Source organism: Alnus glutinosa, chromosome 7 (assembly GCF_958979055.1).
Source record: "Alnus glutinosa chromosome 7, dhAlnGlut1.1, whole genome shotgun sequence".
In the NCBI taxonomy this organism is placed as follows: domain Eukaryota; kingdom Viridiplantae; phylum Streptophyta; class Magnoliopsida; order Fagales; family Betulaceae; genus Alnus; species Alnus glutinosa.
The window spans coordinates 18,724,112-18,847,500 of record NC_084892.1 but is presented as its reverse complement, the minus strand read 5'-3'; the positions used below and the strand labels follow the sequence as shown (position 1 = coordinate 18,847,500).

The 123,389-nt window shown below is 36.2% G+C and overlaps 6 protein-coding genes across 7 annotated transcripts; 5 read left to right on the top strand and 1 right to left on the bottom strand.

The window, feature by feature from the left end:
• The first annotated feature begins 6,100 nt into the window (after positions 1-6,100).
• Positions 6,101-14,791, top strand: LOC133872265 (co-chaperone protein p23-2). 2 transcript variants are annotated; one of them, XM_062309741.1, is made up of 6 exons: positions 6,101-6,274; positions 7,839-8,022; positions 9,351-9,510; positions 12,859-12,890; positions 13,030-13,075; positions 14,422-14,791. In XM_062309741.1, exons 1-6 carry the CDS (start codon positions 6,270-6,272, stop codon positions 14,469-14,471), a joined length of 477 nt encoding a protein of 158 aa, XP_062165725.1. In that variant the 5' UTR covers positions 6,101-6,269; the 3' UTR covers positions 14,472-14,791. The 2 variants fall into 2 exon arrangements, with proteins under 2 accessions (XP_062165725.1, XP_062165726.1); XM_062309742.1 differs by having other exon boundaries at positions 6,109-6,274; positions 14,437-14,728.
• Positions 14,792-17,482: 2,691 nt separating this feature from the next.
• LOC133873295 (uncharacterized) lies at positions 17,483-18,130 on the top strand. The gene has a single exon (XM_062311015.1). The coding sequence runs from the start codon at positions 17,483-17,485 to the stop codon at positions 18,128-18,130; it is 648 nt and encodes a 215-aa protein (XP_062166999.1).
• A 2,286-nt stretch (positions 18,131-20,416) lies between these two features.
• Positions 20,417-27,436, bottom strand: LOC133873293 (uncharacterized). Its single transcript, XM_062311014.1, has 10 exons — positions 27,246-27,436; positions 26,902-27,145; positions 26,436-26,540; positions 26,105-26,274; positions 25,141-25,274; positions 24,538-24,715; positions 23,404-23,971; positions 22,178-22,290; positions 21,337-21,580; positions 20,417-20,650 (listed from the first exon to the last, which is right to left on the bottom strand). The coding sequence occupies exons 1-10, from the start codon at positions 27,434-27,436 to the stop codon at positions 20,417-20,419; spliced, it is 2,181 nt and encodes a 726-aa protein (XP_062166998.1).
• A 9,433-nt stretch (positions 27,437-36,869) lies between these two features.
• LOC133873543 (FH protein interacting protein FIP2) lies at positions 36,870-59,101 on the top strand. Its single transcript, XM_062311260.1, has 11 exons — positions 36,870-37,004; positions 37,288-37,397; positions 39,282-39,416; positions 39,540-39,695; positions 40,160-40,243; positions 40,757-40,803; positions 40,884-40,957; positions 48,834-48,892; positions 49,691-49,750; positions 58,500-58,580; positions 58,784-59,101. Exons 1-11 carry the CDS (start codon positions 36,959-36,961, stop codon positions 58,835-58,837), a joined length of 906 nt encoding a protein of 301 aa, XP_062167244.1. The 5' UTR covers positions 36,870-36,958; the 3' UTR covers positions 58,838-59,101.
• Positions 59,102-71,012: 11,911 nt separating this feature from the next.
• Positions 71,013-72,533, top strand: LOC133873292 (protein ALP1-like). Its single transcript, XM_062311013.1, has 3 exons — positions 71,013-71,582; positions 71,700-71,898; positions 72,025-72,533. The coding sequence occupies exons 1-3, from the start codon at positions 71,013-71,015 to the stop codon at positions 72,531-72,533; spliced, it is 1,278 nt and encodes a 425-aa protein (XP_062166997.1).
• Positions 72,534-85,506: 12,973 nt separating this feature from the next.
• On the top strand, positions 85,507-107,207 carry LOC133872563 (protein RRP6-like 2). The gene is made up of 14 exons (XM_062310124.1): positions 85,507-86,348; positions 89,091-89,246; positions 90,564-90,722; positions 90,804-90,887; positions 94,056-94,135; positions 94,257-94,307; positions 95,248-95,356; positions 102,291-102,373; positions 102,793-102,838; positions 103,124-103,211; positions 103,326-103,495; positions 104,458-104,823; positions 104,911-105,012; positions 106,404-107,207. The coding sequence occupies exons 1-14, from the start codon at positions 85,632-85,634 to the stop codon at positions 107,019-107,021; spliced, it is 2,829 nt and encodes a 942-aa protein (XP_062166108.1). The 5' UTR covers positions 85,507-85,631; the 3' UTR covers positions 107,022-107,207.
• The last annotated feature ends 16,182 nt before the right edge of the window (positions 107,208-123,389 follow it).

Sequence of the window (123,389 nt, the reverse complement as noted above, 5' to 3'; positions counted from 1 at the left end):
TTCATTTTGATTTAGGGTGCAAATGGAGGCGTCAAATGCAAAACAAAGCTAATTGGACGATTTTGGACAGTTTCAACATCACTTCGTAATCTGGGCATAACTCTTTCATCCGAGCTTCGATTCAGATGATTCAATATGCTATGGAACACCAAGAAAAAGCTATACAACTTTCATGCTTTAAGTTTTGAGAGATACTGACTGCATCAAGGTCGAAATTGGGCTTGAAGTTGACATTATAATACGCAGTCTATTTGCGAAAGTTTTCTGATCTGGTGCACGAAAGTCCAGCTGAAAATACCACCTTCCTAGTTATATTAGGAGTTCATTTTTTTTTCAATATTTTCCTTAATTAGTCAAATTTGGATATTATTATTTTAGGATAAGATTTAGAATATCTTTCGGAGATAAGATTTAGAATATTTTTAGGAGATTTTGTAGGCTTCTAATATGAGGGATGAACGTGTATAAAGGGGGAGAATCATCAGACTAAAAGAAGATGATCATCTTCCCTCTTCTCTAACTTCTCCTTTGAGTTTTAATAATGGCCCTACGCGGCTAAACTTTCATAATTGGTCGAAGGAAACGGAAGCCTCGGAATCAATAAAACTGTGAGATCTAATTTGTTTTTATTGTTCAATTTATGCTTTGAGTATCAGATGTTCATCTGTGCTTATTTTCATGATTATCTCGTTTAATTACTAGTAGGCCTACTAATTTATTATTCGTTGCAATCTACTGCTGGGTTAGATATCAAATCTGTAATTGTTTGATCCCTCTAATTTGTGAAGCAACTAAGATCTAATGATTTGCTACGTCAGAAATTATTAGATCTTAGGAAGAACGCTCGATGAAATTAAATGCAACCGCTTGTGCTTGTGTTGTTTAGCTTCATCGATCTCTCTAATTCTCAAGGCTACTACTAGATTAAACCTTTAGCGCTTGTCTTGGGTTGTTTAGTAGTTAGGGTTAATTAGATCGCTTGTTTTCTAATTAACTGTGACAAAGGAGAGATAGGAGAATAGTTATAACGGTAAATATTCAAAGAATGAATTAATATATACTTGCATTGATGATCAGTTGTAAAATTCCGATGGTGGATGTTGACTTAGACCAATGTTTGTTCTTTTGATTTATACTTTAATTTGAATTGTTCCTTAGTTGTTCTTGTTCTTCTTAAAATTGTTTTTGTTATACTCAAAGCCCCCCATCCTTGTTCACGTAGCATAAAACTAGGCTAAATACTCTCCGTGGGATCGACCCTTACTTGCACTACTGAATGTATTTTTAAAAGTAAAGGTTTTATTTTTGGTTGCCTAGAGTACACCAGTTTTTCAGCTATCTCATGTTTGTTAATCTGATATCTCAGTTCATTGTGCTTTGACGGTTTATGCTTATATATGCTTGAGATCATGAGTCTGAGATTGGCTAAGTTTTCCTGCTGCTTCTTTATGCTAGATAGTTACCTTTCTCATTTGTGCACTATCCAAAGCTCCCCTAAGGTACATTTTTTTTTCTCTCTGACTTTTTGCTTTTGAAGATTCTTATGAGAGAGATTTTTTTTTATAAGATGGTCAAAATTGACCAACTCGCTAGTTGAACCTAGAACCTATAAATTCTGGCATTCTTTCTAGGTTGCAGCACCAAGTGAAAAAAAAATTAATAAATATGGAAAAATAAAAAGATCGATTGCTTATTGTGCTATAAATCTATTCTTAAACTTGTCCCTATATAAACAGTCAGTGACTAAATCATTGCGAAAATAGACGATCACTAAAAGACTAAGTAAAAGAAAAGTGTTGCAATTTAAAGGGAGTGTATCAGATGAGTGTGGCTAGGCCCTAGTAAAATAAGGTTTGACTTTTGACTGATCTACCATTGGTTTTCTCTCTTGTTTATAAATTCAATTGCTTTAAGTCATTTCAGCAAACTTCATACCTTATTGAGAAAGCTTTCATACATACACGATTGTGAGTTGAGTAATCTATTTAAAATTTCTATCTACAAGGAAATTTGTGCTTATTGAATACTTAACTCTCAAATCTATCTTTGCATATTTTTGAAATGCTATTTGACTGTGTTATTAGTTGATTATACATGCGTGTTCTGAAGCTATTTTTAGGAAAATATATTTTTTTTTGCAAATTTTCCTCTAGTTTCAGTTTTTTTGTGTGAAGCGTCCGAACGGTCCTCCTCTTGGGTCCAGACGTGTGCGGCTCAGTCGTCCGAATGGTTAAGTTACACGTTCGGACGCGCGCGGTTCTGTCGAGTTCTGATCTGGCAACGGCCGTCTGGACGGGTAAGTTGCACATCTGGATGGATACCCTACAAGTTTTAAAACCGCATCTCTTTCTCTCTAGCCACTGCACAACCTCTATTCTCTCATTTTCTCTTTTGATTTTTTGCGGTTTAGTTCATTTTTCTCATTTCTTCTCACTAGTTTTCATCATCTTTTGTCTTTTTCTGCATATTAGCTCCATTTTAGGTATTTTGCTATGCCATTTATTGTCTTTTCAGTTCTTTTAACTGTTAGATTTTTAAAATATATTTTGGGATGTTGTTATGATAAAAATTGCATGAGGATGATTGTTGTCTGTTGCTGAGATTGGACTCCATATTCTGTACTGTTTTGAGATATTAATTGCATTTCATAAGAATTTGGGAAGTCCATTTTACTACAGTCATAATGCCGAAATTTTCTGTGGAATTAATAAAATTTCATTGGTATTATTTTTTTCTTCATCTCTGTGGATATTTATTTTGTAGAACCATGTCTGTAGGCAGTTCTCAGCCCAGGGTCCAACAAAGGACAGAAGAAACTCGAGCTGCCTTCTTAGCAAAAATGGAGAACAAGCAAGCTATTCTAGAAAGGAATGTAGCCAAAGCAGATGTTATGGTATCTCTCCTGGATTATATTGCTAAGATCATTCGAGACAATCATTGGGGATATCTTTACAAATGTGCATGCACAGTATATCCAAGGCTAGTGAGAGAGTTTTATGGGTACCTGGAGGTGATTCAGGATGAGGACCATGGGATCATACTTCAGACTTCAGTTCAAGGGCACGTCATTCAGATTGATCCTCAAGTCATCAGTGCCATCATTGATGATCCAGTTCTACCTATTTTCACTAGTCCCTTCAACGAGGTAGTAGAGCCTCCTTCATTGGATCTGCTGAGGGATTCCTTTCATGCTTATCCATAGGGCCATGAGCGAGCTCATGCTTTTATTAAGATAGGTGCCTTCTCCCCCATGCACTGGCTACTTGCGAAAATTGTTTTACATAATCTCTGGCCCACAGTTCGTAGAAGTGAGCTTGTGTTGAAAAGGGCTCAGTTTTTGTATGCTCTGTGTATGAGGATGCCCTTTTGCTTATGTAAGCACATCCTCAACCTTATGCTGGAGATGAGAGATGAACACTCTACAGGGCTTCCTTTTCCATGCTTGATCACGAAGCTCATTGTTCAATCTTAGATAGACGTCTCTAAAAAGCCCTTGATGAGAGTGCAGAATCCTCTCGGTAGTCAGACTCTCATGAAATCTAATGTTTTAGATTTTTGTAAAATCTTATAACTCTGGATTTTATTTACTCGGTTTACCCTTGTCTTGCTGAGACTTTAAGTGGGAGTATTTTTAAGCTGGTTTTTCTCTACTTTGTTTTTACCCTTTGTCCTTTTGAGACAAAAAGGGGGAGTATTTTTTTAGCTGGTTTTTCTCTACTCTCTTTTTACCCTTTGTCCTTTTGAGACAAAAAGGAGAAGTATTTTTTGTTTTGGACTAGAAATGTATTTTTAAACCGGTCAAGTGATTTTTGTCCCAGAATGGCCAAAGGGGAAGTTTGTTAGTTTGTGATTGAATGCATTCTGTTTGACAAACTTTTATGTAATGTTACCATTTTATTAGGGATACAGTTTATTTCAGAGTCTTCTTTTCAAAAAAGTGTTTCAAGATGCTCAAAAAAGATTTTGTGCAAATTCCAACTCAGAGAAGTCGGATCCTAAGATTCCGTCTGGACGGCCCAGTCATGCGCCCAGATGCCCATCAGTGTCCAAAAGTTTTGAACAGTTCAAGGTTGCATCCGTCTGGACGTCGCGGCAACGCGTCCTGACACGCTTCAGAGTTCGACAAGAAATCGGATTTCCTTCTCAAACACAGAAATGGGAAGACAACTGCATCCGTCCGGACACTATCCTTGATAAGGCAAGATGTGGAGAAGAATTGCAACCATTCGGACGTTAGGGCAACACCGTCCGAACGCGGTCCTTATTATGGTAATTACTTACAGCAGAAGTGCAACCGTCCGGTCGCTAGGGCAACATCGTCCGGATGTGGCCCTAATATGGAATTGCGTGGAGCGCCTAATGGAAAGTCGATTGCACAGTTGTCCGTCTGGACGCTCTCAGCTACCGTCTGGACGCCGCTTAGAGAAAACCGAATTAATGTCAATTTAGGTCTTCTATAGCCTATAAATAGATGCCTCTAGGCATGTATTATTTACAAAATTTGGTATTGAATTCTTCATAACTTAGAGAGTATATTTTAGGGAGAAATTGTGAAGATTTGCTAGCTCTCAAGTCGTTGTCATTGTGTGTTGTTGCTATACTCGTTATTGAAGTTTATCTTATAGAGTAGCCCTAAGGTAAAGGAATCCATAAAAGACCCCTTCAAATAGAAGACTTAGTTGGGAGGCGTTCACATTGGGTTATATGTCAAAGTGCTAGATACAATCGCTGCATCGGGTATGTGAGTGTTACTGTCTATGTACTAGCTTTGTCTTCTGATAGTGGATTTCCTGAGTTTAGCTGCCTCGAAATGGTTTTTTTCTTAATTGAGTTTTCACTTCGTTAACAAAAAAATTGTATTATTTAAATTCCGCATTTACATTATTTTGTTAAACATTGCACGCGCGCACACACAGTTAAATTAGAAATCATTTAAATTTTCATATATATATATATATATACCCAATCAAATAGCAATGTCAAAGAACTCTAAAACATCAACCCAATAACGTAGAGGTTTTATGCGTGCAAGTTTAGCACTTCCACTGAAAGTTTTAACCTTTGTATCTCGGTTGGGTGCCGCTGAATGGCTAGATGTTTGGGTTTTCAATTTCAATGAAGAGTGAAGAGGAACAGAGAATTTGGAAGATTTGGGGGAGGAAGAAGAGTGAAGAGAAAATTCTAAAGTGCAGAATGGGTTAAATGTAGGGTTTTTTATGTTTGTGTTTTATTTCATCAGGGAGGGGCGGGGTGGGGCGGGTCTCCAGGGTTTTTGAAAACCCCAACCGACAACCCGCGAGCGGTGCGGGAGGTGGGTTTTCACTCACCCCAACCTACAGGTGGTTTACCATGGGAAATTCACCCTACTTCGATAGGGTGGTTGCAAGGGACCCTAACCTATCCCACGCTCACATCCTCTCGCCCAGCAGAGGTGGTCACAAAGCTGGGGAGTCTCTAACAACCCATCCTCTCCTGACGTGTGGAGTCATTGTAGGGGACCTCACCCTGCAGGTGGCTCACCATGGGAAATTGATCGTACTTCTATAGGGTGGTTGCGAGGACTCGGCCCCGCTCCCTTCTCGTCCCCTTCTTTTCACTTCTTCCAAAAAAAATCAATTTCAAAACATTTTTAATTTTTTTTCACTTTTTATATCACATCAATATTTTTTTATTACTTTTTAAATAAAAAACTCACTACAATACAAATTTTTTTCACTTTTCCATATAAATTATTTCAACTTTATATCACATCAATCTTATTTTTCAATCATTAAAAAAAAAAAAATCAAAGGGGAGGAAAAGGAAAATGGGATTTCAAACAGGGTCTAACCTATCCCACGCCCGCTTCCTCTCCCTCAGTAAAGGTAGCCACAAAGGTTGGGAGTCTCTAACGACCCATCCTCTCCCGACATGTGGAGTCATTAATTTTTATTTTTTTTATTTTTATTTTTTTTGAAATATGAACGGAGTACAATGATAAGACAACACCACGTAAAAAGAAAAGAAAAAAAGCAATTGATTTATAACCGAAAAGGAAAAGAGATAAAAGCATAACATAAAACATTCTCGAGAATCGGTAAAGAGGGAATAAGTTAATAACTTGAAGTTGACAAAAAAGGACCCCTTCTCGGTGGATGACTTGAAGCTGAGGTTTGAAGTACGTCAGGAGGCCACTCGTCCCTCTTTGGAGTTCTCTCGTCTTCCATTCTTTTCTTTAGCGTTCCAGTCTTCTTAGACAGCCTCCGATTCTGCCTTCACTCTCAGCCTAAATGAGGTACGCCCATTATCTGAAGCTCTAAAACTCTATTTTCTTTCTCATCTGCTACGATAAACATTTAGGTTAACCAAGAATTGATTTAAAAGTTGCAACTTATTTTGCAAATTTGGCGGTTCTGGTGAAATTCCACTTTCTTTCTTTTTAATCTTTTTGGGTTCATTGGGTTCCTAATTTGAAGCTTTTTGGTGCAATGGAAAGGTTTATCTTTATCCTAGAGTTTCCATAGAGTAGGGATTGCAATGAACCAATTTGAATGCATAGGCAATCGGTTCATATGTGAGGTTGAAATGCGCATGTGCTAGACCATGCATGAGTACGGCAAGCGGCTGTGTATTTGATCAGAGAAGTTCAGTATGGATGGAGGGCGATTAAGTTTCTTCTTTGTGGGAAATTTCGGAATAGGGGATGTGGGTTGTGGTAAAGTGCCTTGGGAAAACGAAAATGTGGGTTCCAAAAGAAGTCATGAAGGGAATTTCGAACCCTTGAATCTTGGAAAAGCAACTACTGCAGAGAAGGGATTTCGTGGTAAATGGTGTGGAGGGAATAATGGAGGATTCAGAAGACATTGTAGACAATGCAATTGAGGGAGAATTTAATTTGTTGAATTTAACCTTCGGGGGGATATCACCAAACCGAGTTAGAACCAAAGAAGGAGGAGGCTAAGCAACTGTAGAAAGAAAAATAGAGGGGAGAAATTAGTGTTGTCTTGAGGGATTTTAATAACAAAAAGCATTATGATCGGGAGGCATCTAGAACATCCAGAAGGCTACCTTGCCTTGTTTGTGGCATTGTAATGTTTTCGTGGGATATTTACAGTAGTGTCTATGTTGTTTTCTCGGTTAAGATAGGTTGACGTTGCATCTCAATTACCAACTGATAATGGACCAATAGATTAAAATCGTATGGTAATTCACCTTGTACCATCGAATGTGGTGTCTTTGGGTTTGTGCTGCTTTTACAGGGACATTGTAGTCTCTTAAACTTGATACACTGTACGTTGGGGGCTAGGCTTTATTGGTTCACTATTTGGGTTCATGCTCTGCATCAAAACATGGGTTGCTTTGGTATGATATGCATATATGTAGATACCAATATAAATGTCTATGCACACTCTATTATGTATGTATGTGCATATGTATGAATAAAGACTTAAATTTACAAAGATAAGTCTTTATCTCTATTTTTCTTTTCATTATCTTCCCCATATGTTATAATTTCTCTTATGAAGTTTTAGTTAAATTTCTCGTATTTGTTCAACAAAGATGAACATGGATGATACGTTTTGGTGAATTGGACCTTAGAAGTATCATCAATTGGGAGACATGATCCTTTTCTTGGTTCATATGGTGGGTAGAGGAATCCAGTAACTCTGGATTGAAATGTAAGGTTGTGAAAAATGTAAGAGACTACTATCCGTTGTTTATGATATGATACTTAGGAACATAGATATATCTGATTTAATAGTGGTGAAGTATCAAATTTAATCATTAAAACTCAAATCATCTTTTTTTTTATCTGAGTATTAGTGAAATATAAAATTGATTATTTTTCTTGAATGCAGTCGCAACCCGGAGGTTCTTTGGGCTCAGCGCTCTGATAAAGTTTATCTGACCATTGCTCTACCTGATGCAAAAGACGTTTCTGTGAAGTGTGAACCTCAGGGCTTATTCAGTTTCTCAGCAAAAGGGGTGCAAGGTGAATCCTTTGACTTCAGCTTGGAACTTTATGGCTCAATAGTACCTGAGGTGAGAGTGCTTTTCAATTGGTTATTTTCATCATAATTTGTTTGTACCATTATTCAGTTTATACGGCCTACGTATTAGTAAATTATTTTAAATATTCTTGTTTGGATGAGTGATTTTGGCTCCAAGGGGAGGTGGAGGAAGAGATTCGAGCTAGTAACTTGTGTTTCATAAGGCGTAGTTCCTAACCCATTATATTACGCTTTGGGGTTAGATTATTTAAAATTTCTTATCTCTTTTCTGTCTGCCCGTCTGTGTATGCTTGTGTGATTATTATTTATTTATTTATTATATATATTTTTTTTATAAGTAGTATGCGTGTGTGAAAATAATGTTTGGTAATTATATCTTCAGGTTTCAGGAGAAAATCTAGTTCGTAGAGTATTGAAGTTATGCAATTTGAACACTATGTCCATAGAACATAAGTGCCTTGTCCAAACAGATATCTATACTATAGTGAAGGAAGCTTCAATTAATACTTTGATCTTTTTTTTTTTAATTTTTTTTTTTTTGTGCTCTAATCAAAATTAAGCATGATAATATCTATGACTTTTTTATCTCCAGGTTGTCAGTATCACTAAAATTATTGATTTAACACATAACCCACCACTAAGCACCAACTTTACACTTTTTCGCAACCATGGATCGCATCCCTCCCCATCAACCCTTATCTCTTTTGTCTCTGCTGTACCACCTCTTCCTCCATGGTTACTGTGGCTCTTACACCACTGTCCCTCACCCACCAATCAGTTTGTGACTACATCACTACCATTTGTCACCTAAGGTTTTAACATGAAGCAGCTTTGTTGCAATGGCTGTTAACCTTTCAACAGCACAGTTAGACAAACTTTTGATTTTCCAAAATTGTCTAGTACCGTTTAAGCATCTAAAAGGGAACACAGCCAGTGCTTATGGTACTGTTCAAACTCAAGTATGTCAAGTGAATGTTGTAGCTTGTTAAAGCTAATGGTTTTTATTGCATTAATGAAGCTATATATACTTTCTATTTTAGAATAAAAAAGTCTTAATTGTCTAAGAATTTGTGGCCATTTGACATCCAGTGATTAAGGCATGTACTTTACACGGATGTAATTTTTTGTGTGATATGTAGATTGTAGATCATTTGATGAATTTGACTTTCCTTTTGCTTAACTATGGTAAATGAATGTGCTCATTAGAGACTTTCGTCTTGAACAGTATTTTAGTTTTTCAGAACAGCAGCTACTATAATTATGGGCATTTTCTACTTGTATCCAAGTTCATTCCAATTTAACTTTTGAAAGTAGTGGAGGTTTCTAGATGCATTGAGTTTTTTTACTCTAATGGTACAGGGTTGTAAAACTAAAGTTGGGTCGAGGAACATCCTGTGCTCAATCCAAAAAGAGAAGAAAGGTTGGTGGAAAGGAATATTAAAGTCAGAAGAAAAACCTGCTCCTTACCTTAAGGTTGATTGGAACAAATGGTGCGACGAGGATGAGGAAGAGTCAACTTGTAAGTTCAGATAACAGTTTTCTGGGTGTTCGGTTTTATGATATGGGTATTTTCCATGTCTGCCAATGTTTATGCACTGGCCTTGGATTTGAGCATTTTTCAATGACTGCACGCTTGTGTTGTGGGTTTTTTATTTTCTTTTGGTATATTTCAAGGACTCTGACTTGATTTTTATTCATGATTTCACATGGGTGGAGTGTTACCAATTGTCTTTCTTTCTTTTTAAGGTTGAGGGGATAAGGTTGGGTGCATTTATAATTTTCTTTTATTGGTGGTTACTCACATTCAATGGGTTCTGAATGCACATCTTTGCTCTCTATCCCGTGCTTACAAGGGGAAAAGGTGCAATTTGAGTTAGAGATCATTGGCAGGGAAATCTATAATGAAATCTATAATTTTCTTTTATGCTAGTTTTATCTTGTCCTTGATTTTGTGAGATGGTGATCAAATTCATGTGGATATTAATGTGGTCTTTCAGAACTGAGCACAATTTATGAGTTCTCCATGCCTCTTTTTTTTGCTGGATACATTGATACAGATTTTCTTCCTTTTTTGTGGTATGGTTTGCCCTCCCCCCTTCTCTTGTGTGCATGTGTTTTCAATCTTCGAGTAATTTTTCATAGATAAAAAATTTCATTGAAAAAGTGCGTTGAGGATGTATACAAAAGAAACACCCAAGCAAATCTCGTATCTAAAATTCTAAAGGTCATAGAACTGCGACAAATTAGAGAAAGAAAATGTAATTGTAGCTGCTTTCCAATCGTAAAGAGATCTCAATATCAAAATCTTGACCTCATTATGGGAGACTTACATCCTTCAAAAGTGCATGCATTTCTTCAAAGACATCACATTGATTAAACACAAAGGAGTTACCTCCTAAATTGCACCACTACAATGTCTATTGAAGTGTTATTTCCAGCAATGCAATGATTCAACTGCCGTAGTTGACATGACCACTTACATAAGTTTCTTATTTTCTTATAAATTGCCTGCACCAACTGTTTAGCTGGCATACCAAATCTCTTCCCTGTTTCTACTGTTTCAACCATGGAGCTGCATGTTATGTTGAACTGTTTAATTATAAATGCCACACCTTGTCTGTTGCAATGCTTTGCACCCTTCTCTTACTCTCTTTTTGAGCAGCCATGGTACTGTTGAAAAATTTGTATTCAGGTCAACTCAACTCAACTAAACATTAATTACAAGGGGTTGGTTCCAACAAATTGGTGACAACTACATGTACTGTTGGAAGAACTCGTCTAGTAGAAAAATTGTGTTTTTGTTAAACTTAAGAGGGAAAAGAAAAACTCACAAGACATGTTATGTCATCTTATGTTGATAGCCTGATTTTTTATGACTGCTTTACCTTTACATTAAGGGTTAAAGATATATTTGGTACTTGTGGTGTAAAAACTTTATTTTTTGATACCTCAGCTTCATTTCGCTTCATAGATGGTACCTGGGTTTTGGGAAAAGATTGACTTGATACCTCCTTCTATTTTTACGTCCAAATAACGGATTGCCATGTGTCAACCAATGAGAGTTGACACATGGCACAATATAATATAAAAAAAAAAAAAATTAAAATCTTTAAAAATTAAAATTAAAAAAACTTCAAAAAAAAAATATTAAAAAAAAAAAGGGTGGGGGGGGGGGGGGGGGGGGGGGTGTGGTTGAGCCACTCTTGTGGCCTTTAGAGAAAAAATAGAAAAGAACCACCCCCAAGGGCCAAAACCCTCCAATTTTTTATTTTTTATTTTTCTATTTTTTTCTCTAAAAGCCATAGGGGGAGGCTAAACCACTCCCATGGGGGTGGTTCGGCCCCTCCAGATCGGCCAAGGGGGTGGCTAAGCCTCCTCCTTGGCCAAAATGGGGGTGGAGCCACCCCTTTTTTCTTTTTTTTTTTTAAAAAAAAGTTTTTAATATTTTTATTTTTTGAAGTTTTATTAATTTTAATTTTTTAATTAATTTTTAAAGATTTTTTTTTTAATATTGTGCCACGTGTCAACCCATTAGGGTTGACACGTAGCAGTCCGTTAAAATTCGAACGGAAAAATAGATGGAGATACCAAGTTAGTCTTTTTCCAAAACTCAGGTACTATTTCTGAAGCAAAATGAAACTAAGGTACCAAAAAATAAAGTTTTTAAACCATAGGTACCAAATATGTCTTTAACCCTTACATTAATAAAAACCTTACAACTGATTTCTATGAACTCATCAATTGTACTCTTTGCAGTCCTTCCCATTCTGAGACCCGCCCAAATGATGGCTGATCTCTCACTCCCCCTCCTAAACCCTTTTTTTTTTTTTTTTTAAAGGAAAATATAATTTACAAGGAGGTTAAGTTCTCTAGAGAAAACAACTGTACAAGAAAAAAACCATGAAAGTAAGGATGGTGAAATGCAAAAATGAGGTGACATAAAGTTCCTCAAACACTGCTCAAATGGACAAATAACTTCCGTGTGAACTATCTTCTCAAATAACTCTAGATATATGCATCCAATGAAAGGGCCTATCTTGGTAGGTAAAGATTTATCTTGCCTTCTCTTGTTTTAGCATGTACTAGGCAATGCTAAGATTATGAAGTGCATCTGTACATGGTGGCTTAAGGCTGAAAATAAGCGTAGCAGAAGTATCTGATCATTATTTCTTATTGCTTTGCATCTTTGTACGTATCTACAAGAAGCAACATTGAAAATCTTTGAGATGTTTTGTCAAAGAATTTTGTACTTCAAATTTTCATCTATGGATTACCTTTTTTGATATGGCATACTTGGCTTTCTTTTACTACTTTGCTCTCTCTCTCTCTCTCTCTCTCCCTCCCTCCCTCCCTCCCTCCCTTCCTCGCTCCATATTGGTTTTCATTGGTGTACCTCTTGGTGCATGGGCTTTGCCTGCCCTTTCTATGACCATAAATTCCTCTTATTTTTTAAAATTTCAGAAACTTTCAATTTTCTTACCTTAAATGAGTCTCCCAATTTAAGCCGATGATAAAAGTACTATTTTGGGTTGGAAATTTGGACAAGATCCACACCAGTAGCCTCTGGAACTTCTCCCATTGCTGTTTCTGTTACTCTTTCATATACAAAAAATTCACTTGTGTGAAAGATAATCTTTAGAACATTGCATGATCAATTTGCCATGCTATTATATTGTTTTCTTTAGATTGAAAATTCACTATAGCATCAAGTGCCTTTAAATTTCTAGTAAATTATATTCTGTGTCATTTAGGCTGTTCTATTGTTTTCTTCAGACTAACAATGTTGCATCAGGGATAAATTAGAATTTAGCTAATGTAGAGAGCAGTTTACTTGTACTAAGACTGAATTTTTTGTGGTCTTTTGCAGCTGATTTGGCCTCAGATGATGATGATGCTGCGGTAATTTGATTCCTTCTATGTACTTTGTTTTTAAGAAGTAATTGGATTCCTTCTATTTACTGTAAAGAATGAGTAATGCATTTACTAAACTTTACACTTCATCATCCGATCATGTATCACGAATTTTGTTCTTATGCAGTATGTTGGTCAAGATGATGGAAGCACTGATGACGAAGGAATGCTCTGTGAGTCTTAAACTTAATCCCTTTTATGAGAATATTGTATGGTATTGCATTTTGAAATAACTTGGTTGTTTCATGTATGCTTAGAAAATTATGTTTTGTTTTATGCAATGCAAAAATTCCTTTTGTTTTCATTTTGGAAAATTTTAAAGTTACTCCCTGGGTTTTTACTCGATTACAAGTCGTTGCTTGGGTTTCTAATTTCGACAATTAACTCTGTTGCTTTTGCCGTTTTTTTAAATTGCTCATTCCATCACATTTTGTTCCAAATAATTAATGGAAATGTTGCCACGTGTGCACTAAGCCACATTAGAGCCATCACCTCATTGCCACGTGGCCAACCAACCACGCCAAATTTGTTTAGAAGGTAAAAAATTAAAAATTAAAAAGAAGATAAAAAAATAAAAATAAATAAAAATAAATAAAAAAATGAAAGAAAGAAAGAAAGAAGGAGAGGAAGAAGATCCAGATATCCGGCTGAGCCACTGTCCTAACTGTCGGTTTGTGAGTGAACTTCTTTACCACATTGCAACTATAAGTGGTAGTGTTGTGAATATTGCATCCAATTTGGTCAATATCGTCGCTGTTGGGCCAACCATTTCTGGTGATAAAGATCCGTTAATTATGTACAACTGGTCACATATCCATTAATTATGTACAGGTGGTAGTTTTCATTGGGCTTTGTGTACAAGTGGTCACATATCCGTTAATTATTTGGAGGAAAAGGTGATGGAAGGAATGATTTGGGAAATGAGCAAAAACTCATGGAATTAGTTGTCAAAATTGGAAGCCAGAGAGCGAGTGGTAATAGAGAGCAAACCTAAGGAATAATTTTAAAATTTTCCACTTATCTTTTATATGTAAACTAATTTTAGAATTTTCTTTTATATTTTGTATGTAAACCATGAAATCCATGTTTTTAATTGAGTTTTTATTTCATTGTACATGTATATTTTTTTTTTCCTAAGCAATACAAAAGTGAAGGGGCTTGAGGGGGTTATTTCATTGTCTATATCATTATAAGAGAAATGGGTCTTTCTTTCTGATGAACTACAAGCACTTTGTCTTAGGTATTTACTTTTTTAAGTTTCAGCCAGTCCATTTTCCTATCAAAGTAGAAACTTGTCTAGTGCATTTTAGAAAATTGCTAATTGAATGCATTTTTTAAACAAATCATTGGGTATCAGCATTAAATGTATAGGCTGTTACTATTTTTCCTTCATGCATGTATGCATGCATCTTTTTCCTTTTTTTTTTTTTTTACTCTTTTAATTTTCTTTAGAATAAGCATATTCTTTTCTCTTTTTTTTTTTTTCTTGTCTTTACCTCCGCCACTCTTAACATGGAAGGTATTGCATTGGCAGATCTTCCTGACTTGGAAAAGGCAAGAGGAAACTAGCAACTGACATGTAACATGGAGCAGGTTTTTATGTTCCAACCACTCTTCTTAGAAATAGGTAAACGAGGGAAAGGTTAGTGAATTATGAACATGACTTGTGTTAGTGTGCATCTGATTGAACTCATGCTCAAAGAATAGTCGGACCTTTTATTTTCTGAGTTACCTTTGATTGCTTGGGCTTGTATGCCTGGTTGTCTGACCGGGTTTATCTGGTAACTGCTTTATGGGGTTCTAAGGGCTCATTGTGCGGTTTCTGATATTCTTTTATCAGTTTAGAAGCAAAGGATAATGAGTTCACAAGAAGAACATTCATTGCCCAACATCCTAGTTTTTCATTGACTACATAATACTTTTAATATTAGGTTCTTGTTTTACCAAATTTAGTGTTTAGATTTTTTTATGCCAACTAATGAAACTAGATAAACTTACATAGATTGATATTCCAACCTTATGGTCATCTCTACTATTTATGTTGTATAGACTAGAATTTCTTTTTTGATAGTATAGAATTTCTCTGCAACAAATAGGTTTTCCACGTATTTAGCATGGTAGGGTATGTTTCAAGAAGCTTTTGAATTTATTTCTGAAGACCTCCTAGGATCTTCATTTATTGGCTTCAGAGTACCACTCGTTCTTGCAGATATTTTGCTACTATGGTAACTTGGGGATGCATTTGGTTAGTTTTTTTATGAGAAGATGGTGTGATTTTATTGTTGAGCTTAACTTCGATAGGGATGGGGTGTTAAACCCTTGTTTTGTACCCTCCAATCATGTGCTGACACATCAACGTTTCACAAGTCACCCTATAGAGTCTAGCACACCCAATCTCAAGCTTTGAGGGGGTGGCCAACTACCGCAAAAAAGCCTTAAAGGGTGGTTCGGCCACTACCGAAACACTTTGGAGGGGTGGTCCGAAGCAATTCGTTGTAGCGAAAATTCTTGAAACATACCCTACCATGCTAAATAGATTTTGCATCAATGGGTTTGCCATTTGGCAATTGCTTTCAATAAAGATGATTTGAGGCAAAGCCAGTCAGGGTTCAGCTAGAACTTGACTTTGTGCTGAGCTTGTGGGGTATTCATAGCTCTGTTGAAAGTCTAAGCATGGTGCTACTTCAATAAGATATTTCTGTCGACTACTTCAATAGGCCCGCATCATTCATTTGATGCATTGTATCCTGTTGTCTACTTTCTCTGCTTCTTATTATTGGGTTGCCCAGCCCTAGTTTATTGTTTTTAGTTGTAATTTCTATTCATTTACCTTTATAAAAATAAAAAATAAAAGATAGAAATATATAGTGTTTTCCATATTTTTCTTACAAAAAATTGTGGAGAGAAAATCCTGACGAAAATAAAATTTTATTATTTATTATTCTCATTTATATTATCTTTTAATCTTATTCAGAAGAGAATTTTGTTGGGCTTTAGAGAGAGAGAGAGAAAGAGAGAGAGAGAGAGAGAAAAAAAAAAGAGCCATTTTTTCTTCGCACTTTTATATTCTCTTCACAAACCAAAAATTGAAAAATGAGATATAAACCCTTTTTTTTTATTCATTTTTTTTTTAAAAAAAAAAAAAAAAAAAAAAAGGGATGAACAACGATGCAATTTACGGTGAATAGCACCCTAGGATTTACATACTTTTTGCTTTCTTCTTTTTCTTTTTTCTTTGAATTTCCTTTTATTTATACTAAGATAAAAGTGTGAGTACATACTATATTACTAGTTTAAACGCAGGATGGAGGAAACCAAACCACATTGACATCTTGGTGAGCCTAAACGCAAACAATGTAATGGCGATCAGATCGATTTAATCTGTGTTTGAATAGACTTCAAGTTTTAAATTACATTTATACAAGAATCCAAGTTTAGATCTGAATCTGCCGTTCAAACACAAACAATTTGAAGTCTAGATTCAATTTTCATTGGATATCTCTGTAATTGTACCCATAATTTCTTGTCCAAGAAGGTTAATTGGTTATTGATATGCTATTATACAATTAATATATTTGATTACATTTCGATTTTTACTTAAGAATCGATTTAAAGTTTGACCTTAATGAAAAGTTAAAAGTCAAATTGGATCTTGATTGATCCATTACAACAACAAACTTCCAACTTGGGAATAAACTAATTATACTTAAAAGGAAATTTCAGTTTCATTTTTGCTTGGGACCCAATGAGTACAATTATATTGAACACTATTCGTTTGGTAAAGTTTTGAGAAGTAAAGGGAAAGCTATGAAATGAATCGATGATATAGCAAAGGGAAAGGGCTGAAATTAACCAACAGCGGAAAAAGGAAAGGGAAAAGGGTGAAATTTTTACTGTCACGTCAATGAAGGAACATTTAGAAGTGAAGATAACATTTAGAAGTGAAGATTTTAAGAATATGCATAGTACACATCCTAACGAATGGAAGGTAAACCTTTTCTGCCATTAGATTCTTCCTGAGTTACAAGAAAGAAACTTTACCAGTCATGTTGTGGCTAATGTACCAAGGTTATCGGTGTACTCCCTTCCATATCTAATATTTTATTAAAAAAAAAGTGACTGCATGTCACTCCCAACGGAAGAGAGGGGTGGCCGAGTGACGACCTTAACTAGCCAGGTGTGACCGAGGGCTGGCAAAATGGGTATGCGGGTTGACCCGTTTACAACTCGCGACTCGTTTAAGGTAGACTCAAACACGACCCGTTTATGTTAACAGGTCAAAGCACCATACACGACACGACATGATAATTTTCACGGGTCACCCGATATGACCTGTGAAACCCGTTTAACTTAAAAGTGATTTTTTAAGCTAAACATAAAACCTTCCACAACCTTTCTCTCGTCAACTTCTTCTCAACCTCCCAAACCCCTCCTAAACCCACCCCCATTGACCAGTCCCCATCCTCCACTTCACCTCACCCTCCCAATCACAATCCCAATCTCAATCCTCCTTTTCCTCATATTTCTTTGACGTCAAAGCCAACCTCAAACATCAGCAACATCAAGGACAATGAAGACCCATGAACCCTTCAAACCCTTTAAACCCATCTCCCTCCGGGCCTTCCAAAGTCGCTTCCCTCGAAGAAATTCGCAAGAACCTCTTCGAGTTCCGCCTCCGATCCTCAGAGCCTCCCCCCACCGAACCCAACTCTTCGTCTTCAACCTCATCATCATCTCAGCACATCTCATTTCAAGAGCTTTACACACGGAATTTGACTGCGAAATCCGAGGAGAACGGCACCAATGCCGAATCAGGCCCCGGAAAAGTTGGCGGCAAGCTCTTGCTTGAAGCGATTCGCGAGAGTCTGCGGCAGATGCGGCCATCGTCCCAGCCCGGGGCGACGCAGAATGAGAGGAGTGCGGACCCGATGTCATTATCAGACTATAAGAACAGTTTGAAGTTGAAGTCGTCGACGGAGTCGGGTTCGGTGATCGGTGGGACCTGTATGCTGCCGGCATTTGTGTTTAGGAAGGAGAGGGAGAGGAAGGGAACGGAGGGGGAGACAAAGGCAATGAAGACGGAGTTTGTGAAGATGTATAACTATAACGAGTTGGAGAAAAAGCTGAGGGAGCTGAGGCCAGTGGGGAAGAAGGAAGATGAACGAGAGGCTGATAAAGTTGAGAGAGATGGAGGAGACCGAGACGAGGATCGGCGGGGTTTCATTTAAAGATTTGAGGGAGAGCTTGTTGAGGGACAACTTTTCCAAATTTTAACCTTGTCTGGTGAGTCACCCACGAATGACCCGTGACACGACCCGCCAGACGAGTCATAAATGCGTCGACCCGTTTATGACCCAAATCTGCTAATTCGTGTCGGGTTGTCGAATCGTGTCAAAATTGCCAACTCTAGTGACCATACGACAATCCTCTCTTGTTGAGGGAGGCTGCACTCTCTTTCGCTAAATGTAGTTGCACAACAACTCTTTTTTAAAAAAAATATATATATATATATATATATATATAAAAAAAAAAAAAAAAAAAAAAATTATTATTATTATAAGTAAAATGTTCCTGAATAAATAAAATGGTAAATGTATAATAAATCCCTAAGTCGATGCGCGTTTTGAAAATGGTCCATAACTTTTTAATTTTAAACATTTACTCCTTAACTTTTTCGCGTTTTTGAATTGTGTCCTTCCATCCATTTTCCATTCTATTTTGTTAACTCTGTTTGGCTGAGTCACTGTTTGGCCACATCAGCATTGACAACTAAGCCTAAAAGTGACACCGTTTCAATATTTACTTATTGTTTTAATCATTTTATTTAAAAAAAAAAAATGAAAAAAAGAAAGGGATGGCTCAGCAACCTCCTTGGCCGGTCTGGAGTGGCCGAACCACCCCATGGCAAAAAAAAAAAAATTGATGGGTTTTGGCGTGGCCCATGGGGGTGGTCGTACTGCCCTCATGGGCCACGAGGGTGCCTCGGCCACCCCCCCTTCTTTTTTTTTTTTTCCTTTTTTTCAATTTTTTTATTATTTTATTATTTTTAAATAAAATTATTAAAAAAAATGAGGAAATATTGAAACGGCGTCATTTTTAGACTTAGTTGTCGATGCTGACGTGGCCAAACAATGACTCAGCCAAACGGAATTAACAAAATTGAATGAAAAATTGACGGAATGACCCAATTCAAAAACATGAAAAAGTTGAGGAGTAAATGTTTAAAATTAAAAAGTGAGGGACAATTTTCAATCGCGCGTCGACTCAAAAATTTATATACATTTGCCCTAAATAAAATTACTATTTGTTTCTTTAAAAACACAAAATACTTATAAAAAAGTTACCAAACAATTTTCATTTAAGTGAGCTTTACATAAAACAATTTCACAAAATATAAACCCCATCAAATTACACTAAGAACAAAAGCAAGCACATCATATCCTCTAGCATATTATTGAATTTCCATCGTGTGGCCAATTTGACTCTGTTTAAACTAAAAAAAATTTACAGCAAATCTTCCCAAAGCACAAAAACTTTGTAATTTCATGTGGGGGCAATACGTTTCGAATCTAATGGGTACATATCATGTAGGATACGAGTGAATTACCAAATTAGTTCTATTTGTTAATGTGTTTTGAGAATATTTTTTGTTTTTTATTTGAAAAGTATTTTAATGTGATATAAAAGTAAAAACTAGTTTTTTTATTTTTTTTTTTTAGTGTTATGTCTTTGAGTTATGTTGAGAATAATCCTACTCCAGGTCAAATTGAGGTAGTAATCCTAATCCGGGGCCAATAAAACTCTTTGAAGAATCTGGTCAACAATTTAACTCCTAGTTGAATGGAGATAGAATTCCCAAAACAAATCAAACTCCAGACACTCCAAGTTTAAGTGGGAATAGTAAACCTAATTTCAGTTTGACTCCACATCTCATACCCAGGTATAAACAACAAACTTATAGGATTTAGAGGTATTTTGGTTATGCTGCCTACTTCAACCATAGGTCAGTAATTCTATTTATAACATAAAACAGTTATTCATTTAATAGGATTGTACAAGCCTTACGTTAACCACTAAAGAAGTCCTTTAGTAGAACTATAACAACATCATAGAAGTAAACCTACAACTATACAACTACTTAAAGCTATACAACTTGAACTAGTAGATAACAAGATAAACTAGCCGAGATAATAGGATAACACAAGATAAAGCAAATCTATTAAATCTAGACAGAATTATCTTTATCAGATGATAAAAATATATCTAGTCTAATAAAACTTATTATTTTATGCATTAAACATACTTTTCTCTCATAAGTTAATTTAAGCATCGAAGCAAGACCTTCGAAACGGGCAGTTCAATTGTTAACATTGTTTTGATTAGAGAAAATAATAAAAAAAAAAAAAATAACAAAACAAAACAAAAATAACAAAAATGTTAAACAGAAAAAACATGTTACAACACAGACAAGCAGAGGATCTAACAAAATCAAGGAAACAAGAAGCAGCTGCTAGCTAGGTTCCGGTAGAGCTGTCCAGAGGCTTGTCTACAACGCGGACAGGGATAACCGGAATGGAGTCCCACCATTCTTTCAGGCGTCTGTTCCCTTGATCGTTTCCGATGCGCTTCCCAAGCTTTGAGGTCATGAAGAAGCAGTACAACGTGATGAACATAATGATGAACTTCATTGGAACCACTGCTACTACGATTGCTATTCCCATCATCACCATCATCACCATATCTGCATGCTGCAACCAAGCAAAAACAAATCATATGGTTTGGATGCGTTAACGACATTATCACACAGAATATCTAAATCAATTGGACATTCTATCTAGTAAGAATATAACATATCAATCGTTATAATAACTTCTAATTGATATGTTGGTATGTTTGAAATACACAGTTGAACTAAACAACGTGATCAAGTTATTAAAAAAACTCACGATTGCTTGTGGCATTGACTACCAATCTTAAAAGAAATGTGAATTGTAGGTCACTTTGATACATTTAAGAGAGCGATCTTTCATGGTCAATATCTCAATATGTTGGGTGATCATAGAAACACTACTTCTTAAGATAGAATTCATAATCTCTTTGATTGGAATCAAAGAAATATAAAATATCTCCTTGAAATAGATCTAATGAGAATTAATTATTCTAAATCTTATACCGGAATATTTTAGTAAGAAGTTACTAAAATAAAATGTACTCAATGAAATACGATTTCAAGAGTATAAAAATAATCAAAAAAAAAATTAAATTAGACACTCAAAAGGTTAAAATTAATTTCACTACGGATATTCCATCCATGGTCCAAATGCAATTATAAGAAGTTAAGGAAACTCTTGATTAATCAAAATAAATACAAATGTGCACTAACACAAAAAAAATAAAAAATAAAAAATAAATACAGGAGGAGAATAATTTGTACCTTACGAGTCTTGGAGGCCAAAATAGACCATATTTTCAAAAGTGCTATGTTTGTTGTCTGCACCGCCAGATGAACAGTTTGCAATCCGTGCTGAGCAGAGACTATGCTCTCCATTGTACTCAGCTCGGACGCTGTGCTGACTACAATCTCATTCAACCTCTCATTTATCCTTTTCCTTCTTGCCTCAACCATCTTTGCTACAACCCATAAACACAAACATGCTATTGCCTTTCCAATCCACTCCCTAAAACACCCAGAAACTGTTAACCATCTTCCTTCTTAGCTAAACACATTTGCGATTTCAAAACTTACGACTTATAAATAACTATTTGAAAACGTATCAATCCCCCCACCATTTGGATTTGAGACTGGGTTGTATTGAAATGGGTAAGATATGGTTAGGGGATGCATGTCTAACATGTCCCTTTTTAAAAACGCACCATGTTGCCTTCGATTTGAAAACACATATTTTTCTACGTTTTCAAATCATAATTTTTTAAACACAATTTTATAAAAACAATAAGATTCATTTGGGTTTGCGATTTCAAAAAGTACAATTTAAAAATAGAGATTCTAAAATGTTTGATTTGAAAACGTAATTTTTAAAAACCCAGTTAAATGTTTGACAAATCACAGTTTGGCCTTTAAAATTTGGTGTTTTAAAAAAACATCTCTTTTTCTGCGATTTGAAAATAAAAATCGCAATTTTTTTAAAAACGCAATAATAAACTATTCATGTTTTACAATTTAGTTTAAAATTACAAAATGTAAACGCACCCTAAAGCACCTCCAATATTCACCACACATAAGCAAACTAGAAATAAGGTGAGAGAAAACTTACTTGTAGGTGATTATAAGAGTCGCAGCAATAAAGAAGATTGTAGCTGCTGGTCTTTCCCATGTGAGAATTTCTTGAAACAAAAGCAAAGCACTTTGAAGTGGCTTTAGTAGCTCCTACGTAGCAGAATTAGGAGACAATTCTTGAGGTCATCTTCAGAGCATATTTAATAATATCTTTGATTGATTAAAAGAAAAGTATGTCTCAAAAATAGGATTAAGTATATATATTATATTAAATAACGTTGAGCAAGCTAAATTTTATTCTCTGCCGACATGGACAAACCATGACATGCTGGATAATATGATAAGACATCCACAATCATTACAGGCTCGTTTGACGATGTATAGCTTTTTGCTTCCTATTAAAAGAAATAAAAATATTAACAAGCAACACAATTCAAGTTATAAATCAATTTGTAAAAAAATTTTGTGAAGCCTCATTTATAACAAAAAAAAGTTAGTTAATGGTCTTTAATTACGACCCAGTTATGGATTATATATATATATATATATATATATATATATATATATATATATATATATATATATATATATATATATATATAGACAAAAATAAAAATAAAAAAAGTTGTTCAGTGCCTTTTAATTAAGGCCTCAATTACTGTATAAAAATAAATACAGAAAATTGAATTTCAAGATACTAAGAAAGAAAAGAAAGAAAAATGAAAAGTTACATTAATTGCACTCTTAAAACAATTATTAACTCATAATTTGACATAAACTTAAAAACAACATATTGACTAAGTTTGTTCATTAAAATAATTTTTAGAATAAAGTAAATTTCGTTTTGTGCAAAGTAAATTCTACGTAAAAAGAATTACATATAGCCCAACACAAAATATGATATCTATTGAAATTAAATGTCTCCTAACAAATAGGAGTTTTGCAAGTCATTTGGAAAAAAACAAAAATAAATAAATAAATAAAGGCAAAAGGCAAGAAGAATGATTTAGAATTAAAATTATTTAATAAAATATATAAATATGAAAAATGCCCCACCTAAATTTATCATCTCAAAATCTATTAAGCCAGCTTGAAGGCAACATATAAAACTCTCAAAATTATTTTTACCTTTACGTCACATCACAACTAAGTAAAAAAAAAAAAAAAAAAAAAGTATTCTAAAGGAGGGATGTGATAAAAATTCTCCATGGTTGAAATTGGAGTTAATTAACCCTCATATATAGTTTGATGTAATGTGTTTACCTTAAGAACAAGGGCACTTTCAGCAACTCCTTCCTCTTTTAACCCCTCAGTGGTAGCTTTGGCAATAGCAACATCCTTTTCTTCCTCTCTAGCCTGATTAATAGCAGTCTCTAATGAGGACTGGTTGCTGTCAGGAAGACCACTTGTGTACACATTTTCCTCGCCAACTTCTTTCAATTCTACACTACTAGAGATGATCGACTGTGACATGTTCAAATCCTTGATCAGGATTGAACTTGCACTGCATGGGTGCCCGCTGTTGATCTTCCTCAGACTCTCTGCAAGTTCTTCCAGTATATAGTCTCCTTTCGGTAACTCATCAAACAAAGCAAAAATTAAGAATTTTGTTGGAGCAGGAGGCGATATTCTTAGCAGCTCTCTTGCTGCATGCAGCCTTATGATTCCCAATATTGTTCTTGCATGCATTTCCCATGCTTGGTTTGGACAGTCCACCTTGAATTTTGATAAGAAGTTGTGCATGAACATAATCTCCTTTATGAGCGCAAGCCAATGGTCCCGTCTTGTGGAGCTTGTCACCTCAGGAAACTCCAGCACAAGTCCCTCTGATCTATATAGAAAATTGGCAGGCATCACTCACAAATCACATAACAAAATTTAAGACTTTTACGTTTGGCGAATCAAAAAATGCAATTTTAAACTAAATCGTAGAAAATATATCGTTTGGGAACACGTTTTTAAAAAAATACAATTTAAAAACGTTAAAAACAAATAATAATAAAAAAATTGCATTTTTATATTGCAAACAAAGAGGGTGTATGTATTTTTTAAAACTACGATTTTACTAAAATGCTTAACTGAATTTTTAAAAATCATATTTTCAAATCGTACATTTCAAACTAGAACAAATGCAATCTCTAAAGCATCAAAATATACATATATATATATATATATAATATGAAAGAGAGAACGGAATCATAACGAGAGAATAAAAGCAAGATAAGGCATTTAAGATATTAATTGTATTGAAGTATATTAAATTATATTATAATAAATGGTATTTATAGAGGGATTATGAGTGGTGAATAAAAAACTCTAGAATAAATAAGGACGGAAATAAAACTATAAGAAAATTAATTAAATAAATCATAATATTGAAAATATTATAACACTTACAATTCAGGGGACTCATATACTATGGCCTTGTCAAAAAGTGGAGCACCCCATGGACCCGTGGAAGCTGGTCTCACACTATGTTCCCCGTTCTTTGGAAGGTCTATTTTAATGGCATCTTCATATGTTATAACTCCAGAAGCCTCAAAGTAGAGAGCATAATTGGTTAGTGTAAGCCTACCTGGACAGGCAGCAACCTTCATAGTAAGTTCAAGGAATAATCAAGGCTTTGGTGTCACTGAATTATGGTATGTTTAGCATTGGGATTTCGTAAATAAAAATTACGATTTTAAACCAAATTATAAAATATGAATCGTTTGAGATTGCATTTTAAAAAAAATTGCGATTTTAAAACGATCGAGTAAAATTTGAGTTTTCAAATTACACACTAATGTTTTTTTTAAAAAAAAAAAAAAACGCACAATTTTAAAGGCTAAACTGTGATTTTAAATGTCAAACTGTAATTTTGTCAAAAATTTAACTGCGTTTTTAAAAATCACGTTTTCAAATCACACTTTTTGATATCGCAAATTAAAACGGATACTCGATCACTTACATAATTCTCCAATTATAGCAATCAATGACAGGAAATTATATAAGACAAACCAGGCCAACTTGTTGCTCCAATGTGGCGCACCACTCTCTGGGAGCTTGCAGTTCCTTCCACATGCAATATATATTCATCATCAGCCAGCTCCACACCCTTTGGTGTCGCTTGCTTTTGCAAATGTTTTATGCATCTATAAATTAAAACCCAAAAATCCACAACAAAAGCAAAGTGAGCTGGAATTGCTATTTCAAATAGTTTCTTATACCAATCTTGAATGCATTATTTGCTTTTTTCTAATGCGATTTTTTTTTTTTTATTTAACTTTTTTTAAAAATTATGGATACCAAGAGATAAGTAGACATTATATTTGAAATAATGTTTAGATGATAGTTGTTTTTGAAAAAAAATAGAGAAGAAAAGAGAAGAGTTGAGTTGGAAAGGGTTCCAAACATCGATCCCATCGATTTTTGGTTTTTAAAAAACCATCTCTTAACTATGAGTCTATTTGAAATTGTGTTAAGAAACTTAAAAAGTGATTTTAGTACATAAAAAATCGTTCCAAACAAAAATAAAAATCTGATAAAAAACTTAGAAAGCTTTTTTTTTTTTTTCTTTAAAAAAAATTTAAAAAAAAAAATAAATAAATAATAATAATAATTCATTTTTTAAGAGAAGCTTGAAATTAGGTTTTTTCTAAAAAGCTCTTTCTATAAAGAAAAGCCTATTTTCCAACACAATCTCAACCAATCTTAATGTTTTAAGTTAAGAAATGAAAATATTTCTTTTGCAGCTTAAATAGCTTAAGAGAAAATGTTCTTAATTTCTTTTGCAGCATAAAAACCATTTTCTATGCATAGTATTTATTTTCCACAGGAAATCCTCATTTTCAACCAACCAAGTTTACCCCTTAAAAGTGTACGTACGTTATATGGAATTTAGCCAACTATATAATATAATATATTGGCGCATGGACGTCATTTGATCAAGTAGAGGAAAAAAGTTTGTATGAAGTTAAATTACTTGTCAATTTCTTTCAGAAATTTGTTGTACGCAGGAAAATGCAGCCGGTTCCACGTCGGTGCTGTTAGGGTTTCAAAGCTAAATCTTGCATTAACAGGATCTGCAACTACTGGAACTAGTGATGCCATCCACGCAAATGCATCTTCTCCAACGTTTAGCTCATTATCAACCTACAAACCCAGTGCAGAAAATGTTGAGTTTTTAAAAAATTATAATTTAAAAAATAAATAAATAAAAACACTTATATTTTGAAATTACAGAATGTTTTAATATCGCAAATCAAATTAACCATAACAATGAGAAAAACTTTATATATGGCTAGCTGGCTTACAAGGAGTGGCATGATATCTGAATAGAAAAGTGGAATATCATCTTGTTCTTCTTGAGTCACTTTTACGGTTGGCTTTCTCTCTTGTTTCTCCTTCGCCACACACTCCTGCAAGAATTGCAACCCCCTTATAGATGAACAACACAACTAATTAAATACAAAATAAAGAATAAGATAGGAAATAACAATATGTAAATATTGAACCCAATATTTGTAAAGGCATAATTCATATATAAATGATACTTGTATTTACTCACGATCACTATCCTTTATATTGCAAAGAATTTTAACGTTATTCAAAGTAGTGAACGTAAGCGTTCATACTGAACGAACCACCCATAACTTTTCGTCTCTCTTTTGTTTTAGGCTATTATTCTCAATTTTTTTTATATATATTCTGCACAAACTTCAACGGTACTGATGAATGATGATTTGATGAATAGAGAGATCGAGTTGACGATGGACGCACCATAGAAGGCTCATCGTCAGAATAGCTTGGCTTCTCCCAAGCAAGCATCATGTCGAAGGTGAAGCGGGTAAACGATCCGTCGGTGATCTTCTCTTGTATGTTTTGGCAAATGACAGTGAGAGCCTTTGCACTGCAAAATTCCACAAATTTCCTAGAATAACCTTTCCCGCTTGCTTCGGGTGGAACTTTCTTCCACTCTGCTTCAAACTCTTCCACCAATTTACCCACATAAGTGTCCAGTTTCCTGCCACAATTAATTAATTAATTAATTGTTGTTAAGGAAAAAAATTAACAAAAGAGAGCAAGAAAGATCATGGAGAGATCACTAGCGCGCGCGCGCTCACAGTGCACATTTCTGAACGACTTCGTTGGCAACGGTGGAAAGGTGCTTCAAGTTCGCCATCATCATCATCAATATCCATCTCTGAAGCGTAGAGGGAGCTCCGATCCGTTTAGTAGGGAGAAAGTAGAAAGGCTCACACGCGTTCTCTAAATGGACTGCCACGTCGGGATCGCCATGCAACACCTGGTGCATGCCCCTGATTCCCAGTGTTGCTCAGTAGTCACTAGTCAGTATACGTGTCTATTGGGCCTTGGCCCATCGACCACCCCAGGCCTTGCCCAATAGCGAACCACCTTTTGTCCTTCGTGCATGTTTAAGTAAAATTAAAGTAAATAAGTCTTAAACGTAATTTCATATTAAGCCATATGATATAAGAGTATACAAAAATTACTAGAACATAACCTAAAATAGACATGTGACACATCGTCCACGCATAAACAAATTGAAAAATAAGAAGAAAAAGTTATGATTTGGAACAAAAAGGGACTCTCACATGTTGGCTAAGCTTCCTTTCTCTTGTTATTAAATTATAAAAAATAAAAATAAAAAAAAAAAATATGGATGATAATTTGAAAGTTTTAAAAACAAGGAAGACAACTTCAACAAATTGAAGACTAAAAAGAGTTCGTCTATCTTTGAGACTTGGGTCAAACCTGTTGTAACACTCTAATCCCATATTGGAAATAGATAAATAGCTCACATAGAGTGAATGGTTTATAAGAGATAATCATGAGTGCTAAGTCTCACATTGCCTAGTTACTAGGTGAAGCTGCGCTTTATAAGAGATTCTAGAAAAGCTCTAAATTGATTAGTTCTTTTAGGGTGATAGCACAGGTAAAAGCACTAGCCACATCCGTGCTATCATTCCAAAAGGACTAGTCAATTTAGAGTTTTCCTATAATCATTTATAAAGCCTAGTTTCACCTACTAACTAGGTAATATGGGACTTAGCACTCATGACTATTTCTTATAAACCACTCACTTTATGTGAGCTATTTATCTCTTCTCAATATGAGATCGAAGTGTTACACCTGCATCCACCCAAGTCCCACATTGCATAATATGATTATTCATATTATGCAATGTAAATGAGAGTGACACTTTATGTATTCTAGAAAAAGATTTTGATGTTAAACAATGGTATGTATATTAGTCAGGACTTGGATTTATTTCACATTCTTTAATGAAATGGTTGGAAAGACATGTTCATAACCTAATCGATCTTGTTCACTTCAATTTGGACATTGATGTCATGATTATCTTTGTTTAACCATCTGAATTAAGGATGGCATTTTCGAACCAATTCAACCATCATATCTTTTTACAGATAAAATCAAACACAGACGATCTGAGATGAAAACATAAAAACATCCTTCTGTTAATTTCATACAAAGTAGGAAATGAGAAAATAAAGGGGCTTGGTAGTTGGGAAGCATTAGTGAAATGTCATTTCCAACGGCAATATCAATTCATGTTTAGGAATAATTTTATTTCCTATTTGTTAATCCTTCGAAATATTTGTTTCAGACCTTCATGAATTCACAATCATCATGTCCTATTGAAGGAGATCTCATTTATTTCATGTAAGTGTTAAGTTTTTAAGCATTACCTGCAAAATTGATCTTCTATTGTTTCATTGCCTAACGTAATCTTACATGTTCCGGGTGATATTATTGTTGGAATATGTGGAACGATATTCTCTTATGATGTGTCATTCTTGTTGTCATATTTGCTAATGTAACATGGTGATGGGAATTTTAAAATGTGTAGTACATTTTTATTGGTCTGATGTAAATTTGCAAGGGTATATTTATTGTCATGTTGGGCTACTGAAAATAATATTGTGCTTCTTTTTTATTTACCTAAATATCTTATTGATTACGAGAAAAAGAAATGTTGGGTGCTAAGATTGTTGGGTATGATGATGATGACGATGAAGAGAAAGACATGGATGATTAGTTATGCTGCTTACATGCTTTGAAGTTTTCAGTAGGGAAGATGAACTTAGGAATGGGAAGGCCTAATGTTGTCAAGATCTCCAAAACCCTCAAAGGGTTTGGATGGTTGCACCATCTTATCGGGCATGGTAAGAAAGACGAAATGCTCTAACTAAATATTTTGCAAGCTATTGCACTAAATTTTTTATGATTAATGGTTCTATGCCTTATGAGAGATCATTTATGATAATAAAAATTGTTGCGCAAATTAACATGTTTGAATTTATACACGTACAGAGAGATGAATGCATAATGCAGCTGTGTTTTTTGGCAGGCTAATGTACTCGAATTTTGTGGTTGCATTGAATGCTTGGTAAACGACCTTAAAGTTTCTTTCTTTCACAATAAAATTTTGGAATGGAATGAAATAAAAACGATAAGTAATTATTCTCAAACACTCCCAAGTGCATCTAATAGCCATTGCACATTGCTTCTGCTTATTTCTTGGCCTGTTGCCGAATGATTTTGTTGGAGAAAACGCACACATGTGACTATATGCATTATTATACTATCTAAAATAGCACACAATAGCAAACATAACAAGGCCAACTATTTTTCCTTCAATTTTGTTCACATTCCATGCTAAACTATCTCACAATGACTAATTATGAACTTAAAACCAAGCCTAAAGATAAATATTACAATGAGCCTTTTAATACATTCAATAATTTTAGATAATCACATCCTATACAAAAAAGCTTCAAAGCAGAAAATTCTACTACATGACAAAATGCAACCCCAACAACACTTGTAGTGCCTATCCAATAACCAACATTAAAACATAAATATTTCACTATATCTTGGTAACATACAATAATGCTATAAACAAAATTAAAGAACCCAATGCAAAGGCTAAAGCAATTTGATATTGTTTCTCCATTGATCTATACTTTTCTTTTTCAACCGCCAACTATATTCGACATTGAGCAACTTCCATTCTCATTTTTCCTTGCACTTGCTAATCTTTTTTTTCACTGTTTCGCTTTTCGTAACTACAACCTGTAGCTTTTTTATCATCTTGTAGGCACATGTATTTCTCCTTTAACCGCTTCAAAACTCTTTCACCATGCTACATGTTGGAGGATCATTAATCCAATCAAAATATTTACATGCCCGATCATGCTACAAATATAAACAAAATTAGTAAACTTCTTTGATGAACAAAGGCTCAATTTTATATTCGAAATCAAGGGGTACTTACCTTATAATTTGTGCAATCATAAAACATTTTACCAAAGTTGTCTTTGGTGAATGAACATCTAATCACATATAGAATTTCACAAAAGCACAATGGAGCTCCGTCACTGGCAGCACTTTCTCCAGAGTATGTGTTGTAGGATGGATCACTCATCTTCATCTACTAGCAAATTTGAAGTCTAGATCTATAGAGGAACCTAAGGAAAAAAAAAAAGAAAAGAAAAAACCTTGAGAGAGAGAGAGAGAGAGAGAGAGAGAGAGAGAGAGTGAATGACAATGGGTCTATGTTAGCGCTCCTGGTTGGCGATGGGTGGTGATCGGTAGTGCTCGTGGGAGGCAGTGCGGTCAGTGGGAGAGGGGAACGATGGAGATGGGGGGTGAGGTTTGGGGGATTTTGAAATTTGGGGGAATGAATTTTCTGAAATGTGGGGAAAGGGAAGACATTCATGCGTTTTTTTTTATAAAAAAAAAAAAAAAAAAAAAAAAAAAAAAAAAAGCTGCTACGTGGGACTTGGGTGGACACACGTTTGACTCAAGTCTCATGGATAGACGAACTCAAAAAAAAAGTTATAAAGTATGAATTTAGAAAGAAAGAAAGAAAAGTTATAGAAGTATGATTCATGGCTTTACTTCCCTCGTGAAGGGTGAAGACCAAAGAACCAATGAGTTAACTTGCCTCGTTAAATGTGAAGACCAAAGAGTACTCTAGTCAATTCAACACTTGCTAAGTACACGATTTGATGGAGATCAAGGCACCGCTTCAAAGGATCTCGTTCAAGTACCAATTGGGCCGGTTATGAGAGCACGAGCAAAGAAGTTCAATGATGTACTCAACAGACTCATCCAAGAGTTATGGGCTCAAGCAAATTCGTGGAGGCCCATTGAGCATGACCCACGTGGGCAACAAAGAATCGTCACCTTGATTCAAGTTCTAGAAGGATTCGGTCAAGGTTAAGAATTGGCAAGAAATATTTTGGGTCTATTCTAGAAGGATCGGATTGCATGGCTATTCTAGGCGCCACTTTCTTTCATTTTATGTTGTCTTTTGTTTCCTTCTATATGACTCTAGGCGTCCAGCTCTTCTTTCCTATTCCAGCTCTTTTTTTTTAGGCAAGTAGGGATTTATTTTAGCTTTGATTAAGAGGGTGGGCGTCCAGCCTTTATTGCCTTATATGCCTTGTGTGTTTTAGGAAGGTAAGGATTTCTTTCCTTACCCATTTTCGGCTTTAATTAGGTTTTCTATGTTAGGGTTTTTTTTTTTCCCTCTTGTAATGTTCAGCCCTTTAAATAGGTGCATAAGCAATGAAAAACGCAGACATTGATTATTCATAAAACTTGTGAGGTTTATTCTCTTTGGTTCTTTGAAGAACTACGCGAACTTATCGGGATTTCCCGTGGCGTTCATCTTGACTTATCAAACGGAGTTTCCACCACCGTTTGTGGCATCTTCTTTATACCGAGGTTCTTGTTTGTCATAAACAACGGGTCGAGGTCTTCCATTCGAATCTGTCCATAGAACGATCTTGGGTTCCCTTTCGTTGTTGGGTCTCGTTATTCTTGACGGGGTTCACATCACGATTATTAAATCGTGAGTTTGCTTCTTCTTTTTTTCAAGAAAAGAATGGTATGCTCAAAGTAAGTTGTCGGGGCCCTAGTATATAAAGTCATGTTTTTACAAAGACTATAAAAGTTTTGGGGTTTGCCAAGGATCCCCTCACCTCACCACGTATATTTACCCATATATATGCTTATCATGTACTTTTTTAATAGCATTAATAATAATAATAAAATGTTTCTTTCATGCTCAAGAAACACATTACATTTTTAGAGACGAAATTTAATGAATTTTAGTTTGTAAAAAATTTATATTCACGAAATGGATAGTATTTATTTCATTGTCAATATTTAAAGTTTGTGCATTTAATGGTGTGCATGATTCCATATTATTTAAATTTTTTAAAGGACGTACCAACATTAACTTCATATACACATTAAATGCACCAGCCAGGCCTAGGTTCCACTTTTTGGGTATCGATCTTTGGACCACCCTTTAATGAAGACTTTCACTAGTCTGTTTAGTCTCTCTTGCCCACCCCATCAAAGGCCTTCCTTTATTTTATTTTTGTTGGTTTTTAGTTGTTTTTTTAGTTTTTAAAGTTTTTTAAAATATGATTTTAAGATTTTTATTTTTTAAAAAAAATTGTATGAAGGGTATTTTTGTCATGACGGACATTGACATATTTTGGTAGTTTTGAGGAGACATTGACTCAATCAATATATATATATATATATATATATTTATTATTATTTTTTTTTACATTGACAATGAAATAATAGTTTAAGAGGGGTATGTATACTTGTAATTTTTTATTTATTTATTTATATAGGTGCAGACCCTCCACACAAAAAATTCATATTCTTTCCCTTCTTCTATTGCTATTCCAACCGTCCCCAACATTATAGCTCGCGCTCCATTATCCCAAATTATGTCTCTCTCGACCTCGTCTTCTAGAGAGAACTCATCAATCCAAAGACCAGGAGACATTAGGACTGTGCAAAAAAAATCGCCTATTGCCTGCCGGTTGAATATCGGCCAATACTGCCTAACCGGTAGCTGGTAGGGGGTACGCTTGTTCAATTTCCGACAAATTTGGTTTGGTGGGCAAAATAATTTTTAAAAGTCGGTATTTCGACTTTTTCTGACACCGACCAGATATTGCCGTAAATGAAAACGACGTTGTTTCTATTTGCCACAACGACGCCATTTTTGGATGAATATTTATTAGTAATGTATAATGTTATAAAATACAATTACTTTGATGTGCTTGTTGCCTTGCTTAATGAAACTAAGGTTGATTGTATTTATAGTAAAGATTATAACAGATTTACAAAACAGAGTTGCACATGAACTATGCAACTTATCTTTGATAACTATGTATTTGAATATACCATATCTAAACTGATGGTGATATGTAAGAGCATTCAATATCAGTTAGGAGTCTATCTAGTGTTGTTATTTGAATTCAAATTTTGCGGATGAGAGTTATCCTTTTGGTGCGAGCATGGAAGACCAGATTTGAGGACAAGTAGGTGGCACCAATGCTATCACACCGTAGCATAAGAGGCACAGGAACTGGGATGCCTAGTTCAGTTAGTAAGGATTGTAACCATGAGAGCTCAGTAACTGTGTTTGCCAAAGCTTTATACTCAGCCTCTATGCTAGATCGTGCAATAGTAGCTTGTTTCTTGCTACTCCAAGAAATGAGATTTTTGCCTAAGAAGACACAATATCCTCCGATAAAGCGACGATCATCCTTAGAACCAGCCCAATCCGCATCAGAGAATGCTTGTAGTGAAGTGGAAGGAGATTGCTGAATGTGTAGCCCAAAATTAGTTGTTTGTTTAAGGTATCGCAAAAGACACTTGGCAACTTGCCAGTGTGGTAACAGGGGTTTTCGCATAAATTGAGAGAGACGATTGACAGTGAAGGCAATGTCTAGTCTTATAATTTGGAGATATTGGAAAGCCCCAATTGTACTTCGATAAAGAGTAGGATCATCAAAAACCTCACCATCAATGACTGATAAGTGAATAGAGGTTGCCATGGGAGTGCTGACTGGCTTGGCATCAGTTATTTTGGTACGTTGGAGAATGTCAAGAATGTATCGTCTTTGAGATAAAGTGATTCCATCTGACTGCTTGGAAACTTTAATACCTAATAAAAAAATTAAATTACCGAGGTGCTTGACTGCAAATTCGAATTCCATCTGGTTGAGTAATTCATTAATTACTTCTGGCTTAGAACTTCTGATGATGATATCATCCACATATATTAGGATATATGTGATGAAGTTGGCAGATTTGTATACAAATAAAGAGGAATCGAATTGAGAAGCCTTGAAACCAAATTCTATCAATTCGGAGCTCAATCTAGAGAACTATGCACGCGGGGCTTGTTTCAAGCCATAGAAAGCCTTTTGTAGGCGACATACGTGGTTGGGAAATTGGGGATGATTGAATCTTGGGGGTTGGGACATATAGACTTTATGGGCCCCATGGTAAACTGGATCTTAAAGATCCATTGCAAGTTTCAGATGGGGCCAATCACAAGGTCAAAAGCGAAGAAGATCAAGGAAGCAATGCAAGGATTGATGCAATCCACTTGGGCCGAGTTTGCAAATTTATTGAGCAAGACTCTAACATTCAAAATGGGCTTCAAAGAAGAAAAACCAACTTTAATCAATGTGATACAAGCGACAGATGGGGGTGCCATAGCCTAGTGCTTTAGTGCAAACTCTTTATTTTACTAAGTATAGGCGTGTGGGCTTATTTTTATGTTTCTATGATTATAGGCTTTTGGGCCTATTTATTTCATTAAGTGGATTTCTTTTATTAGTTATAGAAGTGTAGTTTATGATGTTTTGGGCTTGAAGATGTTCAGCCCATGCCTTTTAATTGATGTAGGCCTTAGTAGGTTTAGGATTTCAGGAGAGGTTTTAAAAAGACTTGTATCCGCATTTGCTAGACAGGTTGAATTTGAATGAAATTTTTTTCTTCATAGAAAACTTTTCAGTTTTCTCTACTTGTTCTTGATTGAACTAAGAACTTATCAAAGGCAAACCCTTTGTGGCGTTCTACCCAAGTCCAGGTTCTTGAAACGAGAATTCAACGGGTCTAGACCTTTTCTTGACTTGATTCTTGGCTTTCTTGAGTAGGTTTCAATTTGATTGTGGGTTCAAGGGAGTTCGATCCCACGGGTTCAGATCAAGACTTCTTCAGATAAAATTCTATGTAAAAAGCATTATGGATGTCTATTTGTTTGATAGACCAGCCAAAGGAGAGAGCAATGGAGAGGACCAAACGTACCGTGGTGGGTTTTATAACCGGGTTGTAGGTCTCTGAGTAATCAATACCAGCTTGTTGACGAAACTCCTTTGCGACCAATCGAGCTTTGTAGCGATCTACCTCCACCTCTTAGTTTTGTTCAAGAGGAAACTTGCTAGGGGAGACTAACGTAGTCACACTGATATGTCGCATTTTTTTTTTTTTTTTGTTTAACTTTTTTTTTTAAAAAATTAACCCACATCCAAGCAGTAAGTCCTAACTTACCTTTTCATAGTAAGATATAATTGTATTTTTATAACTATTTTTATTATTTAGAGTATTTTCAGCAATAAGATGTAAAATACATAGTATAAAAACATTATTATATATTTTATTTATTTGTTTTTCAATACAGACTCCAACAGATTATCTATTATCTTATTTTCTTTCTTTTAAATATTATTTTTTTATTATATTCTTACTAATGTAATCTCTTGAAAAGTGAGAGAGAAGAAAGAAGGGAGAGAGGGAATATCAAAGAAATGATATAGTGTGCTTTTGCTATTCAGTGTAGCACCAAATATATTTTAACTAATCGTGAAAAATAAACAATATTAACTAAATTTAGTTAATATGAACATTTTACCTAGTATGCTTTATAATTATATACTCTTATTATATGTGTTCTCTCACTTAGTGAGAGACACTCTACCTTCTCTCTAGAAAGGGCAGGTTTTCAATTTCTGAACCTTGGGAGGGAAGCCACATTATCTTGCTCTTAACATTGAGCTCTCCGGTTTAGCCACTTTTTCGTCGTGTTTTGTGTGCTTTTTGGAAGGGTTGTCGGATTGAAATCTTTGGATTTAGATTTACGCTTCTCTCTTCATTATTGCACAATACGGGCCTTACCATTGGGTCCACTGGCGTCCTCCGAGTCCCCTGACGATCAGCGTGTCCTCCACCACCCCTACACATCGGCGCGTGGCATGCACGCGCCAGGGACCTTCCCAGTGTGTGGTGGCCACGCGCCACTCTCCCGCCTTTGCCTACGATGGCTGATGGCGGTTCTCGGAGGATCTGATGCTTTCCTGCTGGCGGCTCCCCTCCCCCTCCCCTCATCGGGCCTCTGTTGTTGGTTTTTATTATTGTCTTGTTTTTTGTGTTTTTAGGTTAGTTTTCATAGTTTGCCTGATGGATGTTAATGGTTTGTTGGTTTTTATTGCTTTTTAGCTTAGACCTCCATTCTCTTAGTTTTTAGTGAGTTTTATTGTAAAGAAGGGTTCTTTATTGTTGCTCTGTAATCCTTGTATTTATTTGGTAACTGCTTCTAAGTCAGTTTTTAGCTTAGTGTTTAGGGAGTTTTTTTAAGAAGTCTTTTTGTTTACCGCAACTTGACCATTTGGAATTTTTTTAATGAAGGTTGATTCCTGTTAAAAAAAAAGAAAAAAAATTATATGCTCTTATTTGATCAAATTATTATTGGAGATCTCAAATTTAAAATGTATATATATATATATAAGGTTAGATCAAAATTACCCAAAGCATTTACACGTTGCACTTATTTCCTTTATTATACGGGAAGATGTGTAATTTAGACTAAATATAAATACCTCGAACATATCACATATGGGTCAGCCATTTGAGCCCATTTTCTCTCTCTCTCTCTCTCTGTCTCTCTCTCTCTGAGATCAGAGCGATGACGAAGGGCTCTGATTCGTCTTCTGTGGTTCATCTAAATATTGGTCAGCTCTCTGTCTCTGTTTCTGTTTCTCTTGCCTCGTTCTACTGATCGTTTTCGTAACGAAATGAGAACCTTAATTTTCATTTCATTCTCTTAAACTCTGTTTGGTTGCCAAGAAAGCTGAAGAAACCAGGAAACTAATAAATCTTTTTGTTTTTATCTTTTCTGGTCTGTGCTTTACAAAATTGCTAAATAGTTATATTTCTAAACTATTTCCAACAACTAAACGGAGCACCAGAGTTGATGGGTTTGCAGTTACTGAAATTTGTGTGCTCTTTTTGCAGGAGGGAAGAAATTTTGCACAACTGTTGATACATTGACTCAGTGCGAGCCTGAGTCGATGCTCGCTGCGATGTTTAGCGGTCGCCACACAGTGTGCGAGGACCCCGAAAAGGTAGATAGATCATTTGAAATTAGCTTTCAAATTCTTATTACGTGCTTGCACATGAAAGTATCACTAATTGTCGCTGATCGTAAGAGAATTATTGCCCATTCTTTGCAAGCATAACATGCTAAAGTTTCTTATATGGGAGTTTTTGTGAGATGTGTTTAAGATACTGTAACTCATACTCATCAGATCTTAGCTTATTGCACAAAACAAATTTAACAGTAGATAATATCAAGATTAATGCGAATTTGTTGATAAGCCATTAATGCAATTCATAGATTTGACTGAAAAACTTTGAATGCTGGTTGTTTAGTGTAAGGTTTACTTTAAATAAGGCACATTATGGGTGTTTTGGTATGAAATTGCCATTAAGCTTTAATCCGATGTCGATTACTTTTGGTGGCATCAAACATTTAATTTCACATGGCAAAAATTTTAATTTTTGAGTGTGGTGTGGTAGAGGAGGCTTGAGAGCTTGATGCTATTTCTAGTCTTAGATTTGAAAACAATATTGCTTTAGTCTCCATTCGTAACAGAGCTGCCAGTAGTCTTTTTTAAATTGGTAAGTGACACCCATACATTCGGTGGGTCTTGAACCACGACTTCACCATCCATTATATGCCAATCCACCTTTGTCTTTCTCCTGTATATAATTATGTTCAGTGCAATGGGAAATCATTTGTGTTGCCAAAAGTGCATGGGTCTGCTTTTCCTTCCTTTCTTATCCCGACTTGAACAACCCAGGTAGATGTCAAATGTGGCAAGATGGTAGGCATGATTCTATAATCATTTGAAGTATGAAGTTATACTTCTAAGGAATAGTCTCTAAACGGTGAAAATTGCTGTACTTCTAAGAAATAGTCCCTAGACAATGTAAGGAGAATGTTATGTACATCAAATGACAAAGACATTGTTGAAACAAAGATGGCTTTTCCCGAATCAAATGAAAATTGGATTTAGAAAGGTTTCCCATTCCTTAGCTGGAAAGATATGTGGCCATGAAATAGGGATAAAGTGGAACATAATTGACTGGGTGGTAGAGTCGTGGAAACACCACTTTCTTCCATTTGGACCTTAGCTCTGTGACCAAGCTTTATCCTCTGCATTAATGCTTGATTGCTTGGATAGCAGATAGCTGATTGCTAAGGGTGCCCCCTACCTGTGGGTTAACATTTTCGTTCCTTCATGCTTTTTTTTTTTTTCCTCCTTATCTATTTGCTTGAGAGTAACCTATTGTTTACACTTACTAGATAATAAAAAATGAGTTCAAATAATTTATGGCTTTGTCATCTCAAAAGTCAAAAAGAGGTTACTTTTTTCCCCGTGCCTGAATTTTTCGATGATGATGTTAAGTGTACCGTACACTGTGTACTTATGCCGAAGCTGCAGAGCCTCCGCGGCCTGACACCTCTATCTTTTTTATTTTTTTATTGTTTCCTAGCCATTGCGACCTAATATGAGATTATACATTCTTTGTTTTTGCTGCTTTAGTTCAATATCTTATATATACATATAAATACATAATATATGCATATATACATGCATACAGATTTGTGTGTGTGTGTGTGTATACATATACTATATATACGTTCATATGTATCAAATTTACAATCCTTAAATTTCTTACTATAAGGCTAATGTCAGTGATTGAAGTGCCTGCAATTAAATTCATTCATTGACATTTATGCATTTATTTTGTGAGTTCTATATGAATGTTACTTTTCCAAGCATCTATAGCCTTTCTCTCTTTTTGGTATTGGGGTTGAGCATTTCTGAAATCAAATTCTGTTTTCTTTTCTTTCTTTCTTTCTTTTTATTTATTTATTTCTTTTTATTTTTTTAAAAAAAAATTTAAAATTTATATATTTTTATCATATTTGATTCTTGCAGGGATATGTTGTTGTTGATAGGGATGGGAAGCATTTTCGGCATATTCTCAATTGGTTGAGGGATGGTGTTGTTCCCACACTAAAAGACTCTGAATATTCAGAGCTTCTTCGGGAAGCAGAATACTATCAGCTACTTGTAAGCAATACTTCTAAGTAGTTGGTTTATGTCACTTGTTTTTTTCTCTGTTTTTCTTTGGTTAACGGCCTTGGTATTTTTTTCAATTTATTCCACTAAGTGCAAAATTTTAAAATCTTTCAGGGACTAATAGATGGAATTAATGCTCTTCTAAATAAGAAGAAAGAAGATGATGAGATTAATACAGAATTGACGCGAACTGATATCATCAAGTGTATACAATCTGAGAGAGTCAGATTTCGAGGGGTTAATCTTTCTGGTCTTGATCTTTCAAAACTGGTAACTATACTATCCTTTGCTGGGTACTTGGAATAATTTCCTGTTAAAATCGCATGCATGTTTCTGCGTCCTAGAATTTTGTTTGAAGTTTTCTGATGCGATTTCCATTGTACAAATTTTTTAATACTACACTTTGATTAAATTTTATTACTGCAATGGCTATGGGGCTCACTTATTTTTTTATTCTTTTTTAATTTTTTATAACTAAGTTTTTTGACCCCAAGGGGAGGAGGGGGAAGGGGAGATTCAAACTAGTGATCTCTTTTTCATGAGGAAGCTTTACAATTCTGAAATCTAAATCCTGGATATTAATATTTTAATGTTATAATATCAATTTGAGACTTATTACTACTAGTTTTAACATTGTCTAATCTGCCCCATTGAAAACTTCTATGTGATGGTGAAAGACTCAAGAAAAATACTTAAGGCATATTGCTCTATCTGAAACAATCTTTTTGATGCAGGACCTGTCGTTTGTGGACTTCAGCTATGCTTGTCTTAAAAATGTTTTCTTCTCACGTGCAAACCTTCAATGTGCTAAGTTCCGGGTAGGTATTAATTTTCATACTATAAAGTGCATTCTTTTTGTCATGAAAGGTAACCACTATTTTCTACAAGTTATATATTAATGTTCTTGACTGCCTTTGTGCTTTTCTATGTGCAAATTTCAATGTGTTATTTTTGGGGTAGGTTTAGTTTGGAAGATTTGGGCTTTGTCTGGCAAATCCCCTCCTCTTTTTTTTTTTTCCTGAAAAAGTTAACTTCAAAACATTCTACTTTTTATATCGCATCAATCACTTTTTGACAACTTTTTTCACTTTTTATATTACATCAATTACTTTTTAACAAACTTTTTCACTTTTCCTTACAAAAAATTCAAAACTTCTTTTTTACTTTGTATTACATCAATTGCTTCTTATTACTATTAAAAAAAAAAAAAACCCCACTACAAAAAGGTTTTCCAAACACACTCTTATTGTCCAACCTGTCTCATATGTGTTGAGCATGAAGTTGGGATTCTTTATTTCACCACCTCTACGTTTTTCATCTGCTTATTACAGGATGTGGATGCTGAGGGCTCCAACTTTCACAATGCAACTTTGCGTGAGTAAGACACTATAGCAGTTACTGTCCAGATTATAAATTATATAGATGGCCTTCATAATGATTTTATCTTGCCTAGGGAAGGTGTGAATTTACTGGGGCAAATCTTCGTAGAGCTTTATTAGCTGGAGCTAATCTTCAGAGTGCTAATCTACAAGGCAATCCTTTTTCAGCTTTCAACTAGTACTTCTTTCTTTGATATCATGCATTGAAGTTGATGACCAGTATTATCATTTTTCTTTTGGTTTTGGTTGAGCTTCTAGTGTTATTCTCTTCTAAAAGAATGATGGAGAGTCCCTTTTGAAACAAGATTCTAAAAGAGAATTGCACGTGGGTATGATGAACTTGATAAAAAGATAGGTAAAATCTGATGAACTACCCTTTGCCACTTCAAACTATGGGGTCAGTTGTGGGCTTGGAAAGGCTAAGGCTCACATGACGTAGGGTAGTGAGCCTTTGTGGGTCTTGAGGCGTTTTGTTTTCAGGTTTTAGGTTGTTTCCTTGTGGGTTTCGTTGGGTTGTTTTGTGGGCTGCTTTGGGTGTTTCTTTCGGGTTTTGGGGTTTAGCTCTTTGTGGGCTTGTGGGTTTCTTTTGTGGGTTGGCTTTGGTTGTTCCTTTGTATACTTCCTGTGTACTTAGGGGCGCCTTACACTTTTATTTTAATAAAGCTTTCATTACTTATCAAAAAAAAAAACTATGGGTCAGATGTAATGTTCCTCGTAAGCTTTTGATTTGAGCATTAAACCTTTGTGGAAAGTAGTACACTTTGTCTTTAATTACTGCCAGTAACTCGCTGTTCTTTCTAGCCATGTGGGGTAGCATGGCTTTGCGGCTCATAAATGCAAAGGAATTACAATGAACTAGTAGAAATGACTTATGTTGTGGTTACCACCCCTCAGGGAGAAGGAAGATTTGGTTGTGAGGGCATTGCGGCATGTTCCAAGTCTCACATCTGGTGTCTACTATATTGACGTGCATTTATGAATGGGTATATGGAGTTCCATTTATGACTTGTCTTTTTGTGATAGGGTAGATGTGCCTGATATGTTCTTGGGTTATGACAAATGGTATTGGAGAAGACATTGCAAGAGTATTATGGGGGCATATGGTTATTGCCACATCCGGCATATGCTAGGTCAAGATGGACTATATAAGCGGGTGTGGAGATCTCCAATTATGACTAGCTTTTTTGGGTATCACATATGCGTCCCTAGGTCATGACAATATTATGAGACCTAACCTTGTAATACCAAGTGCCTCGAGGCATTGCAACATAACAATGGTTTCCTGGATGAGGGTGGTGAGGATTTGATTTCAAGAATTTGAATGGAGAAGATTGCAGCATCTAGTCAAACGAAGGATGCTAAAAATTGTGTTGATTTGAATTGGTGCAGGTGTGTGCTGAATCTTATATCAAGCATGTATTAGGTCGATTAAAGTTGTGTAAGCTTGCACGGGGAGTCCATGTGACTAGCTTTTTGGAGTTCGCTCAAATGTGAGTAACGCATCGGGATATATTTATTCCTAATCTCCATTAGGAATAGATAACAAGTCAATGTCTCTATTACTTATGCTTCAAACGCTTCGTTTTTCTCCTCAATTATTCAAATTGTTTATATTTTTGCCCTCAAGTCAAACAATGTGAGGGAGGAGAGAGAAGACATTGCTGCCACCAAAAGAAAAAAAAATTGTATTAATCTTCCCACTAACATCTATGAGATGAAATATAAGAAGGAAGAATTCTTATTATTTCTCAATACTCGAATGATACATCTAAGCTCGCTTATATAGAGAAGCAACACACTAATATGGAATTACAATAAATGAGAACATATAGGGAAAGGAAATCAAATCAAATCATATCAGTTGCATATCTTCAACATTCCCCCTCAAGCTGAGGCGAGGATATCTCGCATTCCCAACTTGCACAAGGGGCTGAATGAAGAACATTATTGGACACTCCTTTCGTTAAAATATCCACAAGTTGCTCCCCTGACTTCACATAAGGTATACAAATCAATCTTGCACGCAATTTTTCCTTTATAGAATGTCTATCAATTTCAATATGTTTAGTTCGATCATGCTGAACTGGATTATAAACAATATTAATCACGGCCTTATTGTCACAGTATAGGCTCATAGACTACTTGCAACCATATCCAAGTTCTTTCAGTAGAATCTTCAACTATAATAACTCACATATCCCATAGGTCATGACTCGGAATTCAGCTTCTGCATTAGATGTAACAACCACTGATTGTTTCTTACTACGTTAGTTAACTAGATTTCCTCCCACAAGAGTGCAATATCCCGAGGTAAATGTTCGATCTATGAGTGACCTAACCCAATTTGCGTCTGTATAACTTTCTACTTTTAGATGATCATGTCGGGCAAACAACAACCCTTTCTTGGGTGAAGACTTCAAATATTGAAGTATTTTGTAAACCGCTTCCATATGAGAGACTATAGGGGCAAATGCATAAACTGGCTCACTACTCTTATTGTTTGGATGAGTGTGTGACAAATATATTAATTTGCCAACCAATCGTTGGTACTTGCCTCCACCATAGAACTCTCATCATTTTCTTCTAACTTTTTATTATGCTCTACTGGATTGTCAACAGCTTTACAACTGAGCATCCCCATTTCCTTTAGCAGGTCAGGAACATTTTTCCGTTGGGAGAGTAAGATACCATGTCTTGATCTTACTACTTCAATTCCCATAAATTATATCAAACTGCCCAAGTCTTTTGTCTCAAATTTGCTGACTAGATATTTTTTTAATCTTTGTATTTCCTCATTATCATTGTCATTCAACACGATATCATCTACATAAACAATCAAGGTTGTTACCTTTCCCTGTATAGAATGTTTGATGAATAGTGGATGATCCGCCTGACTTTGATTATAGCCAAATCTTTGCATAGCTCGGGAGAATCTCTCAAACCAAGCCCTTGGAGACTATTTTAGTCCATATAGGGCCGCCTTCAATTTTCAATTTTCATGTAAACCTCTTCCTCTAAATCTTTATGCAGAAATGCATTTTTCACATCAAGTTGTTGAAGTGGCCAATCTAAATTTGTTGCCAAGGAAAGGAGGACTTGAATGGAATTCATCTTTGCTACCGGGGCAAGGGTCTCTTTGTAGTCTATCCCATATGTCTGAGTAAAGCCTTTAGCAACCAATCTGGCCTTCATATCTTTCTTCTGACTCAATGGCCATATGCTTCATTGTAAACACCCATTTCCATTCAACTATCCTTGTTCCACTTTGCAACTCGACTAGCTCTCATGTGTTATTTTTGTGTGGAGCTCTCATCTCTTCCTGCGTTGCTTCCCTTCACTTTGGATCACTAATTGCCTCCTGTAAATTTTGAGGAATAGACACGGAAGACAATTTGGATACAAATGAACGATATGAGGGTGAAAGATGCTGATAGGATACAAATTTAGATATAGAGTATTGAGTACAAGATCTGACCCCTTTACGTTGAGCAATAAGCATATTCATATCATCAACAATAGGTATTGAATTTAAATAAGAGCTAGGGTTACTATTACCTGGGTTAGGGTCAGATGTTCGACAAGTAGCATAAGGAATAACCTTACTTAAACTCTCAGCACTTTCACTAGTGGCGGCTCATACGAGACTCATTAGCTGGATGTTGTTTGTCATGCTCTGGCATCGGAGCAGGGACATGGTTACTTATAGAAGACTTCTCTTCATTCGGACTGTCCCCCTGAAGAGAAGTTGGGTGGATGAAAAATGGTTGCGACTCAAAAAAGGTAACATCCATGGAAACAAAATGTTTCTAAGAAAGGAGATGATAACATTTATACCCCCTTCTAAGTAGGGGAATATCTCACGGAAATACATTTGAGAGTGCAAGGATCTAAGGTACCTCGAGTCTGGCCATGAATGTGAACAAATCGGACAACCAAACACCTTTGGAAGTAGAGAAAGGCAGAGACAATACTTCAAGAGGTATTTTGAGCTGTAAGACACGGGAGGGCATCCTATTGATGAGATATGCTGCAGTAAGTAATGCATTACTCTAATAAGATTTAGGGACATGCATATCAATCATTAAGGATTGAGTTACCTCAAGATGTCAATTTTTCTGCTTAGCAATTCCATTCTACTAGGGAGTATTAACACAAGTGGTTTGGTGGATAATACCATGTTCACAGGAAAAAGTACCGAGACTACTAGATAAATATTCACCCCCATTATCAGAACAAACAATTTGGATGGAGGCATTAAATTGGGTCTGAATCATGCGGTGAAATATCTAAAAACAGAGGACACCTCCCATTTATCTTTTAACAAATAAACCTAGGTGGTCCGAGAAAAATCATCAATAAAAGATACAAACCACCAATGACCAAATAAAGAGACCACCTGTGAAGGACCCCAAGCATCAGTGTGAACCAAAACAAAAGGCACGTTGCTTTTGGTTATCCTAGGAGAGAATGACACCCGATGATGTTTAGCTAGTACAAACCATCTCTTAGATTACCGGTGCCTATTATCCTCCTCGTGACTAGGTCCTAGAAGAAACAATAATCATAATAGAAGATGACTCTACAATTTAACTCACGGGTGATATGAGCAATGAACAATAAATTGGAAAAAAAATCTGGTATATGAAGAACAGATGGCAATGACATAGAAGATGAGACAGAAATGGAGCCTTTACCAGACACTGATGATTGAGAGCCATTGGCAATTTTAATCTTTTCCCTACTTGAACAGAGATTATAAGAAGAAAACAAGATATACCAATCATGTGATCGGATGCCTTAGAGTCAATGTTCCAAGAATCATCAGATGGAGTAGTAGATGCATTCATAGTGGTGGTCAAATTACCTGTATGGGCAAGGAAAAAAGAAGCAGTAACAAATGTTTCCAGTTGAGACATAAGTCGACAAAGTGTGTCTACCTCTTCCTTGCTAAAATTCCCCACAAATGTTTCCAGTCAGAACATAGACGAAGTGTAGCTATCTCTTCCATGCTAAAAGTACTCGTATCAACATAATTAGAAATGGAAAAAATTCTTCTCTACCATTGAAGTATGATTGGCCCAAGGCCTGGGTCCACCTCCTAAAGGACCCCCTGGACCTCTTGTAGGATGGCCACAAAATCTCCAACAAGTCTCTCGACATCTTTAGCCTTGTGTGTGGAGAGTTGGATTCTCACTATGGGAGGTCACCTGACTCTTTATCCAATTTTTGTGAGTTTTTGAAGTTTGACTCCTTTCCAACATTTTGAGTTTAGACATCTAACTAAATAGCTCCAATACAAAAGCACTTAGGCTCAAGGGAGATTAAATAATAGTAAAATGAAGCACTAGAATTCATCCATGAAGACATTTTTTTTTTTTTTTTTTTTTGAGTTGCTCTAAACAACCTGTTGTTTAGTGAAGGTTATCTATCGTATGGACTATGGCTACCCGTTGTTCCGGTCCAAGCTGCACGACTTGTCTTGTTCAAGGCTATATGGCGTGTCGTTTGGTTCAAAGCTAAACGACGCGCCATTTGAGTCTTCATATGGAATGACATGACATTTAGTCTCTCCTCCACCGTTGACACCTAAGGCCGCCAGAAAACTTCACCGCTGCATCGGGACATTGTGATTTTGCCAGAAAACACCTCAGATATCACCGCCGAGTCTTCTCACCATCATACAATCGGCTGTCGTCCACCCATATGAATCGAGAAGGATGATAGTAAATCCTCATCGTGTCGCCAGTAACCTAGATGGCCGGCATAGGGTGCTACCGACACAAATCAGTGCAGAAAGCCGGCTGAAACAAACCCACGTGAAACACGACTTCAGATCTGAAGGGTTTTGACCATGGGTCTCAATGGTAGCGATTGGACACTAAGACACCAATAAAAATTTTGTAGTCGATAATCCACAAACCCAAAAAAAAAAGGAACAGATTGCTTTGATACCAACACGAAATATAAGAAGGAATAATTCTTATTATTTCTCAATACTCAAATGTTACATCTAAGCTCTCTTATATAGAGAAGCAACACACACTAATATAAATGAGAGCATATATGGAAAGGAAATCAAATCTGGAAATCAAATCATATCAGCTGCATATCTTCAACACTATGATGGGAAGCCCTAGCCAAGTTGCAAATTGGTAAATGAGGGAAACTGTCAAAGAGGTGATAAATGGTGTTAATGGATAGATGAAGGGCACAATGGACATTTGCGTTTGAATGGCGCTCTTTAATATTTCAAAGATGGGTGTGTAGTCACTCGAATCTCACATGTTCCAAGAAAATATTAGTTTCAATGGTAATTACAAATGAAGTGGCTTTTTGCCTCAAAGGTGAAACTCTAGGGTTGATTGCTTGAATTGAAAGTCCCCCATAGCTTGGAATGTTTAAGTGTAACTTACTACAAATTTATTACATTGGCTTATTTTTATGTTTATTATCTTATTAGGTATGGAAAACACAAATCATCTAAGTAACGTAAGATGCAAGAAATTATATTCCTTTCTCTTTTTTTGGCTAAATAAATTGAAGAAGCATAGGAGTGAATGAAGTTCATTATTTACAATTTCAAGCCAATCTCAAAAGATGTTATTATTCTGATTTGGCTCCTTGATAACATAGGATATCAAAGAAATCATTGTCAGGTAAAAATTTGACCAGAACTTCGTATTCTAATTGAAAGTAGTTTGTTGAGAAATAGATTGTTTTGTAAATAATAGCGAAACTACGCATACCCCCTGAACTTCCACCTTATTTGTAATGTCCCCCTCCTCCCCTAAGAAATTGTCAATTATTCTACTGGCCACTTTCACTTACTCTCGTTTGTTAGGATTTTTTGTTAAATCCTAACAGATGACGCAAAATGATAAAAGTACTCCTTTGTCAAATAAAAAATACAGAATAAAACAACAAAAAAAAAAGGATGCATGACCAACCTGTGAGTCGATTCAATGATTCTTTTAATTTTTTTTTAATATGAGGGCATAGTTGTATTTTCATAAATTTTATGGGGGTATAATGGACTTTTTACGTCATGTGATGTGTGATGCGTTAGCCATCCAAGTTAACGAATTTTTTTTTAACGGTAGGAGGGAACTGAAATGGGTTGGTAGAATAGCTCTTCACATTGCAATTTTTTGAAGTTTGGAGGGGGACATTACAAATAGGGTGGTCATTCAGGGGGACATTACAATATTGTTTGTTTAGAGGAGTAATTCCATTAGAAATGAAATGGCCCATGGTTGGAATGACGTCCATTAGTTCTTTGGTCCCATTTCTCCCATTGTTCATAGTTTAATAATGGTTGATTTTTCTCGAAATTCAACTAAAAGTTCCATTAAGGTATCACAACTGCACCAACTGTTTTCGTCTACACACTGAAGGTGCCAACCGTGTACATTGCACGCAAGCTCCCTAGGGGTAGGGTACTACGAAAGGAAGTTTATCAAGGATTATCAATAAGCTGGGAATTGATTCTTACTGAGTCGATGCCTGAGCGTATTTTTTTTATTCGGATAGGATTTATTTTGGCTTCGTCAAGAGGCTCGCGTAGTTCTCATAGTATAATAATGGTTGGCTTTGTTTGATAAGGGAGTGTGAGTTGGAGTAGTAGTAAGAAGTGATAGATGTGATATAAGGTAAAAAGAATTTGTATAGAAAAATGAAAAAGTTTTGTATTGTATTGAATTTTTATTGATTTAAATATTAATAAAAAATTATTGATGTGATATAAAGTTAGAATGTTTTGAAGTTGATTGTTTTTGGAAGTGAAGAAGAGGAGGGAGAATTTTCTCTCCCTTGCAAACAAGGCCGTTGATTTTCTTGTTATTTTTCAATTTAAGCTGAAACTTGTTGCTAATCTAAAGATTGATTTCTACTAATCAAAAAAAAAAAAAAAAAAATTAAGCTCAAACAAAATGCTGAGCCATGACATTTTCTGTTTATATCATTACTTGGAGCTTACATTATCTGTGGTGAAATTTCATTCAAATTTAACATTAAACTCGTCATTTTACAGATGCTTGTTTGGTGGATTGCAGTTTCTTTGAAGCAGATCTCCGTTCTGCTCACCTACAGGTTCAGTATTTCTTAACCTTTAAGCTATCTTGAACTTGGAGCCCTTTGTTTCTTTGTTTCTGGTTTTTTGGTACATTGATTAATGAGCTAGTAACAAAAGTGTATCATTTTGGCTATGGCCTTTGTACAAACAAAACCTACTAGTCTTCCGAAATTATTGCATGATTTATGTGCTGAGTTTTGTGGCTTTACGGAGGAAGACACCAGTAACTACTACTATTATGTTCTAATAAAAAAAAAAAAAAAAAAAAAAAAAAAAAAAAAAAAAAAAAAACTGCTATATTATTTAAAGTTTGCTAACTATACTAACATATTTCTCTGTGCTACCTCTTTAAGAATTAAACTTCAAGAGCGAACTTATATACCACAGACACACATCACACACATGTAGATACAGGGGTGGAACTAAGATTTTAGATGGGGGGGGGGGGGGGGGGGGGGGTTGGGGGGAAATAAAAAATTGTAGGGTGGTAAAAATTTGATTTAAAAAGAATTATAGGGGTATTTTTTATTTTTGGGGAACATTTTGAGGCTTGGGGGGACTGATGTGTGAAGTTTTGTGAAATGTGTATTTTATATGATTTTAAAGTTGAACAGAATTGTTTTTTTTTTTTTTCCCAGGGGGGGAGGAAAATGTTGATATTTCATGCTTTAGTGCTGAACTATTACTCCTATTTACATTGGACACGTGTGAATTTTTTTTTTTTTATTATTTTTTATTTTTTTATTTTTTTAATTTTTTAATTTGTATTTTATATTGTTTCATACTTGAATAAGTTTTGTTTACTCATATTTCAGAATGCCGACCTTACTAATGCCAATTTGGAGAATGCGATTTTGGAAGGAGCCAATTTAAAGGTAAATGTTTGTTTAGCATTGTATTTAGTGCATCGGAAAAAAAAGAAGTGCAATGCAAAGGATTTTTTTTGCATTATTTGAGTGGGAATTGTGAGGATTGAAGGGCAGAAGATTAATTTGAAAATGGTTGGATGTCACTCTACAATGTATTCAAGAAGGCTTACCTAGTAAGATTGATGAGGAAAGAATTCTTATACCTAATGGTTTTCTTTCTCCAAGGTCTTATCTTTGAGATCAACAGGAGTGTGTTAATGGGATGAGAAAAAACCATTTCAATTTTTATTTTATTTTTATTTTATTTTATGAATGATATTGCTTGTTTCCTGTTTGGCACCAAGGAACTGATTAACACTTTTCTCCTTTCCATACATTTTTGCAATCAATGATGGTTGGCTTTGTAGTCAAATCTTGATTATGATGCTTCTGTTAGAGTTTATACCGACAACAATACCTCAATGAGGTTACAATCAAGAAATGAATTTTTGGGTATTCACTTACTAAAGCAACCCAAGCAAGCTACCTTCTACTTGATGCAATATCATTCAGGCTATATTCTGTTTGGATAATGAGATGGGTGAATTTTCGTAGTTCGTCAATTAAGAATTGGAAGACGATTATGATGCTATACATTTACTTGGATATTTTGATGATGCAAGTTTTTTTTTTAGATTATTAATTGATACTTTATTAGTGGAAGGCTTGTCAATGTTCCCACTAAAAATGTGCTTGAGAAAGGTGGACTCTCTCTCTCTCTCTCTCTCTCTCTCTCTCTCTCTCTCTCTTGTCGGCGCGTGCTGACATTTCCTTCTTATGTGTTTATCCTCAGGTGTGGTCCTTGGTTCTTGGTCACCTGAGATAGGTTTCTTGAATTGATTCTATGTAGAGGCCAATGCTCTTGAGCTTTTGTTAGCAAAAGGGGGGTATGTTTTACGCTTGGTTGAAAGGTGGTGTGGGGTATCTCGAGTGGTGTTTTTGGATAAATTGCTTGGCTATAGGCCACGATGGAGGAGTTGGTTCAAGGAAAAGAGTCGACTGAGTTTATTAAATCGTCGAGAGATGGGGACAAGGCTTTTTTAGCTCAGAAATGCTCTAATAGTTCTGGCTCATATTTGGCGGTGGTGGAGTATAGGGGTGGGGAACAAAGAGGGTTTTAGTGTAATATTGGAGGGGAGAGAAGGGAGGGGTTGGAGAGTTTGTGCTGCCGAGCTGAGAATGGTGGTGGCTTTTTTGGAACTATCCCTCGGTGAGAGGAGCAAAACCTTGTTTTCATGGCAGTCTGTCAGTGTATGTAGTCGAATGATATGGGTGGCTCCTCCTCAGTGTCAATGGAAAATGTGTTGGAGAAAGGTGGTGGCTTTTTTTGAACTATCCCTCGGTGAGGATTAGAACCTTTTTCTCATGGCAATCTGTTAGTGTATTGTAGTCGAATGATATGGGTGGCTCCTCCTTGGTGTTAATGGAAAATGTGTTGGAGAAAGGTAGTGGCTTTTTTCAAACTATCCCTCGGTGAGAAGCAGAACCTTGTTTTCATGGCAGTCCGTCAGTGTATTGTAGTTGAATGATATGGGGGCTCCTCATTGGTGTCGATGGAAAATGTGTTGGAGAAAGGTGGTGGCTTTTTTGGAACTATCCCTCCGTGAGAGGAGCAGAATCTTGTTTTCATGGCAGTCGGTCAGTGTATTGTAGTTGAATGATATGGGTGGCTCCTCCTCGGTGTCAATGGAAAATGTGTTGGAGAGTGGGTATTGGCAGAAGGTCCCATGCAGAGGTGTTAGGTTGGGCGGGGTAGACTCAGGGATGCCCATCGGCGCTGATGTTGGAGCGAGCACAGGCTGAGCTTGTTTTGAGGAGGTAGTCTAGGACGGCACGGGCCCCTTGAGGGCATAGTACAATGAGCACTTCATCTTGCAAGGGGGGCAGCACAAGGACTATTGGGTTTGTATATTAGGCCCATAAGGGTACTGTGCGTGGAAGGAGTGCAATAGAAACCATTCCCTCTTTTCACGCTATAGCAAGAGGAGTGGCAATATCAGGGGGTGAGGTGGTGGAAGTTAGTGGTGCCTTACGAAATTTGAGAAGTCAGTTGGTGAAAATGAAAGGAGAAGTGGACCTGGTTATTGTGATAGTGGATGAGGGCCTGAAATCTATTGGTCCAGAGGAGGTTAGAGCAAGCCAATTTTCTAAAGAAGAAGCCTATGCTTACAGAGAGGGCCCAACCCGCTTTTATTTCTCTTGCTACTATCCAAAGCCCGTCGCGCGACTAAAAGAAAAAAGGCCCATCTCCTCGGCAAGTAAAATGATCGTTTCATCTTAAGCCCACTTTTAAAGGGGTAATGAAGACACGAGATGGGGAGGCCTCATCTTCGGGTAAAGACTCGGTTGTGGGAGCGGGCCAAGAGAGCATGGTTGCAAGTCAAGCAGGTCCTAGGTCTGCCCAACCCAGTGGTCCTCTGGTGGACTCACCAGCAGCCCCTGATGACTCAGATGCCAATGTAGGAGGCGCACAAAATCTTTTGGGGGTCACAACTACTAGGTTTTTGCTCGTCAGAGGTCTATCGTCCATGGTGGAGCTTTTGGATGCCCAGTCGCAAAACTAATCTCTTTTGGATTTTGCCGGTGATGAGGCTGTGATGGTCCCCATCAGCTTTAGGCTCTTTGATTTGGTTGCTGGCAGCAAGTTTTCCAAGAAATGGAGGATTGCCTTGTCTGTCTTGGCAAGTGGATTCTAGCATAGGTGATGTGGTGGATTTTGTTTGCTTGAGAAATGTGAATTTAAGGGCAAAGTTAGTTCTTGCAATGCCAAAGAAGCTCCCTGCCCCGAGCCTGGGCTCGTTATGGGTTGTCATAGTCCCTCGCCGCTTAGAGTGGGATATTGTTGTTAAAAGGGGAAAGCGTGTTCCTTTGTCGGCTTTTTTTCTTTCCCCCCTTGCCATCTTGTTCTAAGTTTTTTTTTTTTTTTTTTTTTGAGGGGGGGGCGTTAGTGCTAATAAGGGGAAATGTATTGTACCCGCAGAGATCGATGGGCATGATGTAGGTGGTGTGGATAGGAGGTGTCCTCTTGTTAATGTAATCCCTTCTTACTTGGATATGGAAGTGTTTTCTGGGGAGGAGGCCACTTCGGTGGCCTCATGTCCTCCATTTGCTAATTAGAATTGTACAGTGGTGAAGTCTTCAGCTTGGATTTTGTGGAAGGTAAGGAAATCCGTCATCATGTGGCTTATCGTGTGAGGCTTTCGAAGAGGAGTTTATGGCCTTGCTTACAAACATTGAAGTGAGCCACTCCTAGGAGTCGGCCCCTAGTTCCAAATTGGTTAACAACGAAAGTAGAAAATTAAAAAGGTTATCTTGTTTCATCAACCATGATTTGAAAGTCGGTGGTTCTAGTCAAGGTAGAGTCAAGGGGGCTATGATCGGTTATTTACGAAGCTGTAGTTGTTATCTTAGAATGTAAGGGGGTTGAATGAAGGTGAAAATGTCTTAAGAGTAAAAAACATGCTAAATAGTAGAAGGCATGTGTTATTTGTTTGCAGGATTCTAAATTGGAATTCATTACCAGCAGTGTTGTTCGTAGTTTGTGGGATTGCCATGTAATGACCTAGGAAAAAACTCTAGCCACATTTGCGTTATCACCTTAAAAATCTAGTAACTAAGCATGTGAGACTTAGCACTCATGACTCTTTATAAACCACCCACTCTTTGTAGGCTACTCCTCATCTTCTTAATGTGGGACTGGAGTATTACAAACTCCCCCCCCCTTAAATCCCTAACATCCCCGTCAGGGTCATGTTATGCAGCGCTTGAGTATCACATGGCGTTACTAGGAGGTTCTGATATCATTTTTAACGACCTAGGGAAAAGCGTAGACACCTTTGCCCTAGTGACCTTTTCACTATCACCCCAAATGGACTAGTCAATTTGGAACTTCTTTAGAATCCATTATAAAGCCCAGTTTCACTTGGTAACTATGAGACTTAACACTCATGACTATCTTTATAAACCATCCACTCTATGTGGGGGCTACTCCTCATCTTTCCAATGTAGGACTGGGGTGTTACATGTCATCACGTGGATTTGTGTTATTTTGCTTTTATAGGGGCCTTCAGTGGAATCTTGCTCATGCCCGATAGGAGAGTGGTCGAGAAAATCGAAGAGTGTGGAGGAGTTTACTGTTGCCTACTCGTTTTGAAATATCAAAGATGGATTCTCTTGGGCTTTTGGGGGGATTATGATGGAATATATTTATGGGAGGAATTATCTTGCTTGCTTAGTTGGTGGAACTTTTAGTGGTGCGCATTGGGGGTAATTTAAAACATCACTCATTTTCCTAGTGAATGATCGAGTGAAGCCTTTTTTTTTTTTTTTTTGTCCCGCTGTGCTGGAGTTCTCAGAGTTTATTTTTGATCAAGGCCTCGTGGATATCCCCCTTGTAGGTGGGACTTTTATGTGGTCAAACAACTGGAATTCCTCCTCTTGGTCTAGAATTGATAGATTTCTTGTCTCCCTGGTTCTTGATTGCGGGGACATTCAAGGTGGTAAAATACATTTTAAGTTTGAGAACATGTGGTTAAAGTTTGGAGGCATTCGAATGGTAAAAATAGCTCCATTGCATCGTTGTTGGTAAATGGTTCAGTTACTTTTGATCATACTGAGATTAGGGACTCCATTGTGTATTTCTATGATAGACTGTTTACTAAACAGTTTAGTTGGCCTCCCCAGCTAGCTGGCCTTTCATTTGATTCCATTGATGAGGAGGCCACTTGGTTAGAAAGGTCCTTGAGATGGTGAAAGGTATGAATGGGATAAGGCGGCGCGCCTTGATGGTTTTACTATGGAGAGTGGTGTTTACAAGCTTGTGGAGATGTGCTTAATGCAGACATTATGAGTGTATTCCACGAGTTTCAGGCCAAAAGTAAGTTTGAAAGAAGTCTTAATACCAATTTCATTGCTCTCATTTCAAAAAAATCGGGGCTGTCGATGTTTAGGATTTTTGTCCTATTAGTCTAGTGAGTGGTGTTTACAAGATTATTGCCAAAGTTCTAGCCAATAGGTTGAGAATGGTTGTAGAAAAGATTATCTCAAAGGCTCATAATGCGTTTGTCCAGGGTAGGCAGATCCTACACTTCATTCTTATAGATAATGAATGTCTAGATAGTAGGATTAGATCCAGTGAGCAAGGTGTGCTTTGCAAATTCGTTATTGAGAAGACTTACGATCATGTAAATTGAGGTTTCTTGTTATAAGTGCTAAAGAGGTGCGCTTTTGGTGAGAAATGGTGTACTTGGATAGCGCATTGTAATTCCTTGGTGCGCTTTTATGTTTGGTGAATGGCTCCCCATTTGGTTTCTTTAATAGCTCCCATAGTTTGATCATTTAGATCCTTTGTCTCTCTTGTTGTTTGTCATCATCATGGAAGCTTTAAGCAAAATGCTCTCTGTTACTGTAAATGCGGGTTTTCTTTCAAGTCTTTTTGTGGGTCTAGGAATGTTGGTGTGCTTAACATCTCCCGCCTACTGTTTGCGAATGACACCTTGATTTTTTGTGGGGCAAACCCAAATTTGCTTGTAGCTTTGTTCTTATACTTTGAATGTGTATCCAGGTTGAAAATCAATGTGGGTAATGTCAATAATGTTGATGGTTTGGCCAATATTTTGGATTGCGGGGTTTTTTCTTTGCCTTTGAAATATCTTGAACCTTCGTTGAAGCTTCTTTTAAGGCCAAATCTATTTGGGATGGTGTTATTGAGAAGATCGAGCTGGCTAGAAGAGGATGAACTTGTCTAAAGGTTGTAGGATTACCTTGATCTAGGGTACCTTTCCAATTTGCCTATGTATTTCATGTCCCCCCCCGCCCCCGCGCTTTCGGTGTTGCCAATCATATAGAGAAGTTACAGCGGGGTTTCTTATGGGACAAGCTTAGTGTAGAGTTAAAATTTCACCTAGTAAGCGAGTCCAAGGTTTGTTCTCCGGTTTCTGAGGGAGGGTTGGAGGTCCAAAACTTGCTTTTGTTCAATCATGCTCTATTGGTGTTGCCAATTATATAGAGAAGTTACAGCAGGTTTCTTATGGGGTGGGCTTATTGAATAGTTAAAATTTCACCTAGTAAGCTAGTCCAAGGTTTGTTCTCCTGTCTCTGAGGGAGGGTTGGAGGTCCAAAACTTGCTTTTTCTCAATCGTGCTCTTTTGGGAAGTGGCTATGGCACTATTGCATGAGAGTGAGGCCTTATGGAGAGTCGTAGTGGATTCTAAATACGGAAGCTCATGAGATGAGTGGTGTTCAAATGAGGTTCATAGGTCGTATAGGGTGGGTTATGGAAAAATATCAAGAGGGGCTGGAGGTGTTCTCTAGCATACTAAATTTGAGGTGGGTGATGGCTCCAAGACTAGATTCTGGCATGACCTGTAGTGTGGGGATAAGACCCTAAAATCTCGAATTTGTACAGTATTGCTTGGGTTAAGGATGCTTTCGTGGCAGACCACTTGGAGTTGTCTAATGACTCTCATAAGTGGAATGTAAGCTTTATCAAAGTTGCACATGATTGGGAAGTGGATGTCGTTTCTTCATTTTTCAATGTATTCTTTCATATTGAGACAAGGAGGTGATAACAAGCTTTGCTAGGCCTTTCCAACAGAGGATTGTTTGACGTTAGATAGTCCTTGTTCCCCATGATAGTATTCATTTCCTTTAGAAGAGTATTTGTTGGAATAAGGTCCCTATGAGAGGCTTTTTTTTTTTGCTTGGTTGGCCGTCCTAGGGAAAATCCTCATCATGCATAACCTAAGGAAGCGGCATGTCTTAGTGATTGATTGGTGTTATATGTGTAAAATGAGTGGGGATATCGTAGATCATCTTCTACCCCATTGTGAGATTGTTGTGCCTTATGGAATGCTTTCTTTAGCCACGTTGGGTTAGCTTGGGTTATGCCAGAAAGAGATGTGTGGCAATCATCAGAGTGCAACAATGAAAGATGGTTCTGTCTTGTCTAATGTCTTTCGAGCGAAATAAATTATAGAAGTTTTGAAGACCGCTAGAGAACAGTGATGGATCTAAAGTCTCCATTTTTCAATTATCTTTACCATTTGAGAGTTGCTTTAGGCGATATTGATTTGCCTAATTTTATTGTTTTCTCATTTTTCTTTCTTGTTCTCGCTAGGTGTATCTTTTGTATACTTTCTGTATATCCGGGTTGCGCCTTTGTGCTTTTTAATAATATTTCGATTACTTATTAAAACACAGCTGGTCTTAGTGGTTAAAATGGACCTTTTATGTAAGGTTGGGTATCGGTTAAATCGGTGACGATAGGGGTATTTTCGCCTACCGAACTGAAAAGGTCGGTTAATTAACCGACATACTGACAAGAATAAATTTTGACTATTTCGGTTTAGTCAGTTAATTTGACGAAGTCGGTTAAGTTGGTGAAGTCGGTTAAAATTCTACTGTCTACGGAACCGAACTGATGTCAAAACAAATTTTTTTATTCTGACTACTGACCGTTGGAAGTCAGTAGGCAATCAGTAGGCAGCAATCAGATATTCTGTCCATCCCTACTTTCATGCACAACAAAAAGGAGAATTAAAAAACAACTGAAACAGGGAACTGGACTGTACATCAGAGTGGTCTCATTGTAGACTGAAGCGCTTAAAGAAAGGATGGATTTGACATCTTTCTGCTACCTGCTATTTCAACTGTATTTTTGTTTTTTCTTTTTCTTTTTCTGAATTTGAGAAGGGGAGCAATTTCTATATTCCATTGGTGGAGACAGGATGTGTGTCTAGCTAGATGGTACCGTTTCAGCTCCTTTGTTGTGGGGAATCTATATTTGCACTTCAGGACCTAAGCTTGACATTGATGTTGCAACTGGAATGAATAGAGCTGGCTCGTACGTTTGAAATTTTAAACAAAAATGTTGGTAGACTTTGTCAAACTAGATCAAGTGGGATTTTATACAGTATTGGTGTTGACGTGTGCAGCAAACTAGATTAGGCCCCAAGTATGTGGTGCATTTGAAAGGAGTAGAATATAAGGAGCCTTTGAAGTTTAAGGACTCGTAGGGGACAGGCCAGAGTTATTTGTGAGATTTTTGTTTTAGTGGCTTGCAGTGTAGATTTGTTAAGAAAGTCCTATTTTGGGGTTTAATGTGAGGTGGGGCGTACGTTAGAGGAGAACCTTTTCGGGGAATTATGGTAATGGTCTTCCTTCTATTGGCCTGAATGGAGTGTCATTATGTAGTTTATGTAGTGTGCACAATTGGCTTGCTGCCCTTTTGCCTTCTTTTAGAAATTCACAAGGAAAAATGCAAATAGAGATTTGCAAAGTTGATTTTCTTTGATCCGCCATTGTAATTTGAGCCAACATTGTCATTGTTGTGGCTGTTCTTTTCTTCTTCTTTTTTTAGTTTTTGGGATGAAAACGTCCTACATGATATTTTGGATTGTAGTTGCCATGTGTTTATGTGTGTATTGATTCATGTAACTAATGTTAATCGCTAAGCAAGAGCGAGAAGAGAGGTAGTTACACTACATTTGACAACACTAAGGTTGTCAAGCCAGGGTTCATATGTGGTGAACTTTTTTAATGTTGTCTATATCTTATTATCTTAATGTAATTGTTATTGTTGACCCGTATTTAGTATATAGAACTTTATCTGTATGGGTTAAACTGAGTGATGCCAATTGCCAATAAAGTTAAGAAGGTTGTTGATAGTTTGCCTATCTTTTTAATTGATTCTAATCATATCAACTGCATGTTTCAGGGGGCAAAGCTGAGTAATGCCAACTTAAAGGGTGCAAATCTTCAACGAGCTTATTTACGACAGGTCAATCTTCGAGACACAGTAAGTGAAGCTAACCGGGGTTCATATGCTGTCTATATCTTATCTTAATGTAATTGTTATTGTTGATCGGTCAAACTGACTGATGCCAATTCCCAACCTCTTGACCTTGTGCTTTAGGAATTTCATTATACTACAATGAATTTTTATCCTTTGGCGTAGTTATATTGATTGGCAATTATATATTGATAATTTGTTTGCCGTAGCATTTGGAAGGTGCAAAGCTTGATGGTGCCAACTTGCTTGGAGCGATCAGATGACACCTGGGCAAAGCCGTATGCAAGTTCCCTCTTAATGTATAAATAAGCAGAGCCTCTTGTCTGATTCTCATCCCTCTCCCTCCTGCCAACACTTTGAGATTCCTTGGAACGAAAATCTTTGTGCAAATTGTGGATGGTTCCAAAAAAAAATCATAATTAATTCCCTTCCCATTGTGAATAGTGTAGCTGTTACTTGTAATGCTTAGCACAACGTAAATACCTCATTTGCTTCTGAATATAGCAGAATATATGGTTTTCCAATAACCCTGTAGCCGTCAAGAGTGCATCTGGATCCTCTCCAGTTGGTTATGTTTTGAGGGTAAAATTGTCTACAAAAATGTGAAAAGACAATTTTACCCTTAAAATAAGACTAACCGGATACTCTCCGGCTCAAGAGTGGCTTTGAAAAGTTGCCTCAGAAGGCTGTAACGAGGATGTTGTGGTTTATGGCTAGTGCTCTCTCTATGGTCTATAAGACGAGTAAAAGGACCAGTTTGAGATACCTAGTTTTTACATTAGTGTGTCCCTTTCTCTACGCTGAATAAATTTTCTAAAAAAATAAAAATTTAAGAATTTAAAATAATAATAATAATTATTATTATTATTAAAATTAAAATTAAATTTTTTTTTTTAAAAAAAAAAAAAAAAAAAAAAACTAAGCTTACATGGGGATAGACAGAGAGCCTACGTACACATATTTATATATTTTCTCATTCTATCAATTATTTTTTCCTTGCTTATAATTAAACAAGAGATATTCTTTTGTTTTTAGGGTGATTATTGGGATGATTGCTGGAGTGAATGTATATAACTAATTCATGATGTGACATAATGACCGATTTACTATTGCAAGCACAAAATTTAACCTTTATGCTCAAATGAGGTTGGTTGCGATCGAACGAGATGCGTGTTAGACTTACTCAACGGCTAAGAAAAGACTCCCATTCAAACAAAACATGGTTCGATCAAACAAGTTACGTGTTAATGGAAATCTGGCACCGAAATTTGGATTTCTTAGCGATTAAGAAAAATCTCGTTTGAACAAGATGCGGTCCATTCGAATGAGCCGAATACTTTGGCCCATAAATAGGCCATTTCCAATTTCTGATTTCATAAACTTCTCATCATTGACTTCTACCGCCTATAAAAGGGTGTTTTTTTTTTTTTTTTTTTTTTTTTTTTTTTAATATAAAAGGGTTTTTTAGAGTATTAATAGTGAGAGAAAAGTGGAAAACACTTGGGAGGAGTCTAAGAGAGAGAAATCCTACAAGAAGCTTAGTAATGTAATGATTCTGCCCGTTTTTCCTTTTGTTTTGATTAAATAATGAATCAATTATGTACATTAAATGTTGATTACATTTATGATAGTACATTAGAGGTAATGTTGCTAAGTTTTTGTTGAAATTTTAAAATACCAAAATAATCAGAAATAGGGTTTTCATGCAAAATGAAGCTTTTGAACCTAAAAAGACAGGTTTTTAGTTGAATGTTGGTTTAGGAATGATCATATGTTGAAAATGAATGGATTATTATGATAAAAATTGAGTAAAATGTGATTTTTTTTTTATTTTTTTTTTATTTTTTTTTAACATTAATGTTCAAAATTTTCACGTTGTTGTTTGATCACCAAGTGACCAGGATAGTTCTTGAGAGCTCCGGTCGAAGTTCGGTCGAAATCTGTTTGATCGAGCTAAGAGTAAAAGTTCCTAGACTTGGTCCAAGGCAACTTGACGATAGAGCAGTACGTTGCTAGATACATTGAGTTATCCCTCCCACTGATGAGGAGAAGAAGGTTGAGAAGTTTCAGGCGGATCTTCACCTAAGGATCAGGGAGCGAGTTGCATGCCTATAGATCAATGACTTATCTATACTAGTTGATGTTGTTGCTGCGAAGATAAGGAAGCAATAGATGCCCCAAGGATCCCAATAGGCAAAAAGGGCCACCTTTAGTGGTGGCTCGGGGCAAAAGATGAGGAGGAACCCCCCTTATTTCAGGGTGGCCAGAGGCCCCCTTGTGCTAGGTGTGGTAGGCCACACATTGGATAATGCAAAATGAAGGTGAGAACATGCTTTTGTTGTGGCCTGATGGGCCACTTTATTAGGGGTTGCCCTGTGGTAGCCATGAGAGGAATAAGGCCACTAAAGGGCGGCTATTAGCAAGGTCAGAGACAACCTGCTCAGGCACGGGTGTATGCACTCATCCCAGGGGAGGCTAATATTGAGGCTGAAAAAGCCGAAATGGTGACATGTTCCCTTCCATTTCTATGTAGCCATGCTTGTATATTGTTTGACTCAGGTGCTACCCACTTGTTCATATATGCCACATATGTAAAACTGTGTAGTGTAAACACTCAACCATTATGGAAAAAAAAAATTCAATAGACACACATGTAGGAAACACCACATTGTGCAAACAAGTGATAAAGGATTGTCCCGTCATCACTGAAGAGAGAATGCTTCCGACAAACCCAATCGTGTTCAAGATGCTACATTTAAATGGCATCCTTGTGTTGGTTTGACTATCGTAACAATACACAAGTCGATCGCCGATAGAATGAGGTGACATTCAAATCATCTGGTGGTGTGGAGTTCAAGCTCGGCAAAGCACAAGGTGTGAACTATTATGTCGCTCCTCTTAGCTGTTCTGGCGAGGAAGTGTATTAAGGGTGGCGGCCTAAAACTGTAATGTCCAAGAAAATATTTAATGAGTTTATTAGGATTAAATAAAAATAAGTCTATTTAGTGTGGTAAAATAAAACAAAGTGTTTTAGATTTATTATATGGACTTGTAAATGGTAGCCATGAAAAGAAAATATAAGTAATATTTTTGGTCCTAAGAAAATATTAAAAAAAAAAAAAAAAGAAGAAGAAAAGGAAAGGAAATAGAAAAGAAAAGTCAAAAAAAAAAAAAAAAAGGAAGAAAGATCAAAAAGTCAAAAAGTAAAAATAAATAAATAAAAAATAATAGGGGTAATTACTTTTTCCCCCATGAACTACCAGCCTGTGTCATTTTGCTCCCACGAACTACCACTTCGACCAAAAAAGAGCATCAAACTACCATCTTTACATACTTTGCCCCCTTCCGTCAGTCTAATTTATGCAAAGACTTAAATGCCCTAACTCAATTTCAAAAATTACCTAAATATCCTCATCTTAAAAAAAAAAAAATAAATAAATAAAACTGAAGGAAAAGGGGGTGGCTGCCTGAGGTGGTCGGGTGGCTCGCTGCCCACCCCGCCCTAAGGGGTGGCCGCACGGCCTCCCCAGAACCTGGGTTGGCCGCACGGCCACCCTAGGTATTTTCTAGGGTGGCCGCGCGGCCACCCCAGAGGCCGTGGGTGGCCCGCGAGCCACCCCTAAAGGTGGCTCCGGCCACCTCAGGGGTGGCGGTCCTTCAGGTTTTTTTTTTTTTTTTTTTTTTTTTTTTTTTTTAAATATATTAATTTTAATATTTTTTATTTATTACGGTAGAGGGCATTTTGGTCTTTAAATCGAACTTAACAGTAAAAAATTACATATTCCATCCAAGTTAACGGGATTCCCTGACGGAAGGGGGTAAAATATGTAAAGATGGTAGTTTGATACTCTTTTTTTGTCAAAGTGGTAGTTCGTGAGGATAAAATGACACAGGCTGGTAGTTCATGGGGGGAAAATGTAATCACCCCAAAATAATAATATAGGAGGAGAAAGGCCAAATGTCCTTTCCAAAGCAAAGGTCGTGCGCCTCTGCTATTAGAAGAAAAATAATAATAATAATAATAATAATGATGAAGGGTCATGCGGCCCTTCCTCACTTAAAAAAGAAGGAGTACCTCTTTTCCATCTGCCCGAGAGAAGAAAAATGGGGAGGGGGGAGATTTCTCATTTCCTCAACACAAAAATTGTGATCCGCGAAGATCCAACGGTCCAATTTTCGATCCGTCTTCGGAAACGTGATTTACGGGTAAGGATCTACGTTTTCACCAATCGTTTTGAGGTAAAACACTAAACGCACGATTTTCTAATTTTGGGTTAAAATCTTGGAATGTGAGTTTAATATAGTGTTTTCTTTAGGTAATGGGTTACTTAAAACTTACTTGAAGCTACCCAAACCATGGGTTTCGGTTTGGTGAAATTTTGGTGAGTTTTCATAAACCCTAACTTTTGGGTTATGTATTTTAATTGCGATTTCTTGTGCCTAACCCTGAATAAACCTTTTGTGTTAGTGTTATTAGTATTTAAATAACAATATTATGTTATGGGTTAGTAAAATAAATTATAGTTTAAGATTGAAACCCTAATTTGATGGGTTAAATTAATTTGGGAGTTTTTAAGTGATTAAAATCTAGATTGCTAAATTATGCTAATAAATTAGTAAATTATTGTAAAAAAATTAGTGAACGTAATTTTAGGGTTAATGTTATTTTAAATACGGTAGTATTTTATGCGACTAGGTTAATGAAAATAATTTATAGATTAGTTAATATAATTTGGGGTTAGTATATAATGTTATAGGTAAATATTTGAATGGTAATTTTAATATCTAACCCTTAGTAAATATTTTGGGTTAGTGTTAATTGAGTTTAGTTAGTGTCTAGGATTTATGGGTAAGCGTTCGGAACCCTAGAAATTTTAAGGGATGTCCATGGTTTAGCTCTTTGGTAATTTAAGAGCTAAAATATTAGTTTAGTGTTAGAAAAATATTTAGTAATTGCAATGTGTTATTTTTACAGTGGCACATTGCGAGGTATTGACTAGGGAGTTTAGTCAAGCTTGTTATCCGCAAAGTCAAGGTGAGTATTCTACTCACTGAGAGATCTTAAAAATTTAGATATATGAGTTGCTATGTTTAGTTTAATTTGATGTTAACTCTATGATGATGACTTGGTATATGTAATTATGAATTATATTGTGAAAAATAAAATATGTTGATGAATTGGCATTGAAGAATGCAAGAGATTTGTGTTGTGAATATGATATATGTTAATGAATTTATATTGACGATATGCATGAAAATATATGTGAATGAGTTTGTGAGATATTTGGATTGAGACTTGTAATGATAAATAGACGTTGATAAAATTGGTTGTATTTATGATTATGGAATAGTGGTTAAAAATATATGTGATTGAGTTGTGAGAATTGCGATGATAAGTTTATAATGATATGCTTGAAATGGCTCGGGGTTGAATAACATCAAGTTGGAATGATGATTTGTGTAGTATGAAATTATGTGTTAAATATGAGTTTGTTGTGGAATGTGTTATTTGTTGAAATAAAGATGTTTGTGAATACACATGTGATGATATGTATATAGTGTGGATGCTTTGTTATTATGAGAACCATGTAGTTGATAGATGGTTAGTCCAGTTTTGTAGTATCTGGCACAGTGGTAGGTCATAGGGTAGTAGTTCTTGGCTGAGATGAGTGGTAGGCCATAGGGTAGCAGCTCTTGGTTGAGATGTGTGGTAAGCCTAGCATTGAAGTGCTAGCACTTGTGAGATGTATGCCCTGTGGGTCGAAGCTTTACTGGCAGTGTTAACGGTAAACCTAGCATTGAAATGCTAGCACTAGTGAGATATGTAGTAAGCCTAGCATTGAAGTGCTAGCTCACGTGAGATGTGTGCCTTACGGGTCGTAACTTTACGGGCAGTGTTGATGGTAAGTCTAGCATTGAAGTACTAGCACTTGTGAGATATGTGGTAAGCCTAGCATTGAAATGCTAGCACACATGAGATGTGTGCCCTGCGGGTCGTAACTTTACGGGCGGTGTTGACGGTAAGCCTAGCATTGAAGTGCTAGCACTAGTAAGATGTGTAGAATATTGTTTATGGTATCGTGGAATATTGTTAGTGGAAACCGTGATAATATAATGTGTGGTGAACAACGTGACTTGTACTTGATAATGTGTTGTTATGTGAACTTAATAATTTGTGAATAACGCTGTTGAACCCTACATGAATTTATGTTTGTGTATGTTGTATACTTAGTGAGTCTTATACTACTGAGGTGGTGAACTCATACCTTCACCTGTACGGATGTGGTTAACCCCACAACCGTATAGACTCTGATGTTTTGACTACAGGTTCAATGGATCTAATGAAAGACGTTGTAGCATAGTACTTGAGATGTTATGACTGAAGCCCGACGCGACAGTTATAATGGTTGGACCATGGGTTGTCCGCCTTTTAGTAGATTTTGTTTATAGCTCGTGTCGCATATGACAATTGTATTTATGAGCTAGACTTTTAGTACGTATTTAATAGCTATATAGAAGTCTTAAACAGATAGACATATTAATGGCTCTTTTGGTGTAATTAACTGTTGTCTATAGATGTACCTTCCGCTATGTTGATAATGTTATTATGAGTTATCCACTGTGTAGATGTAATTCTGATTATTAAGTACATGTTATGGAATGTGTACCGTATGTTGGCTGAGCGACATATAGTCATGCCACTGTGATGACTCATTTTACGTTTTTTTTTTTTAAAAAAATCAGGTCGTCACAAAAACACCCTGAAAAATAAAATTCTTTTAAAAAATACATGTGATTTCAAAACAAATTGTAAAATCTGGCAATGATCTTGCTATTTTTTTTTTTTTTTAAAGGATAGATCCCCCATCCTAGTGCGAGAGGAACTCAGTTTTCAACATCTAAAACCCTAGAAACTCGACACATACCCCCTTTAAAACCCTAAAAACCCTAGAGAAACCTATTTGCACGACCTTCTAGCCTCTAAGAGTGTTAGAGTGAAGAGGAGAAGAGAGAAGAGCCCAAAACCAAAGAATCCTATCAGTTCCAAAGGAAGAAACAATTCATTTGCAACCATTTTTTTAAGGTAAAACCTATGAACCCTTCACACTCATTGATTCTTTTTCTATGACTTTTTTTGTACATAATTTTAATTGTGTAACACATATCTCGAGATTAGATGGGCTGTTTTCAAAAGAAAAAAAAATATTATTTTATGTGAATATTTCAAAAGAACGTTGTTGTTTTATGTGTCAAATTATACGATGATCTCAAAGCAAAGGTTATGATTTTATATGAATGTGTTTATGATTTTACGAGATGATCATTTAGGCTCACAACATGAGCTCGGTTCCGAGGTACTTTGCTTACTAAATTGTGAATTTACGCAAATGTTTTTCTTTCACATGTGGAACATTTATTTGTTTCATAGCTTTAGCAGGTACTAGAGTGAGTTGGTGATTAGAAGTCTCCCATCAAGTTTTATGATAAGAGGGAAGGTCTTGTTGAGGTGATGCTTGAGTTTTCTTTTATCTATGGTTCCAATTAGTTGATTTGGGGAATTCTACTACTAGCTCTCTAATGGTGTGTTTGGTTCGAATATTTTGGTGTATTCAAACCGGGTTTTTATTCAAAAACCCGACACCCGCATCCATGTTGAATAATACCCGAATGCTTTATTGAAATCGATTTGTATTTCGAGGTATCAGATGATCAGAGGCGTGAATATTTTGGTGTGAAAGCATTTATTGCTACAATCCAATCCAGCTGCATTTGTTTAATGTTGTGGGACCCGCGTCTTCAGACTCATAATACAGAAGACAATTGGGTGTATTTCACTTTAACATTCAGCATTAATGTGAGCTTGTAAGGACCATTGACTAAATCATGAAGTCACTAGAATAAATCTTGTCCGTCAGATGCATTTGTACATATCCAAGTGCAGCCAACCACTCCCGCATTGTAATGTAATTCGACCTTGTTTCTGTTTTTTTTTGTTTAAACAAAATATCAAGGTTTCGTCTTGTTACGAGATATGCTCAGACGCAGTCAGACGCAGTCAGTGCATTGGAATTCGGCTGGGTGTAAAACGTTTACACCGTTTTCCAGAATTTATGTGATAACAGCCGTTAGATTATAAGACCAGTAGAGTTCTTATTTTTTTGACCTTCCATTCGGTTCTATAAGGTGCGAGTGACCACACCCAATAACTGCCCGTTATGAGAGGCGTGTCTTTGCCTTTTTATCTGACCGATGCACTATAATGGGGGCAGTTGGGGTTTATTTTCGAATAATGCATTTGCTTAGATGGTTTTAATTAATATCAACCGTTAATTAATATCACACGATGAAAGGGTCTTCTCATCCAACGGTTAAAAAAAGGACAATAACAATTTTAAGACCGATTCTATCATAAACTGCTTGCACCGGATTATATGACATGTACCTTGCATGGTCAACGCGTGTCTCTCAATATTATCTGTAATTTTTTTATCTTCAATTTCTGTTCAACGGCCATGTGCCTTATGTGTTCCCCAAAACCTCACATTTCTCTCATTTTCTCTCATTTTCTTCCTCTGCCGAACAAGAAACCCGTGAGACCATCGTGTTACTATTGCCTGAAAAGAAGCGTGTCAGGGAGCTTTTCAGGCTTCCATCACCTCCTTCCGCCCGTTGTAGCAACATTCGCTGGATTGGGGTCTTTCACCCATCAGAGAGGTAGGTGATTTTTGTGTTATTTGCTTTTAATCTATTTATTAGACTTGAACCTAAAATTTTTGGGCTTCGTGTTGTGAGTGTTGGCCTCGCACAGTGGACGGAAACTGGCTATAAGTTTGTGCATTGGAAGGTAGAACCTCAATGTCTTCAGAGAAGCCTTCTTCTTCGGATGAGTATTCTTCCTCAACAGCTTCCAACACCCAACGATACTCAGCTCCTCCAGTGAAGACAGTCCACGTGGTCGGTCCAAGAACACGGTCTTGGAGGGTTAGTTTCAATTTCATACTTTGTTGTTGTTGATTATTGTTTCATTTTTTATTTGTAATTTGCACAAGAACTTTGTATTTCATGGACTGTTAAAGGGATTTATTATGATTTTATTATTTTTTGTATATTCTGTTGTTATTGTTACAATGTTGTTCCTGTTTGTTGGTTTGGATTTTTTAGATCATTTATACAAGTCGAGTTCCTGCATAATTTGGTAGATCTGTGTTTTTTTGGTTTTTTTCTTTTACGTAAAATTATTTTTTCCAATAATGGTCTGGCATTAAAACTGATCTGTTATTTTTGTAATGGACATCCTGTTTGTTATCCAAAAAATATCTCATACCAGTAGTATTCCAGCTTGATTTTTTGTTCACCAAATCATTTCCGTGGAGGTGATTTTTGCTTAAGTGTGTACAGTCACATCCCTCCGCGTCTGTTTACATAATAATTTTCAAACTGTTTTTTTTTTTTTTTTTTTTCCGATCCTTCACGTCATAATGTTGACTAGTTTTTTTGAATGAATTTTTTTTAAACAAAGGTGCATGTTTTTTTGTTAGGACTTACGGCCAAAGGGGTAAACTGTCCCCTTTTTTTTTTTTTTTTTTTTTTTTTTTTTTTTTTTAACTTAAAACAAAGGTTTATCAAAAGCTGTGTAGACAGGTAGAAAACAGAAAAATCCAAAAAATTAAAGCAAATTAATCAGAACTTTATCAAGAACACTTTTTTAGTACACAACACTCTAACCTTTGAAAATAAAATCACAAAACACTTTGATATATTTTTTTATTATTTTTACTTAATCAAATCGCATACAATACATCTAACAACTTAAAACAAGTTCAACTCGGTTTTATTTACTTAAAACAAATTTGATCAAACCATTACTAGGAACTAATTACTTACAAAACGCTACAAAAAAGAAAGCATTAGATGATCCATTGATCAATATAGAAAAGTAACTTTGTTTTTATTGTCCACAACAATAGATGTTGTTCATATACTTCCTCTTTGTATTTTCTTTTTTTTTTTGTTTTTTTCTTTGTTGGCAATACACACAAAAAATAGGAAAAAGAAAAGTTCAAAAACGTAATTATATGCACAATAATACATAACCACAAATTAACCAAAACACTATCAAAATCAAATTTCTAAACAAGACTCATATTTGTAACAAATTTTTTATAACAAAATTTATATTTAAGACTCTGTTAACTTTATAACAAAATTGGCACAAATTAAAAAAAAAAAACTAACCACGAACAAATGAAAACATTATATGAGAAGCATTTTTATGTAAGAGACACTCATATTTTTAAAATATATATAATTTAAAAATATTGTTTTTGACACACTTGTAATTTTGAAACAAAACTGGCACAAATTGTTTCAACTAACTACAAACTAATCAATCAAAACATTACTAAAAAATGTTTTATTTTTTTATAACTTTGTGGTAGATTTAACATGCTCATAGCACAAATTGAATGTTGTCTTAAATTCATGCTATATTTTGTACAGCCATATTCGACGAGAAGCAAGAAGCAGTGTTTTCTTCATGCGTTAAAAACATCTCATATTCGAAAGGTATACCTCACAACCTGTTTCTTAATGTATGCTGTACAAATAATGCATGTTTATAACTTTTTTACTATAGGCATATATTGGAATCTTAGACTGTAATTAATTTAATTTTAAATTAGGTTGCATTACAAATTACTTGCTACTTCCACTGTTTAAATTTAATCCTACAGTCGAATTTTGTTAAAATATTTGACTAGCAGTCCTAATAAACCAAAAAATGCACAAGTACAAAATGTAATAAGGAAAATTACAATGTAGCCTCCCAAACTTTAGAATTTCTAATTAGTGACACCTAAACGGAAAAGTACACTAATCCCCCTCAAATTTCAATTCTATAGTCAATGTCCCTCGTAAATACCAATTGTGTCTATAAAAAAAATATATTTTCATACAATGCATCGCTGTCATTAGAGGGGATATGGATTTGCGTTGGTAGTGTGAGGGGTTATGTACAAATATGTCAACTTCATGTGCTTTTGGTTGGGTATTTTTCCTTACGTCATAACTATAGCAAATTAATGGCCCTACTTTTTCCACTCCATACTAGAGAAAACAAGGTGACATGCCAAAAGGAAAGGGAATTGAGTGGACTCATGAGGAAGCTGACATGTTGCTCGAACTTCTTCTAGAATGTGTGCATAACGGTACCATTGTCAGAGGGACCGTGACCAAAAATACATGGGTGGATCTGACTGTTAAAATGAATGCGAGGGCCACTAGGGTTTTTACTCCTAGCCAGCTATCGACGAAGTACAACAAGTTTCGTAAAGACCACACAGACTTCTCAGGCCTGTTAAATCATGAAACTGGTTTTAGCTGGGACCCTATATTAAACACCATCAGTGGGACCCCGACGCAGTGGGAGCGTGCCAAGATGGTATGCTCTATCCCAAATGACCTCAGTTTGATCAATCTTTTATAGAAATCATGGAAAACATCTAAATGTAAACTGAGTGCCTTTTCCGGGTTTTCGTAGGTCGATGATAGAATCACACGCTTCAAGTCAAAGGGGTGCCGTAACTATGAGCAGCTGGGGATCCTTTTCGATCGGTCAACTGCAACGGGCATTCTTCGCCGATCCTCCGCACATTCCCCGCCTAACGCCGAGGAGGAAGAACATCTCATGCACCGTATGCAGACGGAGGGTATGCACGTGCATAGTGGTGGGGCTGGTCGTACGGGTCGAGCAAAAGGTTATCCGTCACAGGCATTTGTTGACCTCGACAGTCCTCATGATGATGAGGCCGGTGGACCTTCATCTGGTGGAGGCAGGCGCAGGGGGAAAGAGCCGATGGTGGAGGATACACCATTTAACCTGGCGCGGGATATTGGACTGGGTGTTAATATGGGATCTACACAAAAAGGATCCTCGGGCAAAAAGGGATCCAAGCAAACAAAAAGCCAGGTGGTGGCTTCGAAGAAAGCTTTGTACGACGAGTTAAGGGAGATGGCGAAGGCAAGGAAAGACATCTTGCTTCGGCGGAGTCAGTCGGATATGAGTTCCACACAACAGCACAGCACTGCCAGATCCGCACTCCCGATGGATCGAGCTCTTGACTTCCTAGACGAGTTGCAGCATGAGGTCAGTGACGAAGTGTACGTAGCTGCAACAGTTGCCCTGATGGATGAACAACTTCAAACCGCGTGGATCCGCATGACAAGAGCACGCAGATTGATCTGGCTAACAAAGCAGAAGCCCCTTGATGACTGACAGGCAGGATAAGATTGCAAATAGCTACTTGTATTTGTACTTAACTTTGAGGGTAATTTATGTTTGTTTTGTATTTTAGGTATTATGTATGAGACAATGATTGGTGATATGTGTTTACTGTGTGCATATGTGACAATAATTGAATTGAATCTGTGTTTGCTGGTATGTTGTACACATTATTTGAAGCTGTATTAAACTCAAATGTGTCTGTTGGTAGGATGGATGGATCTAACATCCCTTTCGACGCCATGGATGAGGATAGTGAACAGGAATTTGATGACGAAATAAATTTGATATTGGCTGTGCTAGACATATCAGATGACGATGACGATGGAAACTGCAAAATGCCGGCACGCAATTTGCCATTACGAGGGGCCATGTATATAAGGTGCATGCTGAACGGTAACCCAACGCCGTTTAAGGAAATGTTCCGTATGGAGCAACCCCAGTTTATAACGTTGTGTACTGAGTTGAGGGAGCGCCAACTCATGAGGAGTACAAGGAACGTTGAGGTTGAGGAAAGTGTGGCTATATTTCTTGTGGTTATCGGCCACAACCAGGGGCAGCGGGTCGCGTCAGATCGCTTTCAACATTCCACTGAGACAATAAACCGCCATATCAAGACGGTGCTTGGTGCAGTGGGTCATCTAGTGAGGATTTACATTAGAGTTCGTCACAGGACTGGGGTGGCCCCACATGTAAGCGGTGATCCCAAATATTATCCTTGGTTCAAGGTGAGTTCATGTCCTTCTGTAACACAACAATGTTATATTAATGTCACCTTTCAAATACTATATAGAATGCCCCGGTTTTATGATTTATTATTTTTGTTATTTCTTATATTTTGATAGGATTGTATTGGTGCGATCGATGGCACACACATAAAGGCGGAAGTCCCAGTCGAGCACCAATGCCTCTTTCGTGGCCGAAAAAATGATTGCACACACAACGTGATGGCAATATGCGATTTCGCTATGTTATTCACGTTCGTGTACGTTGGTTGGGAGGGAACAGCTAACGATGGTCGCGTATTTAAGGATGCTGTTACAGGTGACAACGGTTTTGAGTGGCCCACAGATAGTGTGTGCCTTGTAGTCAAAATGCCTTTAAGTATACATCAGACATTTTCCTTCTGTCTGTTTCTATATTGACATTTTTATTACATTATTTATGAAGGGCACTATTACGTGGCCGATTCAGCGTATCCATGTACGCGGGGTTTTTTGCCTCCATATAAAGGGGAAAGGTACCATCTCAACACTTATCGCAATAGGCCGTTGCCACGTGGGTACAAGGAACTATTTAACTTTAGGCACTCATCGTTGCGAATGATCATCGAGAACTGCTTCGCCAGATTGAAGAGGAGATGGCGTATATTAAATGGCATCCCTGGGTACTTATTGGTTCGTCAACCTAGCATTATATTGGCATGTTGCACGCTACACAATTTCGTCGGGGTACACAATCCGAATGATCAAATCTTCAGCGGCAATGATGCAGCAGAACCAGAAATGGACGTCGATCAGGCAGACATGAGTGAGCACCCAGATGATTATGGCAACAACGATGAGGCAGGCCCATCAAATTCAGGACATTATGACTTCTCCCAAGCAGCTTCCGTTGAAATGGCCCAATTTAGAGAAGGCATTGCACAAGCAATGTGGGATACCCGTCATGGACACTAGAATGCGGGAAATTTAAAAATTTGCAATTATATTGTACAAGTATTGAATTTTTGTTTTGGATATGCATTACGTATGGTTGTGGTTTTACACATGTGTTTGGTTAATTTCGAGTAAAATATATACGATTTTGTACCCGTATTAATTTTGTTTTACAAGTTTTTTTTTTTTTTTCTTAACGCATTACCAAGTAGACATGGACGTCGAGGTGAACTGTACATGTGGTGCTGGACCCATGAGACTCCTCGTTTCAAGAACAGAAAGGAACTACATGCGGCGTTTCTACAAGTGTCCCCTACGAAAGGTATGAACTCGTAAAAAAACGCTGGCCTCAAATTGAACCAACATTTACATGTTAATGATTTTTATGTTTAAGTGTATGTCGCAGTGGTAGTCTCATCCTGTTTTAATGTATTATTGTAGAATCATCCCGGGGGTTTCTACTGGGAAGATGAGTTGATGCAAAATTTTGCTGAACCGGTACATGAGGACCCCGCTGTGCACATACATGCGCAGGGCAACGCATCGGGCATGCCGTGGCTTGTTGGGGGCATTATGCGATGTTGTGGTATTACATGGATTTGCGTCCTTTGTTTGTTAGGGTTATTGTTTTTGTTGGTTCTCATCTTCGCCTGAAGGGGTTTGGTTTGTAATGCGGGTGGTTTATCATATCATATATTTTGCTTTTACTGGTATCAATTTATTGTATAATATATGTCGGATATTCCTAGAGATCGCTACTTGAACCTTTTTTATTTTCAGTACCGCTCATGAACGGTAATGGAGCTATGCATTTGACTGAATGCCAACCTTTCTTCATAATGTACCTATTTATTTCTTTTTCCTTTCCATAGAGTTTTTGTTTGCTTTTAGTTTCTTTATTTTATGTTAGATATATCTTGCTCAAATTAATTTGTGGTAAATGAATATGTCAATAATTACGGTTTATAATTTTGAATTAAAGCAGATAAGTAATTTAATTTTAACGAGAATGAAATAGGCATTTTTCACGAGAAATGAGAAGGAAATAATTTATATTAAACTCGAAAAAATATTCTTTACTAAATAAAATTAACTAAAATTAATCATAAAATTAAAACAAAAAAACCTGTTTATCTTAGATTTAATAAAGCAAAATAAATTAAAATCATTAGTCCATAAAATTTAATACTCAATTTTTAATTAGTATACAATGAATATTTCAGTCATTATCAAGATTAAAAAAAAATTACAGTTTAGTCCTCCAAATTACCATCCGTATTGTGTCTAGCCCCAAAAATTGCTAACACTCCGACTTCGGTCTCTCAAAGGCTCAAACTACCAAAACCTTTGAAAACATTGAGCGAGATATGTCCATATTACTCATGCCACATGTCATTATAGAATTTTTAAAAAAAAAATTGAAAAAAATAACTAAAATCCAAAAGCAAATATATATTTCAAAGAAAAATAGGAAAATGGGGGTGGCTCGTAGGCCACCCCCCTCCCAAAGGGATGGTTGCCACCTATATTTTCTTCTTCTTTTTTTCTCTTTTTTTTTTATTATTATTAAAAAAAAAAGAATAAAAATGAAAATAAAAATATAATTTTACTTTTTTTAGTTTTTAGTTTTAATTTTTATTTTTTTTATTATTAGTTTTATTATTTTTTACCATACCAATCATTATGCACAACTTTTCATACAAAGCAATCATCTTCAATCATTTCCTACTATTAAAAAACATTTTTTTTTTTCAATTTTTAAAAATTAACACTTATTTTCATAACACCAATCATTATACACAACTTTTCATACAATTCAATCATTTCCAACCACTTTCTACCATTATAAAACACTTTTTTTCAATCTTCCAAATTCAACACCCAAACACATATTCAAAAAGAATCTGAATTATATTCAACATCCAAACACATTTTCATTGCCTTGAAATCCGTGATCAGATTCAGAATATTATTCATATTCGAAATATTCGATACCCAAACGCATCATAAGTTAATTATTTTTATTAATTAATTCTAGTGTGGTATAAAGAGATCCATTGGAACTTTTTTACTTAATAAATAGGTTTCGTAACACCCACAAAATTAAATAATTAAAGGGTTAAATATAAAAAATTAAAAAAAAAAAAAAAAAAGAACCCTTGAACTAACAGCCGATTTTAGAATAGTCCCCTGAATTTTCAAGTGTGCTAAAGTGACGTATCAAACTACTACCGTGTTAAAAAATGCCACTTTTTTTTTTTCGATAATACCCTTATCCTCTAAAAAAATTAATAAAAAACTATTTTTTTTATACAAAAAAAAATCTAAAAATTTGAATAAATTAAAAACTATAAAAATTAAAATTGTTTAATTAAATAATAATAATATTTTTATTTTAATATATTTATATTTATTTATTAAGAGTGACACATGTCGCCATCTTATTGGCATTGACATGGCACCTATTAGAATTTATCATATTTTTTAATGGAATTTGACTAGAGGGAGTGATTTGTATTTTTGGCATACCATAGGGACCTCTAAGTTCATTTTGATACCACAGAGAGTTAATTGTAAATCAGGTAAACCACATGAACTAATTTTACATTTTTCCCTCTTTTTTTACTAAGAGTGACACATATTATCATTTTATTAGTGCTAACATGAATATTAGCGGAATTTGTGCAGTGTTTTAACTGCAGGGACTAAATTGTTATTTTGGCCTACCTTGATGACCTCTAAATTATTTGTATTAATCCATCGCCTTTTTTTTTTTTTTTTTTTTTTTTTTAGAGGATAAGTGTGTTTTTGGAAAAAGTTTCATTTTTGGAACACGGTGGTAGTTTGATGGGTCACTTTAACATACTTGAAAATTCAGGGAGCTATTCTAAAATTTGTAATTTGTTCAAGAGGCTTTTTTATATTTAACACATAATTAAAATATCTAATTTGGAGTATTATTCGTAGCACCTTCACAATACAACAATAATTTATTAGAATATACTATAGCAGAAAGAAATGATCTCAGACAACTAAATAATTTTAAACAGTATCATTTATCATCAATATAGACTCAGAGCTTTCAATTAGAATATACAACAAACAATTAATAATTTTTATTTATACGAAGTAAACCTGACAATGCGACTCATTCACTCCCCATCTTCATCTGAGTAAAATGCTTACTCTACAAACTCGCAACATGCTAATATATAAAACACCAATGTGTTCCACATATAGAAAAGTAACTGCATAAATCAACGGCTTAGTAATTAAATTGTTATGGAACTAGTTTATGTAATGAGCCTTTAGTAACAAATCGTATTTTTCGAACTTATTATTCACAAAGTAATGGGTTTTGCAAAGTGGATAAGTGTTGCACCATTATTATACCAATATGAAAATTGATTTTGTTGTAAAAAAAGGTGACATAATTCTGGTAATAAGTCACTTATGTTTTAATGCGAGAAACATGTATAATAAGTAGTTTTTAATCAACAGTCATAAATTATCCTCCATATGAACTATTCGAGCCCTTCACCCACTATTGCTAGGGTTGGCGCTGTCCCGAGGGACCTATAGTACAATACTGATACCCCAGATATTGTCTTGTATCGTCATTGTTAATAGCCTGACCGAGTCCGAACCTGAGTGATCCACACCACTAACCGGATGTAGTTGTGACCCCCCCCCCCAAATCCATACATGGTGCACCAATCACCTATAAAATCATTGGATCCAATGCCAAATAATAAAAATAAATCGTTTTGACCATAGGGTCAAGCCCAGTTAATAATAGCCCATGGCCGTTATCTCGTTACACAATGCACCATTTCATACGATGCAATTATCTAATTAAAGCATTTTTAAACATTTGATGAATTTAAGGAGCTCATGACATATTTTGTATTGAAACAGGAAATAGTAGTATGCTCAGTTTGTAAACATATCGCATAATTGAAAAGAACAATTATGTAAGCATTTTCTTACCTCAAGCGATTCTCCTCATTCTCAGACATCTTAGTCTCCATATCATTGCAAATCGTATTATAATATTTGACACAATCACACTAGAAGTTCCAATTAAAGCACGCAAAACCTTAATCATGCAGTCAAAACCCTAATTAACCATTTTTAGGCATCATCGAACATTCATTTGTCGAGGGTCAAACGTTCATTTGTCTGTGACAAAGGCTATAAACCTAGGAAATGAACCTAAATCCCTATTTTCATGCAATAATCTTAGCTCCTACTAATCACATAAGTCCTAGAACACTAAATACACCATACATGCACATACCAACCGAATTCATTCTCATATATCGCTAAAAATGTTCAAAGGTGATAACTTTTATTTATTATATCATAACCCATTGTTTAAAACATCATACAAGAGTTGTTAAAGTTACTATAATATAGTCACTTAACTACTGCTCATTATGGAATATCAAGCTTATCATTCAATCCCCATGTTTTCATGCAAGATTTATTTTATATAAACAACCCATTAATAAATCACATATTTTTCTTAGACAAACAACCAAGATTGCTTAGGTACGAAACAGTAAAACACGTATGAAAAATGAAGAGATGTTAGATTACCTTTGGGTAAGGGTCCTTCAAGCTTAGAGACACCAAACCTTCAAGAGTAGCCTTCTCTCTCTCGCTCTCTCTCTAGGTCTAGGGTCTTTGAATAGGGAAAAAAATGGGTCTAAGACTTTATCCTTAGCCCTTATATAAGACACCCATGCAACTAGGGTTTAAAATATGTAAATTTTTTTTTTTTTTTTTTTTTTTTTTAAAAAAAAAAAAAATGCCTGGATAGAATCAAACGTTCATTGGAAACTTCGATCGTTCAAATCCAACTCTAAATGTTCCTTGCCGAACGATCAAATTCAACTTCGAATGTTCACATTCAATCATTTGAATGACATTTTGAATGTTCGATCATCACAATTTTTTTTTTTTTTTTTTAAAAAAAAACCCATACAACTAAGTCACGTTATATAATAATCGAAGCATAAAACTAAAGTATCACAACATAGCTTAGTGAATTATAGATAACATCGAGTATATCGATAGAAGACCATTAACCAAGTCAAATCTCAAAATATTACAACACAAATCTAAAAGTCACAATGTCATCAAATACAAAAGATACTAAATCCTCAAGTGTATTTATGATAACAATAGAAGACCTGATAGTACCCCAACAAAATTCCTATAAACGAGTTGTTTAACTCATTGGAACTGTCTATCCAAATGAAATTCGATAACTCAAGGTCTAACTCCTCAAAAAGCAACCGGGCAAGATCATCCAAAGTCCTCAACTTCTTGTTTGGCTCCCTAAGCTTCATCTTCTAAGGGACAACAATTGTGAAACCATAATGTTTACATGTGAAAAAGATAAAGCGCAATTCCACGACTTAGTGAGTTTAGCGCACATGAAAACATATTATCATGTAGTGAACTCAAAATTTTATAAAAACAATAATAAACCACACACAACATTATGCAATAGGGTTCTTGTCAAAATAACAAGGCAGAAAATCATATTGATGCATTATAATAATATATTATATCACATGTGAACAAGTTATATCTATTTCTCTATATGGTCTATTAATAACCTTTACACTCTTATGTCTTGTGAGATATCTGGTACAATGCTAGTGCCCCAGCAAGGCATAATAGCTAACAACAACTAGTTGTTCGACCAAATCTGATCTCGGGTGATCCACACAACTAGCGATGTCACAGGGCATGACTACCATTCATGGATTGTTGCACTGGTCACTATGGTCGTTGGATCAAAGGCAAACAACATTAAACTAAAACTAAACTATAGGATCAAGCCCATATACTGATATGCACATGATTTACATTCTTCACCCATATTTCCAATGGTTGCCATGTCATATGATGCTATTAGTCATTGTCTTTTATATGCATGAACTTATAAAACTCACACAATGGATCATTCATTTTCCAAATACTCTATTTTCACAAAAGTAGAGTTGATATCATTTATAAAGACCATTTCATGTGAGTATAAAACATGCACGTTTAATATATAAAGTATACATGCCAAAAAGATCGATAAAAGGTTTCCACATGAGTTTCACTTACCTTGGTCATAGGGATCCTCTTGGTACATGTCCTCAAATTCTCCAACATTGTCGCCTACAAAAGGTTCTACTATTAGTTGCACGTATAGACTCAAAACGCAATTAAAAATAAAAAATTTAGACTTCTAGACATTCTGCCAGCATGATCGTTCAATCGTTATTGGGACCATTTGACTATTCCTCGAACCGTTCGAACGTTTTTTGGACAAAAACCCTAAAACTCAAAAATGGCATACCTTTCACATATCTAACTCATTATAAGGCCTAAACAGACTTTATAACATTACTCTAAGCACAAATCAGACCTCCAAAGAGAAATCAAACACCAAAGTCCAAATTTGTTTACCAAAAATCGAACATTTCTTCCAAAAACACAAACGTTTCTTTTGAAACAACTCCAAAACACAAGGATCTACATGTTAACACCCTAAACAGTAAGGAAAACTTAATAATTCATGTCATCCAAATACTTCAACTTTCTAATCCTACAATCATCATCATCAAACAAATAATAAATCATACTAGGACTCTATAGAAACAACGAACAGACACCTCCACAAAATACACAGTACTCAAAAGCTAAACAGAGGTTAAACAAGTACAAATCACGAAATATACCAAGCTTAGAATGTAGGGTCTACCCCCTAGAAGATAAGAAATGTAACACCCAAGAAATTAAATAAAAGGTTTAATGTATTTAGACATTAATTAAATAATTAGAATTAATAAATTTAAAGAAAACTTTTAAAATTTAAGAAAAATTCAGTTTTCAAGCTTTAAGGTTCGAACTGGGAAGTTTCTAGTTCGAATGGGCCATTAAAATGCACATTAAAAGTCATCCCGAGAGGTTCGTCCCAATTACATTCCAAGTTGGTTCGAATTGAAGGATTCTAGAGAGTCTCGTTCCAATTTGGTTCGAATCAGGTGAGTTTTTAGCCAAGCTGAGAGCTCTGTTTCATTTGGGTTCAAACGGGACACTCTAGTGAGGTGCATTTAGTGCGTTCCAATTCAGTTTGAACGGGACTGTATTGTGGTGTGCAATTCGAATGAGATTTTACAGGTTCGAAATGCAGGTGTTTTCAATAGATTCAGAGGCATTTTAAACCTGGAGTTTTTTTATGGGTTAATTTAATTAGTTGGGTTAAAGACTTTTTTGGTACCTGTGGTTTTGAACTTTATTTTTTAGTACCTTAGTTTCAATTCGCATCGCAGATGGTACTTGGGTTTTTGGAAAAAGACCGAATTGGTACTTTCGTTAGTTTTCCTTCCAAAAACTAACGGTTTGCCATGTGTCAACCCCTGAAGGTAGGCACGTATCATAATGTAAAAAAAAAAAAATTGAAAAACTTTAAAAATTAATAAAAAATTGAAAAATTAAAAATAATAAAACTTATAAAAAAAAAAAAAAAAAAAGAGAAAAAAAAAGGATGGGTGGTTCACATCGCCGGTTTGGGGGTGGCTCGGTCAAAGGGCAAAGAAGAAAAAAAATGTATTAAGGGGTTTTGGCCCTTCGGGGTAGCCGAACCTAAGGGCCTAAGAGCAAAAAAAAAAAATGTATTAAGGGGTTTTGGCCATAGGGGGTGGCCAACCACCCCTAAAGACCAAAGAGCAAAAAAAAAAAAGTATTAAGGGGTTTGGGCCCTTAGGGGTGGCCGAACCACCCCCAAGGGCCATGATGGTGGTTCGGCCACCTCAAACCGGCCATGGGGGTGGCTTTTATTTTCTGTTTTTTATTTTTTTAACATTATGTCACATATCTACTCTCAGAAATTGACACGTGGCATACTGTTAGTTTTTGGATTGAAAAACTAACAGAGGTTCCAAAACCCAGGTACCATCTACGATGCGAACTGAAATTGAGGTATTAAGAAAAATAAAATTTCCAAACCACAGGTACCGAAAAGGCCTTTAACCCTATTTAGTTTATGGCTAGTAAAATAAATCTTATACTATGGGTTGTCATGGGAGTTTGTGCTTAAGGAAAAACTATGGTTTTTTTAGAGTTAAAATAGAATTGTGAGTTGTATCTAATTGTGGCATGCAATATGATATTGCAGTGTCAAGCTTTAGTTGGGAGTCATCCATTAACGTCAAAGCGGATAATTGTAAGCATATTACTTACTGAGCAAATATACTACATTTTAGTGCTTTAATGATTTAATGTTGTAACGCTTAGTAAGCATTTTACTCACTAGCAAAATAATTGAATTTTAAATGATTTTTCAAGCACGATATGATTGTTTAAACTCGACCTAATGATATATGATTTATGAGTACTTTCAATGGTTTGAATTGTGTTGAGATATGCTTTGATGGATATCTTATGAGTATTTGTTATGACTTTATAAGTGATAATATATGATGAATACTTTGTGATTAAGTTATGATGTTGATGATTGCGTGAGCATGAAAGTAAAGGAAATAATATTTTTATATCATGCATCACGGACATGTATACAAACGAATAATGTTAGTAAAAGAATAATAACGAGCAGGATAAAAATTCTCGATGAGGGTGAGCCCCATTCATCTAGCAAAAAGGGTTGGAATAGCAGGAAGAAATATCCTAGTGGGGGGTGAGCCCATTCGTCAGGATGTTGTATGTTGATATAAGAATAATGTAGGGAAAAAACATTTTACCCCCCAAAATTTTATCACTTTTTCACTTTTGCCTCCGATGATTAAAAATTAGTAATGTACTACAACCAAGTTTTGAAATTTTTTAATGTTGCACATCCGTTACTTAAGTCTATTTTTTTTTTTATGGAATTAGACCCACATGCGTTACATGTGGGTTTTTAGGGACAAATGTCCCCAATTTACCCCTAAACAAATAGTTAATATATATATATATATATATATATATATATATATATATATATATATATATATATATATATATATATATAAAAAAAAATTAAAAAAAAATAGAAAAAAAATGTTGGGGGTGGCCGAAACTACCACCATTTGGCCTAGGGGATGGTCGACCCACCCCCATTCGGCCGACCTAGGGGTGGCGAACCACCTCCATGGCTCATGGGGGTGGCCGGTAACTCCCCAACTTTTTTTTTTTTAGGGATATTTTTGGGGAAATTTGTTCTTAAAAACTCACATGCATTGCATGTCGTTGATTTCCGTCAAAGAATACGGACTTTAGTAATGGACGGACAACATTGAAAATTTTTGAAACTTGATTGGGGTGGAGGCAACAATGAAAAAGTGGTTAAACTTTGGGGGGTAAAATGTATTTTTCTTAATAATGAAGTTTGGATAATGATGTATGATGGATTGACAAGTAGGGTAAAAATTTAAGGTGGGGGTGAGCTCCATCCGTCTAACAAAAAGGTTGGACGAGCAGGAAGAAGACCTTAGTGGGGCTGAGCCCTATCTATCAATATGTTATATGAATGAGTAAATGAAAAGCATCCACGACATAGTATGTTATATGATGAAGTTTTATGATGTGATTTAAGAGGGATTTTATACTAGATGTATTAATATGTATATGTTTATGGATGAGACATAGAACATATGTATATCGTTTCGGTTAGAGTGCATATGATATTTTATGATTGCTTGCTTAGATATGCGTATATACTTGTATTTTGCTTGAGATTTTGTGTGTAGCTGAGTTATATGATGTACAGTTATGCCGCACAGCTAAAATAATATGTTTAAAGGTTTTTATATTTACGAAATGCTTTTAAAAGTAATGTTAAACCAACATTAGCTGTTATTATAAACTTATAGTAGAAAATGAAAATATTGGCTCATAGTTAAAAGTTAGGATCTTCTATATTTATTCAGTCTGTGGACTCACATATCCGCTTATATTATTGTAGTAATCCACAACAGCATAGATGACGTTGTTAATGCAGATGTTGAGAGTGTTGACGAGGATCTAATGGCCTCATACTTGGGCTACTACGATTGAGGTTGTAGGATGCCGTATATTTTTGTATTAGACTAGTATGCGTTAGGCTATCCCTTTTGTACATCATTTTTGTTATATTTACAAACACTTATAATGTATTTATGGCATTGTGTCACATATGACACTTTTGTATAACTATTCTTTTGTTATACATCATTGCAATGTAAAAGTTAAAAAAATAAATGTTTATCTCAACTATGTGTGTTATGTAACATTATGTTTGTTGTTTTCGCTGTGATGATATGATTTCTGATATGATATGCGCATGTTATGAGAAGTTATTAGGCATGTACAAAGTATTGTGTTGATTCGACCATTGGTATTTAGGTAATAAGGTTTGGGGTTGCCACAGGAAACCCAAACTCTCTAAAGATCATTCCTTCTCCCACCCTCTCTCTTTCTCTCTCTCTCTCTAGGGGTTTAGTGGTTGTAAAAAAGAAAAATTGGTGTCTAGGGTTTGACCTATCCCCTTAAATAGATACTCATTCTCGAGTTGATGCTGAAATGGTCAAATTTCATTTGCATCCAAACTTCCATTGTTCTATTGTTTAAAGCAACGTTCGAATGCTTTGTGCTGAGCTACATTGTTTGATTGTTTCATGAAACGTTCAATCGGTGGTCCCCACCAATACTTACCATTCGATTGGTTTGCATAGAAAATACCCGAAGTGTCCAAAAATTCCATTTTCTCTTCCTTTTAAGATTTAGGACTAACCCCAAACACATGTAGGTAAAAATTAAGGCGTCCTTAATTAAATGTATTCATTTTTGAAAGGGTTAAATATTATTTAGCGCCTTAAACTAATAACCATTTTTTTGAAGCACCACGAAGTGACAAGTGTCATGGTTTGGCCATTCAAACTGTCAATCTGTTATTATTTAGCCCCGTCCGTCAGTCTTGACCGTTATTGTAACGACCCACCCCCAATGACACAATATTGTCCGCTTTTGGCTCCCCAAACCAGACTTCCCAGGAGGTTACCCATCCTGGGAAGTCTGGTTTGGGGAGCTAAAAGCGGACAATATTATGTTATTGGGGGTGGGTTACTCTTGGGAAGTCTGGTTTGGGGAGCCAAAAGCGGACAATATTGTGTCATTGAGGGTGGGTCGTTACAGTTATGTTGGATGAAAAATTAAATTTGACCAAAATGTTTTGAAAATATCATTATTTCGACCATTGAAAAACCAAAATTACCCTTTTTTATTTATTAATTAGTAGAAAAAGGCAAAGGATAATTTTGGTTTTTCAATGGTAAAAAAGGGAAGGTATTTTTCGAAACATTTTGATCAAATTTGATTTTTCATCCAACATAACGATTAAGATTGAAGGATGGGGCTAAGTTACAGCAAATTAGTAGTTTGAAGGGCCAAAACATAACACTTGTCAGTTCATGGTGCTTCATAAAAAATGGCTTTTAGTTTAGGTGGCTAAATAATATTTAACCCTTTTTGAAATTATGGCTCGAATTTTTTTTTAAGGAATGTGTTACTTAATGGAAATCATTTAAGGAAAAATATTTGAATTTAACATGCTTGGGGAGCACTACATAGCTCTGTAGTGTGTTTCTTGGTTTTTTTATTTTTTATTTTTTTTTGTTTGTGTAAAATTTTCCTTTTTATTTTTTTATTTTTTAAATACTCTTAAAATCTCATTTTGTGTTTATGAAGATTCATACTTCAGACATTTTTATTAATGCCACATTATACTTACGATTAAGCAATTTATTTATTTGTTTTTCTTAAGAGTAATTTAAGAAAATAATTTTATAACATATTGTTAGTGAGCTTACAATCCATTTAATTATAAGCTAACTTATGACTCACTAAAGGTCCTCCCCCATCTACCTGGACTGTGATTAGAGATTACCCTAGCTTAAAGTAGGGATCGTTGCACACCTAATTTATCAGCACTTGGCATCATTGTAATAGTTGATTAAAGCTGAAGAGTGTGATTACCACAATAATAAAGGACCACAATTAAAAGGTTGAAAGCGAACCCATCAAATTACAAGTCACAAGAGTGTTTAAGCATTTTGCTAATTATTATTATTATTATTTTTTAAAAAATATTATTATTTCCTTTTTGCTGAAGGCAATCAGAAGTCAGACTCATGAAAAAGTTATGACTGGTTTCATTCTTTTATTATTTGAAGAAAAATGTTCCACGTAGTTTTGGGAGTATGTTTTCTAACGCGGCAGTAAAAATATTATGCGAATGATTTATTAAATACAGTACGGGATAAATTGTTAGGTTTTTGAGGGAACTTAGATTTTAAATTCTGAGAGAATCTAGACATTTTAAATTCTAAAAAAATCTAAACATTTTCAAACGCAAGGTTTATGATTAATTTTGCTTCATTTTTATTAGTCATTAGCGCATATAAATAAGAGAATTACAAAGACATAAATAGGAGATGAACTCTTACCTCTACCCTAATATAAATTCTTAATACAAATAAACTACTTGGAGAAAGAAACCTACTACTAAATAACTTCTGCACCATAATACAACAAATAATTAAAAGGCTCAAACTTAGATAGATAACTATAATTATTTTTATTTAATTAAACTACAATTACTCTAAAATAAACTAATGAAAATTATGTCAACGTTTTCTACATGTTGTAGAATTTTAAGTTATGTCAACGTCTTTTACATGTTGTAGAATTTTACTTTCATAACAGAAAATTATTATTTAATTTTAAATAAATTATTATTGAACTTTCTAATGAGTCATACACTTAAAAATGCATATACATTTCTCTATTTCTGTTATTTGATGATTTGGTTTTATTTATTTATTATTTAAAAAGCAAAAATAGTACCATTTTGTTCACGTACAATCACATTTATTTTACCGTCAGGTGCATTCCCACGCTGGTCACGTGACACAGACCTATAACTATAACAATAATAATCGGAGTTGTGTGTGTAAATTTGTAATTGTCCAACTGAAAAGTGAGACGCACGTTAATTGGAGCTCTCTGTGATCGAAATGCTAAAACCCTAACCCTAAACCCCTCACAAACCATAACCAAAATCAAAAGATTTCTACGATGGCCATGAACCAACACCACGACGATCACCAAGACGCCATGAACGTCGACCAAGGCCAAGCTCAGAAGGTCCAAACCCTGCATGACCTGTCCACAGGCTCGCTAGCTTCGTCGGTGTCCGAGCTCTCCGGTTCCTCCCGCGGCGTGCCCTCCGGCAAGGACTTCCACTTCTTCTACAACTTCGATGAGTTCAAGGCCCCGATCCAAGAAATCTCCAAGAAATCGCAGTCGATGCTTGAGGCGATCGGCTCCTCGACGGCGAGGGTTTGGGGGGACAAGGAAATGACATTCCCTGCCCGCAGCGACATTGATGACGCGTACGACTGGCTGGTGAACGTGAACGACGAGCTGTTGGAGCGGTTCCACGTATCGGCCGACGAGTTCCAGAGGGTTCGGAAGAAGGAAGAAGAGACAGGCCAGGCCGTAACGGACACGGATGACGGATTTCAGGTAGTGTACGGGAAGAAGAAAAAGTGGGCGAGTCATGGCTCGGCGAGCCATGGCTCAGTGGGTGGGGAGGCGAGTGTGGCGATGGGGGTGAAGGTTGCGACCAAGGATAAGAAGACGACGGGGCCGAAGCAGAAGGTGCCGTTTCATATTCCATCGATACGGAAGCCGCAGGACGAGTTGAATATTCTTGTGAATAATTCGAACCAGCCATTTGAGCACGTTTGGTTGCAGAGGAGTGAGGATGGGCTGAGGTTTATTCATCCCCTGGTTAGTGGTTTCTAACTTTGTTTTTATGGAATTTGATCAATAACTATGTTTGGTGTAGTTAGTAAATTATTGTGTTTGGTTATCCTGTAAAGATGTTCTTTTGATTGGGATGGTGGATGAAATGAGTGATTGTATCAGGGTAATTCGGTATATGAGAGGCAATTCATGGTTTTGCTTATGTGATAGGCAATTCATGGTTTTGCTTATGTGATATGCTGTAATGGTTTGTATTGCGCCAAGTTTCCATTCTTTTTTTTTTTTTTTTCCCCGACGAATAACATGGTTTCATTCTTGAAAGCATGGTATTGTTAAGTTGATTGCCAATAAAATTGGATGCTGAAATAAAGTTTCACAAATGTAGGGGTGACTTGCATCTAGGATTACTTTTTACATACCTTCAAATAAATTGGGCAAATTGTTCTTCAATTAGGAGACAGCCTATGATCTTGATCTTTCAAACCTTTGATCTTGGGCTTTTATATCTTAAGTTTGGGAATGAGTAATTAAAAGCCAGAATACTAACTTGAGTATGGTTTTTATTTCTTAAGTTTTGAGTTTTAGTAATTAAAAACTAGAATACTATCTCCATGTTTATAGCACAGATGAGAGAATGTATAGGGGATTCATATATACTATTTTACGGGTTAATGACATTTTCCTTCCGTTAACTACAACTTGTGTGTCATTTATCCCATAAACTTTAACTTAGTGCAATTTGGATCCTATTTTGAAGTTTCTGTCTCAGTCAAAATCAGCCGTTAAGTTAGATGGATAAACATGTGAAATGACTAAATTGCCCTATTATATGAAAAATGAATCTCAAGACTGTAAAAAAAGAAAAAGAAAACTTATCAGCAACATTTTCAAATGCCCCTGATCTTGATTTTCAATATAAAAGATGGGACATTATTGTATCTAAAAAAAAATAAGCATGCTTGTCAAGGTAATTTAGTTATTTCAGATGCTTTTCCGTTCACCTTAGCAGTTGATTTGGACAGAGGGGGTAAACTGGCATTGAATCTTCAAAAAAGGCTCTGAGTTGCACTTTGTTAAAGTTTGTAGAATAAGTGGTATAAGGATGGTAGTTTGTGGGAAGAAAGTGTCATTTACCCCTATTTTTATCAGAAAGCTAGTAGAAGCCAATGAAGTAAGCTTATAGAGCTTTTATATTAAGGGTACCATACCAAGTTTTAGCAGTAAGTATATATAAGGCCTATAATTCATAATATATATATATATATATATATATATATATATATATAGATATATATGGCCTATAACCAAGAAAGTTTCGGTCAAACTTGTATGCAGTGATGGAGGGATTGAATTGCCAATGAGCTTTAGCTAAAATGGTACTTCCTCCCTTTGTAACGAGGTGGAGGGTGAGGTCTTGGGTTCAAGTCCCATCGGGTGTGTGTGTAACTTACCAATAAAAAAGAAAAAGAAAAAGAAAAGTGATGGAGAGATTGAAAGGATATATAAGGCCTATAATGTACTTATCAACTTTTGCATTGTGGTGGTCAGCAAGTTTTTTTTTTTTAAGACAGTTGAATCAAAATACTTCTATGCTGGAAGCTGACTAGATGAGAAGATCTATAAGATGAAATAAGTTGGTAATGTTTGTAAAAAGATGCTGAGATATCTTTTCTATGTATTTAGCTAAATCTGGGGAGAAGCATGCTCCTTGTTTCTATTATTTATGAGCAGCTCTTGTATCAATCTTTGATTTAAGGCATAATAGTGATGTCTGCATAAGCAAACATTACTATTAAAGCGCAAACCAAATAACTGTTTGTGTCATCCTCAATTGATTTGCCTTTTTTGCCTCCCAAATTCTACATTTTCTAGCACGTTGAACTTGTATAAGGTTTTGATATTGGCAACCTGTTACCTATGCTCATTTGTAACTCCTTAAAGAAACCCAATATCATCTTGATTTGAGCTGGTTTACCGTTTTATGTAAATGAATCAACTTGATCTTTTTGGTACCGTGGGGCAGTCATTCATGGATTGAAGGCATGTATAATTGAACCTGGAAAATATTAAAAGGGAATACATAAGAAGTTCTTTTGAGGAAATTAAACAATTCAAAGTAAATACACTGTTGCCAAGAAAGGACCAACATATTGTCAAGGAGGATCAGGAAAGGTTCTCAAATTTGAAATTTTTCTCTTTGCTGACAAAAAATAGCTTTTACACTTGCTAAATGGTATATCCTAATATTAACTCAAATATGCATTCCTGTAGACACCTTCCACGACTTTGGCTAGCCTTTGCTATGAGTAATTGAAGAAGCTCTTACACAAGGATATAATGATGCAAAACTGCATTGAATAATTATTCTTGTCACATTTTTTCTTCCCGTTTTGTTGGGTCATGGGTTTGATAAGCATGGTTAAAGCTATATGTTCTAATTGAGGCATTACTAAGATAGTGTGTTTTAAGGAATGTGCTTCTTTGGCATTATGCATGTTGATTGCATGAGAAGAATAGTTAAGCGATTGAGATCATTATTTCCTATTAACTTCAACTTTTGGCATAAATATTAGAGCAGGTGGCTTGAGTTAAAAAATCTGACTCCAATCTACTCTAAATTCTACATGCTAGGCTCCTCTCATTGAGAAGTCTGGCCCACATAAAATTTTCTAATCTTTTATTTTATTGTTTCCTTGTATAATCTATTGGTTATATTGGCAAAATTAGAAAATTTGTGCTGTTAATATTGTTTTCTCATTCACACAGGAGAAGCTTTCGGTTTTGGATTTTGTTGATAAAGATATTGGGAATGTGGATCCTATAAAACCTCCCTCGCTAGAGTCAACCCCATTCAAGTTTGTGGAGGAAGTGAAAGATTTGAAAGAGATGGCTGCTAAATTGCGTGGTGTAAATGAATTTGCGGTAAATTTTACTACAAGATTTGTGTTATGTCAACAAGTGGTAGCGTTCATGTTTTGATGTGCTTTTAAAAATATTTTGTCTTTTTTGCGAGACTTGAAATAAATCTATTGATTTCAGTGTTGGCTAGAAAGTTTCTCATGTGCAATAACAATCATTCACAAAAGATTAGAACTTGAAGTATGTACTTCTATAATTCTATTTTTTTTGATAAGTTGTACTTCTATAATTCTATTACCAAGGCATAGAGTAAAAAATGAGTCGTTGCCCGAGTCAATCTCACTTTTATGTATGTTGAACTGGTAAGCTCACCGAACCCCATATACACCTATATTTGCAAATTAGGAGTCCTCATAGTTGGCTGTGTGCAACTACTAAAATATCCTTTGACGTAAGTTTTTCTTTTATAACATCATTAGGGTAATAATTTGGTGTGATGTCCCACATCGCCCGAGTATGGGAATGGAGATGTGCTTATATGTGTATTTGCACCCTTTTTGGCACAACGTATTTTAAAGTGTTTATGGCCATGAACCCATCATAATTCCACAGTTAAGCGTGCGTATGCGAGAGTAGTACCAGGATGGATGACCTCCTGGAGAGTCTGGTTCGGGAGAGACAAAAACGGACAATATTGCGTTGTTAGGGGTGGGTTATTACATTTGGATTGCATTGCAGCAATCTTGTTTGTGCAAAGTTGACAAGTGGATTCAGTTAGACTGAAGATTTTATGTAGTATAGAATAGCACTATAAACTTTTGGTGAACTAGATTTTGACATCTTGCACTTGTTGATACCTAAAAATGGTTGACTTTAGTCTTAGTTACAGTGCTTATGTACTTTAGCAATTGGTATCAATTGGCAAACCAGTTATCTAATCTAAAATTTCGAACTAATTTTTATGAGCTTTGAACCTAACTTTGCTCGCTTCATTAGTGCTAATTGCTTGCTCAATTACTTCTCCATTTTTTCCCTCCTAGAACTAGTGTCACTTCAAAAATAATGTGAGGTTGATATTGTACTGAGCAATTCCTAAAGTTGACCTTTTTTATGTTGGTGAGAGAGATTTCTTGTTGAAAGTTCTCCATTAGTTCTGATTGCTGGTATTTTTTTGTCAATATGTTTTTTCTGCATTTGGAACTTTTGTTACATTTTTCTTTTTGCCTATCTTTCTTTCAATTTCTGTGCGTTGCCTGCCCCATGACTTAATAAAAGTTTGCTTAAGATGACACTTCAATGCTTTGATTTTTTCCCTCTTTGTTTTAAATTTATTACAATATGGCATTCTTTACACACATTTTGACTTGTGTGGCTGTCTAGGTTGATTTGGAACATAATCAATATCGATCTTTTCAAGGATTGACTTGCTTGATGCAAATATCTACTAGAACCGAAGATTTTGTTGTTGATACTCTAAAACTTCGAATTCATATTGGTCCATACCTCAGGGAAGTTTTCAAGGACCCTACCAAGAGAAAGGTTGATCTCTTGCATGCCTGGAATTTTTTTTGTTTTGTTTCAGATTTGCTTCATTGTGTGATGATATATGTTATTAATTAGGTTATGCATGGAGCAGATCGAGATATTGTATGGCTTCAACGGGACTTTGGCATTTATGTATGCAATTTGTTTGACACTGGCCAGGTTTGACTGAGTTTTTGGACGCTTGTTCTTCTTTTTCTCCTTAAAAGGAGTTCTCTTCTGTACTTCATGTTTATTAGGGTTGTGCCTCTCTGGGCTTTGATATTGAGATTGAATTATTTATCAAAAAAAAAATTCTGTAGGTAAGTATCTTATATTACCATTTGTAAATTTATCATTACATTGGTTCCAGCAGAAACTGATATTCCCAAGTAGTTTTGCTCTACATGTACAACATTGGTTATAAGATCATACCAAATTTTATGCAATGCACCTGCTTTTTGTGCCACAAGATAAATCTATTAGCAATGAATTAAGTGATGGGTTAATTCAAGGAGCGCTACAACATGGAAGATGGTGCCTATCTGCATTTTTTGGTGTATTTGGAGAGAAAGAAACCTTAGGTGTTTTGAGAACCTAGAGAGCTCCCTAGAGGAAGTGTTAGAGTCGTTTCTTCATACGCTGTATCTCTGGTCGATGGCTTTTTTGTACCCTTTACCTATCAGCTTTGCTGATTTTCTTGTTTCTTTTTCCTTTTCTAGTTAGGTATTTCCTGTTGTATACTTCTAGTGTATTCAGGAGCGCCTTATACTTTCAATAAGGCTAAATTTACTTATAAAAAAAAAAGTGATGGGTTTGGTTATAGTGCATGGTATTTATGGGTTTTGGGTGTTCATTAGAATGAGTATGCAACTTCTTTTGCTTCATTTGGAGAAAACAATTAAATTTTTCGCTTTACTCTTTAGGTAGAAATACTCGAATTCTTTTACTTTCTATTTCATGGAGTTGGAGGGATGGAGTGTCAGTTTCTGCCCTTTGAGGAGGGACATACACGTTTACTTGGGTTCTCTCTTTGTTTCCAAGGCTGTTGGATTTGATATAGTAATAGAACCTATGGCCAAGTCTTATATATATATATATATATATATATATATATATATATATATGAAGAGCCTATGACCGTATGACCAACTGATAATAATGGAGAAGCTTTCCTTGGAATATTCACTTTTTCTCTATAGAGGCTTATGAATCTAGCCACTTTTATGCACTTATTTAGATGCATCTACATAGGGTAAGGCAGCCACAACCATTTTTCCTTGCTTGTTTCTTGACACACAGCAGTGTGAAAATAAAATTACATAATTTGAAAATTGATTGAAATGAGAATTTGGTGTTCTGTATTTAGGCCATCTTATTGATATAACCAACCCCAAATGTATATCTTTCACTTTTCAAGATAAACCAACGTGTCTTATTTGTCTGATTTATAGAGTTTTTTAGGATCTTGATAAATCTTTTTGACCAATGGTCTTGCAATTCCAAAATTTTGATGTTCATGGAGTGTTTAGAGTTGATGTGTGTGCTCCATACAAAGTTCTCCAATGTGGATTTCATTGAGCGGTGTGTGTTGTTTGCTCACTTTAAAATTTAACAAGATGGCCTATGCCACTATTGGTTTATTAATGTATGTGCGTGTGGAGTTCATCTAGGGAAGGTTGGTGTTCTAAAGAGGTAGTCGGGTCCTTTCGAGTGGGAGTGTGGAAATATTTTAGGAGGGGTTACATCATGCAATCCATAAGAGCAATAGTTGCTAGAATTCTTATCGATGTCTTCTTTATTCTATAGTCATAGACAAACCATTACATTTACATTTATAGGCGTCTAATTCCTAACCCTAATGGACTTAGACTCTTTGGACTTTAACTATTAAAGTGCAAACCAAATAACTATTTAAACCTATAAGTAAAACCCAATCCCAATAATAAGTTAAAATAAAACATAAGACCCAACCAGACTTGAACTAAATTATGCAAGGTCCCAAGTAGACTCCATATCATCTTAGCATGTGCCAAATTAAAGTTTGGACTTCAAAGCATCTTTTTCACGCCTTTTGTAAACTCTATAAGAGTGCTGTACTTGTCTTCATCAGTGCGACATTAAAATAATTGATGGATGACAACATACTGGTTTAGCACTCAAAACCTTAAATGTGTGCATTTTTTGTATTTGTGGCTGCAAGTAGAAGACCAATCGCCGTTTGCTTTGGCTCCTATCTTAGATGGACATGGTAAACCCCAAAGTTTTTGTATTGTTTCAAAACTATATTTTAATCTTTCTTCCACGTGGTCAGAAGGTTGGAGAAAGTCTTGATGATGGTATGACTTATTTAAAGGGAAAGATTTAAGATGAGATATTTCTGTTTGGGCCTCTGCTAATGTGTTTGTTGTCTTTGGCCTGTATATGTTTATTATTGTGGTGGAGCAAGGCTGATTACATTTTTTTATTTATTTTTGTTTATTGTTATGCATGTATCTATTGCATCTTGAATACACAAACTCATTCTTTTTGTTGTTCATATGGGGAGAGGAAGTGTCGTTTCAGTTCAATAGCATACAATTCCAATTCTTGTTCTATTATTTTGATGCCCATAAGTTTGATTTGCACCTTTTTTTTTTTGATAGGTAAGGAAAGAAATAGCATTTAAAAAGCGTAAAGGCGCCCTTAAGTATACATGGAGTATATAATAAGGACACCAAAACAAAAGAAAAACAGAAAACAAAGGAAGAACACCCGAAAAAAACCCAAAAGACAGAAGAAAACTCCCAACTTCTTGCCTCTAACCCGGCTAGAACTAACACTCCTAGCATCGAAATTGATCGAGCATTCTAGATTCTTGACCTCTCTTTTCTCTTTTTGCTTAGGAACAGAGACATTGCACTGTCCCTCATCAACTAAAGTCAAAAAATCCATCAATTTTGCAACTTACATTTAAACATACATTCATTTGTTTACCAAAGTTTATGAGAATTTTTTGATGAATGCAAAGTTGAGAGAATTTACATTGTTCCTTCTAAAGAAGATGAGGTAGTTGTTGTCTTTTCATTTAATTGGTAATAGTAGGCTAAACAAAGGGGTAACCTTTCCATATTGGCCAATGGGTCCTGCTTATTAAAAGGGAAGATGTACCACTTGGTTACTAGGTCCAATGGTAGATGAGAAAGTTGCTCTTTCTATAAAGATACTTGGCATGATTCTTTAGTTTGCTTTTCAATCCTCCTTCCCCTTAACCCCAAAATGCCCCCTTCCTCTTTTGTAATGTAGTCATGATTGTTTTATGTTTTTTCTTTTACTTTAAAGCAAATGGGCATTTTTCTTTCTAATCCTCAGGCCTCAAAGGTGTTAAAACTAGAGAGAAATAGCTTGGAGTTTCTTTTGCATCACTTTTGTGGAGTTACCGCTAACAAAGAGTACGTCTTTTTAGTTAATTTTCCTATTCCCTTTATCTGCTGCAGGTTGTGGTTTGACTTCTTCTTCTTCTTCTTCTTCTTCTTCCATAAACTGTAAGGTTGACCAGTCAACTCCTTGCAGATACCAGAATGCAGATTGGAGATTACGCCCTCTTCCTGAGGAGATGCTCAGGTACAGTTGAAAGTAGTTGTCTAATTTTTGGTAATTCTAATTTTGTTTATTCTTTTTTCCCTTACAAATAGATTTAATAATTCATTAACGAATAGGTGAACTAGTACTTCTGGCGCGTTCAGCCTTCCAACATGCATTTAGTTGGAGTCTTTCTTTACTTGCACCCACTAATCATCACTTGGCATATGAGATCACATCCATAGGTAGTTTGAGTAGGGAAATTATGTAAGCAGCAGGTAACTTTACAAGGAGTACATCAATTTATAAATTTCTAACTCTTGAAAATTAGACAATCCTCACTTTAGATTGTCTAAAATCACTTACAGAAAGAGAACATCACCATAGAAGTAATGTGCAATTTCAGTGAAATCTATTTGGGAGGTAGTTTCAATTGATTGCAGCTAAAGTCATTGGAGGATTTCCCAAGGGGTTGGCTCAAGTGGTAAGGGCCTTGGTCTTTGTGGTAGACCCATGAGGTCTAAGGTTTGAATCTCCTTAGGTGCAAACAATTCATTGGGGCCAGTCCACTGGCGAAGCCGGTGTATTACCCGATCTGTGTGGAGGGGGTGTTTTACATGGGTCTGAGATTTACCTGATAGGGGTGGGTATACGAAGTGCCCTTGTTTTGGAGGGGTTACACGTCATTAAAAAGAGTCATTGGAGGATTTGCACCAGATTGTACTTTAAGTATGTAACTATGAAAAAATACTAGATTTGCACCAGAGAGTACTTTAAGTATGTAACTATGAAAGAATACTAATTCCTCTTTGCATCATAAATCAGGTTTTGTTTAGTCAGTTTGAATGTTTTATAAGTGGTTATCAGTTTTAATATATGTTTAAAGTGTTGCATGCACATTATTACTTGTTTACTATTTCTCATTGATGATGGAGGTTGTTTAACTTCCACCATCATCTAATTGAGTTTCTTTTGATTACAGATATGCCAGAGAAGATACACACTATCTATTGCATATATATGATTTAATGAGAATCAAGTTGTTTTCAATGCCCAAGGAGTCTGAAAATTTTGATACTCCTTTAGTTGAGGTATAATCTTCATGCACCCTTAGTATCTTCTAGATGTTTTGTGGAATTATATGAGTTTTTGTCCCTTTATGATGTTTACTTTGTTCATTAATGTTATAAACTGCAGAAGCCCTTTTGTTTTGACCATTTATTTTAGTTTCTAATTATGGTTTCATATTGCATAATGCATGAGTGTAATTTTATCTTTTCTGAAGTGCTGCTCATCATTCCCGTTGTATTTGTGCTTTGTACACTAGGAGTGTATATCAACTGCCTACTGCTTGATTCATTTTGAGTTGGGGGTGCAGAATCATAATTTATAGAGCAAGCCAATCTTTTTAAATCTCTTTTACCTCTCTTTACAAGTTTGGAATTGGAATCCTTTTGGTAGTGGCTTGCATCAATGGCTGTCAACAATGCCATAAGCCCTCACATGATAGCCCCACATAACGATGGAAATTCTTCACTTCCTGAAAAACCCAATCTAAATACTCCGGCTCTGAGCAATCAGTTTCCCAAACACAACAGAGGGACAAGAATTCAAAGGTTTGCAGAACATGGCCTCCTCCTTAGTGTAAAGATCCACATCCAGCCGAGGCAACGACTGGCTATCAGGATGGCCACTCCCTTATGCACTACCCAACTCCAACGAAGTCAAAGTATGCAATGCATTAACACCCCCCCTCCCCAACCCCCTCTTATCAACACTAACTTTGCCCTCCTACATATGCTCAAAAGAGGAAAAGTAAAGAAGAGGGAACATAGTTCAGTAAAGAGATTTGCTTCCCCCCTTTTACAACTATTGCCAACACCAACAAGGCCCGAGCTAGAGTCGAAGACCTTTGCAGGCCCTGAATCATAAGCTACAACACCCACCACCTACTTGCCTAATAATCAAGGCATTCCTCCAGAGTAGGAAACGTCACCGGTTTCACCAACACCAAGGAGACAATATCTAAGAGAAACTATCAATACCTCATCATCGGTGGTATTTGAAGCTAGGGATGGAGGAGCGGATGCGATTATGGCCTTGTTTGTTAAGTTACAGAACAGTACACAGTAATGCGTGTACTGTTCATATACTTTTTTCTTTTTTAACTTTTTTATATTTCCCAATACCAATCAACATCAAAACATTCCCACTTTTTTCACTTTTTATATCACATCAATAATTTTTTATTTCCATTCAAATAAAAAAATTCATTACAATACAAAACTTTTTCACTTTTTTATATTACATAATCACTTTTTACTAATTTCAAAATTAACAACCCACTACTCTGTTCTGTACATGTCTTTCCCAAACAAACCCTATGTTTCTGCAGACAACACTTTAGACAGAGTCACTAGCGAGATACCCCTTTGTGGCTTTGACCCCTAAAACAGTCTGATCCACACGAACGACAAACATTTTGAGGCTAATCAAAGATACTGGCCTACCGCCAGTAGGTTCTAATCTACTCTTAGTGCTTCCCTCCACGAGCAGCGACAATCACGAGATAAACTCGGATCCATCGGCAGAGAAGCGCCGATGAAGGAGCTTTTCGTATCCATGTCTGACGAAAGTTGTTGATCTCTTTCAAGGGGAGCGATAGAGAAGACAACACTGCGCGACCGGCCTGCTGTAGGTCCTCCAGATTGAATAGAACAAGGACCCAGGCCCATCCTTGGATTTGAGCCTGAAGAAGACGACCTAGAGCCCGTTTTCACTTTCCACTTGAGCAATATTTTGGCTTTGGGCTTGGAGGTGGGAAGAAAGAGCGTTAGGTGGTCATATACTTTATTTTGTGCCCGCAAGGGGAAAGACGAGAGATAGGGTTAAGGCTGGTGGATCTGGTAATTGAATATTTGATTGGATCACCGGTATGAAGAAAGCTAAGTATAGGATTTGTCTTTAGGCAGAATAGAGTAGGCCGTTAGGCCATAGGGCAAGCAGTAAGTATGGGAGACTAATTATTGGATAGAAGGGTCCTTGGAAGGAAGGCAGGAAGACGAGCAAGCCGGTATAGATACCTCCAGTTTCAGAGCTAAGCCTACCTTGCCCACCCCCTGCCCTTCTTTTAACAAAAATGAATTCCTTTGCACTGTGCTTTGCTTTAGCATTTGGGCTCTTGACACTCTTTTCCTTAATGCCTGTTGACTCTAGCACTGTGCTCTTTGCTTTTAGCCTCGCTAGCTATGAAACTTTGACATCAACTGCAACATAAGAATTTTCACACCCACCGATCAGCGCAATGTGATGTGTCTATTTATCTTTCTCTTGACTCGAAATGGGAGCAGGTTTGAAAAAGGATCCTAGAGTATCTAGGGTTGGGCCAGGAGGGTCTCTTAACGCCTTCTTTTTTCTTCTCATCGGAGTTATTTCACAAAGACTTGCCATATGGCGATTGCTGGGGCTGCAGACATCATCTTAGATTTTGTAGTCCCACCAAATGTTACCAACGTTGATGGCAACTTTCACATATATTGGCACGAGGGCTATAGTTTAGGCAGCCCCACTGACAACTTTAAAGGTTTTGCCGCCCAAAGCTCTTTACCGACACCCGCATTGCTCAACATACACCTTGTACGTTCCACCAAAGTTCTATTCATGCGCTCCGCCACCCCATTTTGTTGAGGGCTCCGAACAATGGTATAATGCATGACTAAGAGCCAACACTGCTAAGGGCATTCCATCCAGCGTGAGCATCTGGATAATCTGGAATGTGACATGGCATACCCGAAAGCCCTAAGAAACGCATGGGAAAGAGAGTCAGATTAACCCCGAAAAAAGTGATCCAAAAATGGATTTGACCTTTAGTTTCAGGGTATGTCTGACCAAAGATTTTACCCACCCAATAGTGAAATCCTGCAAATAAAGCAAAAACGGCTCCCATAGAGAGTACATAATAGAAATGTGCAACCGCATAATAAGTATCATGTACAGCAATGTCTAGCCCAGAATTTGCCGGGAATATTCCAGTGAGTCCTCCTATGGTGAACAAAAAGATGGACCCTCCAGCCAATAACATGGGTGTTTTGTATTGTATCGAACCCCCCCCCCCCCCCCCCCCCCCCCCCCCCCAACAACATGGTAGCGATCCAACTAAAGATTTTTATTCCGATGGGGACAACTATGATCATGGTAGTTGCGGTGAAGTAGGCACGGGTATTGACGTCTAAGCCCATAGTAAACATATGATGAGCCCAAACAAGAAATCTAAGAACACCTATACTGATCATGGCATAAACCATGCCTAGAGTTTGGCTAGAATACCACTAGAGCCCAACAAACCCTTACCTTTAGAGACTTTTTTAGAATGGGCCAAGCGTATCGAACCGGAACTGCTCGCAACAATGGGCGACTTAGAAAGGATATTGCCTTCTATGTTGGGCTTCAACTTGACTTACACAACCCTTTTAGCGCTTGGCCTACTTCCAAAACCAATTGGGCTCTGGCCTAAATCGATTTGCTCATACATGGAGACCATCCATTTTTATGCGAACCAACTTCTCTCTTATGGTGCACAAATCAAGAATTGCATCCAAATCTCTCCTGTCATTCCTCAAGCAGACTCCACTAGCGGATCAGGGATCCTCTGAACACCCTGGCGAAAACCCAGACACAACCTTTCCAGTCTCAGTATGTCTCTTCGGAGTTGTCAGAAATGAATTTCCAAATTTAACCCTAGAAGATAAGGAAAATACTGGAGACTTCGTTGTTCTAGCCAGCACTTCCGCATACGACTTGTTGGTGACCACCTAAATCAGAGTTTTCAACGACACCCACACACTTCCGCCCAAACCATGCGAAAAACGGCCAACTCTTCTAACCCCAGTTGTCTGAGATCTACTCCCACCATTGGATAACAAATTGAATAATTGTAGAATCAAGCACAACTCGAGGGCGAAAGATCTCTACCCTTTTCCATCTCTACCTTTTGATACTGCGATAAATCCCCTTCGTCCATCCCCATACTCCTCCACAGCCAAGAAACACCCATGCTAATTAGATTAATGCTTGTTGTGGAAGGCTATGTTCCCAACTCTGGAGGATTTCAAAAAATCCTTCGTCCCTCCTTTTGAACCAAAGCCTCCATGGTAGCTAACAACCAAGAGATACTTTACCCAAGCAGATAGATCAAATGTTGCCCCTACTCCTTTAAAGAATCCGTAACACTAAGACCCTCGCCCCACTGCAAACTCAAAAGATTTGGATTCAATTAAACACCCCCTTGAATTCCCCATAGGAACGTTACCCCTATCCTGATTATACTTTTCAATGTTGAGAAGCATATAATTTATGGATTTTAGAACTTCAATTTTTTACTTGAAGAATAAAATATACATGAGTCATAAGCAATGTGATTCATAATTTGTTAATTACTTATTGCGTGGCTCTTTTAATTGCTTGTTCTGGGGATCTTGTTTTGTTAGACTAAGATTTTTCAGGCTCACTGATCTTAAAAATACGATCCTTTCCTTGTGGCATACAAAGCCTAGCGTTCAAAGGGGAAAAAGTGGTGGATGGTGATACTTCGGGTGTTGTGCTGTCCCTTAGAGAGCCTTTTTCAATTTTGTTTTTTCTCTGATATTATATTTCATCTCTTGAATCTCCTTTTCTCAAGAGATGTAGGTTTTCAAGGATTAGTTGGGTGCTCAAAGAGCCTCAGACACTGTCAGGAAAAGTAGAAGTCTATACTAACGGTTGCTCTTTTGATGCTTCATATATTGTCAATAGAATATCATTTTTTGGGCTAATGGAGTTATAATTTGTTATCGTGTAGATCCTAGTGGGTTTTCTTGGGTTTTTTTACGTGGGCTAGCTGGGTTGTTCCTGTGTACTTAGGGGCGCCTTACGCTTTTTTTAATGAAATCTTTTTTTTAAAAAAAAATATTGTTATTGTGCTTCATAGTTGTTTGAAAATGGAGGTATTACTACTTTGGAGTGTCAATAGTTGAAAATGGCTAATTTGTTGGTTTTCTAAGGACAGGTTTGGTATGCAGATTAGACCCTCTAATTGTGTAGTTTTTTTTTTAATAAGTACTTAGCTCCATGGAGAGGGGAAATGGAAGATTCGAATTAGTGACTTCTGCTTCACAGTGCGTGGTCTCCAGCCGATTGGGCTACCCCTCTAATTGTATGGCTGTTAAAAAGTTTAAACCATTATGTTATTTGGTTGCAATTTTAATTACGAGGAACATCTATTTATTATAATAACTGTTCCTAATCCCCCCAACACAACCGCGCACGCACACACAAACACAGAGGCACACGCATGAACGGCTAGTAGTTGTTATCTTTGAAGTCCCCTCATCCTTCGGTGATATCTTCATCTGCTCCAACACTTTCCTTGGCAATGTCTCTATAATCCGGAACAGAATGCCTTCAACCTTGTTGACTGCATACATACCCTTCTTCATCCTCATGACCAACCCCTCCACGGTTTGACAATGAAGATGTTTAGTTTAATTATCGGAAAGAAGGTTGTGGTTCTGGCTTTGGTGTTTGGCTCAATGTCATGAGAGAATCATCCTTTACTGGGACCGGCATGTTTCTTGCGAGATTGAATTTTGGCTGATTGAGGTCCGCATTCTGATAAAAAAATTTGCTTCACCCCCTTCTTCCTCTCTCTTTAATTGAAGACGGGAGATTAGGAGGGGAATAATTGGGTTTGGCCATACAACTAATGAAAAATCTGTTAAAGGTTTAGTGTGATGTCGTCTGGCTATGGCAAAGCGAGTTACAGTTGTGGCCTGTGGGATTGTGAGGATTCACCTACCTTTTTCTTAATCTGTATATTTTCAGTAAACAAAACTAGAAATATATGATTAGATGATAATATATCCTTTGAGATGATTCTTATTGGTCAATTTACACAGAAGGGGATGCCAGTTGAAGCCTTCAAAAGTTATAACACATTAGTATAGATAAATTTTTGATTAGGGTTTATTAGGAAATTTGAGGTAACATAGGAGACATCTTTATTTTCCCCCCCGGAGGAATCCTTAGAATTACCACTTAGCTTTCAAGTAGTTAAAATATTATTTTCTTCCAGCTTGTCATGTTTTACCAAAAACAGTAAAAAAAAATATTATGGGTTCTATTTCACTGTTCCAACTAAATACATGAATAGGAGCACTTATTATATTACAACAGCTTCTAATTACTAGTAAATGATTACTATTCCTAGTCCAATTTTCATTTAGTGTATCAGATGAACCCTAAATGTCTCACTTGCTTAAGTTTAGTAATACATGAATAGAAACATTACATTTTTTTTTCCCATCTGGAATAAAGTCCGAACTAAATTATGAATTCTATTTTATAATATATGGAATTTAATTAATCAAGATCTTAGTTGTTTCCTAACATGCATTGACTAACATAAAATTGTATGACAATTATGGACAATTATCCAAATCAATTATGAACTTTACCTTTAAGAAGATTCTGACAAGCAAGGAATGGAAGTCTGGCTGTTTTAGGTCCTTAGCGGGATCTTTGGAGAAAGTTGGGTTTGTTGGGAGGCATTTGGTTGCATGGGTTGTGGCTTTGGGTGTGAGTGTGGTGTGGGTGTGTGTATGTGCATGCAACTTGCTGCCTGACTGCCTTCCCCTCCCTTGCGTTTGGGGATTTTTAGGAACTTTGTGGACCAGTCTTTCACTTGCAATTGTAGCTGCTAACATTGTGACGGTTGCTTATGCTTTGGGCTACAGCGAGAATATAAGTTTTAATGTGAAATAGTTCAAATTCCTTGCACATTTGAACTCGTATGAACGCATATTCCAATTCTATTAGTTGCTAATCACACAATTTTGAGGGCAATTTTTCTTTCCTTGCAAGTAAGATATGTAAATGTGATTTGATCAATGGAGGTTGAGGAAAGTGGCGTTATCATTGTCTTTTGGGTGGTTTATGCTTGTCAACAACTATAACTCTACTATGTTTACTTAAGTGTCTTATTGCTGACAGGTCTACAAGCGCAGTTATGATGTATGCATGCAACTGTACGAAAAAGAGCTTTTGACTGACAATTCGTATCTATATATATATGGGTCAGTTTCTTACTCAGTTTAAAATTCCACTTAACTACATGAACTTTCTATTAATGCATAGCGATTTAGGTGGAATTTTCTTAGGAGTTCTTTGCAGATGGGCATCAGTCCACTCTTTGTTTGGCTCTTTGACATCTTTCTTTTAGTACCTTTAGATTTTGAAGTGTAATTTATGTTTTCATGTGGTAATCTCATTTGTATACTTCCTGCCTACTTGGGGTATGACCCTTTTTTTCGAACCCGCATCTATTACTTATAAAATAAAAGCCTAGTAATCATGCTTGTTTCTTTGCTTTTCCCCCCCTCTTTCCTCCCGCTTCCAAAAAAGCCCTGTTTCGCAATACTTTTTCTTTTGGCAGGGTCTAGTTCTCTCTTAACAATAAGTTGTCAGTAAACATCTATTTTCTCTTTCAATTCAGGTTGCAGGCTGCTGCTCTTGATGCTCAGCAGCTTGCTGTTGTTGCGGTAAGTCGCTTCTTATTTTCCCGTACCTTCTCTTTTATTATTGAGATTGATAGTGTATCAAGGGGATTTATTACATAAGATCTTTTATCTGCGTATACAATAATATGATTGTTAGACGTGGGAGAATCATCATATAAGGCTGTCACAAATGGATAGATGGTATATATTATAGATTGACTATTTTCATTCATAGTGATCAACTGATAATCTGCAGTTGCTTTCTATAATGTAATGAGCTTTAGTTATCTGGTTTCTCTCTTACGTTCATACTCAAATGGGTTGCAGGGGCTTTGTGAGTGGCGAGATGTTGTTGCTCGTGCAGAGGATGAGAGTACTGGTTACGTATTGCCAAACAAAGTTGTTCTTGAAATTGGTATTGGGAAACCGGAGCAAATATTTATCAGCTTGATTAATTAAATTTTATTTTCAAATAGTGTCCATATGTTGTACACTTGTTTGAATATTTTTATTTTTCTGTTGTGAAAAGCCAAGCACAAGCCTGACTCTACTAGCAAGCTACGTCGACTGGTAAAGTCAAAGCACCCTTACATTGAGCGCAATCTTGCTTCCGTTGTTAGCGTGATTAGGCATTCTCTGCAAAATGCTGCTGATTTTGAAGCTGTTGCTGAACATCTGAAGCTGGGCCACACAGAAATGGTAAGGCCCATACGGGGTTTGATGGAGTGAAAATTGAAATTGCTGCATAAATTGTGAACGATTATTTGATCGTATCTTAAAGTAGTCTTAAGATGAGTCATTATCTACAAAGGTGAAGTACATGCATAGAATTTACAAGTTGGTCTTCCAACTTGTTAGGTAAAGCATTCAGACATAAAAAGTGAAGACTCCAAAATTTAATCTTTTGGAACAGGCTTCGCAACATTAAAGCATTAGTATACAGCTACAGTTGATGATGTCATCATGTCTTGTCTGTTGTTATCTACCAAAATAAATTCAAGTCAATTAATTATGAGTAGGAATTCGTTGGGAGCTTGTGGAATCTGAATCCATAGAATGTGGCCACGAGTTCTACAAATGTGATAGTCAGAATAGAAATCAAAATATGTTGGTTGTTATCAATTGTTCTGTAGTTTCGCTAATGGGAAGGCTCAGATAGCTTTAATGCTGCTAAGTATAATGCACTTGGTTAGAATGTCTGACCTTCTTAGGTTGAGAAAACTTGTGCATACAAAAATATTCTATTGTCATGCTCAAACAATCAATTGAAAAACTAGTGTGTCCAGGAGGCTATGCATTGAGTTGGAGCAAGTGGAGAGCATATGTATTCTTTAGAGAGTTTGACTTGGTTGACCATTTGCCAGAACTTTGACTGTCCTATTTATGAAGGGAAACTATGATGAGACGCTGTTCCTTCAATTTGATATGTTGTCTCCTGTCTTTTACATGTACTGGTGAAATTACGTGACAATTTAGGGTATTCACTTGGTCAAGGATTCTTATACAAGTGATAATAAAGTGAAAATGGGTAAGGCCCATTAAAATTGATGGGGCTGTCCCAATATAGTGGAGAAATTGGCTTTCAGATTTTTGAACTTTACTTTCACTGCACAATGTTAACCGCTATTCTTCTAAATAGCAGTAATTTTTTCATTATTCAGGCAGCGGAAGAAAATATTGTGGTTGCTGATGGATTTGAAGTCTTCTTACCTGATACTCCTACAGAAGTTGAAGCTGCAAATGCTAGAAGAGAAAGCATTGATTGTAGCAATACAATAAATGGTCATATTTCTGTGCTTTTGCCTGCTTCTTCTGAGCTGAAAGCAGAGTCTTCGGAGCTTGGATGCAGTGCCTTAAAACTGGGCAGGGGTGCACACGGAGGCTCTTATGAGGAGCATTCAGATAAAAGTGAGGAAGTAAATATAAATTCCGATAGTTGTATTTCAGATCGCCCTAGTGGAGGCCTCACTACTTCTGGGCAGAGTAGAGACGCAAATGATGATACCTTGGTGTTGCATTCAGCGAAGGTTGTAAATTATTATTCTTTTTTATATTTATAATGCTTATTCTTATTGGCAGTGGTTTAGCCTAGAACTGATTGCCTTCATTTATAGGTTACTGGAGCTACTGTTCAGATGCTAAAGAAGCCTAGCCGTGCTTTTGGGGCGCTACTGGGAAGTTCAGCCCCAAAGAGGAAGTTTAATACTGATAAAAGGGTGAGTTTTATATACTCATCTACGTAATGCCGCATATAGTCGTCTTTTTTTTTGGATGAATCAAAGCTTTTATAACCAAACACAAAACAATTACACCTCCAGAAAAAGGAGAAGTCCCACAAAACACCTTACATCAAAACAGCCAAAAAAACAAGCACCAACTGAGTCAAACTACAGCAAGGCTACAACATCCATAAAGCCGAAAGCTGCCTATCAAGAGGAGATCTCTTGAATTTTCGGGTCAATACCTTAGTCCTAACATCCCATTTGATCCGAGCAACCAAGGCTTCCTCTGTCAAGGGGGAATTTCCAAAACAAAGCTCATTTCGCAACCTCCAAATGTGGTAAACAGCTGCAGCCAAACCAAGCTTACAAAGAGTGGTGTGCAGCCTTTTACCCTTAAGACTACAAGCCCACAACACAATATCATCCCAGCTAACAATAGGACTAGGACTTAAGCAATTCGCCATAAGGTTTCGCCAAATACGACGGCTGAAACCACATTGGAAAAAAAGATGATCAATCGATTCTTGCACATGAAAACAGAACCTACATTAGGTATGCCCCATAAATCCCCAGCCACACATTTTCTCCTTAGTCGCAATGGCCTGTCTAAAAACCAGCCACAATACGAAAGCATGCCGGGGAATAGCCATGGGATGCCATACAACCTTCCACCAAGGGACCACAGGAAAGGGTCTAAGAAAATGCCAAGTTTCTCCACAAGAGTAAACACCACTCTTGGACTTCCAAACAGCAACATCCGCTTCTCCAATTTTAACATCCGGAAGTCTAACCTGAATAGCCACTAGATCATCTGATCTAGCAGGGGGCCAATTCCAGGAACCTTCATGTAGAACAGTGGAGACACACATATAGTCGATCTTCTGGTTTGCCAACCTTTTTATTCTGCGAATTTCAATATCTAGGGTAGTTAATAATACTTGAACCTGGTTTGCTATCTTTACTATCTCTCTCGTTGGGATTTTTTTTCATGTGTGGTTTGTTTTCTTTTTTCTTTTCTCCTGAGTTTGACTCATCCATATATATAATTATTTAATATGTTTGATGATGTCTCGTGTGACATTGAAATTTGTGCTTATTTGGTATTTCTATCATTGGCTCCTTTCTTTTTAATTATTTTAACATCTGTAAGTTGAATTCATGTGTGCTTTCATGATTTTCTTGATTTTTTTTTTTCTTTTTCTAGTTAGTTGTTTTTCTTGTATAATTCATGTTTGGGATTTTTAATGAATTTTCGATTACTTATGAAAGAATAAAAAGTTGAATTCATATGTTGTGGTCGCGGTGTGCTTCTTTGAATAAGTCGCAATGCTACCTACCTGGATTTTGTATTGTTTTTTATTTGAATTAAAATTATCTTCTACCAGGAAGAGATGAAGAAGTTGGAGCAAATCAGATCTTCAGTGAACTTTCCCTTCCACTCATTTCGGGGCATGAGTGAGCAGTCGAAACCGGCTGTGGAAATTTGTGATCCTCAAGGATCTGTTGCCATGCCAGCCGCCAGCCCTCAAAGAGATGAAATTATATTGTTGGAGGATAATTCAGAGGCAGAGGAGTCAATAGGTGGAAACTCGGAAGGTACCAATGAGCAGAAGAACAATTTTGGGATGTCTGGTTTGGAGTTGGATAACAGAGATGAGCCTATGTCTCTCTCAGAATTGTCTTCGAGCTTTGAAAAATGCTTTGAATCAATTAATCAAAATGGAAAGGCCAGACAAGTTGGGAAATCTCAAGAATCTGGCTTCTTGCAGCTGAAGCCATTTGATTATGAAGCAGCAAGGAAAGAGGTCAGATTTGGAGAAGATGGCTCAGAACGGTCGGCATCAGGAAGTAACAAAGGTTTAAAGGTTGATTCTGGGAAGAAGAAAAAAGGTTCAGTTATTGGTGGAGTCCAAAGAGATGATGGGACAACAGAACTTCTTCCTCAGGGCAGACGACGTCAAGCTTTTCCGACAACTGGGAACCGTAGTGCGACGTTTCGCTGAGTTACATTAGTCTAAGTCTTGTGTAGCAGAAATGAAAACAATGTTACCTTTGTCTTTCCAAAGGAAACCTCAAGTGAATCAAATGATCTGGATATGGTAGCCTGCACGAGTAACGAAGCAGCACCAAGCATCATTTGATTAGCATGACCAAGAAATTATTTATTTATTTATTTATTATCTTTTTAATTCTCTTTCTTTTGCGAGATAAAAGATGCCGGAACTTGCTCAATGCTTGCCTATTGAGTCACGTTACATCCAATTATTCTCGTTGCATGTGGGACAGAATCCAGCATGAACATCAACTGACTTGGGATTTTCATGAAAGAGGTGTGTAAAAAATTTCACTACTGAATATGTGGGACATCCCACGTGGGTCTCACAGATTCGATTGTGAATTTACATGCCTTTTGTACGGACTTGGATAAAAAATAAGTAGGAGAATTCAAACAAACATTTTCCTTTCTATTTCTTTCTTTTAAAATGGATAGTCTTGGAGGTGGCTGCCTCGCTCATCATAACTGTGTTGAATCAATCAACAAATGTTTTATTTATTTATTTATTTATTTCGGTTGATCTTTATCAGTCAATATTTTCCATTTTTCCTACATAAAAATATGAAGGTATTATCATTCACCAAATACATATTACTAGGGAAAGATCAACGAATGGTCATGGGAGATTATTATTTGTTTTTTTTTCTTTGAAAAAAAGAAATTATATCTATTCCCCTATATAATAAACATCCAGTCTCCGTCCCTGAATGGAATGGAAGTATTAAAAAAAAAAAAAAAATGATTAAATGTGAAGGCTTTGCTTCCAAGGTAGAAGTGATGCTTGTGAAATTGGTTGTTGTACTAGACTCCTAGTAGTGGTGTGGACTGGAGAATTCTGCAGTGGTGTTGGGTCAATGGGTTCGTTGTTATTGTTGTGGTAGTTGTTTGAAACAAATACATTCGTTGGGATTTAGCAGCTTAATCGGATGATTGCAGAAATGTAGCAGTTTTTCTTTTTTTCTTTTTTTAAAAAGGTATGATTAAACTAAAAAATAAAACCAAACAGGGCGGATCAAAACGACGTAACTGCAACGTGCCAACAACTGATACATTAGTCGCAATTTATGAAGGGCAGAATTTTGTGATTCGCACATGATATGATGCTCCTACTCATACAAAGCTACTCCGCAAGATTGTAGATGACAGATCCATCTTCGTTCCCCTTTTTTGATGCAGTTTTCTGTCTGGGGTAGATGACAGATCCATCTTCAAGGATTGGATCAAAAAATTCACATGCAAAAGCCTAGAATCAGAGCGCGCCAGGGATGATTCGGCCGGGATAACTCCGATGCTTAAGTTAGATTCCTCCTTTGAAAGAAAACCTTAAAAAATCGTTAGTATTTTATAATGTATGAGCTTAGAATAATTTTTCTGCCCCATTTACCTGGGCCTCTTTCCCTTTTGTAGGGAAAGTTTCTCGTGTATCTTTCTCTTTCCCATGATATCAAGCGGTTGATGATTTGGTGAAGTCTTTCTTTCAATCTCCTAGATCATGATATCTCACAGGCCACTGAAATCGTGGTCAGTTAGGATGTGGATCTTAGAGATCGTTGACCGATGGATTTATTCTGTGGGCCGCATTGTATCATATGGGCTTTTCTTTAGTTATTGGACTGGCCCAATGCCTAACAGTTACTTCCCAATTTCCTTATCTGAATTATTGGTGAGGGTATTGGGAATTTATTGAGTACTGGATATAACTTGGTATTTAGGTCGTTTGGTATCTATTACTATTCAAATTTGTAGTTTGAAGTGTGGCGATACCTGTTGGTCGTACAGTGAATCGGGACTTTACTTGTAGATCATCTTTGTACATGTGGCTTCTTGTTTTCTTGTTGGATTTTGAAATTTTAACTGTGCTCTCTCGACACACTTAATATTTAGGGTTAATTACACTTCTGGTCCATGAGTTTTGAAAACTTTATTTTTTAGTACCTAAGTTTCAATTTGCATTACAGATGGTACCTCCCTGTTTGAGAAAATACCAAATTAATACTTCAGCCAAGTTTTCTATCCAAAAACTAACGGCTCGCCAAGTGTCAACCCCTGAGGATTGACACGTGTTTTAGTATAAAAAAAATAAAAAAATATTAAAAATTAAAAAAACATTGAAAAAAAAAGAGTAAAAAAAGAGGGATGATTGAGCCACCCCTTGGCCACCATGGGGGTGGTCGGCCACCCCCATTTTGGCCAAGGGAGCCACCTTCTTGACCGGCCTGGGGTGGCCGAACCGCCTCATGAGGTAACATATGGAGTGTCAATTGCAAATATTGAAACCGAGGAAGTGTCAATAGAAAAAGGCCTATCCACAGGGCATGTTTGATATTAATTTACCTTAGTTTTATGCAGATTAAATATGTGCATAGCTGAGCTTTTGCTCAGATCCTTTTTGCTTTTTTGTGCTAATTGTATTGTCATGAGTATCCTTTGTTATTCTTTGCATTTCCAGCATTGCATTTGCAGTTTGTATGAAACTTCCCCGTATAGCGCAAGGGTTTGTATCAATCTGATGATAGGATCTGCAGTTTATATAATTGTTAGTGTATTGTAACTGTTGTACCGTTGATGGAATTTAATGATCTTGTATCTTGATGAGACGCAATCCTCTTTCTATCATGCAGAAAAGTGGAACAAGTTGCAGAAGAGGCTGAATCCTTGAAACAAAGTTTGGATAGGTATTCTTTGAGGAATCAGAAGAGGATGATGGAAGCCAAAAGAGAGGGCAGAATTGCTTGGAAGATCTGTATGTAATTCTTTCTCTCTTGATGCAGTAAGCTAGCAGTGAAGATCCCTTTGGTTTGCCGACTGAATTATTTTTGCTTCAGTATCTTATGGGCATATTTTATATTGTAGAATGGGGAGTCTCATGTTTTAAGGATATTTGATGAGGAAGCACAAGCAATGCAGTCATGTCGCAATTCTGCCCAGATGTTGGAGGAAGCTAGTTCAACTGGAGAGGCCATCCTGTCGGCATTGTCAGGGTCAAGGGAACGTTTAAAGGCATCTGCAATTCAGCCCCTGCATACCCACAGCTGCTCGCCATTCTGCACTCGCACATATTCATTTGTGCATAGAGTTCATACAATGAGCTAACATTTGATAGAGGAGGATGGGAATGTGAAATTGCAATTAAGAAAGAAAATGTCCATATTAACTTTTTTATCATTGAATTCTGGTAAAAGCTTGTCAATAAACTCTCTATAGTTGTTATAGGCTAGTTTGGCGTATTAGGTTATTATAGATAAGAAAATAATTTTATGCTCAGTTATTTGTGGTCTGCACCTCTGCTGGTGATAGATCTGGTAGTTGCAGCTGCAGCAGCCTTGAGATTTGGTGGTGGCAGTGGTTGTGATTGATCTATTTATTTATAGATTTTTTCTGTTGTTAAAAGATTTAAATTCTTTATATAAAATACTTTCCTTGGTTCAGAAAGCACATCGAAAAGCACTGGATGTCCTTAATACAGTGGGGCTCTCGAATTCTGTATTGAAGCTGATTGAGAGGCGGCACCGTGTTGATAATTGGATAAAAATATGCAGGCATGATTTTGATACTGGTCATTATGTTCATTATTTGGAGATGGACGTGATGATGCAATGACACTCCTTCAGATGCTTCTTGTTTTGTTCTCTGGAAAGGAAGATACGAGTTCTATTTTTCTTAAAGCAGTTTCATACTGGAAAGGTAATGAGGTTGTACAAAGGCATCTTTGAGAATACAATTCTATAAAATTAATATACATACAGAAGCTGTTTACTATCTGAGACTTTCCTCCATGTCAATGGTTGAAATCTACAATGTAGACCAGCTTCATTTTCAGGACTATTTGTGGTGGTAAACGTTTGTATTTATCTTGAATTTCATTCAATAACATACATTGAAGAAAGAGAATAAGATAATAGTAGGGGGGTATGTTTGGTTTTTCGGAAATTCAAACCTTTTTGGGTTACTGATGATTTGAAGAATTAAAATCCTTAAAAGGGTGAAATTACTTGAAAGTTAATTTTATCATTGCTGTGGTGGGCTTAGAATATGAAACTTTAAGACACGATTTTGAATCAGAATAACCAGCAACCAAGCATGGGGGTTTAATAAAGAGAGAAGAAGCAACTAGGCTTTTGGTTTCTTCCTAATTCTAATCGAGTTAGCTCATCGTCCCACATAGATGCCTGCCACTTGCCCTTCTTTGATGACACTTGGCCATGCATTTTATTTGGAAAGACGTGAGCTTTCTCTTCTCTTTTCAAATTATTGGACAGAGACAGTTTTAGGAGTCTTTCAATAAGACTACGTAAGATGTTGGGACATCACTTATTGGGAGCAGTGCTCTAACTTGCAGAAAGTCTGGAAAATTGTTTTATTGTTGTATGTGGCAGGACGTTGCCAGCAAACTTGAGGGTGATCTAGATGCTTGGCTATGACATCATTCTCAGGATGGACCGGTTGTTGAAGTATGGCGCAACTATCGACTGTTGGAAGAAAGAAGTTGTATTCCGATCATATGGCTCTGAGGAGTTTAAGTTTTGCAGATCTCGTGAGCGAGCTACTTTACCACTTCTCTTAGCAATTCAAGCGAAGAGGTGTCAGAGATGGCACCCAAGCTTATTTGGCTTATGTGGTTGCTAAGCTGGAAGCTAAGTTGAAGTTGAAAGACATTCCAATATTACGTGATTATCCAAATGTTGTTGCTGAAGCCACAAGATTACCTCTCGATTGTGAGATTGAATTTACCGTTAAGTTAGTGCCAGAAACTCACCTTATTCACAAAGCACTGTATCGAATGGTTCCAACAGAATTAAAAGAATTAAATGAGCAACTTCAAGAGTTGCTAGATTGGGGTTTCGTACATCCGAGTGTATCACCATGGGGAGTACCGACGTTGTTTGTAAAAAAGAAAGATGGTTCTATGCGGTTGCGTATCAACTACTGTTTATTGAACCGAGTAACGATGAAGAACAAGAATCCTTTGCCAATGATCGATGTCCTATCCTTTAGTTTTCTTGAAAATTGATCTTTTATCGGGTTATTACCAATTGAAGGTGAAAGAAGAAGATGTACATAAGACAGTTATCCATACTCGGTATGGCCATCACGAGTTCTTGGTTATGCCGTTTGGCCTAACCAACGCACCATCCGTGTTTATGGACTTGATGAATTGAGTATTTCATAAATACCTAGATTGGTTCGTGGTAGTGTTCATTGATGACATCTTAGTCTACTCGACTAATCGTCGTGATCATGAGTATCACTTGAAGGAAATGTTTGGCGTGCGAAGAGAGAATAAGTTATTTGCCAAACTCAAGAAATGTGAGTTTTGGTTGGAGAAAGTGTCATTCTTGGGTCACGTGATCTCCAAGGATGGGATTTCAGTTGATCCAATGAAGATCAAAGCAGTGGTTGAATGGGAGCGTCCAACAAATGTCCAAGAGATTCGCAGTTTCTTGGGTTTAGCTGGATATTACTGAAGATTCGTGGAGGGGTTCTCCACCCTTCAAAACCTGTCACGACTTTAACAAATAAGAATGCTCGCTATGATTGGAGTGAAGAATGCGAGGTAAGCTTTTAAGAGCTTAAGCGAAGATTGGTAACTACACCAATTCTTGCTATTCCCTCGTAGAGAAAAGGCTTTTGTGGTGTATAGTGATGTGTCTCATTGGGGATTGAGATGTATGCTCATGCAATAGGGCATGCTGATAGCAAATGCCTCAAGATAGTTGAAGAATCATGAAAGAAACTACCCCACTCATGACTTGGAGTTGGCAGCGGTAGTTTTTGCCTTGAAAATATGGAGACATTTCCTTTATAGGACAAAGTGTGAGATGTACACTGACTATAAAAGTCTCGAGTATGTCTTTACTCAAAAGGATCTAAATATGAGGCAACAAAGGTGGTTGGAATTAATAAAGGATTATGATGGTTATATCCTTTACCATCCTGGGAAGGCAAATGTCGTCACAGATGCGCTAAGCAGGAAATCACTGAGTGAAGCATCAACTTCTATGCCATCTCTTGATTTGCTTGCTTAGTAGTTGGGAATGATTAAGTTGGATTCGAGGTCAATTGTGAGAGATGTAACCCTTGCAACGATAATTATTATTCCAATGCTAGCAGATCGGATTAAGGAAGCCCAAGAAAAGGATCCTGAGTTAAAGGAGCTTAAGGAGAAAGCTAGTCAAGGGGAGGATCCTAGTTTTAATTTGGCCTCGGATAGCATTTTGAGAATTGGGGATTGTAGGGTTTTAGCGCCAAATGATGCAAAGTTAAGAGAAGAGATCTTGTATGAAGCGCGAAGTGTTGCTGAATACGTGGCATGATGCCCTTCGTGCCAGCTTGTGACAGCCAAACATCAAAGGCCAACTTCAACCACTTGAAATCCCAATGTGGAAGTGGGATCAAGTAGCTATGGATTTTGATGTGGGATTGCCAAAGAACCCATCAGACAAGATACCATATGGGTGGTAGTTGATAGACTTACCAAGAGTGCGCATTTTCTTTTGATCAAGATCATTGACCCTATGGAGAAATTGGCAGAGTTGTACATTCGGGAGATAGTTAGGTTACATGGCGTTCTTGTCTCCATTGTTTCTGACTGAGATGGTCGGTTTACATCCAAGTTTTGGAATTGGTTACATGAAGCAATGGACAACAAGTTGAATTTCAGCACAGCATACCATCCGCAAACCAATGGCCAATTCGAGAGGATCATCCAAATCCTTGAGGACGTGTTGAGGTTGTGCATACTTGACTTCAAAGGTAATTGGATTCGATTTTTACCTTTAGTTGAGTTTGCCTATAACAATAGTTTTCAGGCAATTATTGGGATGACACCATATGAAACACTATATGGTTGCAAGTGTAGATCGTCAATGTATTAGGATGGAGTTTGTTGAAGACAACTGTTGGGACCAGAATTGGTACAAGACACACAAGACAAGGTAGCACTTATTTGAAAACAGATGCTAACTGCTCAAAGTCGACAGAAAAGCTATGCAGATAAGCATTGTCACAAGTTAGAGTTTGAGATTGGTGACCTTGTGTATCTCAAGGTGTTACAAATGAGAGGTGTAACACGCTTTGGCAAGAAAGGGAAGCTCAATCTTAGGTATGTTGGACCTTTTGGAGTGACAAAACTCGTGAGTCCGGTAGCTTACAATGTTGAGTTGCCGCCTAACTTGGTTGGAGTACATAATGTATTTCATGTCATTAACTATGAGCCTCTTGATATTCAACCAAACTTGACATATGAATAGCTTCTGGTGCAAACTTTGGATCGTAAGGAGTAGCGGTTGAGATTGAGGACCATTCCGTTTGTTGGGTTTTATGCCCTAAATCCCAATGTATTGTTGACAAATAAGTTTGTTATGAATAAATGTTGTTACTCACTAATAATTTTTTGAGCATAAGGCATATGATATTTTACATGCTTAATAATGACTATCTATATTTTGCATGTTAAAGGCCATTGGATTATATTGAATATAGTCTATGTATGACTAACGAAGTTATCAGACAAGGCCTTAGTCCATAATCTTTGCAGTTTTAAACTTTGTAAAGTTTGCAGTCGGTAATGGAATTGAGCATTTCATTTGCAAAAACTGTTACACATTGAATCTTTGTGATTTATCTTGATAAGGAGAAGTTGAAAGATTCGGGTTGGTGTGTAGGTGTTATGCACTGAACAGACAATGTGAGTTGTTTTTCCATTAAAATATTATCGATGAGAAAAACTCATACTTTCAAGACTTCTTATGATATTGATTCTAAATCTTGAGAGCATTGTGTGCTCAAATGTGAAGTGTAGATCACTTTGATGCATTTGCGGGTGAGACCAATATTATGGTCAACATTCTCAGTGCGTTGAATGATCGCTATTAACATTGTGAGAAAACTTTTCTCAAGAAGGAAACAAAGTCCTTTATTAAAAGGATAAGAAATTCCCATTGAGATAGATTTTATGAATTGTCTTATTCTCAGTATCTGGCCGGAGAATTTTGGTATGAGATATCAAAATATAATGCACATGTGATAAGACTTTTACGAGTACAAGAATAATGGATAAAATCAGTGACTCAAGGATAAAGAGGTAGAGAATTAAATGGCAGTATCTTGGCTTTAATTCTACTACGGAAGATTTCATGGAGGGATAAAATGTCAATATTAAGTAAGTTTAAAGGATTAATTGTTTTAATAAAAAATATAAACTAGAGTGCAATTATAATTGTTTAATGGAATCAATTGTAATTAAATAGTATCTTGATAAGTCAAAAATATTTTGGCTAGTTTTTATTTTTCCTTTAGGTCCCTCACTAAGCTGATTTAATTTAACCAGGCTAGGCTTTTTATTTGTTAGGCTACTTGTTTTTTATTTATTAAAAACATGGGTTAGAGAGAACCTATGCATGAGATGCAAGAGGGGAGATTAGGCCTTGGGATAAAACCCAAGCCCAAGAGGGACTGCTGTTGACGCATGAGCCTGGGAATTTTTCCTTGGTCCCATGTGTTGACTCCATGAAGTGGAAGGCTAGGGTTTTCTAAGACCTAGTTGTCCACCTCTAGTGCAGTTCTAGTTACTCTAAAGCCTAAGAAGATCGTGAACTCAGATGTAAGTGTATGTCACTTTTATGTCTATGAGTGAGATCTTTCCATAGTCAACATCTCTATACATTGGGTGATTGCATGTAGCATTGTGGGAACACCCTCTTCAAGAAGAAATCTAAATCCTTTGTCAGGAACAAAGTGATAATGAATATCCCCCTTGATGTAAATTTAATGAGAATGATTATTCTAAAACCTAGGCCTAAGTGTTTCAGTGAAATTTACTGAAACTTATATGTACAAGGCGAGAGGAAATCTCACAGGGTACAAAAGGATAATCATATAACTAAACTAGGTTATCAAGGAAAAGAGGTAGTGAACAAAGTACAGTATATGGAATTTGGTTTGACTACAGAATGATTTCATGAATGGGTAATATGTAATAAATAAGTTCGTCACATGAATTAATTGATTAATCAAAAATACATATTGGAGTGCAGTCACATTTGTTTAGTTGAATCAATTGTGATTAAAAGTGTCGTGTGACAAGTGCCACAGGCCTATTGAAGCCAATTGTATTTTTCCTTTTAGGTCAATTTTTGAGTTGATGTAAATTGACTATTTGGTTTTGGGCCATAGTTATGTATTTCCTTATTTGGATTGTTTTATTTTATAAATTTTAGGCAAATGAATTTAATTCCTATGTGACTTGTTATTTGGAGTTGATATGGCTCGAGAATTTAATTCTTAAAGGCTTAGGCAGTTATAAGATTTAATCATACATGCTTAAGCAGAGTTAAGAGAGGCTTTAGCCAATAGGATAAAACCCAAGCCCAAGCCTTGGGCTTTTCGGAAATGAGCTAGGGTTAAACCTAGCCCTAGGTGGCACATGGGGAGAGAATTGGTTGGCGGTCACAAGGGGAGTATACTCCAAAAAAATAGGTGTTTTGAGCCGTTTTTTTGGAGCAATTTTAAGGCCTTAAAATGGCTCAAAACAGTTTGAGACAATTTGTTTGAGCTTTTTTCAAAATGGCTTCACATATCAAGTATTAAAGTCTCAGTTTGAGGCGTTTTAGTAAAAATAGCTCAAATAGGTTGGAGTCGTTTTGGAAAAAGCGGCTTAGACCGGTTTGAGTCGCTTTGATATAACTGGTTCAAACCTGTTAGAGTCGTTTTGGACTAAAACGGCTCTAACTAATTGGAGCCGTTTTAAGGACCCTAAAAAGGCTCTAATTTTTTATTTTTTAAAAAACCATTATTTTTTTTAGAGTAGATTTAAGGTCCTTAAAACGACTCTAAATAATAATAATAAAAAAAGTAATTAGAAATCCTAAAACGACTCCAAATAAAAAGTAATTAAAAAAAAATGCCAGATATAGCAAGATTACCAAAAGACGAACTAAACGCCATCGATCTAAAATGCCAACAAAAATGATCCTAAAAGGCTATAAGAATTTGCAATTCATGCTTCAAATTAATCTCTATATTTTGAATGTTAAAAAGGGTATTCACGCATATAGAGAATCAACGAGAAGCTCACATGAAAATGATCAATTCATTCTCTTAAAATAACAAAACCGAGCTAAAAGAATTAGCTTTCTATTGAATAAAAGAAGGGTTTAATATCAAAATTCTACCTTGAAAATCCAGAAACTGTTAATGGCTTCCTTGAAGTTCGGAGCAGATTTTCCTTCCCCGTCGACATCTGGAGCGGATTTCTGATCCCTAGCGACGAAAAACAATAACCGACATAGAGATTCAACCCAAAAAAACAATAACAACCAAAAACAATTTCCGTTCCCCTTCCTCCTCCATGAAATTCAACCCAAAATTAAAATTCGGCTAACACAGAATTCCAAGAGAGTTCAAAAGGGGAGAAAAAGTGGAAGATCATACCCGATCTTCCATGGGTCACCGGTGGGTGACCCAGAAAAAATCCGGCCAGGAGCGGAGCTCGACGCCTTCATCTCTGTCACCGACGACGAAAACGAGCTTCTCTGAGTGGTGGCTGCTGAGTCGTGCGGTCGGTGGGTGAGTTGCCATCTTTTGAAACACAAAAAGAAAAAAGAAAAAAAAGAGTGAGACACAGAGAGACGAGGAAGAAGAAGAGAGAGTTGAAAGAGAGTTTTTTTTTTTTTGATTCAATATTGAGAGAGAGAGAGAGAGAGAGAGAGAGAGAGAGATGAGATCAGATAGATATGTTAAAAAAAAAATATAGGCAAAATTTAAAGTGGTCCATACTCATCCACGTTGAGAGAGAGAGAGTTGAGAGAGTGATGATGCATGGCACGACTTTTTAGGAAGTAAAAGAAAACTTAAAATTTAAAAAATAACAAAAGGAAAGAAATTTCAATTTCAATTTATGGGAGAGGTGCGCACGGGACGTGAAAATTTCATGTTTCCCGTGCCTTTAATGGGTCAGAAAAAAAAGTTCAAAATTAAAAAATACATGAAATTTTGATTGGGTTACTGTCCCCCCCCCCCCCCCCCCCCAAAAAAAAAAAAAAAAAGATGTTAGAAGAGAAAACGACTCCAACTGTAGTCGTTTTCTCCAAGATGGCTTCAACTGGAGCCGTTTTCTCCAAAAGGGCTCAAGTTGGAGTTGTTTTATGGCTAAAACGACTCCAATCACTCATTTTAACTTTTTGATAAAAAATTTATATATATATATATATACACACACTAAATAAGCATATAGTATATTAGCTAATTAAATATAGTATACGACTCCAATAGTTTTTAATTTTTAATAAATTTATTAATACATTTTTTACTCAATTTATTAATATTTGTTACATATGTTACTTAGTATTTATAAGTGTGTGTATTAGTTAACATATGTACTAACTACTTAGCTCTGAGAAAAAAAAAAAAAACCAGTTTTTATTTATTTTTTTCTATAATTTTTTGTATTTTATATTTTTTTAAATTTTAATAATTTTATGAAAGGTATTTTTGTCATTTGGGGGAACATTGACATTTTTTGGTAGTTTGAGGGAGGACATTGACATAATTGGTAGTTTAGGGGGATATTAACAATTGAATGGTAGTTTTGAGGGGGATATATAGATCGTACCACGATCGATCACATAGATCGTACCACGATTGATCACTTAGATCGTACAAGTTGTAGGATCGATCGTGGTACGATCATGTGTGATCGGTCGTGGTAGAATCTAAATGTGATCGATCGTGGTAGGATCTAAGTGTGATCGATCGTGGTACGATCATGGTAGGATCTAAGTATGATCGATCGTGGTATGATCTAAGTGTGATCGATCGTGGTACGATCAATGTGATCGATCGTGGTAGAATCTAAATGTAATCGATCGTGGTACGATCATGTGTGATCGATCGTGGTAGGATCTAAGTATGATCGATCGTGGTATGATCTAAGTGTGATCGATCGTGGTACGATCTATGTGATCGATCGTGGTACGATCTACGTGTGATCGATCATGGTACAATCTATGTGATCGTGGTATGATCATGTGTGATCGATCGTGGTAGGATATATGTGTGATCGATTGTAGTATGATCTAAGCGTGATTGATCGTGGTAGGATTTAAGTGTGATCGATCGTGGTACGATCTATGTGATCGATTGTGGTAGGATATATGTGTGATCGATTGTAGTACGATCTAAGCGTGATCGATCGTGGTAGGATTTAAGTGTGATCGATCATGGTACGATCTATGTGATCGATCGTGGTACGATTTAAGTGTGATCGATCGTGGTAGGATCTATGTGTGATCGATCGTGGTAGGATCTAAGTGTGATCAATTGTGGTACGATCAATGTGATCGATTGTGGTACAATCTATGTGAGACCCTTTTTTTTGGTTTAAATGGATGCAATTAGAGCTGTTTTGATCAAAACGGCTCCATTTCAAATCCTTTTTGTTAAAACAGCTCAAATTAGAGCCGTTTTTAAAAACGGTTCAAAATTAATTAGAGCCGTTTTAACAAAAAGGCTCTAACAAAAAGGGCTCCAAAAGCCCTTTTTTTTTTTTTTTTTTTTGTAGTTCCCTTATGACCATGACTTCTAGTTTACTAGGAGTAAGAATCATAGTTTTAGTAGGGTTCTAGAATGCTATTTTCCTAGATTTTCAAGTAAACATGAATCTATAACTAAAGGACCATATAACAGCATAAGGATAAAATTTTGTAGAAAAATAGCTTGAGCTTTGCATAAGTGAAAAACACATTTGAGAGAGTCGTGATAAATATTCATGAGCGAATATTTATTTTTTCTCAAGTTTATGCTTCTAGCTATTCTCTAGAATTAAGAATAGTTTTCTAAGTGGACACTCACAATAATATGCAGTCATCAAAGAGAAGATTTGAAGGTTGAATCAATAATGTGTTCTTCATTATTCAACATGTAAGAAGAATTTCAAGCAGAGTTATATAACCCTAAATGCGTAGGAGATATCGAATTTGATTGTAAGTATCACAAACTTGTATATTTAATTTTAAATGTAATGTCCAAGACAATAATTAGGTGTTTAAAATATGAATTAGACTAATTAAATGATTGATTAGGTAAAATGTAAAGAAAACACTTAGAAAACACTCAAAAATCAAATTTTTGGGTGTTGGGTCCGAACGGGTAGGTCAGGAAGTCATTTTCAACTTCCTATTGGTTGTGTCCGGGCAGGGCACTCCCTGTGTCTAGAAACAAGTCCCAGGGAACCCATTTTGCGGCACTTAAAACGCGTGTCCAAACACGCCTTTTTCGTGTTCGGACAGGCTTCGATTAAAAATCCTGAATGGCGATTTTTTAGCCGTTCTTCTGGTTTTTCTTTCGCCCAAACAAAATTATCTCCTACCAACTTAAGGTTTTTATCTAAAACCCATATTTCTTGAAGATTCAAGCCCCCAAACTCAAATCTAACTTCAGAAACGTGATCTACAAAGCTTGATCTACGTTTTCACCGTTCGATTTGAGGTAAAATCCGAAATTCATAATCTTTCTAGTTTTGGGTTGATTCTTGAGAGATTGTGTTTAATCTTATAATATTCTTTAGGTTTTAAGTATTTTGGAGCTTTCCCAACAATCTGCAAGCTCCAGGTCACGTTGGGTGAAGATTTGAGGTAAAATCTCCAAAACTCTAACTTATGGTTTAGTGTTTAAGTTGGCATTTTTGGTGCCTAACCCTAAGATATCTTTTGGGTTAGTGTTATTTATTGTAAGGTTGTTAAATGGAACTCTAGAAATTCTATGGATTTTCTATGGGTATAGCCATTGAGCAATTCAAGAGCTATTTGGAAGTTTGGAGTTAGAATTTCTAATATATCATGTAATGTGTTGATACAGAAAATACATCGCAAGACATTGGCTAGAAATCCATAGTTGATCCTAAGATCCGAGCAGCTAAAGTGAGTATTTTACTTACTGAGAACTTGTAGTACTTTTATGATATTTTATGCAAGAAATGTTATGTTTTGTTGAACCTCGAGCCAATGTTATTTTAAATGAATATGTGCTTGTGGATAATTTCAATACTTTGAAGATATTGAGAAATGCCTTGAGATTGAGTTGAGAAATTGAGATATAATTACGAAGTGTTGTTTGAGAAATGTATTGATGAATATTGTATGAAGTTGAGTTTTCATGATTTGTTGGAAAGTATATGGAAAGAACATGATGCTATTTGATATGATGTGAATTGCATGTGTGATAACATAGACACGGAGCACATATAGTGTTGATACACTTGCATAACGAGATCGTGCACGATGAATGAGCCCGGCGTGTTGATGCCTCATGGGTGGAATAAGAGTAAGACTAGAGTTGATGCTCCTAGCTTCAGAAATAGTAGAACCACAGAGTTGATGCTCTTGGTGTAGGAAGTAAACTCTGCGGGTTGATGCCTTATAGGTAGAGTCGGTGTGAGACCATAGAGTTAATGCTCTTAGTGTGTGAAACGAACTCTGCGGGTTGATGCCTTACGGGTGGAACAAGTGTAAGTCTAGAGTTGATGCTTTTGGCACCAGTGAGTTGATGGTCCTGGATTCAGAAACAAGAAAACAGAACATGAGAATGCATAGCATGATGGTATGTGATATGATTTGGAAATGATTTCATGGCTAGACGTATTAATATACCTTTGTGTCTTAATGGGAAAGAGCATATGTATATTTCTATTCGACTACTTTGCATATGTTTTAAGAGATGTCTAGTTTGGATGTGCATGTATACTCTTATTTCCCAGAGTTGTGGAATATCTGTATACTTGTATGACCAAGTTATGATGTCAATGACTTGCATGCTTAAAGATACTTGTATGCTCGTGTTTCCCGAAGTTGTTGAATACTTGTATACAAGTATAACTGAGTCACTTGATATATATGTATGTGTATATATTGTAGTACGATTATTCTTGTTATGGAATGCCTGTGTTTACTGTTCACTCTATGAGCTATGAAATGTTTTCAAAATAAAAGCATCATGTTATTGGTAGCTGTTATTGTAAACATACAGTAGAAAGAAATGGTTGGCTCATTGTGAAAACTAGTGTGTAATTTACTCCTGAGTTGGTGAACTCATACTTTTACTTATGCGGACGTGGCTAATACTACGACTGTGTAGATGTTGATGCTTTGGCTGCAGGTACCGCTCATGTCGACGATGAACCAGTGGCTTGGTATTTGGGATACTACGTTTGAAGCTTCTCGCTCGGGTCATAGTTGTGTCGAACTTGGATGGTCCATTATTTTGGGTAGTTATTTTGTAAATTGCTCATGTCGCTTGTGACACGCGTATTTGTTAGCCATTCTTTTTTTTTTTTTTTTTGTGTAAATAACTTTATGATTAAACATTAAACAGATAGATGTGGTAATGGCTTTATTGTCGTTATTATCATTGGACAGTTTATGAGATTTATGTTTTCCGCTGCATAAATGTTGACACTAAATATCAAGTACATGTTATGGGATATGTACTGTGTGTTGGCTTTGTGACTAATCGTCATGCCACTGTGATGATTATATTTGTATAAAAAATAAAAGTAAAAAAATGGGTTGTCACATTAAATCTAGCATTGTTTATGTTGAAGACAAAGATCCTTAGAATTCTTTTCCACTGCGTATACTTTTGTATCCATGATCCCAAAAAATGCAATTTTCAAATAAGTAACGATTATTATAGCAATTCAAAATCTAACAAAACAGAAAAGTGGTTAGGTTGGTTTTCCTTTCTTTAAGCAAAACAAAATAAAAAGCTGGCATTTAGAGCATTTTCAGCAGATGCTTTAAATGTCTTATATTAGCTATATTTAGCTACTATGAGTTCTTTGACTTTTCGGCAAATGCTTCAAAGTAAAATATTTGCTATAGCGAATTTTTACATATAAAAGTTCACTTTAACACATTGAGTGAATAGAATGTTGAGGGCAATGAAAAACAATATTTAAAGAAACTAGAGAGTGGAACAGAGAATCTGTTGGAGTTTGAATTGAAAAAGTAGTAGCTAAAATAAAAACAAAAGGTGTTTTGGGTAGCTAAAATAGCCAGTACTGTTGGAGATGTTCAAGCAAGCAAATGAAGTGAAGCAAGCAAATGAAGTGATGTTTTTAGCCGAGGTCTACCCTTCAATTTGACACACAAGGAAAACCAAAAATTCAAGATTATAAAAAATAAAAAGCAAATAGATGCTACAACACTTTTATATATCTCATTTGATTTTTTTTATTTCTATTATCAAAATAAAAAATATTAACAAACAACCCAAAATATAAAATGCACCTCAATATAAATATGTATTTCTTCCCTTGTGT

What these genes read in the sequence shown, in the direction of transcription:
- LOC133872265 (XM_062309741.1), top strand. An exon ending in GGATGAGGAAGAGTCAACTT is followed by an intron (nt 9,511 to 12,858) that starts GTAAGTTCAGAT and finishes GGTCTTTTGCAG; the next exon opens with CTGATTTGGCCTCAGATGAT. An exon ending in TGATGACGAAGGAATGCTCT is followed by an intron (nt 13,076 to 14,421) that starts GTGAGTCTTAAA and finishes TTAACATGGAAG; the next exon opens with GTATTGCATTGGCAGATCTT.
- LOC133873295 (XM_062311015.1), top strand. Translation starts at nt 17,483, where the DNA reads ATGAACCCTTCAAACCCTTTAAACCCATCTCCCTCCGGGCCTTCCAAA.
- LOC133873293 (XM_062311014.1), bottom strand. Translation starts at nt 27,436, where the DNA reads ATGCACCAGGTGTTGCATGGCGATCCCGACGTGGCAGTCCATTTAGAG. An exon ending in GTCGTTCAGAAATGTGCACT is followed by an intron (nt 27,146 to 27,245) that starts GTGAGCGCGCGC and finishes TAATTGTGGCAG; the next exon opens with GAAACTGGACACTTATGTGG. An exon ending in TGGCCTCCAAGACTCGTAAG is followed by an intron (nt 20,651 to 21,336) that starts GTACAAATTATT and finishes GCTTGGTTGCAG; the next exon opens with CATGCAGATATGGTGATGAT.
- LOC133873543 (XM_062311260.1), top strand. Translation starts at nt 36,959, where the DNA reads ATGACGAAGGGCTCTGATTCGTCTTCTGTGGTTCATCTAAATATTG. An exon ending in TGTGCGAGGACCCCGAAAAG is followed by an intron (nt 37,398 to 39,281) that starts GTAGATAGATCA and finishes TGATTCTTGCAG; the next exon opens with GGATATGTTGTTGTTGATAG. An exon ending in TGGAAGGAGCCAATTTAAAG is followed by an intron (nt 49,751 to 58,499) that starts GTAAATGTTTGT and finishes TGCATGTTTCAG; the next exon opens with GGGGCAAAGCTGAGTAATGC.
- LOC133873292 (XM_062311013.1), top strand. Translation starts at nt 71,013, where the DNA reads ATGTTGTACACATTATTTGAAGCTGTATTAAACTCAAATGTGTCTGTT. An exon ending in AATATTATCCTTGGTTCAAG is followed by an intron (nt 71,583 to 71,699) that starts GTGAGTTCATGT and finishes ATATTTTGATAG; the next exon opens with GATTGTATTGGTGCGATCGA. An exon ending in ATTTAAGGATGCTGTTACAG is followed by an intron (nt 71,899 to 72,024) that starts GTGACAACGGTT and finishes TTATTTATGAAG; the next exon opens with GGCACTATTACGTGGCCGAT.
- LOC133872563 (XM_062310124.1), top strand. Translation starts at nt 85,632, where the DNA reads ATGGCCATGAACCAACACCACGACGATCACCAAGACGCCATGAACGTC. An exon ending in GTGGTGTAAATGAATTTGCG is followed by an intron (nt 89,247 to 90,563) that starts GTAAATTTTACT and finishes GTGGCTGTCTAG; the next exon opens with GTTGATTTGGAACATAATCA. An exon ending in CTTCCTGAGGAGATGCTCAG is followed by an intron (nt 94,308 to 95,247) that starts GTACAGTTGAAA and finishes TTTTGATTACAG; the next exon opens with ATATGCCAGAGAAGATACAC.